General features: G+C 39.7%; 10 protein-coding genes and 1 long non-coding RNA gene across 42 annotated transcripts; 9 read left to right on the forward strand and 2 right to left on the reverse strand.

The window, feature by feature from the left end:
• Nucleotides 1–8,263: 8,263 nt before the first annotated feature.
• LOC104430388 (protein NDL1) lies at nucleotides 8,264–12,953 on the forward strand. Of its 2 annotated transcripts, none has more exons than XM_010043123.3 (11): nucleotides 8,264–8,505; nucleotides 8,627–8,726; nucleotides 9,056–9,153; nucleotides 9,281–9,378; nucleotides 9,780–9,840; nucleotides 9,936–10,022; nucleotides 10,445–10,522; nucleotides 10,619–10,675; nucleotides 11,217–11,272; nucleotides 11,931–12,066; nucleotides 12,431–12,953. In XM_010043123.3, the coding sequence occupies exons 1-11, from the start codon at nucleotides 8,446–8,448 to the stop codon at nucleotides 12,668–12,670; spliced, it is 1,071 nt and encodes a 356-aa protein (XP_010041425.1). In that variant the 5' UTR covers nucleotides 8,264–8,445; the 3' UTR covers nucleotides 12,671–12,953. The 2 variants fall into 2 exon arrangements, with proteins under 2 accessions (XP_010041425.1, XP_010041431.1); XM_010043129.3 differs by having other exon boundaries at nucleotides 8,265–8,505; nucleotides 9,290–9,378.
• Nucleotides 12,954–18,938: 5,985 nt separating this feature from the next.
• Nucleotides 18,939–22,313, forward strand: LOC104430376 (eukaryotic translation initiation factor 3 subunit F). The gene is made up of 6 exons (XM_010043114.3): nucleotides 18,939–19,261; nucleotides 20,027–20,106; nucleotides 20,689–20,918; nucleotides 21,266–21,387; nucleotides 21,474–21,587; nucleotides 21,929–22,313. The coding sequence occupies exons 1-6, from the start codon at nucleotides 19,040–19,042 to the stop codon at nucleotides 22,016–22,018; spliced, it is 858 nt and encodes a 285-aa protein (XP_010041416.1). The 5' UTR covers nucleotides 18,939–19,039; the 3' UTR covers nucleotides 22,019–22,313.
• An 11,487-nt stretch (nucleotides 22,314–33,800) lies between these two features.
• Nucleotides 33,801–34,948, forward strand: LOC104434977 (toll/interleukin-1 receptor-like protein). Its single transcript, XM_039307045.1, has 2 exons — nucleotides 33,801–34,288; nucleotides 34,888–34,948. The coding sequence occupies exons 1-2, from the start codon at nucleotides 33,801–33,803 to the stop codon at nucleotides 34,946–34,948; spliced, it is 549 nt and encodes a 182-aa protein (XP_039162979.1).
• A 68-nt stretch (nucleotides 34,949–35,016) lies between these two features.
• LOC104430365 (disease resistance protein RUN1-like) lies at nucleotides 35,017–40,278 on the forward strand. Its single transcript, XM_018868343.2, has 3 exons — nucleotides 35,017–36,237; nucleotides 36,377–36,652; nucleotides 36,751–40,278. The coding sequence occupies exons 1-3, from the start codon at nucleotides 35,227–35,229 to the stop codon at nucleotides 37,957–37,959; spliced, it is 2,496 nt and encodes an 831-aa protein (XP_018723888.2). The 5' UTR covers nucleotides 35,017–35,226; the 3' UTR covers nucleotides 37,960–40,278.
• A 198-nt stretch (nucleotides 40,279–40,476) lies between these two features.
• LOC104430358 lies at nucleotides 40,477–42,174 on the forward strand. 3 transcript variants are annotated; one of them, XR_722598.3, is made up of 4 exons: nucleotides 40,488–40,537; nucleotides 40,654–40,856; nucleotides 41,043–41,213; nucleotides 41,359–42,174. It is a non-coding gene; the product is annotated as an uncharacterized LOC104430358 (long non-coding RNA). The 3 variants fall into 3 exon arrangements; XR_005548281.1 differs by having other exon boundaries at nucleotides 40,477–40,856; XR_005548282.1 differs by having other exon boundaries at nucleotides 40,477–40,856; nucleotides 41,404–42,174.
• A 2,808-nt stretch (nucleotides 42,175–44,982) lies between these two features.
• On the reverse strand, nucleotides 44,983–50,092 carry LOC104430347 (ER membrane protein complex subunit 2). The gene is made up of 9 exons (XM_039307650.1): nucleotides 49,737–50,092; nucleotides 48,365–48,429; nucleotides 47,925–47,973; nucleotides 46,705–46,799; nucleotides 46,488–46,573; nucleotides 46,344–46,403; nucleotides 46,156–46,237; nucleotides 45,658–45,771; nucleotides 44,983–45,503 (listed from the first exon to the last, which is right to left on the reverse strand). The coding sequence occupies exons 1-9, from the start codon at nucleotides 49,921–49,923 to the stop codon at nucleotides 45,333–45,335; spliced, it is 909 nt and encodes a 302-aa protein (XP_039163584.1). The 5' UTR covers nucleotides 49,924–50,092; the 3' UTR covers nucleotides 44,983–45,332.
• Nucleotides 50,093–52,470: 2,378 nt separating this feature from the next.
• LOC104430336 (multisubstrate pseudouridine synthase 7) lies at nucleotides 52,471–63,655 on the forward strand. Its single transcript, XM_010043081.3, has 21 exons — nucleotides 52,471–52,657; nucleotides 52,882–52,960; nucleotides 53,057–53,263; nucleotides 53,697–53,908; nucleotides 54,750–54,822; nucleotides 55,091–55,147; nucleotides 56,719–56,798; nucleotides 56,882–56,944; nucleotides 57,026–57,113; nucleotides 59,028–59,130; nucleotides 59,264–59,367; nucleotides 59,619–59,692; nucleotides 60,092–60,156; nucleotides 60,255–60,430; nucleotides 60,695–60,762; nucleotides 60,873–60,933; nucleotides 61,512–61,549; nucleotides 61,697–61,765; nucleotides 61,881–62,184; nucleotides 62,856–62,978; nucleotides 63,161–63,655. Exons 1-20 carry the CDS (start codon nucleotides 52,569–52,571, stop codon nucleotides 62,907–62,909), a joined length of 2,064 nt encoding a protein of 687 aa, XP_010041383.2. The 5' UTR covers nucleotides 52,471–52,568; the 3' UTR covers nucleotides 62,910–62,978; nucleotides 63,161–63,655.
• A 1,084-nt stretch (nucleotides 63,656–64,739) lies between these two features.
• LOC104430325 (mitochondrial import inner membrane translocase subunit TIM23-1) lies at nucleotides 64,740–67,157 on the reverse strand. Its single transcript, XM_010043074.3, has 2 exons — nucleotides 66,646–67,157; nucleotides 64,740–65,110 (listed from the first exon to the last, which is right to left on the reverse strand). Exons 1-2 carry the CDS (start codon nucleotides 67,085–67,087, stop codon nucleotides 64,989–64,991), a joined length of 564 nt encoding a protein of 187 aa, XP_010041376.2. The 5' UTR covers nucleotides 67,088–67,157; the 3' UTR covers nucleotides 64,740–64,988.
• Nucleotides 67,158–80,312: 13,155 nt separating this feature from the next.
• Nucleotides 80,313–87,340, forward strand: LOC104430251 (putative disease resistance RPP13-like protein 1). Its single transcript, XM_039304197.1, has 5 exons — nucleotides 80,313–84,978; nucleotides 85,088–85,326; nucleotides 85,658–86,012; nucleotides 86,672–86,920; nucleotides 87,030–87,340. The coding sequence occupies exon 1, from the start codon at nucleotides 81,481–81,483 to the stop codon at nucleotides 83,032–83,034; it is 1,554 nt and encodes a 517-aa protein (XP_039160131.1). The 5' UTR covers nucleotides 80,313–81,480; the 3' UTR covers nucleotides 83,035–84,978; nucleotides 85,088–85,326; nucleotides 85,658–86,012; nucleotides 86,672–86,920; nucleotides 87,030–87,340.
• A 407-nt stretch (nucleotides 87,341–87,747) lies between these two features.
• On the forward strand, nucleotides 87,748–104,093 carry LOC120286324. 29 transcript variants are annotated; one of them, XR_005547291.1, is made up of 10 exons: nucleotides 94,339–96,946; nucleotides 97,056–97,293; nucleotides 97,630–97,985; nucleotides 99,032–100,308; nucleotides 100,796–100,875; nucleotides 100,958–101,019; nucleotides 101,159–101,319; nucleotides 101,606–101,849; nucleotides 102,178–102,479; nucleotides 103,563–104,093. XR_005547291.1 is itself a non-coding variant. In XM_039304187.1 (6 exons), the coding sequence occupies exons 3-6, from the start codon at nucleotides 101,297–101,299 to the stop codon at nucleotides 104,047–104,049; spliced, it is 708 nt and encodes a 235-aa protein (XP_039160121.1). In that variant the 5' UTR covers nucleotides 87,748–88,116; nucleotides 100,796–100,875; nucleotides 101,159–101,296; the 3' UTR covers nucleotides 104,050–104,093. The 29 variants fall into 29 exon arrangements, 2 of the variants coding, with proteins under 2 accessions (XP_039160121.1, XP_039160126.1); XR_005547305.1 differs by having other exon boundaries at nucleotides 99,032–100,237; XR_005547323.1 differs by having other exon boundaries at nucleotides 99,032–99,263.
• Nucleotides 92,419–94,344, forward strand: LOC120290684 (putative disease resistance RPP13-like protein 1). Its single transcript, XM_039307046.1, has one exon. The coding sequence runs from the start codon at nucleotides 92,419–92,421 to the stop codon at nucleotides 94,342–94,344; it is 1,926 nt and encodes a 641-aa protein (XP_039162980.1).
• Nucleotides 104,094–131,354: the final 27,261 nt, after the last annotated feature.

A 131,354-nucleotide genomic window follows, 5' to 3' on the forward strand; every position in this document is an offset into this window, starting at 1 on the left:
ATCCCGTAGCAAAATAAATCCATCCCACGTTCAACAATGTTCACTTCATATGAACAAGTCTCATATTAATCTTGTGAACAGTGACATTTACTTTCTGTTGTATTTCCTATTTTTCTATATAGGGAAACAAGTTTGCTTTTTCATATGGACTTCCAACCATATTAGTTTGTGTACAAACTACATGGCCAAAATAATTCTATACTTCGGGTCCATAAATGTGAACAATTACTCAAAATGTATGTTAAAAGCATAATACTTGGTTGTAACATGATGTAAATCTTTCTAAAAGATCTGGGATGTCATAACCTGGCATATCATTCACAACTTGTATTATTTTACACTTTAACTTCTCAAATTTATCTATGTTGTAACCACTTGACATCTCCCTATAGTGTTCCGCATTCAAAAAATCCCCCAGAGGTAGATGGTACTCGCTAGGCAAACTGCTACTTTAAGTTTGAAATTACAATTCTCTTAACTCAGTTTTAGGTGCAAGAGGTTCCATTGGATGAATTGAACCAAGAGGAATTCTTACTCATACACTTCCCCAAGCACAAGCTTTCGTTATAATATGGAGAGGCAACTAGAGTAACGTGACAGCCAAGAGAAATTTTTACTCATACACGCTATTTTGCAAGCACAAACTTTCATTATAATTATGGAGAGGCAACTGGAAGAGCAACATGGGCTAGTTGATCTAGCGTTACTTTACCTGTGGGGCTTTAAAAAAAAATTTCCAAGTCAGTCTTGCTAATTTCTTAAGGCAGCCTTTCTTAAAAGTTTCTTTCCAAATCAGCCTTACTAATTTCTAAAGTCAACCTTTATTACCACGCTCACGAGGATTGTAGAGAGAAAAACTTTATAGAAGTTCTAGATTTGTATTGAGATGATACAAATGAAGGGAAATAGACCCCTATATATAAGGGTACTCCTTTGACTACAACCATACATCTCTCATTAATCTAATGGTGGAGATTTTATCTCCCAATCTATCAACTACCCGTATTATTTATAATGATGTGCATTTCCTATAGGAATAATGACACAAATGGTTCACGAACATTGGCTCAATATGAAATGTAATCCTTGAACTTTAAATTTGTTCATCGTGGTACCTAAACTTTTGGTGTTTGTTCAATTTAGTTCCCGAACTAAGTAAAAATGTTCGATATTGTTCTTCAATTAATTCAAGTTTATGGACAATATTGAATATTTTTCATAAAAGTTTATTGACTAGATTAAACATATACTAAAAATCCATGGACCACATTAAACAAATTCAATGACTACATTACATAATGAGATAAAGTTTAAAGATCACATTAAACAAATTGAAAGATCAAGAACCACATTGCACTTTAGACCAAAGTTCATGGACTATTTGTGTCGTTTTCCCTTTCCCGTATTGCCTCGCCTCTAGGAGACTCACCCACTATTCTTGGATTAGTTATTTCCTACTAGATATTCTATAAGAACACTAATACAAGCAGAGTAATATTAAGCATACACTTGATCACATATCTTCTTCGGGATATACTTTAGATCTGACAAAAATTCCTCCTGTTCTTTCTCAAAATGTTCTTTTCCAATTGGACCTGTAGCAGCTTCATCAAAGCTTCATCAAACAAGCTTCCAAAAAATCCAAGATGTTATTTTCATTATTGACTTTAGAAAAAGCCTTAACACGGAATGAAGAACAACTTTAATAAAACGCGAGACACCTTTTGCATAAGAATATTAATTAGAACAAGCCACACATGCTAGGAAATTTCTGAGAGATGTAAAACCTAATAGTATGACATTAAATTTTAATACCTAAGAACCACAGTGATGCTCAAATAGGTATTGTCAGCAAAAGAAATCCCCCCCGGGACACACACACACACACACACACACACACACACACACACACACACATATTTATATTTATAATTTTCATCTTTCATTTCTACTGAGAAAATAAATTTAAGGTGCATTTGATAAATATTCTCTTTCTAAAAATAATTTCTGTTAAAAATAGTCTTTTTTTCTATTCTCTATATGAGTTTATGAGCATTCAAAGACGTTTAATAATTGCATAAAATTTCTATTCTCAAAGTAGAAAAGGAATGGAAATACGTTTAGTATGACCCTAAAATATTTTTGTGACATAGCATTTCTTTCATTTTTCAATAATTTTATGAAAAAAATTATTTTCTTTCTTTTTTCCTTCTCTTCTTCTTCTCCTCTAACTTGTCATCGCTAGATGAGAGCTGGTAATCTCGCCAGCCCTCGGCAAGGCCAACCTTATGACAATTGGGCGAGGTCGATGAGGGGTGTGCAAAATACCTAGGAACCGCCCGAACTGCCGGAACCGGACCGAACCGCCGGAACCGGCGGTTCTTGAGGGAACCGGTCCGGTTCCGGTTCCAATTTATAAGAACCGGTGGGTACCGGTTCGGTTTCCGGTTCCATAGGCGGATCCGCCCGCCCGCCCACCGGACCGGACCGGAACCTTTTTAATATTAAAAAAAAAAAAAAAAACCCTAGATCTCATCTCACTCCCTTTGTTTCCGGCTCCTAATCCTATCACCATTTTGCCGCGTTTACTTCTCCCACCGTCCGCATCTCCACGTACTTAAATTTGGTTTTTCTTTCTTTGGCTTGCTTTAATGTCACGTAGTCGTTCTATGTTGAAAATCAAAATTGTTTCGTGTCAAAATCGGTTCCATGGATCCACAGGGATTTGAACCGTTGGTATGGTCCAAATCTAGGTGGATCCATGCAACAAATGGGTAAATCCCGGTTCCAATTTTTCAGAACTGGTCTTTAGCGGGTGGTTCCTGGTTCTAGGTTGGGAACCGCCCGCCCGAACCATGCACACCCCTAAGGTCGACCCTTGATTGTGGCTAGGCAAAGGGCTGAAGAGGTCGCCAAACCTCATATGGCCGGTTGCTAGCCCTCGCCATGGCCAGATATTGACTAGAGGAAGAAGGGAGGAAGAGAAAAAGAAAGAAATGAAAAAAGCGAGGAAAAAAAAATGAAAATGGTATGGGCTAGTTTTTTGAATTGTTTTCGGAAATAAAGAAGTAACTTTTTTCTATTTATTGATTAGGCATTATACCAGCACCAGTGAAAAGCAATAGCAAGTTGAGTTGAAATAGTTTAAAAGGATTATTCAAGTGATAAGCATATTCATAGCCATTTATACTCGAATCATCACACTTACTCATTCTCTTCGTGCCATCTTTAAGATCTCGAATTTGCACACCATTGACAATTTACGCCGCATGATGTAGAATTTACATGATCGCCATTGTTCGATGGATATTAATTGGTTGGTCCCAAGTCATGTTATTCCGAGGCATGGGATCCATGAAAAAAGGAAAAAGGACCCAGGTCCACGAAAAATTTGATGGCATCATCCGAGCTAGCACATCAAAAGCAAAAATTGGAGGGGAGATTCTGAGAAAATATTGGATACCTTAGTGATGGACACGCAGGATTTGTATAAGTCCACTAAATGCTCGACACGTGTAATCCGCGGGCCCACGTTGTAGAAAATTTCAGACTTTCTCTCTCCCCTCTCTCGCAGTATTTAGTGGACTTGTGCAAATCCGACGTAGTTATAACTGAGGGGACCTGATATTTTCTAGGCAATTTCATCTTTTGATGCTACCGTCCCTGGCGGGTGGTCCAGGTGGTGTACAGCGATATCATGCCTTCACCAAATTACCCAAAGACCCCTCTCTCCAGCCCTTTATTACGCCCCCAACCTCCTTCCTATCACGGCCAACTCATATGAGTCTTTCCTTTACCCAGGATCCGATGTCAAATCGGATCTGTCGCCGGAATTCATCATGAATGACTATCGACATTGGTCTGGTATCTTGAAGCTAATGGGCTTAACATTATGGTATCAGAGCAAAACCCAATTGAAAGTGTGAGGTTCAAGGATGAACCACAAAAAATTGGTAGGCTTGTAACAAACTAATTCGTTGAGAGTAAGAGTGATCACAAAGATTTTGGGGCTCAGACAAAATGCAACTCCGACTTGAGAATGGCAAAAGGGGTATAAATGAATCGAATCCCACATCATCTAGGTATGATAAGGTGATATATAATATATAGGTGGCATTTGTCTTAACTTGTGATCAGGTTACATCACACAATTAGGTTTCAATAAGTTGGACTTGGGCGAATGCAGCATCGTTGTCAGAGTTGCACCACCACCACGACAACATAGGGAAGAGAAAGAGAAAGAGACAAAGTGTAGCTTCGACTCGAGAATGGCGAAAGGGGCATAAATGAATCGAATTCCACATTGTTTGGGTATGATGAGGTGAAGTGCAATATACGGGTTTCAATATGTTGGACTTAAGGCAAATGTAGCATCGTCAACACAGTTGCACCACCACCACGACAACATAGGGAAGAGAAAGAGAAAGAGAAAAAGCTTGGCAAGGTCACAAGGCGTCGTCCGAGCACAATGAGGGTCCAACAACACGAGAGAGAGAGAGAGAGAGAGAGAGAGAGATAGATCTGGAGTTGCCAAACGAGTGCGGTATGGCCTTGTCCAAGGTACAAGCCTCGAATATGTGAAAGAGGGTTGTGGAAATTGTGAAGTCAGCACAAGCGGCAATTCACACTTCAAAGAATCGATGTAGACAAAATAAAAGTCATGATTTAGCTTTACTACTCTGCAAAAGCTTAATGATAAATAGTGTCTTTGTTACTTAAAATAGGTAAATGGGATTATTACTACTTTTGCATTTGAATTTTCTTGATTATAGGCTCAATTTCTTTGAGCCCTACATTTTCTTCATTTTCCATGCTATCCCAATCAATGATAAGCCACCATTTTTTATTAGACTCTACAATGACATTGGAGGAGTAGCAATAAGAAGTAGGAGCTGAATTAGCTAAACGATGTCATGTAACGATCTTATAACTATAAGATAATCTGGTCCGCAAGCCACTGCTATTTAGCTTGCTTGATATAATGCGCTTATGGATACACAAATACCATAATATCGAGTCTAATGATATGTCAAGGCGATCTAACATCGCTTGTGAGGGGGTATACTTATCTTCACGGGAGACTAAAATCATCTCGTGAGCGTAAGCACATTTTCTTTTGGAAAGTCGAAAAAGTCGGTGAATCATCACATTTGCACATTCTCTTGGATCCGCGTGTACAGAACGCGACTGTCATATTCGGACGTGGAGACTAACCCGGGCGGTAAAAAGATCCGGCACCACTCGAAACCGGAGCCTTGGATTCTAACAAGGCGTGGCGGGGATCCGACAAAAAGACCCGATCCACGAAAATGCGAAGACGCCATCTGAGCTGGCGCATCAAGAAGCAGAAATTGGGGAGGGCTCGGGGGAGGGGAGACATCGCCTTTTGCGGCTGGTCCAGTTGGCGTACAGCTGTATTATGCCCTCTCGCCAAATTTCCCAAATGCCCCTCCTCCGAGCCTTTTATTACACACCCCCAACCTCCTACCCGTTGCCGTTGGTGGCCCAGCTTGGATGAGAGCCTTTCTTCGTCCGCCGCATCCATCGCCATAGTCCGTTGGGCAAGTTCCGTGTGAATTTGGTTTGAATTAATACTACAAAAAATTTCAAATACATATATACATATATATGATAATTTTGTCTTCAATTAATTTTTTTGATTATGAAAAACTCTAAAATTGATATATCTATGATAATTTTACCCTATATTAATTTCTGTTAAATTAATGAGTTAAATAATATGTAACAGTTGACGAAGATATTAATTTGTAGTTTTACTCTCTATTTGCCATAGATGTATCAGTTCATGATTTTTGTGATATTAATATAATTTAATGGAAACTAACGATAGATAAATTTGTTATAAATACAACAGTTTAGAGTTTTTTATGGTAAAAAAATTAATTTGGGTTAAATTTATCACATTCATACAAATTTAAGGTGTTTCATGATAAAAACAATTAGTTTAAGGTAAATTTGCACTTGAGGTGATATTATTCAATTGACTATCGACATCGGTCTAATTCGCCGACTCTATCCCTTAACCATCTCCTTGAACTTTTATTAAGCACGTCTTCACACTGAGTATAAGTCACACGAGCCAAAACTTCCTCAGCTTTTTAGAGTTTGGGAGCGTTGGAGTTCAAAGTGACGACATTTGATTGGTGTTTTTCATTCGTGAAAGCATCGCGAGGAAATTTACACTTAAGAGGGTAGAAAATGCTAATAAGTTCTATTTATGAATCTAGATGTGTGATGGAGGATTGGCCTCTTTTTTTTTTTTTAATAAAGTACTAAATTTAAATGGTTTTTGGACTTTTGCAAAATATTCAATTGGAGTTTTAAAATTTTTTGATTATCGAGTCCCTATTTATTTTACATAGAAATAAGCAAAAAAGGAAATGTAAAACGTGGCCAATACATTTCCTTTCTAAGTGCTGCGCAAGAGTCACAAGTGGTCTCTTTTTTGCTTTGGCCGGACACAAATGATACCTTAAAAAGCACTAATCAAACATTTTTCAACTTCTATTTTTATTTTTTGGGAGGAGAGAGGGAAGGAAGGTTGAAGAAATTGTTGCAGTGCCACTGAGCCCGACCACGGTTAGGTTCTGATGTACCGGACTTAGGCATGCAACATGGTCGTCATAGTTGCATCCACATAAACATAGGGGAGAGAGAGAGAGAGCCACGAATCTATGGACCATCATCCAAATAGGTTGGTAGTGCCACTGAGGACCAAGCACAACGATGGTCTGGAAAACGTCATCCTAGAGTCCGAGCGAATGCGACATGGTCGTTGTTGCTACATCATAACAACATGCGTGAGAGGGGCGGGGGAAGGGGGCACCATTCAACATCTCTCACAAAGTTTTCGACATGACTGAGCACCGCCTTTTTAGGTAGCAAATATACACGCGATAGAGAGGAGGAGGTGTTTAAGTGATGTGGGACATCTTTCACCAAGTTTTCGACATGACCGAGTATCGACTTTTGAGGGAGCAAATACAAACGCAGAGGAAGGTACCCAAATGATGTAGGACAGTATTTCAATACCTCCTCTCACATATAAACTAGTTTATGAAATTTGATTAATGAGGATTACATGTTATATTCGTGCAAGAGATAGGACTGGCTCTTATACGATGTTTGAAATTTCCATTCAAAAACTTAAATCGATAAGCGGAGAGAGATTACATAAATTTGAAGATCATTTACAACCCATTCTCAAGTGATATGAGATAATTTTTTTAATAATTTGGATGAGGTTAGGGAAATTATGAGGTTAGCACAAGCGATAACTCACGTCCACAATTCTTTTTTTTTTTTTTTTTTGTCGTCTACTCTAATCCTACTTTAAGACTCACTCACACTTTGTCCCCGCTCCTTGCGGGGTGTGGGAGTCGAAACCCACTCCCGAAATAAAATCGTCATTATCCCAATCCTCCACCTGTGGGGATTTGACCCCATCTCCCCCTTCCAACTTAGAAGGGTGGGCACTGGAGCCAACTCCCAGTGGTTACGTCAACAATTCATTTATGTGGAAAAATGACGTTGTAAAAAAACAAAAAACAAAAAAATACACTACCAAGAGTTGGTGCAGATAAAATAAAGTCGGGATTTGATTTTAATACTTTGCAAAAAGTTTAATAATAAATAATGTTACTTACCCTGCGGTGGACAGTTGGTTCGCGTCTTGACCCTTTAATCAGAAAGATAGAGGTTCGCCCTCATTGCGTGACTTACTTGTAACGCAAGGTCCCAGTTGTGCGGCGATTTCCGGATAAAAAAAAATAATAATAAACAATGTCTTCATTATTTGCGGCGGTTTCCGGATCAAAAAAAAATAATAAACAATGTCTTCATTACTTAAATCTACGGTCGCTGTCTCTATTAACTGATTTTGCATAATGAATTTTCTCGATCATTAACTCAATTGTCGTTCTGTTCAAAAAAAAAAAAAAAAAACTCAATTGTCGTACATTTTCTCCCATTTTCCACCTCTGTTCCTGTCTGTTCCAGTCAGCGATTTCACCCTCGAAAGACAGCGACCGCTCGCCCCATTCTACCCCGCAACCGACCGTTGGTCCGCCCCTCCAACGGTCACTTCGGTCTCAACCGAAACAGGCCAAAAACCAGACCGGAGGCCATCGAACCTCGGCCGGAGGACAAAACCGTAAATCCGTATCCGAACGGCGAGGGCGTCTCCCTCCCGTTATTTCTCCGTCCGTGCAAGGGCACTAGCGTCATATCGCCCCCCTCCTTCTCCGGCACGAAGAAGAAGAAAGCGAGGAGAGAATACCAGACAGTGGAAGCCAGAGAGAGAAAGCAAAAGCAACCTCTAGAGAGAGAGAGAGAGAGAGATTCGGATTTTCAAGCTTCGTTCTGGTCGGTATCTCTGGGCCAGAGCATCTGCTGCATTTTCTGAGGTTTCGAGAGAGCCGAGTCATGGCCGAGTCGAGCGACTCAGTGTCCGTCGACGTCGACGCCGTACCTTTCGAAGGGAAGGTAGGTAGAAGCTAGCTCGAGTAGCTTCCACTTCAAGCTCTTGGCATTATCTTTCTCACTGATTAATTCATTTTGCCCTTCGTTTTTTTTTTTTTTTTTTTTTTTTTGGGGGGGATTTCAGGAGCATGCGGTGAAGACGAGCAAAGGTTCGGTTTCCGTGTTCGTCTGCGGCGATCAGGAGAAGCCCGCCCTCATAACGTATCCCGACGTCGCTCTCAATTGTACGTTCTTGCCCGTTTTCGGGCCACTCGAGCTGTTGTTGCTAATGGGTTGATGCGCATAATTAGTCATAGCGTCCCCATTGTTGTTGTGAGCTCTTTGCCTCGTGCCTGAAATTCGTTTCCCATTGTGGATAGGATTAGTTTGAGTTATGTCTTGTCGATCCGACTTGATTGGCGGAGCTAATTGTAGTCCGAAAGGACGTGTTACCTTTGTGCAATGAGGGGTTTTGGTGTGAACTGTGATTGGCTCAGTTTATCGGACAATTCTTTGTAGCCGTTGGTCGATGTGGGGACTAACGCAATTTCGGGGCTTGCCGTGTTATGTGCAGATGTGTCGTGTTTCCAAGGTCTCTTCTTTTGCCCGGATGCTGCTTCTCTGCTGTTGCACAACTTCTGCATTTACCACATTGATGCTCCTGGGCATGAGGTTAGTATTATTGTGGCATTTATGTAATTCGGTGTCATGTGCGTGTTTCTATGATTCGCGTTGAAGTCGGTATGCTTGCCGGTGGTTCTAATAGAGCCTCTGTTGGCCATTGCCATTTGATGAAGAGGTATTGCAGTTGGGTGCTGATGTGATTTCTTCGGATGCGCCGATTCTCAGTGTCGATGACCTTGCAGACCAGATTGCTGAAGTGCTTGACTTCTTTGGGTACGATAACATTTTAGTTTCTCTAGCTTTTCTGTTACTCTCCTTATGACATGTATGTGACCGGATGGATAGTGGCTGTGCTGATTTCCTCTAAGTCAAAACCTACCCATAAGATTGCATGAAAAGATTATTCCCATGGATAACCATACCATACCTACGCTTGCTTGAAAAAGATGGTGTTTTTGACTTTTATCCTTATATGATATCATTCTTTAACATTGTTTAGTTGCTAGCTGGACCCCGAGCATGTCTAAGTTCAATTTAGGTCAAAAGTCAACAGCATGATTTCTGTCAAGTTTCCTCAAAAAGTAGCTCTAAATTAGATTCTGAAATTGGTTTGTGTAAAGGAGCTTTTTCACCTCTTCCAATTTCTCTTTTGCTTGACTTGGAGTTTGTTTCAGGCTGAAGGAAGTTCTGTGCTTAGGTGTAACAGCCGGTGCTTACATCCTGACTCTTTTTTCAGTAAGTATTAGCATACCAAAGCCACTTTTCTGTCTTGTTTTTGTTCCTCCCATATGTCATTCGTACATTGATATTTTATTTCCTGGACTTGCCAGCTCAAGTATAAAGAGAGGGTTCTTGGTCTGATTCTCGTTTCCCCAATTTGCAAGGCACCTTCATGGACTGAATGGCTTTATAACAAGGTTCTAGCCTCAATCACCTGGTCTTTTGCGTCCGGATAATATAATATACAGTCACTGCAGTAAGGATGAACACTAGAAGATTACTACCGCAAGTTTTGAACAAAAGAGTTTTTTGTATCCAACAATTTTAAATATAATCTAGGGCTTTTTATCTTATTTGTCCGTTGTGCAGATCTAATTCTATATATTCCAATCTATGAGGTGGATTATCATTTAATTCTTCATATGCTACTTGGAAAAGAGGTAGCTGTCGAATGTCAATTCGTCCTTTTCACAGAGCAATCACATTTGTTTCCTGGAAAAAAGTAATTTACAAGCAACCTAGTTACATCCTCTGCGGTTGGTGCTCTGGAAATAGTTGACTTTTCTGGCACAAGAAAGTTGGAGTATGAACGAGTTATTGAAGACATTATCTTTTGTAGGTGTTGCTGAACCTCTTGTACTTCTATGGCATGTGTGGTTTATTGAAGGAGTTTCTTCTCCAGCGGTACTTCAGTAAGGTATTTTTACACTTTGTCAGTGTGAGAAGCAATGGATAGCTGCCTATGCGGGCTATTCTTTTCGACCATTTAAGTAACGTTACAATACTCCAATAGGAAATTCGCTGCAGCATGCACGGTTCAGAATCTGACGTCGTTCAAACTTGTCGAAAGGTATGCAGTTTCCAGCCAGATGCTTGTTTTTGGGAACTGATCAGTTCATCTCTGTCCTTGTTGCAGAATTACGTTTTCTGCCAATTGGTGGATCGATACAAATCTTATGAAAATGAAATCCTGAGATAATTGAGATTTTGCATTATGACAACTTGATTTTGAATCGGGTATGTAGCAAAATATATTGAAGAATTTGTTGGAATGAAGCTAAATGCCTGCAAAGTTGTTTGTTGTGCAGCCGTCCTTACTTCTCCAGACCTTTATGTGAATCTCGGGATTTATGTTTTGTTTCTTGAGTTGATCCTGTGTGAGTTGTAACTCTGGACTTGTGACAGGCTTAGTCCTCATGTGTTCAGTTTGTTGATGAATACAAATTTATTTATCAATAGCATGAAGTTCTTTTGGGATTATGAACTCATTATTGTCAGCTTATTTTATACTGGGATTTATTTGGCTGACTCAGTTTATGTTGGGTTGTCATTTCAATGCTTAAATATGGATGCACAACTGAGATGCGCTCAATCTTCTCATGTGCCTGCAGTTGCTGGATGAAAGACAAAGTCTGAACGTCATGCGCTTTCTTGAGGCCATGAATAGGTAAGTGGCAGACTGATAAACTGGTGCTCAATGCATCTTAACATGATCTATATAGGACTACTGTATTTTTGGGTTTCAAGTAGCTGTGCTGATAGTGCATTTGACCAAAGTTAAATGCACTTTAGATTAAAAGTTTCTTGTGAAACTGGTAGCTTATAATAATGTCATTGTTTGAATCAGAACCTGTTTTTAGACATAGAACTAGTGATTGATCTCGAATCCCTAATGACATGAAACTGCCTCAAACCAATCATCAGGACGATAACGAGTTGCTTCTAATCATGATGGTTAATCTTCTGGATGTGATGATATTTGCTTCTTTGGCAATCCGTATCTTTCAGTTTGTACCTTGTCTGTCGACCCAAAGCACCATATAGTGCATAATCTGGATCAATGCTTGAAGACACAGAACAATGTGAAAGATGAGCTATAACCTAGTCTCCTCGTTCAGCAATCAGACTTGCTTTACATTCCCCATCTTTGTCCCTGTGCTAAGAGTGATAACAAGCCTCCTGTCTGGATAACTTTGGCAGATTGATCGATCTGTGGTTGCGATGTATGTCCGTACATATGGAGTTGTGATGCCATGGGGCATTTCTAAATCAAGAAACTATTATTTTTCAGTGAGACCCATAATCTCTGATCCCTATGTTTTCAGGAGGCATGATCTGACAGACAGCTTGAAGAATTTGCACTGCAAGACACTCATTTTTGTGGGTGAGAGCAGTCCATTCCATGCTGAATCAGTGTACATGAGTGCCAAAATGGACAGGAAAGTCTGTGCTCTTGTTGAGGTAGTGTTCTCACATTGTTGCTTCTTTAATATTTTCTTTGTTGTTACTAAAGATTACCTATGGACTTTTAGACATGTTCAAAGGTTTTAGAAAGTCGGAAAATGATCATACAATATCTTAGTGAAGCACAGAAGTAAGACCAGCTGAGAGGAGCTGATTTGGAACCCATGGCTTTCATCGTCTGATGATTGGATCATCTTCAAACTGGTGGTTGACTTTTTAGCTTAGTTTGTTTTTAGCCCAGCCAGTTTAATGGGTTTCCTCTCTCTTGCATTCAGGAACCAAAAGAGATGAACTTGCATTTAATTGTTTTTTCATTAGTGCTCACCAACTTCCTCTGAAGATAGTCATTTCATTTTGGCAGGTTCAGGCGTGTGGTTCCTTGGTGACAGAAGAGCATCCTTATGCAATGTTGATCCCGATTGAGTTCTTTCTTATGGGATTTGGCTACTATAGACCACCACATTTTGTATGTTCTCTAAACAATGAATCGAGTCCCACTAGCCCCTCAAGCCAATCTTGCATAGCGCCGGAGCTTTTGTCACCTGAGAGTCTGGGGATAAAGCTCAAGCCGATCAAGACACGTGTAGCTAGCGAGGTCTGATGGAAGGGAAGACAGAAAAAAGGAAGATTGTAGTTTAGTTTCTAACTGTTTGTTGCAGCATTTGTAGGTGCTTACATACCTGGGGGATGAATATTCTTTCATTTTGTCGATACTCAAATGGAAATTGTTGTATCCATTCTTCAACATCTCATGTATATAGAAGTACGGCAACATTCTTTTAGGAGTTGAATTTGTATACCGACAGTGACAGGCAAACTCCTTGTACACTTCTTCTACGTTTAAGGATCATTTTTTATGCAGCTTGTTTGAAAAATTCTTTCTTCATGTGAAATATAGCCAGTGAAGTTTTTTCTTTGCACGAGCGGCCTTAAGATGGAGGCATATATGTTGGTTCCCAATTCAAGTATTTATGTGCATGCGTCGTGATGGCATGCGGCTCGAGGCATCATTTATTTTGTCTACATTGTGGCTTACCAAAAGCCGTCGACTATGTGTCCTTTATTCATTGTTGGGACCATAAGTGTCATACGGTAATAAATTTTAACTAGTTTAACTACCAAAGAGCATTGCACGAGATCAAATAGGTAAATTACTGAAAGTGCTCATCCTTAAAAGCTACAACAATGAAAATAGGGAAGAACACTTTCCTTGCACAGTCTAGGAGTGTCAATGGAGTGGGTTTCTATGGTACCTCTCTCAAATCATAACAGATGTATGTTATCTCTAATCCGAATCCAACCTGAAATGCATAGGATCGGAACCAAAAACCCTAGTCGGGTTGGGTACAATGTATATTGGACACCACCTGACTGTTAAAACCCCAAAAAAAGAAGAAGAAGAATTGTCCAAATAATAGGCTAGGCATGTTGCAACTTGTATAAACAGAATGCCAAGTAATGAATAGATTGGAGTCACGTTAAAACCCATTTACAAACTCCCCACATTAATTCACATACTAAATTTCAAAATCACAATCAATTTTGCCATATTTATTGTTACTTTTTTTCAAGATTCAATCAACAATCTCTTTGGAACCCCGAGAAGCCCACAGGGCTAAAAGATTCGTAGGGTTTGCCAAATTTGTATGATGTGTAAATTAGATATTCCAACTATCAATTCACCTTAAACACCTATTGCTTGTTACTTGTTAGTTTGATGTTGGATGGTATAACCGATCAAAGATTAACATTTTATATGATGGACAAAATTTCTGAAATATTCCTTATAATGCCAAAATGTCGTAGCTTCAATTACTATCTCCTCTCCCCCAAATTCGACCCTTAATTTATCATGCTGCGGTGAGAAAGAGAAACAACGATCCTTATTAAAGATGCGATTTATATGAATCACGAAAACATCTACGAGAAAGTTGCGGTAGAAATACAAATAAAGAGAACCACATACATAGTTCCTTCAAAGCCCTAATTTTGATAGACCACGAGAACTCGCATTTTGTCCATTCAATTGTGTGAAGAGAACCGCAGTTTTCCTTTTCTGGTCCTAAAATATCCCCCACTTCCTATTTTTAATATAAAATAATTTGGTGGACATTATTTATTTAAGATCCGTATCGTATAATTTATGTAAAATTTCACAATAAATGTAATCAATTTTAAATTAGACCCTTCAACACCTAGGTCACAAAAACCCGCGATTTTGCATTTTTTTCTACACGTAAAATTCTGGGGTTTATACATATATGTGGGAGAGAGAGACCGAGAGTCAGGAGATATATATATATATATATATATATATATATATATATATATATATATATATATATATATATAATTTCAAAATAATTTATTAAAGAACTACATCAAGGCATCAGCAACGTGACGATGATCATGTGGCTTAAACATTAAGATGTATATCTATCCATAATTTCAAAAGCAATATCACTTTCTCTTTCCTCTCCATGAAGAAGAGATTTTTCTACGCTTCTGCGCACCAGCTTTGAAGACCTTCACAACCGAAGCCTGTCTTTCCTCCGCGTCCATGGCAAATTTCTTTAGGCTACGTTTGGTCGTCGGGATAATAATCGGGATAGGATAGGATAAAGTAGGATATTAAATCTCCCGGATAATAAAGGCGGACATATCTAATCCTATCAAGTGTTTGGCGCACTTCAAGATAAGATTAAAAAATAAATATGATATTCAATTAAATTATAAAATTAAAAAATAGAAAATTCAATTAATTAAATGCCATGGAAAAGCCTAGATCTAGGAATTGTGGCCACCATTGAAAATGGCGAGATGCGAAGATGGGAGAAGAAGTGGAAGAAGAGGAGAGACGGAGGCATCCATTTGACGTAGATGCTTATGATATCTTCTCTTTTTTGTTAAGTTTTTTCTTTCCTTAAAAAAATTCTTATCCAATCCGGGCTTATCCCACCCTCCCCCGGATTTTTTATCCGACATTTTATCCGGATATATCCGGGTTTGTCCGATCCGGTGGACATTCCCAAACATTGGATAGGATAACAAATTATCCTATCCAGACTCAAATCTGGACTACCAAACGCAGCCTTAGAGGAGAAACCGGACCGCTTGACGAAGGCCGACAATCGCCGTCTTCTTGAAATAGGAAAGAGTAGTCTCTGGAGTACCTCAGTGTTGCTATTCTCTCCTCTAGACATCGAGGGCTAAGATATTTCCTCTTGATGTAGCTAGAGAGGCTCACGATTCCACGGCGAGATTTACGCAAAGTTCTTGCTCTTCTCGGCACGCGAATTACCCTTTTTTCGCCGGTCGAACGGTCGTACAATATGAACTCGAACTCCATCTTCGATCAATTAAATCTTACCACAGCGAATTTGAGGTCTCAGTGAAGTATGTTCAGTAAGGTGGAGTGGGAATGAGTTGCAAGGCTGTGTACTTTAGAGATTTATGTATTAATAAGAGTTAGTTCCTAATTCTAGTCGGTGAATCAACACTAGATCTACTAGGATTCTGCTTCCAAGAACCAATACGAACTCTTTTATCTCCGTGTGTGTTGAAGATAATCATGGCTCCTGATTTTTTCCCTTTGTTGAGAACCCTTGCAACTGAAAGTTGGAGTATTATAAAGTCTTGTGACTTGACTGCCAAGTTTTATCATGCAAATTGATTGAGCCGCTTATCTAATTTCAAGCATAAGAAAGGTTATCATCCAAACTCCTTGTACACTTCTACGTTTAAGGATCATTTTTTATGCGGCTTGTTTGAAGGATTCTTTCTTCATGTGAAATAATAGCCAGTGAAGTTTTTTCTTTGCACGAGCGGCCTTCAGATGGAAGCGTATGTTGGATCCCCATTCAAGTATTTATGTGCATACCTTCTTGATTCCGTGCCCACTTATGTAGAGAAAGAAAACTCCCTTGGTGTACCGTAATAGAATCCAAGTTCAAATGCTTGTACAATTTTTGTGTCTAATGTCTCGTACTGAGCGATCCAAATAAATAAATAAAAAGTGTCAAGTAATGGCCTCTGAATATATCATCTGATGTGTACTTCTTTTGGGATTTGGCACATGTATGTCAAAGTCAGATCATTATAAGTGATTCAAGAGCATGCATCGTGAAGGCATGCGGCTTGAGGCATCGTTTATTTTGTCTACATTGTGGCTTACCAAAAGCCGTCGACTGTGTATACTTTATTCATTGTTGGAACCATAAGTGTCATACGGTAATAAATTTTAACTAGTTTCACTACCAAAGGGCATCGCACGAGATCAAATAGGTAAATTACCGAAAGTGCTCATCCTTAAAAGCTACAATAATGTAAATAGGGAAGAAGACTTTCCCCATACCGTCTAGGAGTGTTAATGGATCGGGCTTCTATGCTACCTCTCCCAAATCATAGCAGATGTGTGTTATCTCTAATCCGAATCCAATCTGAAATGCATAGGACCGGAACCAAGAACCCTAATCGGGTCTGGTACAATGTATAGTGGACACCACTTAACTGTTAAAATCCAAAAAGAAGAAGAAGAAGAAGAATTGTCCAAATAATAAGCTAGGCATGTTGCAACTTGTATAAAAAGAATGCCAAGTAATGAGTAGATTGGAGTCCCGTTAAAACCATTTACAAATCCTCCACATTAATTTACACACTAAATTTCAGAATCACAATCAACTTTGCCATATTTATTGTTACTTTTTTTCAAGATTCAATCAGCAATATCTTTGGAACCCTGAGAAGCCCACAAGGCTAAAAGACTCGTAGGGTTTGCCAAATTTGTATGATCTGTAAATTAGATATTACAACTATCAATTCCCCTTAAACACCTATTCTTGTTAGTTTGACGTTGGATGTCATATCCGATGAAAGATTTTCTTTTTATATGACGGACAAAATTTCTGAAATGTTCCTTATAATGCCAAAATGTCGTAGCTTCAATTACTATCTCCTCTCCTCCAAATTCGAACCTTAATTTATCATGCTGCAATGAGAAAGAGAAACTGGGATCCTTATTAAAGATGCGATTTATATGAATCACGAAAACATCTACGAGAAATTTGCGGTAGAAATACAAATAAAGAGAACCGCATACATAGTTCCTTTAAAACCCTAATTTTGATAGACCATGAGAACTCGCATTTTGTCTATTCAATGGTGTGAAGAGAACTGCAGTTTTCCTTTTCTCGTCCTAAAAATCCCCCACTTCCTATTTTTAACATAAAATATTTGGGTGGACATTATACATTTAAGATCCGTATAGTATAATTTATGGAAAATTTCACAATAAATGTAATCAATTTTATTTTAAATTACACCCTTCAACACCTAAGTAGCAGATACCCATAATTTTGCACGTATTTTTACGCATAAAATTCTAGGTTTATAATACATATACGCGAGGGACAGAAAAAGAGAGTCGGGGAAATCTCTATATATAATTTCAAAAGAATTTACTAAAGAACTACATCAAGCCACCAGCAACATGACGATGATCATGTGGCTTAAACATTAAGCTGTATATCTATCCATAATTTCAAAAGCAATATCACTTTCTCTTTCCTCTCCATGAAGAAGAGATTTTCTTCGCTTCTGCGCACCGGCTTTGAAGACCTTCGCAACCGAAGCCTTTCTTTCCTCTGCGTCCATGGCGACTTTCTTTAGAGGAGAAACCGGACGGCTCGACGAAGGCTGACGATCGCCATCTTCTTGAAACAGGAAAGAATAGTCCCTGGAGTACCTCAGCATTGCTATTCTATCCTCTAGATGTTGAGGGCTAAGATATTTCCTCTTGATGTAGCTAGAGAGGCTCACGATTCCACGGCGAGATTTGCGCGGAGTTCTTGCTCTTCTCGGCACGAGAATTACCCTTTTTTCGCCGGTCGAACGGTCGTACAGTATGAACTCGAACTCCATCTTCGATCAATTCAAACTTACCACAGCGAATTCGCAATGTCAGTGAAATATGTTGAGTAAGGTGGAGTGGGAATGAGTTGCAAGGCTGTGTACTTTAGAGATTATGTATTAATAAGAGTTGGTTCCTAATTCTAGTCGGTGTACAACACTAGATCTACTAGGATTCTGCTTCCAAGAACCAATACGAACTCTTTTATTTTCGTTTGTATTGAAGATAATTATGGCTCCTGATTTAAAGAATGGATGATAACCTTTCTTATGCTTGAAATAAGATAAGGGGCTCAATCAATTTGCACGATAAAGCTTGACAGTCAAGTCACAAGATTTTTATAATACTCGACTTTTAAGTCGCAAGTGTTCTCAAAAAGGGGAAAAAATCACCAAAAAAATAAAAATCCTCAAAACTATGCACATCGTAATATATTTATTCCAAACTTTTTTCTGCGACACCAAAAGTCTTAAAATTATATCCGTGTGATATATTTGCCCTCCATCAATGAACACCATGAAAAATCTACCTACATGGATGCTGAAAAGCAAACAATATTGACATGGCGATTATGTGGCTTAAGTGAAATAGAAACAATATTATTTTAACTGAAAAATCATTTGACTAAATATTGATGGAAGGTAAATATATCAAGAAATAGTTCAGGAAAAATGTGTCGTAGATGGCATAGTTTCGAGTTTTTGATATTACAAAGAAAAGTTCATGATGAACGTATCATAGTTAGAATAGTTTGGATATTTTGGTAGAATTTTCCCCTTCAATAAAAATCAGAGTCTACGTAGCCAAGAAACTGGAAAGAATCCCAAAAGAAATGGGCCTGGGCCCAGATTGAGCTCACCGCTTTGGCCCACGAAAGAGAGATACGGGCTTTGTCCCACGAACCGAAAGAAAGCCCAAATCAAACCTCCCTTCACCTTCTCCTGCTTGCTCTCGCGACGGAAGGAAACCCTAACACTGCATTTCCTTCCATTCCCTCTCTTTCTCTCTCTCTACGGCAACAGATCGATCGGGAGAGAGATTCGCAGCAGCAGCACCACCACCATGGCGGCGAGCGAGACCACGGCGCTGCACTTCGCGTCCCCGTCGACGAGCCTGACCGCGAGGGTCCACCCGCTGGTGATCTTCAACATCTGCGACTGCTACGTCCGGCGCCCCGACCAGGCCGTCCGGGTCATCGGCACCCTCCTCGGCTCCGTCCTCCCCGACGGCACCGTCGACATCCGCAACTCCTACGCCGTCCCCCACAACGAGTTCTCCGGCCAGGTCCTCCGCTTCTCTCTTTGACTCTCCTCCGTTTCTTGTCTTTTTTTTTTTCAAATAGCGTTCCGTTTATAAGCCTTGCGGCATAAAGCGAATACGGAGGCGAGGAATCGAGCTGGAGCTTAGCGCTGGTGGCGGCGTTGGTCGATAATTCTTCCTTCTGATTGCGTCGTTCTGGGTTTTGCGGGCGTTGTTCTATGCGAGATGGCTCGAATCGAGCGTCGGAGTTGGTTCCCCTGTTTCATTCCTTTTCCTTTGAGTGATTGTGTGTCTCTCGACTGATTGGAGTGAGTCGAGAATTGTTGCCCGTTTGTCGCTCGACAGAATGCCGGCGTTTCTTGGGAGGATGTTTTCTTGAACATGTTGAGCTCCAGAGTCTGTCGTAACTATTTGTATTTGCTGTCCACCGTCTGCAGAAAGAAAAACGTAACTTTTAGCCGCGCATTGTAAGCTACTCGACCCCGTTGTGTCTTTTAGTGTGAGCGTGCGAGAGGCGAGACCATGATTCTGCGATTGGATTATGGACATGGTTGTTCAGATGTTGATAGGCTGGTGATTCTCCAATCCAATTCGCCTCTTATTCTCCCGATCTACTGAAAAATCATGTACCTTATTATTGGTTCGCGAGTTTCTCGTGTCATCTATGATTTTGTTATCGTGATGGTCTTTTCTATGAATTTGTATAAGCTGGATCGTTGTCCATTCACAGATATCATGGATACTGCTTTTTGTACTGAAGCTGAGTATTAAGATATGTGTGGATTGCAGGTTGCGCTGGATATTGAGTATCATCATAACATGCTGATATCTCACCAAAAGGTGAACCCAAAAGAAGTCATTCTCGGATGGTAATTCTCATCACTATGTTGTTTTTGTTTCAGAATTTGAGTTTTACTTGGATTGGTTTGGTGCTGATGCTTGCGACAATTCAGAGTCTTTAATTCTGTTATATTAGAACATCATATTTACAACTCTGAAATAAGTAGTACCATTTTACTGGAAGTCTTGTCTCTACTAGCACTGCACGTGATCTCTCGTGTATGCATTGTGTTGTACAAACCTGCCTGAAGCTGCCGTGCTTGATCACCTCTTTGTCTTCTTAAAGATGCCTTTGGAAGCGATGGATGAGTATTCTAGATTTGTTAGGTGGATATGGCCAAGACGAGGATGCTGCTTTCTAGTTTGGACTTGGCCATCTGATTTTTGAAACGATTGTTTAAACTATGTGAATGGTTAATTTCTTGTATTATTCAGATGCCGAGTCTTTTAGTTGTTTTCCTTCTTCTTTCTTTTCCCCGCTGTTTGTTCCTTTCAACGTCTTAGTCATGAGGAATGATTCAATGATCCTGCCTAACTGCCCATGTCCTCTTTAAAAAAGTGCCTTGAGCTTTTGAATGTGCTTTATTTTGGAACTTTGGTTGCATGTGCAGGTATTCAACTGGCGATGGTGTCACTGGTGGAAGTGCATTGATCCACGAGTTTTATTCTAGAGAAGTTTCGAACCCTGTACACTTGACCGTTGATACAGGATTTAGCAATGGCGAGGCTTCGATCAAAGCTTATGTTTCTACTAATTTGACTCTTGGGGACCGACAGCTTGCTGCCCAGTTTCAAGAGATTTCTTTGGATCTGCGCATGGTGGAAGCAGAGAGAGTTGGATGTAAGTACTCGTAGGAATCATGTTCCATCTTTGGATACAACGTAATTATCTGACTAATGCTCGGCTATAATGATGGGTGTTCCTATTAGACCTAAATTTAATGGGTTTTTGACTATTAATCAAATTTTTGGTGTGGTTCCTGACGGATGTCTTAGTGAGAGATAGGCAGAAAGCGTGGCTTTGGATCGTAGATCAATTCTGAAAAACGGAATTATCTATAGTTTTAATGATGTCTAATTTGTTGTCCTGATGATTAGATTGATGTGAATTTGTTCTATTATTTATCTTTTCCTGGTTTTTTTGGTATTGTTTAACTGGGTTTTCTCATAGCAAATTTGTCCTGGCAGTTGATATCTTGAAGAAACAATCGGTTGATAAAATTCCAGGCGATTTGGAGGGAATGGAAGCTTCTATGGAACGTCTGCTAGCTTTAATTGATGACGTCTATAAATATGTCGACAATGTTGTGGTGAGAAAGTGACCGCTGGCTTTAGCACGTCTTCATTTTTTGCTCTTGGTGTAAGTCTGATGACTATTTTGCTTTGCTGTTTCCAGGAAGGCCGCACCCCTGCTGATAACAGTGTTGGAAGATTTATAGCAGATTCAGTAGCTTCCATTCCGAAAATGTCACCGCTGGCCTTTGATAAGCTCGTGAACGACAGTATACAGGTAATCTGTTCAAGATTCACTTAAAATCTACTAATTTCTGAAAAACAATCTACTTCTGGTCCTGAATCTTAATACATGGCTGAACTTAGAACCTGTAGTCTATCACCAGTTAATGCTTGGACTAACTTTGTTTTGCTGCCTTTCATACACTTTATTCGCATTTAATGTTCTTGCTACACCAGCCATCGCTGAAAGCTGCTCTCAATTTCCATGTCGGGTCCTTCAATTTGGTCTATTTTTGCTCAGATTGGTTGAAAAACGGTTTTGCTAGGTGCACTTGTGATCAATAGGTTTCACCCTTCAGCTGACTCAATGCATTTGTTTGCTTAATATGTTACCAGGACCAGTTGCTATTGCTTTACCTGTCGAGCATCACGAGGACACAGCTCAGCTTAGCAGAGAAATTGAACACGGCAGCACAGATCCTGTAAATCAATTCCGTACCCACTCTAGCGCCTGAAGGGAAATTCATCTGGCCTAGTCTTGTTTGTCGGTGTACGGTGACCACCATTAGATTGCTGACGATTGTTTTTGGAAGTGATTGTAAGGCTTCTTTTAGTATTTGATTGAGGGGGGGAAGTTTGTGACCTTCAGAGAGATGAGAGATTTTCAGTTTACCTGCGGTGGGAATCTGTCAAGCATCACACCAATTTTGGCGTATCGAAATTTCCACCTATCCATGAAATATGCAACTTTGAGGAATTACTATGAAGTTAAATTCTTTTCCGAACTTGTCTCTAGATGATGGAGATCTAATCAAATTGCACCAAAGATTGACCGTCATACGATAAGCCAGGGAAGTGACGAATTAGTCATCGACATTGCAATTCTGGTCGCGTTATGACATCAAAATCTGTAAAAACATACGAAATAAATCCAAGGAGCGGATCGAGATTATTGTGGTAGGGTACTCTTCTTAACTTGGCGACCGTGACATGACACGAAGAAGTGAGCACGAAAGGCATAAATCCAGAGAGCTTCTGCTTGCAAGAAGGTGGCGGCAGATAGTGATTCGGAATTCAAGTTGGCGAAAATGGACGTGATTATGACCCAGCAATCGTCCTCTCGACTAATCGAGGAGGTGATTGTGCACCCTTTTGGTCCTCAGCATTGTCGACAACTTCGATGGAGTCGCCAGTGACACTCGCAAGCTCCTTCGAAGGTGTTCACGTTTCTGATAGCTACGCTGGTCGGGTTTCGCTGCTTTTCTTGCAATGGACCTGCAATTCCGGTGGTTTCGATATCCTGTTTTACTCGGTCTTCGGAAATTTTTGTGCGAAGTTTTTCTTTCTGAATGAATCTGATAGGAGGAAAAAGACGAGGCGAGTTGAGAAACCGAGCTTCTGTTTCGCCCGTTGAGATGAAACGTGAGGAACAAGGCCTGACGTGGAGACTGACTACAATGTGATTTGAGAGCGCCAATCCTAAATGCAAGGCATGGTATGATCCGGGCATGCAAATGAGAGTGTTCAAGGATTGTTTTCGTCCGACATTTTCCCTTTGATTCGGGCTTGACAATGGGAAACTCGAATTTCCTGAACGATGATGCTCGGTTGAAACTGTAATTTCCAGTGTGACTGAAGCAGAACTGCGGGGCCGTGAGCTGTATATAGCGTTGTATCTTCAATTCTTTCTTGCTTATGCCAAAGGAGAATGTCAATTATTTGACTCCCAGGAACCACATTGATTCTATTTGCTTAAAAGAGCCCCTGCATATGATACCAGGAGTGAGCTTTTGTGTGAGAAACAACTCTGTCAGTGGAAAATTGGGAAAGCTCAGACATGATTAGTTTAGAATGCTTGTACCTCCTCCAGTGTCGGGCCATCCTAAGGATAACCTAAATTTACTTTCCTGCTTTTTTTTTTTGGGAAGGTTCTATTTTAGTTTTTTCTCTTAGGGCTCTTCTCGATACAACTGCCACCATGCTTGCCACAGAGGTGTCATGTCCTTAATTATGCTGTGCTGCTTAGTGTCTCAGTCAATTCTCATCTTCAATGCTAGAATCTTCGAGACTGCGATAGCCCTCAAACTTGTTACCTTTCTTGTCAAGGTCACCGGAAAACTTACTGCATCGAAGGGGTTGGATGCGCATCTTCGAGAGATCAGGAGTTATCTCAATCTTCTCATCGACGGAAGGCTTCCATTAAACCATGAGATTTCGTGTCGTTTACAAGCTGGTTTTCTTATATGGACTATTTGGGATTTGGTTGCTCGTTGCCGGCAATTTGCTTTGGGGCTCTTCAAAACCATTACACATGTGCTGTTGAATAGGTATTGAAATCAAATTTTAGCGTCAGCTAGTTTGGCTGTCGTGGTGATTTCCTGTTTCAACCATTGAAGTAACTTACAATACTCAAATAGGAAATTCGCCCGAACATGCGTGATTCCGAATCTGAAGATATGCAGTTTTTAGCTAGGTGCTTCTTCTCAGTAGGCCCATAATTTAATTGCTCGTCTAAGCCTGCTTATTTTCCCTTTTGCGCCCGGGCCATTGATCATGTCTATCCTAAGGACATGTTTGGTAAACACCATCTTTTTCTATTTTAATGTTTTCTTGTTCTCTAAAATAGAAAAAGGACACAAATCCATATGTTAGCTAATTTTTCTATTCCCTATAATAGATAGTGGTTAGGGAATAGTTTTTGAATGAAAATAAGAAATAAATAAAATCTACTTCTTTATTTTTTTTTTTTTGGTAAGAAAAAATCTACTTCTTTGTTTACACGAACAAAAATGGAAAAAGTTATTTTGAAATAGAAATTATTTTCTAAAAGTAAAAAGATTATCAAACGCACCATAAATGTATTTATTCACTTTTTTTTTTTTATGGCACCTCGCAAACCGAGTCAATAGTTGAACAAAAGTGAGCTAAGTCGAGTATTGCTTTCAAAAGACCTTGTGGATGCTTGTCCTTAGTACAAAGATACTAAATTTTTGGTAAATTGATCACATTAAGTGAACCTACATGGCCGAGTCAGAGCTAAATTAAAGATATGCTTGCTCAAGAAAAAAAAATTATTTGTGGGTAAGTATTATGGGATATAAATGTAATTTTCTTAATTTCATTAAATCCGAATTTCTAATTTTAAATAGGTTCTATTTATTTACATTAAAAAAACAAAAAGGTATTTTTTCTTACTTTTCAATAGAAATTTAAAAATATCATCCAAATTTCAAAAGGTCATGACATAAAACAGGAAACTTTCACAAAGTACAGATGTTAACAAATAAATATGTATTCGAATTTTTCATCGTTATTGTAAATTTGATGGAATTATTTATGTTTACTTTTTCTTTAAAAAAAAAAAAAAAAAGACAAAAGAAAATGCGATATATATATTATGTTTCCTTGTTCTATTCGAAGCAAGATTATTTTATGGATACACATATATATACACAAGAATCCAAACTCGGGTGGTTGCCCATCTACAAGGGTCACTTGCGGTAGTTCTTCAATGAAGTGTCCAGCCGGGCTACATTCCTTATTTTACAATGTGCTCAAATCCATGTGTATATATAATACATATGTATACGTATATGTATATATAAATATATTCATAGAAAAGGGAAACAGAATATCTATCCAATACCTCTTCATAAATAAATCCTCCTCCTCCTCCGTTGTGACGGACATACGGCGCAGAACAGCATGGACGAACTTCCGCGGGCCATCCTCTCCGAAATCCTCTCCAGAGTCCCGGGCCCGTCGCTGCTGCGACACCGACGCGTCTGCAGGCGCTGGCGGGAAGCCATCGACGATCCCTACTTCCGCAACTCGCTGCACCGCTCGAAAGAAGGAGTGGTTCTGTACCTCGAGCACGGAAAGGACGAGGAGATCCGTATCCTGACGATGCACCAGGAAGCGGCGGCGACGTGGATGGTCGAGATGGGCAAACTCCCGAGACCGAGAGGCTACGTGTTCCGAGGCGCCTGCAATGGCTTGCTCTTCTTCATCCACCGGACCGACGTCAGGAATAACGGCGAGCTGCTGATGAATCCCCTTACTAAAAGGATCCTGATATTGCGAAGAGCACCCGATCTTTCGCTGGACAGGTCTGTTTATGGGTTGGGATTGGATCGCTCTACCAACACGTACAAGATGGTGCAAATCGAGAAAACTGGCTCCGACGAGAAGACTTGCACCAGCACGGCGGTGGCTCGAATCTACGATTTCGACAAGCGATCGTGGAGGGCCGGCGAAGCCCCGCCGCTTCCTACCGGCACCGGTCTTTCTCGTGATTTCGTCTTTTCTTCCGGAGCTCTGAACTGGTTTCTGAAGAGACGCCTGCTGCCGTCGCCGTTGACGGGGGCAATGCTCTCTTTCGACCTTACCAAGGAGGAATTCAGCTTGATCCCGATCCCGGACGTCTTCTTCAAAGGTGGCAGTGCCGGCAGCGACTTCCCTATTTGGATAAAGCGCGACCCGCCGTGGGTGTCGCTGGTGATCTGCCGGCGTGAGACGCTAAGCCTTGTTTTCTCTCAAAGCGACATAGTGATGACACTAGAAAAGGATTTAAATATATTTACAATTCGATGTATCTTGATCGTTATAATTATATATATATAATACTCGCGCTTACCGGTAGAATAGACAATAATCTTTTCTTAAGAAGATATGTACATAGAGGTCGATATAACAAATATACATTATCCTTCAATCTCCCAATTGTTATAAATGTATATTTAAATTTTCAAATTCACGAAGCGTTTTTTGTTTTTTTGTTTTTTAAATACAAAGATACTAGATTTTTGGTAAATTGATCACGTTAAGTGAACCTACATGACTGAGTCAGGGCTAAATTAAAGATATACTTGATCAAGGAAAAGAGTTTGATTTTAAGTATCATGGGATATAAATGTGATTTTCTTATAATGTACATTCTTTTTTCGTACTTTTCGTTAGAAATTTAAAAATGTCATCCAAATTTCATAAGGCTATGTCGTAAAATTGGAAACTTTCACCAAATACAGATCTTGACAAACAAATATTTATCTGAATTTCTTTATTGTCATTGTAAAATTAACAAATTTGTTTGTGTTTGCGTTTGCGTTTTTCTAAAGAAATAAAAAAGAATATGCGCACGTATGTGTATGTGTGTGTATATATAATTTTGAAAAGATAGTGATGCTGAGTTTAAACCAAGATGAGGAAGGTGATGAAAGATATCGATCCATGCGTATCTCCATGGAGTGATCTTCATCCGAATAGAACGAGGAAACAGAAAATCTATCCATAAATCTGTTGATAAATAGATCCTTCTCGTTCCTTGTGATTGACATCCGGCGCTGAACAGCCCTCAAGCAGACGGCGGCTCCGGCTCCACTCTTCATGAGCATGGATGAACTTCCGCCGGCCATCCTCTCCGACATCCTCTCCAGAGTCCCGGGCAGGTCGCTGGTGCAACACCGGCGCGTCTGCAGGCGCTGGCGGGAAGCCATCGACGATCCCTACTTCCGCAGCTGCCTGCACCGCATCAGAGAAAGATTGGTCCTGTACCGCGAGCACGGAAGGGAGGAGGTCCAGGTCCTGAAGATGCAACAGGGAGGAGCGGCGGCGGCGACGCGGATGACCCTGATAGATAAATTGTCGGGGCCGAGAGGCTACGTGATGCGAGGCACCTGCAATGACTTGTTCTTTTACATGCACCGGACCGACGTCGAGCATAACGGCGAGGTCATGATCAATCCCCTTACTAAAAAGATCCTGAGATTGCGAAGAGCGCCCGATCTTTCGCCGGAGATGTCGGTTTACGGGTTGGGGTTCGATCGCTCTACCAACGCGTACAAGATGGTACAGATCGATGCAATCTATTCTAACGAGAAGAGTCGCACCAGCACGGTGGTGGGGGCTCGAATCTATGATTTCGACAAGCAATCGTGGAGGGCCTGCAAAGCCCCGCCGCTCCCTCCCGGCGCCGGTCTTTCTCCCGATTTCGTCTTTGCTTCTGGGGCTCTGAAATGGCTTCTGGAGAGGCTCGCGTCATCGTCGGACGGCCCGTTGGCGAGGACGATGCTCTCTTTCGACCTTACCAAGGAGGAATTCCGCTTGATCCCGATCCTGACCCCGATCCAGGACGTCTACCACGGTTTCCACCGCCGCCGCAGCCGTCGACGCCGCCGCCACGGTGGACGCGACTTCCCTATGCGGACACAAATGGACGGGCGACGGGGATCATGGACGGACCGAGGGATTTGCTGGTGGGAGACCCTAAGCCTTGTTTCTCTCAAAGCGACATAGTGAAGGCACTAGAAAAGGATTTAAATATATTTGCAATTTAGTGTATCTCCATCGTTATAATTATATAATAAATTTTCGCGTTCGTTAGTAAAATGGACAATAATCTTATATTGATATGATATGTTCATAGAGGTCGATATAACAAATACACATCATCCTTCAATCTCTCTCGGCCGTTATAAATTTTTTCTTAAATTTTCAATATTCACGAAACTTTTTACACATTTTTTTTTCTTTGCATATTTCAGATATATACAGTTCTATCAATCATTTTCTTTTTACTTCTTTTTCACTTCTTGCTGTTCGTTTAATATACTCTTACACACAAATTCGTGTATAATTTATTCATGGTTTAGACCCTAAGCCTTGTTTCTCTTGAGCGACATGGTGAGTAGGGGTGAGCGGTTTCAGGTTCCGGTTCGGTTCCGTCTGGAACCTGGAACCTATCCTCGGGTACAGGTTCCAAAAAATTTGGAACCTGGAACCTACCCGTCAAAACCAAGAACCTGGAACCTACCCTGTCATAGGTTCCGGGAGGTCGGTTCCGGTTCCATGGAGTTCTTTTTTTTTTTTTCATTTTCAAATTTGAATTATAACGTACACGCATACTCTACGGTAACTTGAAGGACGAGGTCTTTTGTTCAGTAATAGATTGCAAAAAATCATACTAAAATCTTGCCATTGCTCTATGAGATATCGTTGACATAATAAGCGAGACATAAACATAGTGACATGTCTCCAAAAGTAAAACATAACAAGAAGAACCTTGAGTTTCACAGGAAGGCGTCTCTATGTCTGACGGTCTTTCTTTTGATTGAATAGGAGCAAAGCTTGCATTTAAAAAGGTCTTATATGAGAAGCAGCTGAAGTCCATACTGAAAGTCCGAACCCAATGAGCCTAAATGGGTTAATGCTGCAAAAGAGAAGGTACATAAGAATGGAGAAAATGGAATCATTACGACAACTCAAAACTTGCATGTTCAAATGATGATGACAATGAAATTAATGCAAAAGAACAGACACAAGTGTCATTGCTCACTCAAATTAAGGAAGATTATGGCGTAGCACAGGGCCCAAAAATCCTTTTTCTTTGTGAAAATCAATCCTACATGACAAATTCACTTATCTCAAAATGAATTTCAATAACTTGTGGATGCTCGCTAAATTTACTGTACTACACATCCAGGGGAATAGATCAAAAGCTTTGCTCGAAATGTAGTTACAACACACACTTTAGAATATCAAAGAGCAACTATTTCTAACAGGGCAACCTACCACTTCGCCTAAAGCAAGAAATAGTAATTTGAAAAAAATAAGCATCGCTGAAGATGTACAAGAGAGGAAAGCTTTGCATCTTCACGAGCTAACCGAAGACCATATTTACCCGCAAGGTGCTGATCGACGCAAAATGGCATCAACAGAACATAAGATCCTAAGAGAATTGGAGCAACTACCACTTACATAAGGAAATATATAGCAAAAGATTTAACCATCAATACTTAACTTGTCTTGTGGCATCTTCACAAGCTTCGATCAAGACCATATTTACCGAAAGGCCGACAAAGTTTAGCGAAAAACGCATCGTGAATTCGATCAAAAGAAAAGAAAGGCCGACGAACCCACAACACCATCCTTTCCACGGAACTCATCGAACCCAAGAAACCATCCCACAATTCCCACAGACCCAAAACCGAAAATTCATCGAAACAGCGCACGACCCACGAAACACAAAGAAACGGACAAGCCCAGAATCTAACCGGAATCAAGAAACGGGAAGCCCATGTGACCAGCAATGGAGGGCGGTCGATCTTTCGACCCGAAGCGGTTGAGTCTCGGCCGAGACCGAAAAGGCACATATGGAGTGCAGGCGAGCGGCGTTGAGGCGGCGTCGAGCGGCGAGGGTTTGGGCGGCGGCGAGGGTTCGGGCGAGCGGCGAGGGTTCGGGCGAGCGCGTCGGCGATCGCGTCCCAGCGGCGTCCGGCGCGTGGCCTCGAAGGTGAGCGGCGTCCGGCGCGGACTCAAAGCGGCGTCCGGCGGCGAGACTCAAAGCGGCGTCCGATGAGCGTGACTCACGGATTTGGGCAGCGACTGGCGTCGAGCGGCGAGGGATTGGGCGAGAGGCGTCGGCGACTGGCGTCCAGCGGGGTCCGGCGGCGGCGGCCTCCTCGAGGGCGAGCGGCGTCCGGCGGCGCGACTCGGAATCGGCGTGAGTCGTGGCAGTGTGAGTGTGAGGTCTGAACTTTGAAGACTAAAATCTGAATGAAGAGCCGTGGACTGGAGATTCTTTGGAGCCCTAAACTTCGGTTCCGGTTCCGGTTCCGAAACCGGTCCCCTAGGAACCGGGAACCGAACCGGACCCTCCCCCGGTTCGGTTCCGGTTCCCGGGTAACCCGGGAACCATGCTCAGCCCTAATGGTGAGGAGACGTTGGCTAGACTCTAGTTATTTTTGGTTTGGACTTTTAATACCACAAAAAGTCTAAAACTAATGCATTTATAACAAATTTATCCAAAAATAATTTTTTTATTATCAAAAATCTTAAACCGGTACATCTGTAATAAATTTATTTCAAACTAATTTTTTAACCCAAAAAACCTCAATTGGTACACATGTAACAAATAATACCCTCCATTAACTTTCATCAAATTTTACTATTAAATTTATTGACATGGATAACACATTGTGTTGTGATATAGTGATATGGCAAGTTCAAGTTTGCACCTATGATTTTCACGTGAACTTGCCACATGTCATCCATCAACAAATTTAATAGCAACATTTGAAGGAAGCTAATAAAGAGTAAATTTATCATATGTGTATTAATTTGAGATTTTTAGTGGCCAAAAAATTGATTTTAGATAAATTTATTACTTGTGTACTAGTTTAGTGATGGCTTTAGTAAACAAATTAATTTATGGTAAATTTATTATATGGATATCAATTTAAATTTTTCATGATATTGACCTTTAAAATAAAACTTGAGCATTCATGGTTGCCTCTTTTTTTTTTTTTTTCTTTTTTCTTTTCAAGGATATTTCTATTGATCTCCGCGAAACCTGTAACCGGTAATAATTATAGATTGCAAATGATAAAAGACTGTAGAACCAACATAGTGGGGGAAACAGAATTCGAGAAGTAAACAAGACACTGGGAAAAAGCACAAAAGTATCCTGTCGGATTCAATCGAAATCAAGCTATACGTGCTATCCTATCCCATGCTGGTTTTGGAAGATTCCAAATTCACCAAATAATAAGTCATTCAAGCCATAAGATTTGGGTCTAAATCTAGGCACAATACTTTGAAGCAAACCAACCAATTAAAATCCTTACAACAACAAGCACATTTCAAACGCCATGAGAGAATTATAATTGCTGCCAAAAGCCACCATTTAAGCAGCAATATTACATTTATTTTTGGTCTGTCATACTTTAATTCTCAACTCACCCTCAAACTTTTACTCTGTTTCTTCGCAAAGTGTATGAGTTGAACCCCACACCTGAAGCTAAATCCTCCCCACTCTAGCCTTCCTATGAAGATGAAGATTCATATTCCTCACCTCCTCTTTGGTGGTTATGACAAGATTACATGACTATTAGTAAACTTCTGCAAAATCACTTTTGAAAGTGGTAAATTCCGTAACTTGTAGAATATGAAAAGACCACTTCACCAGTGATCTAACAAATAGTTATCCAAGTATAAAAGACAAAAGCACTACAAAATATAAGCCCCACACCAACATCTTGACATTAGTAGAGAAAATTGTCCAAAAAGTCATAAATTTATACATTTTTATTAATTTAGTTCTAAATTTTTAGTTATTCCAATTGAGTTTATTCGTCAATTTTGATCGGAAATCGTTAACAAATATGTTAGTTATCTTACACAATATGATCAATGTTGATGTGTATAATTTTTAATAGTATTTTAACATTTTTTGAATTATTTATTATTTTCTTTTAGCTTTTTTTCCTTCTATTTTCTTTACTTACTTTTTCTTTTTCTACTAGGGGTTGTCAGCCACCAGATAAGGACCGCAAAGCCCCTGCTAGTAGTTGGTGAGGCTTGTAGCCCTCCTTCATAGTTGGGTGAGGGCCACAAGCCCTTGCAATAGTTAGTGGGGTTGTTGGGCCTCAACTTGTGGCTAGTGGGCCCTTACTAGCCTTTAACCAAAATAAAAGAAGAAAAAAAATTAATAGGAAAATTTAGAAAAAAAATAAAAAATTTAAGTATTATTAAAAATTGTCTATCTCAAAGCTCGACAAGTATCCACATTGACATGATATATTTGCTTACATTCCGAGTGAAGGTCATAATTTGCAGCGATTTCTAGCCAATTTTGAGAGAACATGTAAAATTTTTAGGACTTAACTAGCACAATTAAAATGTTTAAGATTATATTGGTAATAGTGTAATATGTCTGGAACTTTTTGGACATTTTTTCCCCATATTATAATGTTTGGAAATTTTCTTAATAGAAGTAATCAAGTATAAATTAGACCCCTCAACACCTAGGTTGCAAATGCCCTTAATTTTGCACGTATTTTTACACGTAAAATTATAGTGTTTATAATACAAATGTGCAAGGGAGAGAGAAAGAGAGTTAAGTAAAATCCATATATAGTTTCAAAAGAATTTATTGAAAAAACTGCATCAATCAGCAACATAAAGATGATCATGTGGCTCAAACTTCAGAAATATACATCTAGATATAATTTCAAGAGTATGATCACTCTCTGTATCCCTTTCACGAAGGAAACCGACGTTAAAGACCTTCGCAGAAGACCTTCGCAATCCGAAGATCTCAGCCGCATTCTTTCTTCTGTGTGAAGGCCCGCACGGTCGCTCTTTTGACCGACGAACGTCTGTGGTCGCTTCTCTCTCTCTCTCTCTCTCTCTCTTCTTCAGCATCAATGACAGCCCATCGTGTGATTGAGCTCTCTCTTCAGCATCAATGACAGCCCATCGTGTGATTGAGCTCAATTCGAGCTCCATCACAGCGTTTAGCTTGTTGCATGCAGAATTGCTCAAGCTCAACGATAGATCTGTTTGAGTAGAGTTGCTGCTTTGAGATCGACGCCTCTATTTTCAAGCTAGGTCATGACAAAGGTGGAGGCTAACTTGTAGAGGTTGTGATGGGGCCAATTGGGGGAGTGGCGGTGTGATTCAGGGACGGAGATGGTGACGTTGATCGGCTATATGGTGGGAGATTGAGAAATATTATGGTAAAGAAGAGAAAAATTTTAAGTAATAATTGCATCACTCAATAGTGAAATGTGATATAATAAATCAATTAATATTGGGTATTCTCAATATTTCAACGCCAATTAAAATGACATGCATATTGTATTTGGCAATGTAGATTACTTCACATAAAATACATTTCCATAGTAAAAGGGGTAGTTTGATCTTTTAGTTGCCAACAATTATCAAAAGCAGAGAAGCGTATATGATAGAGATGAGAGTATTTTTTGAAATTTTCTCAAATATGATTAAAGTAAAGGAAAATTCAAAAACCATCTTTCTGCTCTATCTTTTGGTTTCACTTTATATCCCTATTTTTATTTTTATTTTTTTGGAAGAAGTAGTGCTTTCATTCATTCATAAAAGGGGCTCTACAAGAGCTAAGACAAGTGAGTTCCTAAAGCCATGAATCTATCAATTTGTGCTGTCACTTTTGTTTGTTGCTAGGTTTCATATTTTAAATTTGTTTTTCAATGAATGGGACCCAGAAACTTCAACCCATTGATTGATTCATGAATGATTTGTGGAAACTTTTAGGAAACTTATAGGAAACTTCTCAGAAACTTCTCGCATGACTCAAGGCGTTGACTATATTTACTCAAAGGATATCCAGAGATTTTTCCCCATCCATAACACTAGAGACCGAGAGCTCATCATATTGACAACCCTCACTCGGATCCAAGCACACCCAAAGCAAACTTTCCTAAGATATTTGGTGTTTAGAGATCATACAATGGAGAAAGGGACGAGTTCATGGGCATCATCCGGATCTTCATACGAGGTTTTTCTAAATTTTCGAGGAGTAGACACCCGTCATGGATTTACCGATTTTCTATACCATGGGATGGTTGGTGCTGGAATCCTTGTCTTTAGGGATAGCGAATCCCTCCATGTTGGCGAAGAAATTGGTGCTGAACTTCTACAAGCAATTGAGAACTTCAAGATTTACATTCCCATATTCTCTGCAAATTATGCTTCAAGTTGCTGGTGCCTCCGAGAGCTTGCGAACATGGTCGAGTGCACATTGAAATCAAATGGGAACAAGGAGATTCTGCCTATTTTCTTGGACGTGGAACCTGTTGATGTCAAGCTGAAAACAAACTTGTATAATCAAACTCTTTCAAAGCGCCAGAAGACGTTGTGCAGTGAAGCAGAGTCATGGCAAAAGGCTCTCATTGCAGTGGGCAAGATAAAAGGATGGAACTTGAAGAAAGATGAAAGGTAAATATCTTAAAATTTTTAGTTGTTATGTAGATTTCCTCTCCCACCCTAATCAGTTCGATTGTTGTATTGTTGGTGAAAAATATAGTTTATTCATCTCGTTGAGCATGGAATTCACATGGGTAATAGCCAATAGCACCCGGCACCAATGTGGTGGTGGCACACCCTACTCATTCTAATTCTCTTTCTCCTCTCACTTTCTATCTCTGACATAGTAGTCACGAACAATAACATCTTAAGTAGCTTCACCAAGTCGCCGGCCAACCACCACTGCAACTCATCCATCAATCATCGCCATTTCTTTGTCGTCGGCCTGACACTAGGCAACCATAACCTACCACGACCATCCAAACTCCCACCCTTTCTATCCTTCACTCACTGGTAAGTCAAATCCAAGTTGGGTCTAACATCACCTTGCCTATATCCGACATTGCCAGCCTTGTGGGACCCCAAATCTAGTGTCTCCTAAAGCCGGCAACCCCATCCTAGCGATCACAAGGCCACGACCCATGTGACATGAAGGATTGAGATAATGATAAGATGGCGGGTTGATCGGGTGCGATGGTCAAAGACTCTAGAACACAATGGTGACGGTGCAGGGAGGCAAGTGATGTCAACAGTGGCATGATGGTGGTAGAGGCCGACGGTGATGGTGACTAAAGTTGGGGAGTGGAGAGAGATTAAAAATAAAAAAATTCTTAGCATCTAGATTTTTTTTTTCTCGATAATTTCCTCAACATGTGAGGGCAATTGAGTCACTTGAGGAGTAGCTTTTTACAACATAAAAGTTGTCCTTAACATGGTTGTTACGTCATGGCAGCCAAGTAGATTTGATCCAATCAATAATTGCAGCTGTTTTGGTTAAGCTGAATGCCAAATATAAAAATGTGACTGAGCACCTAGTTGGAGTTGATGATCGTGTAGAAGCTATAATTAAGATGTTGGACGTGGAATCTGATGATGTGAAATTTCTCGCAATCCATGGAATGGGAGGTGTTGGCAAAACAACACTAACCAAAGTTGTCTTCAACCGATTGTCTTCTCGGTTCCAAGGCTGCAATTTCCTTTCGGATGTTCGAGAGTCATCAGAACGACAGGGCTTGGTACATTTGCAAAAACAATTGTTATCCAAGTTCCTTGATTGTTGTTATATTGACCAAATTAGTGAAGTGGATCATGGAATCGACATGATTAAGAGGGTGCTTCATAATAAAAAAGTTCTCATTGTTCTTGACGACGTGGATGAAAACAAGCAGCTGAAAAATTTGGCAGAAAAAGGAAATTGGTTCGGTTTTGGTAGTCGGATTATCATTACTACTAGATACAAAAGTGTCCTAATGATTGACGGAGAAGTGACAAGTGAAGGTCCTATAAAGTGTGCAAATGTTTTGACTTATGAAGTACATGAAATGGAATTTCGCCATGCTCTTGAGCTTTTCAGTAAGCATGCCTTCAGGAGAGACTCTCCACCCGATGATTATGTCGACCTTTCAGAAAAAGTTGTCTCCACTTTGGGAAAGCTTCCTTTAGCTCTTGAAGTCACTGGTTCATCCCTTTATGGTAGATCCAAAGAATTTTGGGTAGACACTTTGAAGAAGCTAGAAAAAGCTCCTTCCAAAGAAGTCCAAAAAACATTGATGATAACTTATGAAAGGTTAGATGATGCACAAAGGCAAGTATTTCTAGATATAACTTGTTTTTTTGTTAATGAGGATAAAACCTACCCTTGCTACATGTGGGAGGACTGTGAATACCACCCATACAATGCCATTGAAATCCTCTATCACATGTCCTTGATAAAAATCAAAGATGACAATACCTTTTGGATGCATGATCAAGTGCGGGACCTCGGAAGGGCAATCGTTCGTGAAGAGAATTTCAAAGAACCTCACAAGCGTAGCCGAGTATGGAATCATCAGGAAGCCTTGAGCATTTTGGAGCAGAAAAAGGTATTGAAAGGGAATTACAACTTATTTTCCTACGAATTGTTGTAGCCTATTCTTGAAAAAGGAAAAATCCATCCCTAATAGCGCTTGAAATTGTTTGCTTTAACCTTCACACGTGACTTCTTGGTGTTTCCATCGATAGGGAAGCAAGAAGATAGAAGCACTGTCACTAGGATCTCGTGGAATCATCATAACGCCTAGTGAAGTTGCTAATTTACAACACCTGAGGTTCTTGAATGGGAATGAGATGTTCCTTGTTGGAGACTTCAATAATCTTCTCTCCAATTTAAGATGGCTTTCTTGGCGATGGTGCCCTTTCGAGTTTGTGGCAACAAACTTTCATCTGGTCAATTTAATCGTTCTTGACCTTTCACACAGCTATGTATCAGAGAAATGGATTGGCTGGAACCAAATTAGAGTATGATACGAGTCTCACTCCTTGTATACAAGTATATTTTCTTGTCTTTCTCATTTTTTTTTTCCTATAAATTGTTTCTTAATATATATTTTTTGCAGGTGGCAAGTAAACTAAAAGTACTAGATCTCAACAATTGCAACGACTTAATGAGAACGCCTGATTTATCTATGTTGGTGTCCTTAGAGAGATTGATTCTTGAAGGTTGTCGCAATTTAATTGAAATTGACCCTTCCATTGGAAAATTAAAGCTCCTCACCACTTTAAACTTGAATGGATGTCACGCTCTTGAAGGGTTGCCTTACGAAATAGGATGTCTAGATGCTTTGACGGAGATTCTCATGCCTCGTTCGTCGTATGCATTCAAACTTCCGAAGACAATTGGTAATTTGAAGTCATTGTTGACCCTTGATGTATCACATAGGTGGATCTGCATGTTGCCAGACTCAATTGGAGGGCTGGTGAAACTTAGGCGGTTGAATTTATTTAAGTGTTTAAAGATAAAGAAACTTCCAGACTCGATTGGGCAATTACAATCATTAGTCGAGTTGGATTTGTCATCAACAAGTTTGGGACACCTACCTGATTCAATCGGCAATTTAAAGCAATTGACAGTACTTAGGATGAGCCACATAATTGGGATAACAAAATTACCAAGAGCGATTGGGCTAGTGGAGAAGCTTGAAGAGTTAGAAGCTAGTGGATGTCACCACTTGACCGGCGAAATCCCTCAAGAAATTGGGAGGTTGTCTCGTTTAAGGATCTTAGACTTGTCATTCACACGTATATCCAGATTACCCACCACTGTGCGTTACCTCTCTAATCTCCAAACACTTAATCTAGAATCATGTTCTAAGCTTAATGAGTTGCCGCGACTTCCCCCAAGTTTGAGTTGTCTAAGGTGGGCCTTTGATACTCTCAAGTTCTGTGGAAATAGGACACATGTGCTGGAGTGGGACTCTGCTTATCACTCTAGCATCATACCCCTATATGAGGTGGAAGAGCTAGCATTTGGCAAAACCCGGCGATTTTGGCCTCGGCTGCTATCTTCTAGTTTAAGAGAGTTTGAAGTTGGAAATATGTCAATTACACCATGGACGGATTATTCCCTTTTCAACAACTTGTCAACCTTGCGATTACAAAGTTGTTCGATGTCAGAATTCCTTGATGTGATCCCTGAGGAGGTCGAGCCCTCCAGAATGCAATTAGAAAAAAAGCGATGCGAATCGATTCTGTTGGAAATGAAAAGATTGAGAGATTTAGAGCAATCGGGATCATTTCTGTTGGAAATAAAACATCAAGAGATTTAGTGAAATCAAAAATGGAAAGATTGACAAATTTAGAGAAATCGGGATCATTTCTGTTGAAAATGGAAAGATTGAGACATTTAGTGATGCGTACATGCAAGTTCTCCCCAAGAGCACTTCGTCTATCGCACATGAAGATTCTGGAAGAGGTAAATCTGTTTGGATGCTCCTTGTTAGTAGAGATCTGGGGCCTTGAAGAATTGGGATCCCTTTGCTTCCTATCGATTGTGGATTGCAGTTCCATGGAAAGGATGTCAAACCTATCAAACTTGAGAAAGCTAAGGAAGCTCAGAGTTGGAGAATGTCCAAAGCTAAGAAGCGTGGAAGGTCTAAATCACTTGGAATCTTTACAGAAGTTGTGGATTCACGCTTGCTTGTCGTTGGAGAGTTTGGCTGACACCTCAAATTTGCGTTTAGAATGTTCCACAATTGAACATTGCGAGTGGTTGACCAACCGTAATAGTTACTGTAAATGTCACGACAAAGGAGATTCAATGTTTACTGAACCTAACCATGCTAAGTATTTTTGAGCTGGTTACACTGACTCAAGCTTGTTGGGGAGGATAGGTTGGTGAAGGAGAGTTGAGACTTGATGCTGCATCCTTTAATTTGACTCAGGCGATAAAAGAATTAAGAATGGAGTCTCTAATTGATGCAGATGCTAAGACTTGGAACTTAAACCCTATTAAAGACATCATGCGACAGGAGGAGCAGTGACTGGTTTTGATAAATCACATAAGGTTGAGAATTTTTTATGACCAAATGATTTGGCCCTGGAACAGGATTGGTTGTTCTTCAGTAAAGTTTCTACCATTTTACCATGCAAAAAAGAAAGAAACATCTACTAAAGCCTAGATCCTCAAGCTCTCATACTATTGATGGTATAATTTGGAAGTTAGCATGGGGAGTCGACTCTCTTCAAGATAAGACACTTCCTCTAGTAACTTTGCTTAAATGTTGTGCCTGCTACTACTGCATGTGCAAAAGAAAAAAATATAGTTTCTCCTGCCGATGGTGCCCTTAAGAATTTGTGACAACAAATTTTCATTTGACTAATTTAGTTGTTCTTGACCTTTCACATAGTGATGTTTCATAGAAATGGATTGGCTAGAATCAAATCATAATATAGTACGAATCTCACTCCTTGCATACATGTACCATTCCTTGTCGTTTTTTTTTCCTTGCAAATAATTTCTTAATATATATTTTGTTTTACAGGTGGCAAGTAAATGAGAAGTACTAGATCTCAACAATGGCGAATACTTAATGAGAACACCCGATTTATCTATGTTGGTGTCCTTGGAGAAATTGACTCTTGAAGGTTGTCACAACTTAATTGAAATTGACCCATCCATTGGTAAATTAAAGCTCCTAACTGCTTTGAACCTGAAGGGATGTGACTCTTTTCAAGAGTTACCTGAAGAGATAGGATATCTACCAGCTTTGACAGAAATTGTCATGCCTAATATGCTACATGAACTTTCGAAGAGATTTGGTAATTTGCGGTCATTGTTGACCTTTGATGTATATCACATGGGCAGATTAGCAATCTGCCATACTCGATTGGAGAGCTAGTGAAACTTAGGTGGTTGGATTTATTAGGGTGTACAAAGATAGAGGAACTTCCAGACTCAGGTTTGGAAATTACAATCCTTAGTTGAGTTGGATTTGTCATTGATAATATTTGTGGACCTTAAAAAGACTTAAAGATTGACAAGTTTCCTCTGTTATGTGCAGTGAACAAGAAGCATCACCCTCCATTTTTTAGCGATAAAGAATGGCATTTCGATAAAATAGCCAAAGACGGCGCTCTACGCAAGCACGTGACTTTGAGAGGAATCAACACTACTACAGAAAAAAGAATAAGGGAAGCACAAGCAGTTTGCAACTGCATTTTGTTACCAAAGTGCCGGCAACCATCTTCACTAGCAGTCAGATAAGCACCGAGGATGGTACTCCTCTGAGGATCAAACTAGTAGATGGCAGGACCAATGAGAGGGTTATGAGTGGCCCTCTATCTTCCATAAAGCTCAAAATTGTCGTCCTTGATGGCGATTTCAGGTTAGACGAGGGAGAGGATTGGACCGAGAAGGAATTCAATTACAATATCGTTTGCGAAAGGGAAGGGAGAGAAGGCCATCGATAACCGGGAGCCAACTGTGATCTTGCAAGGGGGAATTGGTTGCCTCCGTAATTTAATCATCACTGACAACTCGAGCTGGACGAGAAATCGGGAAATGAGCTCGAGCTGTTCAAAAAGTTTCTGAGAAATAAGAATAAGTGAAGTGAGAATTGAAACTTTCATCGTTAAATATCATCGAGGATAGTGTACGTTTGCAATGCCTATCATTTTACGATAACAATTTTTCCAACCATCTACTCTTATGTGCCATAGAAAGATAGACTGACAAGTTTTCTCTGTTAAGTGAACACATCCACAATCACCGAGCGACGAAGTTTGGTGTTTGCAGAAAATAACCAAAGATAGCGCTCTGCACAAGTGCATGACTTCGAGAGGAATCAACACCGTTCAAGATTTCCTCCAGCTGTACTAAGCGGATGCGCCTTTCTAAGAAACAAAGTGACTCTCACTCTTCGAGCACTGCTAATTTCCCTTTTTTCCAGTTCACGTTATTCTAAGCATTTTTCAATATCATCAAATCGTGCTACTTCTTCTGTGTGTGATGTTATTTCAAGTACTTGGAGATGGGATCACCAAGCGGACATCGGAGACGATTGTCAGACATGCCAGCCCCTGTGTGATCAACGATGACAAGATGTATTTCTACCAAGCTTTGAACAAGGCCAGTATAGTGTTCAATTTGGTCATGAAAGTTGCTCAAGCAGCAGTTGATGGCCAAATTTACTAGTCGGTAGACATATTGGCCCACTCTCAGAAGGTACATAAATCATAACCCGAAACATCTTTATCTAGTAGCTGAGTGTGAATCTATCTGGACCTATAGAAAGGGCCTGTATTTATCGGATTAGTCTGCTTCCATGGCAAAATACATACCACAAGCACTTCTCTTAAAAAAGTACCCGTTTGATTTTGGACTTGATCGAACCCGTTGCTCAGTTGACAGATTTTGTTGCAGAACTTGAAATGGCTAGCTTACAATAACAACAATCAATGGTGGCGCTCGATGCCCTGCCCAGCATCTCTCTTCTGAGAGCCCCAACCAATTTGCCTACAGAGCCGTCAATCGGCCCTAGCCTGCCTCTTCATCATCTATTTTACACTGAGCTAAACCAAGGTTTTGTGGTATTACATCACTTCCATCTATCTTTTCCTTTTTGGCCTTCTTAATCTTTCATAGTTTAGTGTTCCCATTTCTTTATTGGCACATCCACCTTTTTGCACATCTATGGTAGCTGAAACTGAAATGCATCATTATTCAGATAGACCAGAAGTGACCCCTGAATTTAGTTACTCACTGGTTTCAGCATCGTGCTGCTACAATGTCACAGAGATCAGACAATTAGGTTGTTCGGGTCACAGTCATCTCACTGCAAAAATCTTTGATCCGACTGTAATTCAACAGCTTGGCAAGGGAGGACTTTTTGTCCAGTTTGAGTGCTGGCGAAAGCAGTCATCTTCCAGGTTACACACAAGATCTGTTTGCGCCGAACATCCATTTGTCTCCTGAGGAGCTTTTCCAAGTGCCATCTCCAATCCCTGGCAATTTAATGTGGACACCGGAGCATACTTTCATCGTTGAGTCGAGCAGCGGGGCAGATTTTGGGATCTGCCCATCTTGCACGGGTTATGGAATCCATAATTCTAGGATTGCAAGGCCCAAGGAGGCATGGTGCAAGATCCGTGACGTGGTGAAGTGGGGATTGGTTCGGCGCGTTGTGGCTGCAAAGAGAAGACCAACGTTCAATCGTGCAAGTTATCTAGCTGTATAAATGGAGAGTCCCATCCCCCAAAAGAATTTTGGGTGCTTCAGGAGCGCAAAACTCTCGCCCACACAAGCCAGTCATAACATGCGAAGTACAAAAAAGAAGGAAATTCATGATACTTGATGCGAGGAGATTGTCTTGGGGGTATGAAATGTCTAGTTCTAGGGGTAAGCTGTCCAGGATGCATCATCAACTTAGTATTATGCATGATCACTGCGATTTTCTCTATTGTTTTTTGTTGATTCTCCTTTCATATTTGAATGAAGTTGTGCACCATCAAGATGGGGCAGCCAATTGGACGTGTCTTCTCTCTATAGGTGATCTTGATCGTAGGAAGTACCTCAATACAGGGTTCTTCCTCAAGAATTGTAAGGCTTTTGCTCTCTTCTTCAAGAATTGTTTGGCATTCTGTTTGTCCCAAATACATCATCCCTTGATTTGTCAGTTTACTGTTCTGATATGCTTAGTATACTTTTCTTTGCTTAACAAATTTTGTGAGTATATTACTTAGTTTGCGAGATCCAAAGTTTCTCCTGTCAGCTTTGCCCTTATTGATCTGAAATATTATATGGTAACTATTAGTCACAGCCCACAATCTTGACGGTATATAGTCAAGGTTCTTCTATCGGCAATGTGGGACCTTGTTTTCCACATAACATTCCACCGAGTTCCTGTAGGCTTGGATCTAAGACCTTGTTTTCCACTTAAGGAGAGTGTCCAATTTATCTATGTTGGTGTCTTTGGAGATTTTGAGATTAAGTAGTTGTTTTAAGATAAAGAAACTTCCAAACTTGATTGGGAAATTACAATCATTGATCGAGTTGAATTTGATAGAAACAAGCATTGATCACCTACCAAATTCATTCAGCAATCTAAAATAACTGACAACACTTAGGATGAGGGACATTAAAAGAGGGTTGACAAAATTATCTTGTGCGATCTGGTTTGTTTAGTTAGGACGTGTTTGATAATATTTCGTTTAAAAATTGTTCGAAAAATAGAAATAGAAAAAGTGTTTCGTTCCGAGAAACAATTTTTGAACAAAAAACGCGTTTGGTAAATTTGTTCGGGAATAATAAAATGAACAAACACATTTGGTAAATTTGTATAATTTTTTTATTTCTTTTAATTTTTTAATATTTATATTTTATTTTTTCTATTTTCTTTCTTATTTTCTTATTTATTTTTCCTTTTTCATTTTTCTTCTTTTGGCCGATCGCCAGGCCTCGACCATGGCCGGCGATCGGCGACAAGGGCCCGTGGCCTTGCCCAACCACGGCGAGGCTCGCCGGCCCGGCGAGCCTCGGCCTCGCCTTGGCCGGGTGAGCTCGAGCTTGCCCCCGATCGGCGAGGTAGAGCTCGCCCGGCCCGGCGAGGCTCGGTGTCGCGGGGCCACCGCCGCCAGCCGACACTAACTTGGCGGTGGCTCGGCGAGGCCAAGCCTCGTCGGCGAGTGGCGAGCTCGGCCTCGCCGGATCTAGGTGAGATCGAGCTCGCCTAGCCGGCGCGAGTCGGCCTCGCCTTGGTAGGCGAGCTCGGCCTCACCGGATCTGGGCAAGCTCAAGCTCGCCCAACCTAGGGCGAGGTCGGCCTCGCCAGGGGCCGACGACACTCTGGCAAGGTCGCCAGCCCTCAACGGCCGATCGCCGGCCATGGTCAAGGCCGGCGACCGGCCAAAGAAAAAAAAAGAAAAAAAGAAGAAGAAGAGAAAAGAGATAAGTGTTTCTAAATTTTGTTTTAAACAAGAAATAATTTTTTTGTTTTTGTTTTCGAAACAAGAAATAATTTTTTTGTTTCTTGTTTATGTTTCAAATGTGTTCCGGGAAAAAAAATAGTTTTGGAACAAAAACGCAAAACAAATGCGTTTATGTTCCTTTTGTTCTCGGGAACAAAAAAAAAAAAAAAATCGTTTAGAAACAGAAAAAAGAAACGAAAACAAACGCAGCCTTAGTAGCTGGTCATTCTGGGTCTGAGACAAGTGAGCAGCACTGTTTGAGAATGCCAGACTTGTCATGGACCCAAATATCTGGATTACCCACCGAGGCAAGTCTCGTCTCTAATATCCGTGATCTTGAGATAGCCGGCATGAACGATGAATTCTTTTGGAGAAACTGGACTGTTGGACGAAGGCCGATGACCAACATCATCTTCGCGAGTTAGAAATGAGTAATCCCTGGAGTACTTTAGCGTCGCCATTCTCTCCTCTAGCTGTCGAGGGCTAAGATATTTCTTCTTGATGTAGTCAGAGAGGCTCGTGATTCCACCACGAGATTTACACGGAGTTCTTGCTCTTCTCGGCACATAAATGACCCTTCTTTTGCCGGTCGAAGGATTGTATAGTATGAACTCGAATCCCATCTTCGATCACTCGATCTGACCAAGGTGAATTCACGATTTCGATGAAATATTTTTGAGTGAGGTGCAGTGGGAATGAGTTGCAAGGGTGTTCTTTAGAGATGTTGTATCAATAAGAGTTTTTTTTTTCCCTTTTATCGTATTTGGCGTATTACACTAATTCTACTAGGAAATTCTGCTTCCTAGAATGTTTAGGCTCCATTCGTATTGTACAACATTTTCCTGGAAAACACTTACTTCTACTAGGAAATAAATGAACCACAGGAAATGACCCATTTTCTGCAAAACGAGCCTTAGAATTCATTCATTTTCTAGATACTCATGGCTCCTGATTTAAAGAATGCACAATAACCTTTTCTTACGTTGAAATAAGATAAGCGGCACAATCAATTTGTATGATAAAGCTCGACGGTCAAGTCACTTGGTCTTTATAGTACTCGTGCTTATCTTAATGCCAAATTTAAATTTGAGTTCAATAAATTAGGCATGACCCCATCTATGTACATCGGCAGACCGTGTCCAGTGCCAGCAAAGCATGCAATCTCTGCCTTGATGTAGAGACATAATAACCATGCGATTCAATCGAGATGAGCCAGATAACATAAGAGCAAAACAAAACGTTCGATTCGCATCCAAATACAAGTTAAAACACGTCGTACATGGGTCGGGCAAATAAAGATAGCGGGATACATGAGAATGGTGTCCCTATACATCTGTCTTTTGAGACACCGAACAAATAAACACATCAAGTAAGCACAAGCATAGTTTAAAGAGGACCAAAGGAGGAGCATTTTATCAAGAACAGGATGAAATACTTATGAAACACAGCAGCAAAAGAAGTGAAACCAGCTACGTTCAAAGGAACGAGGGACAAGAAATTACTGCAACGCACAGGGAGGCATCCTAAATGTCAATACAATGACAGGTGCACCTTAAACACTAGAATTTATCCTCAGTACTAAATATCTTTCAGTGAAAACAATCAAAATTCCGTCCGCGGTATGAGCCGTAAAATAAGTTAAAACTGCAAGCTGATCTCTGAGGCGAATCCTTGATGGCCCATTGTGGTTCCTGATCACAGGCGTCGATGGGAGAGCTTCTGTTGATGTCAGAAGTTACGAAGATACTCTCAAGCTTTTTAAGGCAGACGTCAGCAGTGGTAGCTTGCCAGGAGCTCTCTGCTTGTAGTCCTTCTCCAGAGCCGCCACTGCCAGCGATTGTAGCTCGGGGCTGTCTTTATCTTCCTTGTTCCGTCCTTTAGAAAGTTGTCCGATGGCAGATGTGCACTGAGGTAAAGAAGAACAGGCAGTTCCATGTGACTTGGAAAGGAAATTTAAAAGACAAATTGAATCATGAACAAAGTAAGCCCATTTTATGCACGTAAGATGGAGTATTACTCTTATCCACAATTGAGTTTTCAAGGAGGATGTGAGAACTCACCAGGCAGACACCAAAAAGTGCTCTTCGATTCTTGCCACCGGTTAAATTTATAGTGGATGCATAGTACTTCTTAGCTGCCTGAAGGTTCTCTAGTCCACCAATCGTGTAGAGCACCTGTTTTTTCATTTTCCCCAAAAGAATATGTCAGTTATATCTAGCTTTATTGATGAGCAATGATCGTTCACAATATGATGAAAGAAAGCATCAAAACTGAAACAAGGTACTTATTGAAAGGTTCAAATTGTAGATCTCAATGTAGGAAAAGAGTTTGGCATTACAAGATACATCTTCATAAAAGTGTCCTAGTAAATCTCTACTCAGGAACTACTTAATTTAGATATTGATTGAAATGAGAATATCCTCAAGCAAGTATTCCGGTTTGGTGTTGTACAAGGGTTTGCACATAAAATTACTACATCATACCAAGTTTGCTTCACCCATCCCACTTTCAATTACAGATATTATTCAGAAAGTAAATAAAAGATAACTGTCTCTCACATCAGCATAGGCTAGGTGATGTAACGGATTTGTTGGTTGAGATAAGATTAGCTCCTCATAGCAGAATGCTGCCTGCTTATACCTAATGAAGGCACGAAAAAAGTACGGTTCAGCATGGGAATTTGAAGCATAATACATACGAACGTAGCCTCCTTATTATCTTCTGAGGCAATATAGAAAAAGCTTACATCTGCAAGGAGACGTATATCTCCGCGAGTTCTCTCCAAGCATCATGATCTGCCATGAATCTATTGAAAAAGGGAATTAGAGAAAAGTGAAGTCACATTAAGCCACCCCAGATTTTACAAACAATATATAGGTTATAGTCTTACATATCAAGATATTTGTTGAGACACTCTATGGCGGTAGTGATATTGCCTTGGGCTTTTGCCAAAGCAACCCTCCGTTTGTGTATTACCTTCATGGGAGAAAAGTATTCAGGCATAGAAGCATATGACTTAGCTATTTCAAATATAAGTCAGAAAGCAGATTATTTCATTAATCTTCAATGGATGGCAGTATCTGTGACGAAAAAGAGCCAACACTTACTTGATCAAAAGGGTTATCCTCAAGAAAACTTGAGTAAGCTTTTTCAGCCTCTGCCCAAAGCCCCTTAGCTTCAAGCAACATACCCTCAAGCCTCCCTGCAAAACAGCTCATACATCACAAATTTAAAATAACAAAATGAGCAAATAGTGTGAACTTGTTCTCAATCACGTCAGATGAAGTAACAATGAGATATGCCTTGTCATGAAGGAAACATGTCATCCTTATTTCATCATCAATGCAAAGATGACACACATCAGGCAGATAGTTTCAATAGAGACATCGTTACTCATCAACATCCTCATCAATCTCATAGGCTAAGGCCACTTCCAGACATACATAGATGAACCACAGCTGTACACCAAGGCATAAAGATAGCCATCTCATCGAGCTAGCCTCATTGGGCTGGACATGTCAAGCAACATTAAAGTGGTGTTACCACTTCCAAGTTCCTATGCAGTGTGTCGAAAATGGTTGGTTCAATATTATTTCTCCATTGTTTTGATAATTCATTACAATTCTTCTCTTCTCCCTTTTTCTTAACTAGCCTTCTCTCATGCACACACGCACACATGCACTTCCACTCTTTAAAAATTTCAAATTTTACAACAAGAAAATTTATCAATTTGCCTCAACATAATTTTTCATATACTTGGGAATTTGTTTCCTCTCTTTTCACCCCTCCATCCAATTCATGAGATCAACTGCTTAAATAACTCAATAGTTCCCATTCATCTCATTCACACTTGAATATCTCACGCTAAACTCTCACTAATTGGTTAGATGACACTTTACACAGCTTTATGAAAGAAACATATTCCAAAAGATTTATCCGAGAACTCTAATTAGATAACACCCAGCAGTCCCCCCAATAAAACAATAGCAACACCCAAGCTGTCATTCTACAACCCCACACCTCTAACATTGTTGGTAGAAAGGCTTTTCTATGTCAAAAAGAGCTTAACTGAAACTTTTGCATCATTAGAAGGAGAATATTTAGCAATTCTTGAATCACAAAGAGTCAGATGAAAGAAAGCATGCAAGGATACAATTGGCTCACACACACCACTGTGACCTGACATGCAGCTCCCGTTGGGGGCAGGAAACATTTACTAAGGCTCTGATGATAGTCTCTATGGGGTAAGAAGATCAACTTCGTCGGAATTTTGATCCACACTTTCCGGAATTACAAATCAACTAGTCTATGGATTAGTCCAACTTACCCACTCGTTTACTGTCTGGAAACCTTTTACGCAAAACCTTGATACAGTCCTGCAGAATTGTTGGGCAACACCACATCAATTTTAAAAAGAAGAAAATTTCCTAAAGTAACATAAGGATATTCTTGTTCATTATTACATACAATCAATGAAATTTGATTGTAAGAAACATGAGGAGGCAAATTTAATTTAAAAAACTGAAGTTCAAGCAGCAAGTCGATTCTGGCTTAACTAAAAAATAAGTTCATCGGTTCACAGTTAAAAAAAAAAAAAATAAGTAATATAAGTACATATTTTAACATGTAAAGATCTTAAACACAACATTATGAACAGAAATAACCTTCACAAGCAAGTGATACTTAAAACAAATCCTTCAATAATAAACCAGAGGCTAAGGTGAAGGAGGAATACACATTGATCCATGAAAAAGAGAGAATTTCTACCTTTGCAACATCTAGGGATTGGCAGTCCATTGCTGCAACTGCCACTTGCTCGCACAGAGTCCATTCTACAATAACAATAGCATATTACATTTAAAAGTATGGTGTATATGAATCAGAACAAGGAAAAAAAGGCAGGAATACTTTTGGGCAATAAAACTATATATTTCACCAAATACAACTCTAGGACAAAAAAGTAACTAAATAAAAATTACCAGCAGATGCCTCTCATTGAAAGATAGAGGAATGATCAATCAAACTGTCAAAATCAGACTTGATCATAGGTGAGTTACCATAAATCAAGATAGCTAGTCAACTTTCGGCATTCTTTTCAATCTTAGCTTTCTTAATAAACAATTAAGAGCTGTGAGGAAGCTGTCCAAAGGAAGAAGGTAGAACCATAGCAACTGAGCAGGTGCAGAAGCTAGAGAGTTTCTTTAAAATTCAGCGATGCTAAGCCAAAGTCTACAGCATTACGGAGCTAATACTGAGCATTTTTTGTTTTCTTCCCAAACATAGAAGACTTCTACACTGATTTATAGTTGTGCTAAAGTATTTTATTCCTATTATATACGAATGCGTGACGTGATCTTCAAAAGTAACAAAGCCATATTAGCTAGTAAAACTAGATAGGGAGGATAAACTGCAGTGTTGAACTGCAGTTTCCATTTGTTGCACTGTGCACTTTTGACTAAGCCCATAATATTAGTAGTCAACTCTCTTGGCATCCTTTCACAGGCTACAAGGACATGAATATGCAACAGCAATTTGAGAGATCATTAACTACAACAATTTTCATTCGTCATGTCCACCCCAAATGAGCTCTGGAGTGTCCTATGGCATGTCATTGACTCACATCGTGCCGGAAAGGATTAAAACAAAATAAGTCCAAAAACTTACCTGCATTATAAGGGCTAAGATTAGCCCGGTGAAAAAGCCTTTTGAAAATTTTAAAAATTTCACCTTTTGACCAGATAAAATGAGAGTACTATGCTAAACAAACTGGGGAAACATCCTCATTCCCGAGGTTTATCTTCACTTAGTCAACTCGCTAAAAAAAGACTTGCACGGCCCAATTCCCCAGCAAAACTCCCATAGAAAAACTGGCTACAAAAGGGAAGAATTGAGCAGCTCTTGTGATCTCAGAAACGAAGGAAAAAGAAGGGTAACGCGACGAGCCCACTAATTCTCATCCAACAATTTCGCAACTTTGAGAAGTAATCGCCCCACCCAAGAAGATCACCCAATCACACGACAAATTATCAAGAATCGTGCACAATTCGTCGCCAGCTAACATCAATACTGAGTGAAACTGAGCAAGAAGCTGAATTTCCATCGAAATTCAATCGAAAAACAAAAGATCTCAAAGACCCACCTTCGGTCCCGAGAGCCGACCGCTTCTTGGAATCGTTCAGGATCGCCAGCCCGTGCTTCAAGACCTTGTCGGGCCGCCGCACCTTGAGCTTGCGGACGAGGCAGAGGTACTCCCACGCGCCGCCGCCCGCGTTGTCCACCTGGGCCTCGAGCCTGTTCAGCTGGTCCTCCTCCGATTTCGTCACCATCTCTCTCTTCAGGCTCGAATTCGGAAGCAGCCGGCGCCTCGCGATCCGATCTTCTCTTCCGCCAAGTTTGGAACTTTATCAGGGTATGCGACGAGGGCGGTGGGCTTTCTCTCTCTAGACGGCCTTTTGGATCTGTAGAGAGAGAGAGTGCGAGGGAACAGTGGAGCACTACACGACTACGACAACCTGCGAATCCGATATTCGTATCTTCCTTTACTTGCAAATCAGTCCTCAACTTTTGTGTTGGTTCGTAGATTAAGGCCCACGGCATTTCGATTTTTTGTTAATCAAAGGCCTTCTTTTAATGTTTTGACCGTCGATCAATTGAGTCTTCCGACATTATATATAGATCTATTGGATAAAAAAAAGAGGCACAATCAAGTCTTAAAATAGCAGATAAAAAAATATCTTAAAATTGTCATTAATATGTTCTTGAAGTCAAAAGAATCTTATGGCATGTGTAGTTGGCCTTTTTCAATGTTATAGTGCATTTTTTTGGCAAATAACACGCGTTTGGTTGTGTTTGTTTAAAAATTGTTCAGGGAGCAAAATAGAAAAAAGTATTTATTCCTAACAATTTTTGAACAAAATACGCGTTTGGTAAACTTGTTCGGAATAAAAAATAAACGAAACATGTTTGGTAAATTTGGATAATTTTTTTTTATTTCTTTTATTTTTCTATTTTTTCTTATTTTTCCTTTTTTTCTTTTTCATTTTTTTTTTTTTCTTTTGGCGGCTCGCCGCCGGCCCATTTAGGCTGGCTCGGCCTCGCCCTGGGCGAGCTCGAGGCGGATCTGGCGGATCGAGCTCGCCCGGGCGGCCGCGAGGTCGGCCTCGCCATGGCCGGGCGAGCTCGAGCTCGCCCAAATCCCGGGCGGCGAGGCTCGCCCGGCGGCCGGCGAGCCTCGGCCTCGCCGAGCCACCGCCAGTCGGCGTCGGCGGTGGCTTGGCGAGGCCGAGGCTCGCCGGCCGCCGGGCGAGTCGGCCTCGCCGGATCCGGGTGAGCTCGAGCTCGCCCGGCCATGGCGAGGCCGACCCTCGCCCGGCTACGGCGACGTCGGCCTCGCCCAGGGGACGACGTCGGCCTCGCCGGCGGCGAGCCTCGCCGTGGCCGGGCGAGGCCGCCGGCCCTCGTCGGCCCGGCCCCCCTCGTCGTCGGCCGCCGCATGGCCATGGCGAGCGGCAACCAAAAGAAAGAAGAACAAAAAATAAGAGAAAAAGAAAAAAAAGTGTTTTACGATTTGTGTTAAAAGCGAAACACAAAATTTATGTTTCTCGTTTACTTTTTTTTTGTTCCTGGGAACAAAAGAACAAAAACATAAAAATTGTTTAAAAACAAAAAAAAGAATACAACCAAACGGGGCCTAACATGCAACACTTTCTATTAGAAAATAATCTTGTTCGAGAAACTTCCTCCAAATGCCCTCGTATGGTAATTAAAAGGCTAGATTGAGCAAACACAAAAATGCAATTGGTGCAAAATAAAGATACTACTTTGCTAAATTTAATGGAATGGCGTCTTATTATCTAGAACACGAAGCATTGTAATATGATCTCAAATAGGAAGGAGGTAAATCGAGAGGAATCGCATTCATCATGTGAGAAAACAACAAAGGCCTCCTTGGAACTCTAGCGCAACCTCTTCAAATATCAAGGATTTACTTGATCAAATAGGATTCGGTTCACCATTGATCATTACATTAAGAGTTTAGTTTACAAAATTAAAATGTTAAGGATTCAATTGGTCACTGTTGAGAAAATATTTAAATTAATCTCATGTTATCTCTATATTAGTCTTGTCATTTGGTGGATCTAGATAAATCAACTTTACATTCTAAAGTTTCCTATCAAAGCCCGTTAATGCTTAGGTATTTTTAAACTCCTATATGAAATTGATTGTGCTAGTAGGTCTAGATGGGTTGGACCTATAATTTAATTTATAGTTTAGGCCCACCTATTTTTCCTTTTGGTGGGCCAATTCATAAATAAGGTCTATTTTAAATCTATTGATTTAGTTTATGTGACCTCTCGTAAATTGAGTTGATAGGCGAACATGAATGAATTAGATCAAGTATGACGTTTGAAAGATATAGTTGATGCCCATCCTTAATATAAAGATACTAGATTTTTTGTAAATTGATTATGTTAAGTGAATCCATGCGATGTTGGAGCTAAAGTACACTTAATCAAGGAGAAAGTGATGTTTATAGGTAATTGTTATGGGATAAAAAGAATTTTTTCTAATTTCATAATATCCAAAGTTCAAAGTTTAAATACGCTCTGTATGTTTACATAAAAAACAATATATTTTACTTTTAAAAATTTTAAAAATTATTTAATTTAAGAAAATTATGAAAAATTACAGTTATAAATCATGAAACTTTCAAGTGCTGCGGATAAAGTTTATATTAAGTTAAATATAAAAAAGAGAAAGACAAGACAAATTATAGTCCCCCACTCCAAAAATTTAATTAAATTTTTTTTTGGTCGAGCGATTTAATTAAATTCATAAAATCCAAAAATTCAAAGTCGAGCTCTACATTTCACCAAGAAAATTCACTCTGGGGTTTGAACAATCCGTCAGCTCTAAAACCCTACTCCACCGGTCGTTGCAGGCCACGCCAGAGCTCCACCGTCCCACAACCATGGCGATGAAAACCCCGGAAGAATCCGACGTCGGCATCGCCTGCTACATCTCCGACCTCCCCGGCTTTCGCGGCATCCTCAAGCAAAGGTCCAGTAAACCCAGCTCACCCGCGCTCGTACCATGCTCGGTTTCTTCTCCGTTCCAATTCGCGAAACGCAGAGTCGTTTCGGCCATGGAAACGAAGCGAAATCGCGTGCCCATTGGTGTATAACTTCTGGGTTTCGCGCATTCGGTCTCCTGGATGTCGCGTGTCGTTGAAAGCCCTTTCCTTTTGGCTGACTTCTTCGTATGCTACGTGGGGCTTTGTGCAGGTATGCGGATTTCATTGTCAATGAGGTGGATTTGGAGGGGAATATTGTTCGTCTGACCACATTGGAGGCCCCACCTGAGGTAAAATCATGGGTGAACCTTGGTTTTTTTTTTTTTTTTTGTGTGTTCTTGTTATAAATTGTCGTGAAAGTCTGAAGATGATGTGGCTTTTTACAGCCTGTTAATGTCGCGGAGAAGAACGAGACGAATGCTTCCGATCAGCTGAAGAGAAGTTACGATGCGGAGATCGAATCTTTTAGGAGTCTTGCTGGGGACTCTGATGCCGACCTGCTCCAAAGTTTTATTGCACAAATTACGTCTGGTGCTGAAGACAGCCTCTCGCCTATAGTTCTTTCGCCAAATAGCGACAAAATTCATCGCACAGTATGCTGCTTGCACTTTGGTGGATTTTTTATATTTTATTTTTTGTTTTAGTAGGGTATCTTATTGCCTGGTTTGGGTAAATTGTGAAACTATGTCTGCTTTATGTTCTGCAACGACAACTGAAAAAAATTAAGCCTTATGTGGTTGTCTGGTTGATGTTCTGAACAGAGGAAATTCAAATGCTCTTCTGGTTGAGGTGAATTTGGCAAGTCAGATGTCACAAACGTTCTGCTTCACATCAATCTTTCTTAGTATTGATGACTCACTTTTCTCAATGTGAATTTCCATTAATCGGGGTCCTCAGCTCAGTTTATTTAGGTCTTTCCGAGCTTAGTGATCACAATCTCGGATGTTTTGGTTCAGCATTAGCTAATATTATATGATTAGTGACTACAGCAATATCAAATGATGTAATTCTTATTGCACGTTCCAGGCAATTCATAATTATTTCAAAGAGAAATTCAAATTTCTTGTTACCGACACGATTGATGGTCCAGATGCCTCGACAAAGTGCATTCGGGTGAGAGTAAGTTCTGGAGGTCAGTCCAAGGGTAAAATGTCAAAGAAGCGGAAAGAAAGAGGTGGTAAGCCTTTTGATAGCAGAGGTTCAAGTAGCTGGCCTGAACATGTTGGGAAGTTCCTTAGGTAATACTGGATGTTTAGCTGCAATTGCATTTTCCCAACAATTTGTGTTCACGACTGTGTTTTACTACCAATTAGATGTTCCATAAGCTTTGATGTAATTGTCAAGACCTAAAAGAAAAGAATTTCGCAACATCAGTTTCATAAAGTATGCTTTCTGCGTGGCCTTCAGTTCCCCATTCTTCAGAGATATTTACTAGATTGTCATGATATTTTACCATCAAATTGTTTGTGTTGTATATCTACGTAGATGAGGTGATGATCTGGAGGTGTGCATCTGCATTTTAGTAGATGCTCAGGACATGGGTGAGAAAATAAAATCAGTCAAGATTAATGGTATATTATGTTCGGGGTGATTTTGCCAGCAGGCTGTCTCCATTATGGTTAATGAAAAAAGAACAATGAAGATCTGAACTTATGAAATTTATGGGATGATGTTAGTATCAAACTAGTAGAAGCTGTTGGTGTGATCTGTCACTATAATTGACAGTAATTTTCTTTAAGCAATATGCAAGTGATTTAAATTGTCATTAGAAAAATTGCATTTGCACATGGAAGAGGTGAGGTCAGGTAGTGTAGATCAACGAAGTAATAACAGGTTAGGGATATGTTCAGGATGGAACATAGCTAATGCTGTTTGTCCTTTATAAAGTGAGGATGCGACAACACTTCTGTTTTAGATGCTCTAATTTATGACCTAGACTTCAACAAGACTTGCGTTGTTAATATTTCTTTGATACCTTGGAATCAGCTGTCATGTTTCTTTGCCAGTTGACATCATTTAGCCATTCTTTAATTTTCTCATGTACAACTTAGATAGCTACTAAGGATCGCTGTTATGCAGGTTTCATCTTTACAAGGAAAATAAGGATACACAGGAGGCCTTGGGTGTTATAGGAAAGATGCTGGGCATCCAGGTAGCTTGTGATTTTATACTGGAAAAGGATTTGTTTTTGTATGTAGCATCATTTTCGTTGGAAAAAGTGGACTAAGCCTCATTGCTGACAGATTCTGTTCTCCCGGGATTTATAATGCATGGCATGTGTGATTATGCAACTGAAAATCTATGCTCACCAAGGAAGTTCCTATATCTTCAAAACAGTCTTTTGCCAAGGTCTAGTGAAAATCAAGATCATATTATTTGAGTTCATTCCCATTAAGATGATCCATCTTCTCATTTCTCAGTCAAGATCATTTGGGTTTGCGGGCACCAAGGACAAGCGAGCTGTTTCAACTCAAAGGGTAATCAATACTAGGCATGCTTCTACCTTATTTAATTTTTGATCTATATTGTCATTTGAAAGCAACTTCAATCATCATAGTGTCTCTGCTATGTTGTGGCTAAAAAATTGCATGTGGCCTTCCTTCAAATGGTAAGTCATCTCCATTTAAAATACTAGGAGATCTAGATGACTAAAAAATCTCCAAGAAGTGCCCTAAAAAGATGAAAATAGGAGACGTAAGTCATCCTCAGTGTCATGTACTGTTATATGAACATGTGGAATTCTTGATTCATGTTGTTGCAGATTTCCACTTCAGGGAGGATTTCTGAAAGATTTTGTGAAAGTAACATTGAATATAACTGTAAATTTGTATATAAATGTTGAAAGAATAATTAGCTGCAAACAATCATAATTGATATACTCTTGTAATACTGGATGTTAATGACTGTCTTGGCTTGAAATTCCAAGGTATTTAATTCTGGGGGTCTCACTTTCATCAATTCTGCAAAAATTTTGAATAGCACATTGATGTACTTCATGTACCTTTTCCCCACAATAGAATGATATCTTCAACCTGCGAGAACTATCATTATTTTTGTTCTCTCAAGGTACCCATTCATGCTTGCTTTTGGAGCTTGAAATTTGAAATTTCCAAGTTATAGGAAAGACCTGTTAGGTCAGGTTGGTTCTATTTATTACCATATCCTACAGCAGTGCATCTCCTTCATTTTGCAAATTATTTTCGAATAGACTTATTATTTACTAGACCACTATTTGTTTTCTTCTCTCTGCCTGGATTTTTAAATGATACTGGAATTGTGAATGGAAAAAATAAGTCTCTTCTTTGCCTATTTCTTTGGCACTCTTAATGTTCCTTGTTCTTGAACAATTTTTTTTTCTTTTTTTGAACAATTTGAATGATGCTATATTTACTTGTTTTTGACTTTTAAAAGGTGGAAGTGCTGTGCCTGTTAGTTCCTATTGTATTGCAACCTTCACCTGTTCCTTTATCTGTGATTAAATCTCCTGAAGGCGTGGCATTATATTTTTGGCATCTTGTTACGTAATTATCATATTCAGAGTACCGGGACGAACCAAACAAGGTCTTTTAAATCACTGTCAATCTACCTTATTTTATCAGGCCCCATATTGATGGTGGTCGTTGTTCAGATAGTCTTATAAACAATCTATTGACTTTGTAAACTAATTTTGTACTAGCATTAACGCAAAATAATTATTGTAAATCAACTACAGCTACCTGACTTCAATGGAATCTTCCATTCTTTTGATCATTTAAAAAATATTGTGCTTGTTGTTAATTGAGAGGTTTAGTATTTCCACACATGCTACATGAAAAAGCTCTCAAAGCTCTCACTTTGCCTTCAGCAGTCTTTCCGTTTCAATAATTATAAAATCCCTGAAATGGATGGGCAAGGATAAGATTGAGTGTAGTGATTTAACTGCTTGTTCTTCAAGCAATTCATTGTCTTATGCATGATTGTACTTCTAGATATGTTATTCCATCTGGTTTTCATGAAGACATGGGACAGAGTTCAAAATTCAGAGCTAGGTTTCTTTTTGCATTTGCAGGTTACTGTATTCAAGCAATATGCAAGTAAATTAGCATCTCTGAATGAAAAGCTGATCGGTATTAAAGTGGGTGACTTCTGGTGAGGCTAATGTTATTTACGTTCTGCTTTTGTCTTGGATATATATACATGACATATCCAACACTTTAGCCACTCCATTTCAGCTATGTGAAGGATGGACTTGTTTTAGGGCAGCTCTTGGGAAATAGATTTACAGTCACGCTACGGTAGGAATGATGTCACTTTTATGCATGGTTGCATTAATCATAGTCTAAGTCTATGCTAATACAACATGCATTTCTTCATAGCGGCGTTATTGCAGATTCAGAGGATACCATCAAAGCAGCTGCAGATGCTTTAGGAAAGCGGGGGTTCATTAACTACTTTGGCTTGCAGGTATTTTCTAGACTATTATTATCTCTATCACTTAGCTCATCTGATTGTATCCTTCATATTTGGCATATTTTCCTTCCCTATTTTTGTCACGAGAATGTGCTCTATATTGCTGGTCCTTTTTCCTTCTAACCTCATAAGATATATTCGAAATCATGCACACAATAAAGTCATTGGAGAAGTTGTATCTGAGACAAATTTGACCTTTCACATTCGTTGTCTCTCATATGCATTGAGCAGGCCTCATTTCCATGGTCCTGTGAGAATATGAGCTTCTATTCAGATTTTGCCTTAAATTCACATTGCTTGAAAGTTTCTTGTTACGAGCAAACCCTCTGGATCTTACAACTGGCTATGTGGAGGACAATCATGACTTTCTGGCGTAGCAGTGACTTAAGAAAGAAATTGTAGAAAGAAGTACATGCAGTTTGGACCTGAAAGTTGATGAGAGTACCCAAAGGGAGATAGACAAGACTTCAGTAAATTGATGGGAATAAATTTTATGGACGGGACATCTGTGACATTCAGTATGCGTCATACAACCTTCTGAAAGGGGTTAATTGCAAAGAGATAGACTATAGTACCTAAAATCAAACAACTTGCTAAAACCTATGGAATGGATTCCAAGATGGTAAAATCTCTGGATATGCAAAGAGAAGGCATTTAGTATCTCCACTTGTTACTTTACATGATGATTTTGTAAACTTCGCTGGTTTAACTGTATCTAGGTCGTGTGCAGACATTGCAAATGGTTCCTTGACTTCAAATTTGCCTGACAGTGACAAGAGAATTGATTGAAATTTTTTTGATGAGTAGTGCAAAATCTAATTGAAATATTCTTGTCCTAGCAAGAACATCATGTTCATGTCCATTAAGACCTTCACGAGCACAGATGGTGTAGGTTGTGCTACCTTGGCCATTCAGGGCTTGTCAATTCCCATTGCAAGAAATGGTAGATCACCTAGTTCAAGAATATTGGCTGCATATGCCCTTATGTCCGTTGTTAATGATCACACGTTTGTGAGTAGTAAAATAGATCTGGTATTCTTTCTGCTATAGAACAAAATTGAAATTTTGGATATAAAACTAGTAATATATTGAGAATACTAATTTAGTAAACTTGCCATAATTCTTGACCCTGTTCTGTTTGAGCAACTGTCTTGTTTACATCTGGTCATATGATATATGTTTCATTCCTACCAGAGCAACCCATGTGCATTTCAACTTCCTGAGAATGGCTGGCTATGCTAAATGTTTGTAGTGACCTCAAGCACTAAAATGTTCTTTAAGGGACAATAGTTTCGGTCAGTGAATTATGTGATTTAGGGATGTGAAAGGTAGATAACTATGTGCCCTTGAATTTTTGTTATAATAACACGACAACCTTTGCAGTTTGGAAAATTACTTTGATGTCCTAACCGTCTACAGTAATCTCCAATCATTTGTTGGATTTAGAAGTTACAACCATATATATTAACTTGAATTTCTTAAACTTTTGTCTATCGGGTTGAAGAGAAATGCTAATTTGCATGTAATAAGAAAGCTAAAACAGCTCATAATGATATGTGGTGCCACATCATAGGTTAGATAGCTTGCCAAGGTGAAATGGACTTGACCAACTTTGATCTTGACCAAATCTATGACTTACTCCGGGTCCTGCTCAGAGCAGATTGGGTTGAATTTGGGCAGGCTTTCCTGCCTATAATGAGGTGCAGCATGTTATTGTGGCTCTACTAACTTGAATCAATTTATCAATATCAACATTACATGTTAATTTAACCAAAACTGAAGGTTAGTCATTTTCCATATTAAATTGGCAAATGAAGTTATTACTATGTGGCGCAGCTCTTCATATTTGCTAAAGTAATTTCGTCGGGCTAGGTGATTAATGCATTCAACTTTTCTTATCTTTACCAGCGCTTTGGAAGTGGTTCTGTGCCCACTCACAATATTGGTGCAGCATTACTTCGAGGAGAGTGGAAAACTGCTGTGAGCATGATTCTGGATCCGAGGGAGGGGGATATCCTTATGATGTTTTTAGTTATCTTATGGAGAGAGGATGTTCTGTTAGTTCATTGCATGAGCTCAGAGGGTTAATTATTTCATTTTTCCCTGGTAAGGCACAACTGTTCCCCTTAATATAGTTTAGATACAAAAAGATGTGATAGCAATTGCAAGGGATTATTATAAGGAGAGTAAAGACATTGACGGAACTTTGAGGCGAATGCCCCGTCATCTGGTTGCTGAAAGGGCTGTAGTAAGTTTTTTACTTGCAATTGCTCATGCAGTTGATCTCGCTCTTCCAACTGCTCTTTTGTTCAATTCTTTTCTCCAGCTTGGCAATTTCGTGTTGTCTATAATTCTTTTAACTAATTTTCTTCCCTATAATTTCCCCCGTCCTCTACCAGCACCATCTGATCATCATTTTCTGTAATTATTATGTTGGTATTTTTGCATCCTTTCATCTAATGATGATGCTGCATGATCATGCTTTTTGGCCTTTTGCAGCTCCAGTCCTTTAAAAAGTTTCCTGGGAACTACTTGCAGGCATTAAAAGCTATACCTAGGACTTTGAGAATGATGTAAGTACTAAGTAGTTAGTGAAACATATGTTTCTCTGTCTGAGGTCTAGTCTGGCAGCTACTTCCAAGATAAAAGGATATGCTCTACTTGAATGCCTTATTTAGCTTGAGCCCACATTATTGAGCTTATACGTCAATCGCCACTGTTAGATGCTCGAAGCACCTTTTCCAATGTTTTCCATCATCAACAATCTTTTGTGTAACTTCAAATCTGTTTTCATGGTTATCCTTGATGATCATTACAACTAGGAATGGTGCATTTTCTGAATGCCCCTTAAAACATGTAAAGAACTCTTTCAAGAAAGCACCATCTTATGGTCGAGCATGAGGGATTAAATATTTCTTCCTGGCGGTTTCTTATATTAGGTGTCTCAGTTGCTAACTGGACTTTCTCCCCAGGTATGTACATAGTTATCAGAGTTATCTGTGGAACCATGCAGCAAGTGCGAGGGTGCAGAAGTATGGTATGCTAAGTACTGCATCAAAAAGACATGTCTAGGTTTTCTTTTAGGATCCTTAGGTTCAGAACAATAAGTTTTATCTGTTTTTCATCTCATGGCAGGATCAGATCAAGTTGTGGTTGGGGACATGGTACATCATCAAGAACATGATGATGAGAATGTGGCAGAAGTTGTTTCAGAATGTGGAAATGATGACTCTTCTGATGCCTTTGATCACGTTCATTTGGATGAGACATCTGGAATGGATCTTCCAGCAGAAGGTCATTCTCCTGTTAAGGTCAGACCTATGTTCTTTTCCTTTCATGACTGTCTGCTGATGTGCAGCCTTTCTGATAATTGGATGGTTGGATGGAGTGGTATCAAAGGAGTTAAGGGGTCGCCAACCCATATTCATTAGTGTAAAGTAAAATGCACCTGTATCTAAAAATGCCCACTTTTTTTTTCAGTTTTGGCTATTGTTGCCAATACTAATTGGATACTGAAATATGTAGCTAAACATTAGGTGTGAGATTGAAAATGAGGGCTCCTGAACTTTTTACAGGTTTTGACTTCAGAGGATATTGCTTCGGGGAGATATTCATTTGATGATATTGTCCTGCCTATGCCTGGGTAAGGGAAGACTTGTATAATACACCCCGCATTGTAAGTTCTGAGGCATGAAAAAAGTAGAATATTCAACTTCTATTTCATCTGACATTGTCAATCCTTTTCTATGGCAGTTCAAGAGTAATATACCCAAATAATGATGTTGCAGACATTTATCATGATTTGGCGAAGAAGGTCAGGTGCTTCTTGGGAATTTAACGAGCATGATTCAATTCATTTTGTTTGTATCCTATCATATGTGGAATTTAAGTGTGAATATTAAAAATTCTTGGGGCCTGAGGACCTGCAGCTTACGCCTAGCCCCCATCACACACTTTGTAAAAGCTGCATGTTGGCAATCCCTAGCTTTGGGAGATAGTGTTCAAGTTACCATGTGACCCCTCAGACCGCAAGTTCACATTAGTGGAAGTATTTTTGGCTGATGGAGCACTTTATGCATGTAAAGCTCTGAGTTCCTGCTGTTGTGCTAGAGTTTCAGAAGCACGTTTAGGATGGTTATGTGACCAAGTCAGATATGAGAATGGCCCTTACAGCTTGAGGGACTTAGGAGACATAAAGTGGGGCCAAAAGTTTAACTGCATGATGGTTGCTCATTTATTTTTCCGTAGGAGAAAATTATTGATTATAGTGGGAGAAAATACTTCTAAAGAGAACTTGGCTTAGGACAATGTCTGTAAAGTTTCTTCTGTATTTCTGGATATTCTCTAACAGCTGTTTGTATTGTTTCTGTCCTTAAACAATGTCTCCCGCAGGACTCCATCAGCTTGACAGAGAGCGTGCACAATGTCAAGTAAATTTCTCATTACTTTTTTATTGGCTAAACCTCTTAATACTTCCTGTCTAAATGTCTTCCTCACTAAACTACCGAATATCTCCTTAAAGAGTAGTTTCTGCCGTTGGGCTACACACTGATCCAGTTTATTTTGTTGTGTCGTAGGGAATTCTCTATAACCAGTATGACAGGAGGTTACAGGCGGGTTTTTCAGAAACCAATGGACTATGAATGGTGTGGCTTGGCTTTTCCTGTTACTTTCTGCCTGTCTTTCTCAAATATCTTGTTAGTTGGATATAAAAGTTCTGAAATTGTTTTCTCTCAGCGACAGTGTTTTCTGCTACTGCAGGGAGATGCTAAGATACAGTGATTATAGTGTACCACTGGCTGAGACTGATTTAGACAAAATTACCAAATCCAAGCCTCTCAGGTTAGTTGAAGGGAATGAGTTTGTCAAAGGGAATGACTTCGTCAATGGAAACAAAGAGAATGATCCCTTAGATTCTGTGATCTCATCGACATGTGAGAACAGTGTGAATGCTAGCATCTCTGACAGAGATGAAATTCATATGGCTTTAAAGCTGGCTTTCACGCTTCCATCATCTTCCTATGCAACAATGGCCATAAGAGAGCTGCTGAAGACATCAACATCTGTAAGTTTGCCATTAAAAGTTCTTCATGCTCTTTTGGATTCCTCAAAGAAGATTCACTTAAGATGAAATATGGTGCAGTCCTTATGCCCAGAGATTATGCAGAGACCCAAAGAAACGAGCAGAGTGTGCAAATTGAAATAGACAAATATTAGGAAAGGAGTATGGTAAAGCGAGAAATTACAGCTTGACGTCCAGCATCTTGAGAAAGCATTGTTATCTACTTGAGTTTGATAGAGATGTCGCCATATATGTCATGATACAAGAAAAAAAATAATTCACATATTTAGGCCTGTACATCAAAATCCTTTTTGATTATAGGGAATCCTGTCTGAAATCAACATTCCTGATCCTGATACTTTCATAGAAGTTTAGGCGAGACTACTGGAGTGCTCTATTAATTGGTTCTGTTGTTACTGGTAGGAAACTTTGGCAGTTGGCAGGTTTATGAGCTGTTTCAACTTCTAATGGGCTTCTCCCATCCCCACAAACAGCCTCTCTCATTAGCTCACCTGTAGGATCAATAGCTCAGAATGGATCTGATTTTCTCTGACATTTTCGTTATTGTTGAAAGTGATGGGTGAATCTTGCAATATGAGAGTTGGATAGTCTTACTGGAGGCTATTCATTGTTCATGCACACAATCTGAAATTTGGGTCATTATGCTTTTGCAGGTTGCTTTTCACAAAACATTAAACCAGGAAACATGTTCATCATTGCAAACTTGACATCTCAAACTGTTCCATGATTCTTCATGATGTCTAGCCAATCATGAATGAAGAAATTGGCAGAAACGGGTAAATTTTCATATTTTGGCTTTAAATTTTAAAGTTATATATGATACATTTTTGCTTAAAGTAAAAAGTTTCAGAATCTGGTTATTCTCCTTTTGTTGATTTAACAAACAAAGAGGCAAGTTTGGGGAAAATTAGCGGTTGAACGTGTTTGTCTATTAATAGTTTTTGGCATCCCGATGCAGGACTTCTCTTTGATGTGGGTATCCTCAACCAGCGGTTTGTTTGTCCCCAGTGGGCCACTATGGTTGCAGAAGTGTGATGGAGGATTGAAGATAGCAAATGCCACTTGATTAAGTGGAACCATATAAGTGTACGATGCATGGCGTGCTCGTGGAGTAATGAAGTCCAAGCTATGTGAATGGAATTCTTGACATCCCAGCAAATTTGAACTTGCAGCTTTCTCAGCAAAGGCAGGAACTGGTGGCCGCAGGTGCAGAGTGGTGAGCAGCAAGCAAGACTGTATTACTAAAATTTGTTCAGAATGCTCCCTTAGAATGCGGTGGTTTTTCATAAAGATTGAAATTAAACATGATTAAAACAGTTCTTTGCCTTTCTTGGAATGGTCGGCTGACAGCAGCCATTCTTATTGAGGACGAATCATCTATTCAGTGTCATCTAGATTGCATGACGGTGCTTTATTGTCAAAGTGAATTAATAAAGCAACCCATTAAGAGCTACGCCTTGACTGCAATTTTCATGGAGTTCCATTATTTGGTAGCAAGATTTGTTAGGAGTTGGATTTGGGCTTGAAGTCTCAAAGGAGTTGTAGCTGGTGGTGTAAACCACATTTTGGCAGACGAGTTTGTCAAGAAGCAGCCTATGCAACAAACCATTAGGCCGCTAAAAGTATGACATCAGTTGAACAAAGTTCCTGTGGCGAAGTATATTGCAGCGGTCTACCCAAGCTCCATGTGCTTCTAGTGCATGCAGAGAAACCATCCTATGTAACTAGCAATTGTAAATGCACCTGGATAACGATAGGTCGGATATCATGAAAGTCTTATGCAGAGCCCACATGATCCAAAGGATCACCATATATTCAGCCTTTGAGCGTGTAGTGCGTCCAATAATCGGTTCCATGTATTGGCTATTGTGTCGGTCGTGTCAATTCTGACTCGTGTTGAGTCGTGTTGAGTTTTGGAAAAATTGAAAGCAATGCTGACTAAGATTGGGGGCCTCGGATACATTCTGTTCAGTGCATTCTCATTTGCTCAGAAACTACTTGTATGACGATGAGAACATCATGGAAGGTAGTCCAAATTACACTGCACATCTGAGAATTTACACAAAAACCAGAGAAATTAAGTAGCTTTCGACGAATGGATCATCACAAGCTCTTTTCTCCACATCCTTAAGAAAGAAAATTCTAAAGATAGTTCAGCTGCAAGTTCTTCAATATTTGCCAGAAATATGCCTTCCTTACAATAAGCGTTAAAGAAAGGGCAAAAACAGTAATTTCCAAAGATATGTATGAATTATCCGGTTCCCTTGCAAGCTCTTCAATATGGCCAGAAATGCACCTTCCCAAGGAATAAGACTCAATCATATTGGCAGCTGAAATAACATCACAGAAGAGCACTCTAAAGCAATCATCTGAAGACAATTACAGGACCAGTTTCTGCTAAACGAGGGACAAGACCATTGCCAAATCCATCTGAACAATGTCTCAAGGATCAAAAAGGTAAACCAACTTGCATATGAAATACCAAAGAACATTTTTATCAACGATCCATACCCTCTTGAAAGTCAATTCATGGCACAAGACCAAAAGAATATGCATCTGGGATGCTTACTTCAATTTTTATTTATTCAAGACAACTGAACAAGTATACAATTCAAAGTCACAATCAAGTTACCAAAATTTCCATTGATTAGTGAGCACCATCAATGAATGGTCAAGTCAGCAGATTGGATACATACACCATGTAACCAGCGATTTTATGAATTTAACTGTTGCAAATCCAACCGGAAAAACATAATTTGGACACAATTCGCCAAATTCCTCACGTCTCATATTGGCACATATCTTTTCACTGCCTGCTTCCCAGCGACTGCTGCTGCTGCTGCAATCCCTCCGATCGCCCCCGCAATTGCTGCTGATCTTGGCCCTGCTGCCGCCTTATAAAGTGCACCTGTCACAAACAACCAATTCCACCATCTCATGACGTCGCAAAAATGAGAAAAACGTAGCACTCAAGCACAAAAAAATTCCATAAAATACCAGGATCATCAATGTAAGTAAAGAGATGAACTAAGCCATGCCAATAAACAAGTGATTACGTATTTGAATCTCTCTAAACAAGTAATGATTTACTGATCTCAGATGAACGAATTTCATCCTCTTAACACCAATGTAATTATAAAGGCTATCTTTTCATAGTTAACTAGAAAGTGGTACACACCATGGATTGCAGTGTGCAGACTTAGGAATTGGAAAGGCGCATACCACTTGTCACCACTTTGGTACATTACACACACACCACATACTGGTCAGGTCTAGTTGATTAGTTAATTGGGGTTGCAGAGCACTTTAAAGCAATCATTTGAGTCATTCAATTTGCAGAATAATATGGCTTTTGCTAAAAGGTGCCCCAAGGGCACATGATAAACAACTAAATAATGAAATATAGCACTTTCTAATACACCGATTGCTCTCGTTATATGCATAATCAAATACTTTCACTTGCTTAGGAATAAAAAATATTCGTGACATTTAATACGTTTAATCAATTAATGCCATAAAGTTAGGTGTCCAACTTATTAATTTTGATTCTTAAAGCCTTCTTGTCAAAGCATGTCAAGTACAAGTTTTTTTTTTTTTTTTTTTTAAAGTACATCAAATAAATGTGCTAGAATAAGCTCAAAAAGGATCTATCTTGGTACAATTTGCATGGAATTCACCACAGGTGATTGGGATTGCTAATAATGCCAATTCGAAAACTAAGGCTACCAAAAATGAAGTCATGTGCACAGATCACAGAACCAGAAAAAAAATGTCAAACTCTGTTTCACCACTAATTATATTCAATGAGATGTTAGCGAAAGTATCTTAGAGTTATGCTCTTACAGAAGGCAACTTTCCAGTAATGGGATATAATATACATATTTCACTCAAAACACATGCTTCCTTTTTGATATAACACAAGGATTTAATTCTTCAGCTTCCACGACTGGGGTGCCTAAGAACTAGCTTTCTACATTTTTCAATTGCTGGCTCATGACGTTTACATAGCTCGTTAAACTTTCGCTAATCTCAAAGACAGCACACCCACTACGCTATCTAATGACCAAAAGCATCATTTCAACCTCCCCCTATCTCAGGTGCTGCGAGTGCCGTCTTCCAAGGGCAATAATCTTCTCTCACGCAATTGTAATTCTGCAGTTTTTCATCATAACTCTCCTTCTACAACACGCCAATTTTCTTCATTTCATTCACTACTGCCACAGACAACACCACGCCACCGAACAAAACCCGTCACTCACGCCACAAATCATCACCCGCACAAGACCTCCGTAATGACAACCCGATTCAACAGTTCTAAAATCGACTGGGTAACTATATAACGCAAGCTTCGCAACCAAAAATTCAAACTTTAAAGTACGGAAGGAAAGAAAGAAAGAAAATGAAACAGGAATGAGAACGCGAATCATCAATACAATCACATACCCGTGCCCAACCCGGCGGCGACGCTGTTCAACAAGTCGTCGGTCCCCCTCCAGTGGACCAGCCCGCTCTCCAGGCCGGCGAAGATCAGCCCGACGATCCCGAGCGAGTTCCCGAGCCGCCGGCCGGCCTGGCCCCCGGAGTTGAGGACGCGGTTGACGCGGAGCTTGAGGGAGTCGCCGGGCTCGGCGGACCTGAGCCCGTCGAGGGTGCCCCGGGCGCCGCCGGCGAGGGCGCCGGCGAGGTAGCCGGAGCCGGTGTAGTACTGGAGGTTCTCGCCCCAGGAGCGGTGGGGTTTGAGGGCCTCCTCGTGGAAGAGGTACTCCGGGGAGGTGGGGAGGTCGTAGAGGTTCTTGATCGGGACGTGGAGGTCCTGGTACGGGTTGTAGGGACGGGTCTTCCGGCCCTCCTCCGGCTCGCCGGAGCTCGGACCGAAGGTCGACATGGCGAACGGAACAACCTGTAGAGAGAGAGAGAGAGAGGGGGGGGGGCTAGGGTTAGAGAGAGAGAGAGAGGGGGCGGAGGGGTTGAAGTTGACGGCCGAAAGAGGAGGAGGCGGTGGGGGGGAGTTTTGATTCTTGATTCCGTCGTGGGATTCCAGCGAAGGTTCCTCTCAAATTGATTTTTTTATTATATATATTATATAACGAAATATATATAATAAATATATATTTGTGTGTGTGTGTGTGTCAAATATTTAATTATATTTAAGGTTCTTTTTCGGTCAAGTAATCCTTCACGTGTACTTTTTTATTTTTATTTTTTATGTTGGTCTTCTTGAGATTTAAATGTGTATGAAAACAAGCAAGGATGTAGACGTTCTGCATCAATGCTGGCTACATCCAAAATTCTGATGGGAAGGGGAAAAAGAAAATCGAAAACGGGAAGCTGCGAGAGAGAGGTCAGTTAGGCCGGCACCGAGCGACCCGGTTGGGTCGTCCAGCGCTTTTCGGGCTTATCTGAGGCCCAGCGGCTCTCGCCGTGCTCGAGCGATGGTCGTTGCTGCCTTTGCTGTCGAGAGAGGGAGAGGCGCTTGCCTTGAGTTCAATGAGAGTCGTTATGTTTCCTTGAGGTTGCAAAATCGATTTGGGCATCATCTTACCATTAAACCAATATAAAAATATATATATATATATATATTTGTGTGTGTATGGACAAATATACTTGATAAGTCGTATAATTGAGATAATCATATAAATTCAATTGTGGGTGCAATGGAGTAAATGGGATTAACCTGTGCTAGTTTTATATTAATGTTGACCATCTATTCCCTCTTGTATCGGTTGTGATGAGTAAACTCTTCCAAGAGATAGGAGTCTCCCAACTTGCTTCGAGATGAGTTCGAAATGTTCTATAATGAGGATTTAGACTCAGCATTTGTGAGTGGGCACAACATGCTATACATTTTAAATAAATTGTAGCATAGATATAGCATGTGAATAAACACATTCTCGATAGTGCTAATATATAAATGGCCTTTTAAATCCAAAATCATCAATTAAGTTACTCAGTCTTTTTATGGAGTAGGGACTTATGTAAAATAGGCTTGTGCTCGATCTAGTAGGAGTTATCACGAAGTGTCGTATAATTACAATATTGATGTTCATACATGCGCACAATTGCTTCTGAGATGATATTTAAACTATATTTGTTAAATTTATTTAGTGGTATCATTTTAAAAATGAGAGAGTACTCGCTAAATGTATGGATATGGAGTTGGGAATTTTAATCGGAACTTATATTGGATTTTGAGCAACGGTTTGCAAGTGCTCATACCGGACACAACTGGACACATTTGCTGGTTTGGATTAATTGGCTCCCACAATAATAGGAAGTGAACGCGAAATTTCTAAATGGTTCCCTGATCATGCGGGCAGAACATTAAGAACGTCACGGGAGCTCATGTCGACTCGCTTGAGGGCTGTTCCTATTAAAGAGGCACCATTCTTGTCCAGACGCTAGAAAGAACACACTCGTGACCATAACTGAGCATTCAATTGATCCTAAGAAGCATCCTAAACTTTAAGGAGTGCGCACTCGACTCGAACTAGGATGCATCTTGTTACGGTAAACCTGCACTGTACTGTGAAAATGCATGCAATTTATAGTGAGGAGGATACATTCAACTCAAATTGGAACGTATCTTATTTCGATGAGCCTGCATTGTATCATGAAAATGCATGCGATTTATAGTAAGGAGAGTGCCCTAAAAGAGCATGTACCTTGTATATAATGGACTCCATTTCAACAGAATTCCTTTAATTCTATCATAAACAAATATATTTTGACACCCTGTATTTCTAGGGTGTAATTAACTGGAATTATTAATTTATCTACGTTTGAAAAATATTTAGTTGGTCGTAGGTTTTAGTTAGGTACTCTCGCTATTCTCCTAATTAAATATAAGCATATCTTATTTGACCTTGGGAGCTTGAAATTGTACAATTTTTTTTTTTTTTGAGCTAGAGACAAAAAAACTATTTACGATATACTTGCTTTTTGGATTTAGCGACCAAGTGATGTCTAAATTAGCTTTCACATGCTTCGATTAGTCTATCTTCTCGGGCCATCTTAAAAGTGCACTCTCTCAAATTGACCATTTGTTAGGGAAAATTTTAAAAGGGTTCTTAAGTGGGGCTGTTTTCTTAAAAAATTGCACAGAATATAAATTGTCTTTAGTAAAGATCATGAAATGTCAGATTTTGTCTCAAATAAGCTTTCGAGCTTATTGGCTAATCAAATATTCGAGGACCAGCAAGCCTGTACGACTCACATGGCGCTTTCCAAGTCATAATCAGGGTCGTTTTCATCTAGGGCTTTTTTTTTTTGGGATAATACCCTAAAAAACCCCAACCCAGACATTTATTTATTAAATTTACCCCAAACTATTTTTTTCGACCACAAAAAACCCAAAACCCAGATACTACTTTGACAAATATATCCTAAACTGGTACACTCGTGACAAATTTACCCTATGTTAGTTTTCGTTAAATTTTATTCCTAAATTATTAAGTTAAATGACACGTGACGCTTAACCAAGATACCAATTTAGATTTTACGTTCCGTTTGTCACAGCTTTACAATTTTTATGATTTTTTTGTGATATTAATTCAATTTAGCATAGGGTATATTTGTCACAAATTTACCGCCTTTAGGTTTTTTGCAGTCGAATAAATTAGTTTGGGGTAAATTTGTCATAAATGTACCCAGTTTAGGTTTTTATAATCGATCGGGGTAAATTTATCACAAGTTTACCAGGTTTGAGGTTTTTTATGGTAAAAAAGTAGTTTGGGGTAAATTTGTCACAAGTGTACCAATTTGGGGTTTTTCAAGGTATTAGCCCTTTTTTTTGGGGGGTTTATTTTCTTTTTATTTTACTTTCTTCATTTCTCTCTTTTTCTTTTGGGTTAATACCCTAAAAAACCCCAAACTGGTACACTTGTGACAAATTTACCCCAAACTATTTTTTTGACCATAAAAAACCCAAAACTGGTAAACTTGTGACAAATTTACCCCGACTGACTATAAAAAAACCCTAAACTGGTACATTTATGACAAATTTACCCCAAACTAATTTATCCGACTGTAAAAAACCCTAAACTGGTAATTTTTTGTTAAATATACCCTATGCTAAATTGGATTAATACCACAAAAAAATCATAAAAATTGTAAACTGTGATAAACGGAGCGTAAAATCCTAAATTGGTATACCGGTTAACTGTCACGTGTCATTTAACTTAATAATTTAAGAATAAAATTTAACGAAAACTAGCATAGGGTAAATTTGTCACAAGTGTACCGGTTTGGGGTAAATTTGTCAAAGGTATGCCGGTTGGGGTTTTTGGTGGTCAAAAAAATAGTTTGGGGTAAATTTGTCACAAGTGTACTGGGTTTGAGGTTTTTAGGGTATTAACCCTTTTCTTTTTGTTCTCTATTCGTTATTTTTTACCTTATATCTTTTCCTTTTCTTTGTATTTCTTCTTCTGTTTGCAAATCTTTCTCTGGCTACTTTTCGTGATTAGTAACCATTTGCTGAAAATTCAGCAACCTCATCTCAAATACTTCTCCGCATCGCACATCCTCTTTCTTTCTTCCTTTTCCAAATAGTTGGGGAAGGAAAAAAATAGAAAAATTAAAAAAAAAAAAGACAAAAAGAAAAGGAAAGGAAAAAGAAAAGGAGAGAAGAAAATAATAGAAAATTAGGCCGTTCATCAAAATCCTTTCTTGATTCCAGAGCGAGACCTGTCTGAGTTGAAGCTTAGGACTAGGTAAGGCTACTAAAGTGCTTCTTTTATGGGCTTTTGCTTCTGGTAGGAAACCTGGACCGTTCACGAGTCTTGCCATTGTAAGGATGGCAGGTTTAGGAGTTGTTCTGAATTCTAACGGGCTTCTCCCATCCCCACAGACAGCCTCATTTAGCTTAACGCGATTGGATCAGTTGCCCAGAGGACATCTGATTCTCTCCGATGGTCGAATCTTGCAATGCAACAGTCGGACAGTCTTACTAGAGGCTTTAAATTGTTCATGCTTACGAAACTGAAACTTGGGTCATCATGCATGCGCAGGTTGCCATTCGCTAAACATTAAACCACGAAACATGCTAATTATGCTGTAACTGTTGGAAATCCCACCGGAAAAAACACAATTCACAAAATTCCTCACATTTACGGCCTGCTTCCCAGTGACCACCGTCGCCACCGCAATCACCTCTGGTCGTCCCAGCTGATCTATTATATAATAGAAGGATGAACAAATTGTTGGAATTTCAACAGTGAGTTTCCAGGTCATATACGGATTAGAATCTAGACAATTAATGCAAAAGTCTTATGGCTCTGATGTTTGGTGGTGTTTAGAGTTTCTCTCCAATAGAGTATGTTGGTGTCCTGTTACCGTTGGAAAAATATTTAATAACATGAACAATAATAATAATAATAATAATAATAATAATTGGAAATCTATTGAAAATGATGGAAAAATAATATTAATCGTTTGAGGTGTGCAAGCACCATCCTTAAGGATAATTCTGCCATTTCGGAATAAGAAACTTGGTGTGATGGGCTCTCTTGTAGGGGTGTGCACGGTCCAGGTGGGTGATTCCCGACCTAGAACTGGGAACCGCTCGCTAAGGACTGGTTTCGAGAAATTGAAATTGGGATCCATCCGTTTGTTGCATGGATCCACTGGGAATCGGATCGCACAAATGTCCGGTTCCCCCGGTGGATCCATGGAACTGGGCAGCTCGGTTGGTCACGGCAAGGCCATCGATAGTAGTAGCGTCCCCAAAGCAGGGAGTTATTGCAGCACGAAGGAAAAACAGAACAAGCTCGACGTCGCTACTATTGGGCTTCCTAAATCAGGGCGGCGGCGAAATCGACGTCATCGTCAGAGGCACCCACGTGGTGAAGGAGAGTAGAGGCTTGTTGAGGCAAAGACTTTCATTGTGTGGGGCAGCAATTTGTTGGTCAGTGTCGCAATTTGGTGAGGTGGAAAAATGGCAGTAAGGTGTTGGATGGACGCCAGTGTGGAGCTCCAGCAAGGAGACCGGCGGAGGTGTGGTGTTAACAGTAAGGCGAACTAGCAACGGACAGGGGAAATCGGAGTTGCAGGGGTTGCAGGGATCACACAGAGGGGCGGCGAAGCAGCGACAAAGGTGTAGTGATTGATTCGAGATTTGCTGGCGTCGGTTGTCGCGGCTATAGGGGCTATAACGGCGTCGGATTGCTGGTGGAGGGGGCCCGGAGTAGAAACAACGGCGATGGTGCTCGAACGGAAAGCAGCAGAAGCGAAGGCGATTGCAGTGATAGGCGAGCGGGTGAAGGGCACTCGTGGCTGTTGGTGCAATGGTCGGTGTGGAGGCGAGCTATGGTCTCGCGGGTCACCACTGAGCGGAGCAGAGGCTGTGGCGGTCGGCGCAAGGGGGCGGACAGTAGTGGCGGAGGAGCAGCGGCGGCGATGTCGACGCTTGGGGAGGAATCGAAATGGCGATAGGAGGAACCGAGGAAGAGAGAGAGAGAGAGAGAGAGAGAGAGAGAGAGAGAGAGAGAGAGAGAGAGAGAGAGAGAGAGAGAACCAAAGATGAAGAGATAGTGAGGTGAGATCTAGGGTTTGTTTTAGTAATTTTTTTTAATATTATAAATTAATCGGTCCGGTCCGGGTGGGCGGGCGGATCCGCTCATGGAACCGGGAACCGGACCGGTACCCACTGGTTCCCATAAATTGGAACCAGGAACCGGATCGGTTCTCTCAAGGACCGTCGGTTCTCGGGTGGTTTTGGTCCGATTCTCGGTTCGGGTGGATCCCGGTTCTTTTGCACACTCCTATTCTCTTGGCAGTCATAACTTTTATCAAATCCTTTATTTATAATATTTCGAAATTGTCAAAATATCTAACAATCTCCCATATATTTCAAAAAGTTTTAAAAAGAAAAAAATAGAATAATGCTGGGTTATTGAAGCTTAATGCATAAAAAAATGATACTTGTAGATTATGAACCAGCCCTAGAAGGAATGAAATATAATTAATGAAATCATTGGTGAAGTTTGAAAATTTTATAAATCAATAATTTTCTTTTGTGAATTATAATTTTCACCAATTACATTACACTCCCACAAGGTATGTTGTTCAATGCGGTTTTGCACTAATAATCTATGGGCGTGCTTGGCTCATTCATAAGTGCTCTAGACATTATTGCCTATGATTCTCATTGGAGCAGCCTCACTCCACATTTATATATGTGTTTCCATCAAGTGTACTATGTAGTATAATACACAACCACTAATAGCTATGAAATTCATTTAAGAGCTTAGCTTAGCCTTTTTTCATTATGGTCTTACACTAATTTCACCTTAAGATGGACAAAAATTATAATAGTGCATTATTAGATCGACAAGTGACATGTTATTTCTCATACAAACATAATTTATGGAATCGCCAATCACATGGGTTGAGTTACCATCATTGTTGATTTTCTTCAACTAGCCTTGTCCCGTTCCCCTCAATGTATAGTTAGAGGATAGGTCAAATTCACTTCTGACTTTACTTAATCGATAGACATAATTTCATTTTTAAGCAATTGCTTTATCACATCATACCTCAACCAGATGTATCAATTTTTATTATTGAAAGTTTCATTCTTTTGAATGGCTATTACCAATTAGCAATCACAATGCTCAGACATGGAAGGTGTCGATTTTATTCACAAAGGAACATATGCTAAAAAATTTCTCAACTATTTAGCATCATTTTCAAATGTGAGTTTAAGAAAAATATTCTTTTTCCCGAGAACTTGAGTAATTCTCAAATTACCCAAAAAAATAACAAATATTGTCGTCTCCTTCCTTACTATGGCATAGAAAGATTAAGCATTATGTTTTTATATATATGCCTATTAGCATTTGAGTCTATCACTCATTCTTTCACATTGTCACAATATTGACTTAGGAATGATCGCGGTAATTACATCATCAAATCACCTATTTCAAGCAAGTTGACGTTTGGTTTAGTAGGAATGTCATTTCTCCATAATTTTATTTGCCACATTTCCGAGTTACAACATCTCCACCAATGGTGGACACATATCTTATAACAGATTTTTATCTTAATTGAATTTGGGATTCATTTAACATCATTGTATCCTTTTAATACTGCGAAAAATGTATGATACCGTAAATTATGGTTTCTCAAATAACATGAAAGTTCAATCCAAGAACATCGTAGCCAGTGTATTTCTAAATCAAAATTTACGTATTCAAGCTATGGAAATACAAATATTCAGCAAAAGAGCAATATAAATTCCACCCGACTTCCTCCTGCGTGAATATATTTGCTTATATTACCAAAAAAATATCCAAATGAGACCAAGCCCTCATTATTTGGACGAAATTGAATACGGACAGCAAGCATTAGCACCTATCAAATATATTCAAACCATGAACAGCTCGTGTAATCATGAATTCGACCAATTCAAGGCTTGAAAAGCAATTATGACAAGAAATTCAGCAACTTCTAAGCAGGAGTAACATTCTGCCTCAAGGGCCATATGTTGAGTATGTGTGAGAACAAAAACTTGAAAGGTGAAGGCTATGTCTCAAGCATTTCATAACACTAGGGACTGCACAACTTACAAATCCGCTTGCATAGAGACACCCTTATAACTTGTAAGCATGTAAGTGGATGCATGCAAATGCCACTTTAAAGTTTAAGGCACAAACGAGCGTCCACAACACACAATAATTTCAATAATGAGTGCAACAAAGTATTTATTGCTTATTTTTCAATAAAGATAAGAACAGGCCGGTAAGGTCATACAAATACTTGAAATGCATCTTTTCTACGTGTGCCTAATAACTTTACTGTACATTAGAAAGTCTCTTCCGACAATTGTGAGTAACCAGGAAATATACTTCTCTAACAAATAAAATGCCAAAAATTAATCAAAACTAGATAGCCATGGGTCATTTAGCTAAGCAAATAACAATAGCAACAGCAGTAACGACACTTTAAGCCTTCTTTTCACAAGGAAGGATCGGCAACATAAATCCTCTAAGCCATTTGGCAACAAACAAAGAAAAGAAAGTCTTCACTTATGTAGTCACGTGTATCACTGGAAAAACCATAATTGTGAGAAAGGCACTGGGGCAGATAATTTCTTTCTTTTCTTTTAATAGGTAAGAGAAAAGACTACTGTTGGGCACTAAGAAGGTCCAGCAGCAGAAAAGTTTTCAAGCAATGTTTTAAAAATGGCACTGGAGATCAAAATGTTCGATGACCGGAATGAGGTTCAAACGGTTAAGCCCGTAGATTTGGTCAAAGTGATTTGATCAATTTAAATAATATACAAAGATAAAATAAATCAATACAAAATCTCCCAGGCACATTGGCTAAGCCAGGTATCAGCTCCATTACGGCCACGCCTTCCAGTCTCCGCCCACTAAAGTTTTTAGTTTTGTCAAAATGGTGAAGAAACTTCATTTAAATTGCTTCAACTTCCCCAAATGAACACTTTTCAATCATAAACTAATCAAATTGCAACAAATCTCACACTACATTGATCCTTTTTTTCCCGTACAATCTATTTTCTCAAACAAGACAACATAATTTCTCTCAAATTGGAACACTTAGGGTGCATTTGGTAACAATTTTGTTCCGGAGAATAATTTTTTTATCATAAATGAGTTTTTTTTTTTTTTTGTTCTCCGGAAACAATTTCGAGTATAAGAATGCGCTTGATAATTGCAAAAAAATTTTGTTCCCAAGATAGAAATGTGTTTGGTAGAATTGTATAATTTTGTCGTTTTTTTTTTTAATTTTAAATATTTTTATTATATTTTTCCTTTTTTTTCTTCTTTCTTTTTTTTTTTCCTCCTTTTTCCTCCTTTGTGGCTGGTCACCGGCCCTAGTGGCGGCGGCGATTGGCTAGGTGAGGTCCGGCGAGCTTGCCGAAGCCTTGCTTGGCCACCGTGAGGCTTGTCCTCGCTAGATCTAGGCAAGGCCAAGTCTCACTAGATCTAGGCAAGGCCAAGCCTCGCCGATGGCTTTGGTGGCAAGCGAGCCTCGCCTTGCCATCGGCATGAGGTCGGCCTTGCCATGACTTGGCAAGGCCGACCTTGCCTAGCCATCGGCAAGGCTTGGCTCGGCGGGCCCTGTTGTGCGACACCAACCTAGTGGTGGCTCGGCGAGGTCGAGCTCGCCATCGGCCCATGGCTTGTGAGTCACCTAGGGGTCGGTGACTCTCCGAGGTCACGAGGTCCCTCGTCGATCGGTCGCCGACCATGGCCGAGGCCGGCAATCGGCCAAAAGGAAGAAGAAGGAAAGAAAAGAGAAAAAGAGAAAAGAGAAGAAAAAAGAAGAAAAAAAAAGAGAAAAGAAAAAATTGTTCCCGGAACAAGAAGTTACTTTTTTCTACTTCTTATTTCTGTTCCAAATCTATTTTCAAAAAAAAAAAAAAATTCTTTTCGAAATAGAAATTTTACCAAATATGTTTCTATTCTTTTTTTGTTCCCTAAAACAAAAGAACATAAATTTTTGTTCCGGGGAACAGAAATTTAACAAACAAGCCCTCAAAGGGTTTATTTCAAGCTTGCCATGAGAAAAGAAGAGTGCATACATATCGCAGATTTGGACATACCCTTAAAACCTAAAACTCTACACTAAATCAAACACACCATCATTGAAATTGAAGCAAAAAACAAACATAGGTATCGAAGCCCTAAGGAACGATTTTACCTGTCCTCAATAACCTTATCAAAACAACCAAAAGCTCTTTTGTGCTAATGCTCAGTAATGTCCCATGGCAACCACCTGTGAATTTGCAATACTTGTCCTTCACCATCTCCGAGTCCTCATTTAATTCCAACAGTGATAGTAGCATCAACAATTCCAGTTTGAGAATCCATAAGGTAGTTATCCTTAAGATTGTTGGAAATATATTAGAAAACATGACTAATGATGATGATGATGATTGGAAATCTATTGAAAAAGATTGAGAAAATAAGATTAATCGTTTGAGGAGTGCAAACATTGTTTTAAAGGACAATTCCACCCATTGAAGTATGAAATTTTGTACGATGGGCTCTAACCACCATCCTTCCAAGATATGATAGGCATTTATCTAAATTCCACATTGAATATAAGAAGGAACATGAATAATGTAATGTGTATAGGTGTACTAAGTCTTAAAACTTCTTGCGAAAGTATAATTGAGTTCTAAAACTTTTAAAAAATACAATCAAATATTAAAAACTTGTCTACTTGATGTAATTAAATCATTATGTTAACACTATCAATTTATCTAACGGAAAATACCGGTGTGCCATTTTTTACTTAATTATCTTCCTACATGGTTTTTTTTTTTCTTCTCCATATCTAATTTACATTAAATTTAAAAATAAAAAAATAATTTTATTTTTAATCTATAATTTTATTTAATTTTTCTGCTAAAATTTAATTTAAAAAACAGAATTGGAAAAGAAGAAGGGCAAGGCCTTGTCGGTGCGGCGAGCACTGCTGTCGATGATATTGGCAAAGGTCACTAATCGTGGGCAAGGCCTTATCGGCCCCAGGGTTGGCGACTCTAGCTAGGCTTGGGTGAGGGTAAGGCCTTGCTTGCACTAGCAAGGTTCGCCTATATATGGCAATACCTTGTCGGCCCTCCAGTGGTAGACGGTTAGTGCCTCATTGGTGAGGCTTGCATTTCTTTCTTTCTCTCTCTCTCTTAAACCTTTGTTATTTTTTTAAAATAAGTTTTAGCTTTTATTTTTTTTAGTTTTTTAATCTAATTTAAATAAGATTTTTAAAAAAAAATACCACATGTGAGACATATATCATTCAAAAAATGACTTGTCGGCATTTTTCGTTAAAAATACTAACGGTGTTAACAAAATAATTTGATTATATCAATTTGATAATAGCATTTTTTGAAGTTTTATGACTTAATTACACTTTTCGATGAGTTTTAGGATTTCTAGTGCAATAATCTCATAAATAAAATAGTAAAAAAAAATTAAAAAGTAATATATATGGAGGGACAGAGGAAGGGAGGGAGGGTAATAAATAAATTGTTTGTGTAAAAAGAACAATGAAAATAGAGAAGTGATATATAAATTATAAAGGTTTGATTCCTTGGCTTTGGCGCATGTCCTGCCACAGTCACCCTTCTTTCGATGCTTTGCGCATGGGGCCTGCAACAGCGCATGGAGAAGAGGGTAGATGTAGAATAACTTCTAATAAATTACTTGTACAAAAGAGCAATGAGAAAAGAGAAGTAACGCATGAATTATAAAAGTTTGATTCCTTGGCTTCTGCGCATGTCCTGCCATAGTCACCGTTGTCACCCTTCTTTCGATGCTTTGCACATGGGGCTTGCAACTGCGCATGGAGAAGAGGGTAAAGATAGAACAGCGTTTAATAAAATAAATTATTCGTACAAAAGATTAGTGAAAATGGAGGAGTAATATATGTATTATAAAAGCTTGACTCCTTGGCTTCCGCGCAGGTCTTGCGTGATCACCCTTCTTTCGATGCTTTGCACATGGGGCCTGCATCTAGGAATGGTGAAGAGGGTAGAGAGAGAATAATGTTTAATTAAAATAATTATTTGTGCAAAAAGAGCATTGAAAATAGAGTTATAATGCATGAATTATGAAAGTTTGATTCCTTTGCTTCCGCGCATGTCTTGCATGACACCCTCCTTTCGATGCTTTGCACATGGGGCCTGCATCTGGGAACGGTGAAAAGGGGAGAGAGAGAACAACGTTTAATAAATAAATTATTTGTGCAAAAGATCAATGAAAATAGAGAAGTGATATATGAATTATAAAGTTTAATTCCCTGGCTTCCGCGCATATCCGGCCATAATCACCCTTCCTTCGATGCTCTGCACATGGGGCCTGCGTCTGGGAATGGTGAATAGGGTAGAGAGAGAATGACGTTCTCCTTCGCACAGTACTTCTTGTCGTCGTATGGCTCCCATTTCTTTAAACAAAGACCCAAACGACGAGGAAGAAAGAGGAAAGGGGCATGGATTACAGAACTGTCAATTATGTAACCATTAAGTTAATCAATCCTGTCTCCTTGTGCTTACCCTTTTGTCGTGGCCCGTGGGGCTGTTATTCTGTTAGGCTTCCAGAAAGTATAAGGCAATCTTTCCTGTGACCTTTGTTAGGCATAGAGGCAACGAAGATCTGTGCACACATTGATCATTTGTTTTGACGTGATGCCATAGCATAAACTGCAATCTTGGGATTTAGCTATTTTGTACCGCTAATGCAACATTTATGCACATTATAGTAATAGGGTATGAATAAGTGCGTGTATATAATTCCACCTTTTGAATGGCTGGTGGGCGTATTGAAGCTAGGTAGCTCCTCTCTTCCTGGGACAACAAGTACGTTTTTTGTTGACCTCGCGGACCAAATAAAACAAGGAGCTTTGCTATAAATATAATCATTATTGCTTGGCAAAAGGGGGGACAAATTGAAGCTTGAAGGTTTGCAAATTAATTCGATATATAGCCACCTGCTTCTTTTCCATCTAATCTAATCCGATTATATATTCTTGAGAGAGCACATCTAGGTGACAACCACAGAATTGAAGAGAACGTGACAATTTTTTTCTTTCTCATCATCATTTAAAAATGATTTTGTTATCAAGTGTTTGTGGACACTCGTTAAGCAATCGACAATGAAAATTTTGCGACTTTCAGTTCATGGGGATCTCATGTTACATGAAATAGTGGTTAATAATTATACAAATTACATACATTAAGTTTATGTAATAACTGCTCCTTTATTTGATAACGGGACGGGGTTCATGAGGCTGCATCAGTGAAACCATAATGCCGCGTGATCTATGTGATGCATGGTGGTGGTGGATACTGGATGGTTGCATTTGGGAATTGGGTGATGTGAGTGGCAGATAGAAATGATGAATATTAATAGAGCATAAGTTTCGAGGTTGGGTAGGAGTCGGGCCCACTTCTTCCCCTACTGAGCCTCTAGTGGCTTTAATGATGCCAAGACTTGGTCCCATGTCTGACCAAGTTGCTCAATGAAATTAGAGGCACCACATATGAAATTAGATGAAATAAGACGAGATGAAATGCAAATGAAATCAGATCAAATGAGACGAGATGAAATGCAACGACAGCTTCTTCCAAGAAAGAAGAGCACTCTAGTGCTTAAAAAGTCAGTTGCTTCACGCCATCATTTGATACTTGTCCCGAAGGGAAGAACTTTCGTTTTCTCTTTGCCCTCTACCTTTGTTTCGACTCTTCCGGGCACTCTTGTTTAATCTCTGCCACTCATAAACCAAGCCATGCCCATCGTAGAGCTCTTTCTTGGCGCCCTTCTTCCGATCCTGTTCGAGAGGTTGGCCTCTCGCGAGCTGCTCAACTTTGCACACCGTGAGGGGATCGATAAGCTGCTGAAGAATTGGAAGGAAATGCTGATCAGCATCAATGAGGTGCTGGATGATGCAGAGGACAAGCAACTCATCAACAATGTTGGGGTGACGTCGTGGCTCGAAGATCTCAGGAACTTGGCCTACGACATTGAAGATTTGCTTGATGAGTTCACCATAGAATCTACTAAAAGCAAGTTCAAGGCAGAACCAAGCACTAGCAAGGTGCATTCCCTTCTTCCCAGTTGTTGCTTCACAATGAGCCCGAGAGCATTGATGTTCAACCAGAAAATGAGATCTGAGATGGTGTAACTGGATGCTCGATTAGAGGAGATCATAGCTCGTAAAAATGGTCTGGACCTGAGAAAGAACAAGGGGAAGCGATTAGCATACCACCAGCTAGATAAGCCGATTCCCACTACGAATCTGCGCGAGCCTTGTTTCGTTAGTAGGGAGGATGAAAAGGGGAGATCCTCAAATTACTGGCTAGAGAAGAAGATGATAGAACATGTCCGGATCTAGAAGTGATTGCCATTGTAGGGATGGGGGGTGTTGGGAAGACGACACTAGCTCAGCAGGTCTACAATGATGCTGGAGTGACCCATTATTTTGATGTGAAAGTATGGGTTTGTGTTTCTGATGATTTTGACGTGCATGCTATTACAAAGTGTACCCTACAAAAAACCAACTCCATTTTGTCCTGTGAAGATAAAGACCTGGATTGGTGTCAAGAAAAGCTCAAGGAAACCCTTTTAGGGAAGAAGTTTCTTTTCATTTTAGACGATGTTTGGAACGAGAATTATGGAGATTGGATTGTCCTTTGAAGCCTTTTGAATCGGGAGCAAAAGGAAACAAGATCACTGTCACGACTCGTAACCGCAAGGTTGCTTTAATGGCCGATGCTCGACTATAACTCTCAAACTAATGTGATTAGATGATTGCATGACTTTGTTCGCATTTCATGCTTTTGGAGTCCGAAATTCAAATCGCCATCCTCGTTTTGAAGAATTAGGTCTCCAAATAGTGGAAAAATGCAAAGGATTGCCATTAGCCGTGAAGACAGTGGCCGGGCTGCTACGCACTAAAGTCAATCCCTGTGATTGGGAAGATGTATTGAACAACAAGATTTGGAATCTATCAGAAGGAAGAAATGACATCCTTCCGGCTTTGAAACTTAGCTACCTCCATCTCCCTTCTCATCTGAGGAGATGCTTTGCTTACTGTGCTATATTTCCCAAGGATTATGAAATCAAACATGATGAGTTGATTCATTGGTGGAGTGCGGAGGGCTTATTAGAGGGAAAAGGAGGAAAGAACTGTTGGAATTTAGGTTTGAATTATTTCAACGAGCTAGAATCTAGATCGTTATTTCAAAAGTCGAGTAGTGATGGATCACGATTTTTGATGCATGATCTTGTGAATGACCTAGCAAAGCTAGTTGCAGGTGCAACTCATTATGGCTTAGGCAAGTTTGAGTTTGAAGGTGATCAAAATAATGCATCTTTAGTTCATCATGCCTCATTCATTCCCAGTCGATACATAGTGCTAGAAAGATTCAAGATATATCATCAAATGAAGAGACTTAGGAGCTTCATATCGTTAGAGAAGCATTCTCACCGTTGGGACAGGTCCTTTTTGTCCCAGAAAGTGATATGTGACTTGTTGTCAAAATTGAAGTACTTGAGGGTGCTTTCATTAAGTCACTACAACATCAGTGAGGCACCGGATTTCATTGGTGATCTAAGGCACCTAAGGCACCTTAATTTATCATATACTAATGTTGCAAGGCTTCCAAAGTCAATTGTTGGACTGTATAACATTGAGACTTTGATGTTGCGAGGCTGTGAAAGTCTTATCGAATTACCTGAAGATATGGAGAAACTTATCAACATAAGATTTCTCGACATTACTGACACTCCGAAACTAAGAGCAATGCCACTGTATATAGCTAATTTAGTGGGTCTTGAGATGCTGTCCAAGTTTATAGTGGGAACGGAAACTGAGTTGAGGTTGAAGGAGTTAAAAAACCTAAAGAACCTTCGAGAGGAATTGTGCATCTTTGATTTGCATAAGGTTCAAGATGCCGGAGATGCCAAGGACGTCGATTTACTCGCGAAGGAGGGAATATGTCGGTTGACCTTGCGGTGGAGTGAAGATTTTGAAAATTCTCAGAATGAAGAGCTTGAAGCAAAGATCCTTGACTTTCTTCGGCCACACCAAAACATTGAAAATCTCGTGATATCCTACTATGGTGGCATAGAATTCACATCATGGTTAGGAAATCCCTCACATGTCCACATAGTGCATTTACATTTACATAAGTGTCGTAGGGCCAAAGCATTATCATCACTTGGGCAGCTATCTTTGCTAAAAGAACTACACATCGAAGGTCTAGATGCAATTCGTAGGATAGGTTTTGAATTTTATGGACCTAAAAGTCCTTTTCCGTCCTTAACAACTTTGGAATTTAGGAACATGCCATTGTGGGAGGACTAGTCTCATTGCGTTGGCTCAGAAGAAGGAGTTGTATTCCCCAGTCTTGAGCATCTCGTTCTTAGGGATTGTCCTATGTTGATAAAAAGATTGCCTAGTCAACTAAGCTCCCTCATTAAGCTCGAAATCAACTCTTGTCCGCGTATGGATGCCTCGCACTCTAACATTATTAGCCTTCCATCTCTTAACGAGTTAAAATTTAAAGGCTGTAATGAGGGGGTGTTGAAGAGTTTGGTAGACTTGACATCTCTAACCACTCTTGTCATAAAAGACACTGCTGAACTGACTTGCTTAAATTGTGAGTTTACAAGCTTCTTGATCAAACTAAAGAAAATGGAGATGGGAAATTGTAACAAGTTAATGTTTTTATGGCAAGATAGAGATGTAGTTGAGAAGCTCGGTTGTCTAAAAAGCTTAGATGTACAAGGTTGTCCTAAATTCATGTCTTTTGTGGCTGGAGAAGAAGATATTAAGCTACCCAACAACCTCGAAGCTATCAGCTTGTATGATTGCGTCAATTTAGAGAAGCTTCCAAGCAAGATGCACAACCTCTCCTCTCTTAGACACTTGATAATCAGTGACTGTCCAAAACTGGTGTCCTTCCTCGAAACAGGCATACTGACATCAGTGAGATCATCAAATATCAGCCGCTATGATACGTCGCAATCTCTACCCACAGGATTAAGTATTCATTCGGAAGGACCAAGCAACAGCATTAACCACATGGACATGACGTCTTGTCTACAAGAATTAGCAATCTACGGATGCAAGTCTCTACCGGCATCTCCATTTAGTGAGGGTAGATTTTTACCTGCGACCCTCAAGAAACTTGTAATTAATGAATGCTCGGGAGTGAAGTCGCTCGCGGGGATAATTCTAGACGATCATCAGTCACTTCAAAAGATTAAAATTGAGAGTTGCAAAAATTTGAGAAGCTTACCTCAAGGCCTGCACACACTGTCCCATCTCGCTTCCTTGACATTGAAAGACTGTCCTGCTCTGGAGCTAGAGTGCTTTCCTCCTCTTTCTCCTAGCATCTAGAATTTTTATGTTGAGGATTGTCCGAATATAAAAGCGTTACATAATCAGTTGAGTCAACTCACGTGTCTCCATAAATTAAGTTGTGACGTTATGCAGTTTCCCGACGGAGGATTGCCACCCCAGCTACGAGAACTCTGGGTAACGATAAGCGGGAATATGAAGCAACCGGTTGAGGAGTGGCTTACCCCCCTCACCTCCCTTCAAGAACTGTGGATCATCGGCAACGCTGGAGGAGTGGGGATGGAGAAGGATCTTGCGCTTCCACCCTTTCCCTCTTTGCACCATCTGTCGATCGATAATATGAAAAACGTGGAAAGACTGTCTAGCAATCTCCCTTCGTCTCTCCAGATCTTAGAAATCCAGAATTGCTCGAAGCTGAGGTAGTTGCCTCTGGATGACCTCCCTCCCTATTACAACTCAGTATCGAATATTGTGGGATTCTAGAGGAGCGATGCAAGAAACGGACCGGCTGCTATTGGCACCTCATCCGCGAAATCCCAGTAATTTGTTTGAATTTCACGCGAATTACTTAAAAGGATTTGGCCTCGAATATTACTTGAGGGAGTGTTCGCTTTGGTGCCCTCTCTGCTTAGTAGCTGTGATCGTGGTGCGTGCGATGAAACCCTCTACGGTTCCTCCGGAGATGGCGTCGGAATTGTCTGAATGCCTTCTTCCAAAGTCATTCTCGCGACATGACTCCGGACGTGCATTTGCTCTCATCAAAATCAGGAATCATTCCGCCATTTCCTTCTCCTGCTCTACTCTCCTACTTGAAGTCTACCCAGATTCGGCCATCACTTCCCCTCTCCATTGAAATGCTTCGCGTGACTCCCACAAACCGGCGAAGATGCCGATGAATCTGGGCTGTCATTAAGGGACTGTCGCGTTTGAATTTGGATTTCTCAGGTTATTTTTTGCACTCTAGCTGTTTGTTGTATTGCCTCAATCAATTCGTTCGTTATCATTGTGCTCCGTCTCATTCACCAATATTCTCTCAATCTTGTTTGCGTTGCAGATTTCATTGGAATTCAATTGGTGAATTTACTCAGCGACCTATGGAAAGGTCTATTTACCCTTCCTTCACCATCGCCTTACCAATAAGTCTAGGAGAAGTTGCTGAAGGGCCCTGGATGTGAGTTTGCTTCTCATTGTAGGGTCGAAGGGACATGCCACTGCAGGCTTTTTTGTTAAGATCTCGACTTTTGTGCAAACTTTTCCATGATCTCTTGGTTCTCGAATTTCTCACGAGGATAGGTATGTTCTGTTTCCCCCTTCGATAAGTGTCTGTGTTTCCTTGATGTGCAATCCACTAGATGAATCTGAAGCCTGGACTTAACTGGTGTGATATTAAAATAGCAAAGATGAGTTTAAAAATGTTTGAAAGTTGCATCACATTGGAAAGGAGTGGTTCAGAACTTCAGATGAATAGAGCAAGTTCATGTCACGTTAATGGCAGATCGGTGCTTTAAATTTTGTTTGCTGTTTTAGTCTGGAGACTTCATTTGAACACGTTTACTAAGTTGTGCAACGTATTTGACTACTGTTCCTTATATCTAATTCTGATATGCGAAAATTACTTTTGCAGCATTCACCAGAAGTGCAAGAAACTCGGTATTAACTTTCAGTCTGCATTTACAAATACAACATACTTATTCCCACTCCTGTGATCTTTGTTTCTGAGCATATTGTGATGCACATCAGGATCTATGTGGGAAACCGATTTATTGCGCCTCAACCCTTTCATTCTAGCGGTTTACTCACCATCCAAGATTTGGGAATGGTTTGTCGGTTTAAGTGCAGATGCAAATGAAGGCATTTCTCATCCTGGATAGCACACAATGAAATCTTTGCTTGTTGTTCATTTTGATAACTATTTCTAGTCTGCTTCCTGGAATCAAAGTTGCATAGCGCTGCAGTTGCTGGTTGGCAAAGTTTAAAGGGTGAGTAGATTTGTTTCCGCTATTTCATTTGACAGGCTGTTTGCAGGATGCGGGTTATGATCATGGGATGTAATCAGAATCTAGAAAGAGTCTCTTCTGAAGGATTAGCAAATTCTCTGCATTGTACTTGTTATTATAAAATTTCTGCCAAATTGTCTGCATTCTACCTGTTCATATATAGAATTGTATCAGAGGACATGTCAATGTCTGTATTGTTGTCTGTTATCATGTTCCCCGGGTATTTCATTTGTGTGATTATGTTCACATTCTCTCATGCATTAAGGGATAGGTTCTACCTGAGGAGGAGTGTTGAGTTGTACATTATACATACATTTTTTGGTGAGTTTTCTAACAACTCAAGCTTTTAGGAAATTCATGCAGCGATCAAATAAAACAGCATGATCATCAATCTGGCAACCCTAGGTTCTTGTTTGGTTTTTTCTTGTAATTTTGGATCGTCTGGATAAATTTCAGAGAAGGGTTATAGGCCAGTCATAAAATGATCGAATTGCAACAAGCGCTAAAGCTTGGACAGTTAAAAAACACCCATATGCTGGGGGACTATGGCTTATTAAATTCATTGTTCAGTCTGGTTAACTATTAGTATCAACTCTTTTGTTGCCCAAGAAAGTTATTAATACGGTTTACTGAATGTGTAGAGCTTTCTTTTGGAAGGGAGATCCTGATACTAAAGAGGGAGCAAAACTTAGCTGGGACACCGTTTGTCTTCCTAAGCAGTTTGGCGGCCTTGGCATTGGAAGACTGGATTTGTAAAATCTTGCTTGTGTTTTGAACAGTCTGTGGAGTATTTTGTTGAGGTGTGGATCTCTATGTTTTGCCTGGCTCTGTAGCTAGCATCTTGATTGGTAACAAGATGCCACTTATGCTTGGAACACATTAGATACTTGGTGGGTAATAAAGATAATATCTCTTGGTATGATTCAGGGTATCATGCTGGGACCTTGCCAGAATCATTTCTCAAGGAGAATGATTCATGACTCTTCTCTTCCTCTGCAGGCCAAAGGATCATTTGGAAGTGGCCAGCTGCTAGGGTGAAGAGTTGGTTTCCACCTAAGCTGCAGGAAGAGTTGTATGCACAACTTCTTCAAATGGTCTTTTCATTGCTCAAGAAATTGTCAGAAACAAAAGTGCTCCCCTAATGTGCCAAGTTTGGCCTTATTTCTTGGTTGGTAATACATGATAAACTTCCCACTTTTCAGAGGATTAACAGTTGATCTGTTGGGAATACTAGATTTTTTTGCTGGTTCTGTAATCTAAGCACTATATCTTGGTGTCATCTCTTTTTCAAGTGTTGTTTCTCTAATCAACTGTGGAGCAAGGTAGTGCAGCTTTTTTCTGTGAAACTAAATCATTGAATCTCACTGTCATCTTATTCTTGAAGTTGAATGTAATCAAAATTATCAGGTTCTTTTTTAAGCATAATTTTGAGAGTTGTCTTGGTCTTTAAAGCAAGATTGGCACTTATAAGCATCATAGGTTTTGTCTTGCTTGGAACAGAACTTTGCAAAAACTATCACACAAGTAAGATAGTTTTTTTTTTTTTTTTTTTTTTGAGCTTTCATGGTAATTTTGCTTAGTTATGTCCGTAGGAAATATCACCTCCAAATTGGGCTTTGCTAGCATAATAGTCTTTGGACTGCAACCAAAGTAACGGCATGTTATGAGTTACAAATTCTTGAAGAAGTAAATCTTACAATTATTTGTTTTTTTTTTTTTTTTTTTGGGTGGTAAAAAACAGTCTGTTAATCTCATAGTAGATTAAGAACAGTCACTTAATCATTTCTCCTCCAAATTTGAACTATTTCTTGTAGTTATTCACCATGATACCAGCATTCCAATAAAGAATTTATTTGGGATGGTCGGTGGTATTTGTGCTTGGGTTTACTTTTAAAAAGCAAGTTTGCCAATGAAGACCTCTTCCAAGAAGCAGCCCTACGTCTTTGACAAGAAAATCCAACTTATGAAGCCTTTTCTCCTTTGCCTATTTATTCAGGACCATTGAAGGGAAAGTTGACTGTTTTGAGGGATGCGGATATTTACATGTTTTCGACTTTTAAAGCCTGGAGGTGCTGTGGCTGTAAATGTATTGGAACCTTCATCTGTTCCTTTTTATCAGTGATTATATTCAGAGAGAATTAATCACTGAGTGTTTGATAGCTATAAAAATGTTGGTCAAGCTTCTATAAGTCCTTAGTGAGATTTAGTAATTGTTTCGCAAGGAATTGTGCAGACAAATACCATTCGAGTTATTTGATATAATTGGGGATTGAAAAACTTGAGAGTATTTTAAGTATAACAATTTTAGGAAATAATAAAGACTTTGAAGATATAACATCTAATACTGAAACTTTGAAAGAACTATGACATTTTACTGATGTTTCTATAATCAAGCCACCTTTCCAAACTCCTAATGTAAACTACCTTATAGAATAGCATTTGATTGAAATGAAAATCTTATGAATTTTCTCTTGTGCAATTTTGTGTTGGAAGGATGATAGATTTTGCTATGCATTAACCCACGTCAAGAATGCGATGAATATTTTAATGTATAAACTACTTAAGGCCCATGGAAAAAAAAATGAAAGAGTAGAGTATTAAATCGATCGGCAGTCAATGTTAGCCAGCGCTCTCCATTTGTAGGGATGACTAAGATAGATAACATTAAGAATGATCAACTAGGGTGATATATCAAGTGATACAACAAACTGCAAAAGAACCTTTAAAAAAATGGATCATATGCAACAATTGAGAGAAGTTTGAAACATCGCGTAATTCTTCAATTTAATAAATGTCTTAATACACAGTTTTGTTTTTTTTGTTTTTTTTTTTTTGTTAGAACAGTAATGTCATTTGGTGATCATCTAAAGAGCCATCCAAGAAGACATTATTTGTTGGAGAAATGGGAGGACCAGGTTACACTCGATCTTGGCCTTTCCTGGAGTTAGAGGAAAGCATAGACCTGGATCTTGGCCTTTCCTGGAGTTAGAGGAAAGCATAGACCTGGGGCCGAATCTCCCAAGGACAAGGGGCGAGAGGGTAGAGCAAAGCATCCATGACTAACTTTGCAATCGTTTTCGTTGATGATGTTTGGGAGCTCCAGATCCTTTTCTGAGGTTGTGAGCAAGAAGGATGGCCTCTGATTCAATTTAGTTGGAAACTTATAGTGGACATTATTCACCGATGGTTTAATTAATGGAAAAATCTCTTCTCTCTATCAAAATGCTCGTACTAGACGGACTGTAGTTAGGTAATCACACTATTCTCCTTATAAATTATAAGCCTCTGTTATTTGACCTTGCCGCCTTGAAATTTCATTTATTTGATTTCAAGACCAATGAACAATTAATGTTATGTTTTTTTTCCTTTTTCACCTAGCAATCAAGTGGTATCTGAAAGAAGTGTTCACACACCGAAACTAGTCCACTCCTCGGGTCATTTGGAGAGCGCAATCGTCCATATTGGCCATTTTTTTTATGATATGATGTCATAGTGATTCAATCCATTTGCAGGAAAAAATCAATAAATAAAAGCAAAACTATTTTGGATTGTGGGAGGTTTGGAGCTAAGAAAATTGACAGTGTGGTAACAACCAACAAGTGCTGGCCGCTTAAGGTTAGAGAGCCTCTATCGCGCATGATCTCAACTGTAAATATATTCAAACTGAAGTATTATGATTATCACTTTTCACATGGATTAGTGGTTGCGATGAATGAGATATTAATTACGGAGTCACGGGCATACAAACAGAGATAAAGGATCTCATCCCCCACAAGAAGTGCACGAAAATCCTAGAAGACCTACCGGAAGGAAAATTTTGTAAGCCCGATTCTAAGCTAATACGTTAAAAAGGGATTAGTTGAACCATTCATTGGCCTTAGATGAGGGAAAGTAGTCTTCTAATGCCGCTCGTCTTTTCCTGCTCCCACCTTCAACCTTTTTTTCCTTAATTTTACGTAATTGTCTAAATAAAATGTAAACTTTTATGTATTTGGCAATCCTTGGCACCAAAAAAAAAAAATCATAATAATAAATATAAAAAAAATCTAAACCCACATATTCAGATTCACATTAATCATAAATGGTTACAAATATATATTTTTCATTTTAATTTCACGTTTATAATAATGTAAATATGATATAAAAATACTTGATTGATCTACAACTGAAATTAATAAAGTGAGTCATATCTACCGTAATTAAAAATTTGTTGCGTCACTTTACCAATTTCGTAAGCTAGTGTTACTATCCTAGCATTATCCTGCATCGTTTCTCTTTATTTTTGTTGGGTTCATTGTGCTAATTAACTTACTCGAGATGGCTAATTTCTAGTTTGAATCCTGTTTAATACCCACCGTCCTTTTCAAAAGATTTCATGCATACCTGCTCGACTGTGGCCCTCTCTTTGAGGATTATTCAGCATCAGACAAATGCCACGCGCATGTATCTCAACTACAATGCTCGTGGCCTCATCAGTGAATCACAAAGAACATCTGTTCATTTGTCACGATATATATATTTTTTTGGCTCGAAAAGATTTACAATGATAGGGAAAGGGCCATCAAGTCAAACTTTTGAGGTGTGCCATACGCAATGCCAATTAGGAAGCTCCTCAGAAGCTGCCGTGCGCCTTCTATGGTCAGGTATATTTCAACTACGATGCTCGTGGCCTCATCAATGATTTTAAATTAGACTATCACAGTGGAGAAAGGACCATTGGTTCTTCAGAAGCTGCCATGTGATTTCAATGGCCAGATTCTTGGGAAGCTTCTCCTAACGAGAAAATTCGCGCATTAAACATCAACAGTTCCCAATCTTCCACAGAGAAAGCCACAAAAGGTTATCCTTAATTATACTTATCTTTGGTAACTTTCCAAAGGAAAATGTATTTTGCTAGCATAAATGTTTTTTCTCTCGACAACGAAAAAGCGACCTTGCCCAAGTAATTCTAAATTCATAAAGTACCCTACTATTTTCATAAGTTAGGTAAGAAGTAGATTAAAACTTGGTTGAAATATCTAATTGATATCCAATTCATTTGCATCTAGTCGTTTGAGAAATTCAAATAATACAGACATGCAATTCTCCCTTATGTGTCAATTATGTAACCATTAAGCCAATCGCATGGTTAATCAATCCTGTCTGCTTGTGCTCACCCTTTTGTCTTGGCCCGTGGGGCTGTTATTCTGTTAGGCTTCCAGAAAGTATAAGGCAATCTTTCCTGTGATCTTTGTTAGGCATAGAGGCAACGAAGATCTGTGCACACATTGATAATTTGTTTTGATGCAATGCCATAGCATAAACTGCAATCTTGGGATTTAGCTATTTTGTACCGCTAATGCAACATTTATGCACATTATAGTAATAAGGTATGAATAAGTGTGTGTGTGTGTATAATTCCACCTTTTGAATGGCTAGTGGGCATATTGAAGCTAGGTAGCTTCTCTCTTCCTGGGACAAAACAATAAGTATGTTTTTTGTTGACCTTGCGGACCAAATAAAACAAGGAGCTTCAGTATTGCTTGTCGGAGGGGGGGGGGGGAATTGAAGCTTGAAGGTTTGCAAATTAATTCGATATATAGCCACCTGCTTCTTTTCCATCTAATCTAATCCGATTATATATTCTTGAGAGAGCATATCTAGGTGACAATCACAGAATTGAAGAGAAAGTAACATTTTTTTTTTCTTTCTCATCATCATTTAAAAATGATTTTGTTATCGAGTGTTTGTGGACACTCATTGAGCAATCGACAACGAAAATTGTCACTTTCAGTACATGGGAATCTCGTGTTACGTGAAATAGTGGTTAACGATGATACAAATTACATACATTAAGTTTATGTAATGATTGCTCCTTTATTTGATAACGGGACGGGGTTCATGAGGCTGCATCAGTGAAACCATGATGCCGCATGATCTATGTGATGCATGGTGGTGGTGGATACTGGATGGTTGCATTTGGGAATAGGGTGATGTGAGGGGCGGCATAGAAATGATGAACATTAATAGAGCAGAAATTTCAAGGTTGGGTAGGAGTCGGGCCCACTTCTTTCCCTACTGAGCCTCTGGTGGCTTTAATGATGCCAAGACTTGGTCCCATGTCTGACCAAGTTGCTCCCGAGAACTAGAGGCACCACAAATGAAATTCGATCAAATGAGACGAGATGAAATGCAAATGAAATGAGATCAAATGAGACGAGATGAAATGCAACGACAGCTTCTTCCAAGAAAGAAAGAGCACTCTGGTGCTTCAAAAGTCATTTGCTTCACATCATCATTTGATACTGGTGTCCCGAAGGGAAGAATTTTTGTTTTCTCTTTGCCCTCTACCTTTGTTTCGACTCTTCCGGGCACTCTTGTTTAATCTCTGCCACTCATAAACCAAGCCATGCCCATCGCAGAGCTCTTTCTTGGTGCCTTTCTTCAGGTGCTGTTCGATAGGTTGGCCTCTCGCGAGCTGTTCAAATTTGCGCAGCGTGAGAGGATTGATATGCTATTTAAGAAATGGGAGAAGATGCTGAAGAGTATCAAGGAAGTGTTGAATGATGCGGAGGACAAACAACTCACTGGTTGTCATGAGGTGAAGTCGTGGCTTGAAGATCTCGAGAACTTGGCCTACGATATCGAAGACTTGCTTGAAGAGTTCACCATAGAATCTACTAAAAGCAAGTTCAAGGCAGAACCTGGCACTAGCAAGGCGCATTCCCTTCTTCCCAGTTGTTGCTTCACAATGAGCCCTAGAGCATTGATGTTCAATCATAAAATGAGATCTGAGATGGGGGAACTGGATGCCCGATTGGGGAAAATCATAGAACGTAAAAATGGTCTGGGCCTGAGAAAGAACGAGGGGGAGCGATTAGCATACCGCCAGCCAGATAAGCCGAAGCGCACTACAAATCTGCCCGAGCCTTGTTTCGTTAGTAGGGAGGATGAAAAGAGGGAGATCCTCAAATTACTGGTTAGAGAAGAAGATGATAGAACATGTGCGGATCTAGAAGTGATTGCCATCGTAGGGATGGGGGGTGTTGGGAAGACGAGTCTAGCTCAGCAGGTCTACAATGATGCTGGAGTGACCCACTATTTCGATGTGAAAAAATGGGTTTGTGTTTCTGATGATTTTGACGTGCATGCTATTACAAAGTGTATCCTACAAAAAACAAACCCCACTTTGCCCTGTAATGATAAAGACCTGGATTGGTGTCAGGAAAAGCTCAAGGAATCCCTTTCAGGGAAGAAGTTTCTTTTCATTTTAGATGATGTTTGGAATGAGGATTATGAAGAATGGAGTGTCCTTTTGAAGCCTTTTGAATCAGGAGCAAAAGGAAAGAAGATCATTGTCACGACTCGTAACCGCAAGGTTGCCTTAATGGCCGATGCTCAACTGATAACTCTCGAACTGTTGTCATTAGATGATTGCATGACTTTGTTCGCATCTCATGCTTTTGGAGTCCAAAATTCAAATCACCGTCCTCGTTTTGAAGCATTAGGTCTCCAAATAGTGAAAAAATGCAAAGGATTGCCATTAGCTGTGAAGACAGTGGCCGGCCTGCTACGCACTACAGTCAATCCCTGTGATTGGGAAGATATATTGAACAGCAAGATTTGGAATCTATCAGAAGGAAGAAATGATATCCTTCCGGCTTTGAAACTTAGCTACCTCCATCTCCCTTCTCATCTGAGGAGATGTTTCGCTTACTGTGCTATATTTCCCAAGGATTATGAAATCAAACATGATGAGTTGATTCATTGGTGGAGTGCAGAGGGCTTGTTGGAGGGAAAAGGAGGAAAGAACCGTTGGAATTTAGGTTTGAATTATTTCAACGAGCTAGAATCTAGATCGTTATTTCAAAAGTCGAGTAGTGATGGATCACGATTTTTGATGCATGATCTTGTGAATGACCTAGCAAAACTAGTTGCAGGTGCAACCCATTATGGCTCAGGCGAGTTTGAGTTTGAGGGTGATCAAAATAATGCATCCTTAGTTCGTCACGCCTCGTTCATTCCCAGTGAACACATTGTGCCAGAAAGATTCAAGATATATCATCAAATGAAGAGACTTAGGAGCTTCATATCGTTAGCGAAGCATTCTTACCCTTGGGCGATGTTTTTTTTGTCCCAGAAAGTGCTATGTGACTTGTTGTCAGAATTGAAGTACTTGAGGGTGCTTTCGTTAAGTCACTACAAGATCAGTGAGGTACCGGATTGCATTGGTGATCTAAGGCACCTAAGGCACCTTAATCTGTCATATACCAATATTGCAAGGCTTCCAAAGTCAATTGTTCAACTGTATAACATCGAGACTTTGATGTTGTGAGGCTGTGAAAGTCTTATCGAATTTCCTGAAGATATGGAGAAACTTATCAACATAAGATTTCTCGACATTACTGACACTTCGAGCCTAAGAGCGGTGCCACTGTATATAGCTAATTTGGTGGGTCTTGAGATGCTGTCCAAGTTTATAGTGGGAACGGAAACTGAGTTGAGGTTGAAGGAGTTAAAAAAACTGAAGAACCTTCGAGAGGAATTGTGCATCTTTGATTTGCATAAGGTTCAAGACGCCGGAGATGCCAAGGACGTCGATTTACTCACGAAGGAGGGAATATGTCGGTTGACCTTGCAGTGGAGTAAAGATTTTGAAAATTCCCGGAATGAAGAGCTTGAAGCAAAGGTCCTTGACTTTCTTCGACCACACCAAAACGTTGAAAATCTCGTGATATCCTACTATGGTGGCATAGAATTCACTTCATGGTTAGGAAATCCCTCACATGTTCACATAGTGCATTTACATTTACATGAGTGTCGTAGGGCCAAAGCATTACCATCACTTGGACGGCTATCTTTGCTGAAAGAACTGCACATCGAAGGTCTAGATGCAATAAGTAGGATAGGTTTTGAATTTTATGGAGCTGAAAGTCCTTTTCCGTCCTTGACAACTTTGAAATTTAGGAACATGCCATTGTGGGAGGACTGGTCTCATTGTGTTGGCTCTGAAGAAGGAGTTGTATTCCCCAGTCTTGAGCATCTCGTTCTTAGGGATTGTCCTATGTTGATAAAAAGATTGCCTAGTCAACTAAGCTCCCTCATAGAGCTCGAAATCGACTCCTGTCCGTGTATGGATGCCTCGCACTTTGACATTATTAGCCTTCCATCTCTCAATGAGTTAGAATTTAAAGGCTGTAATGAGGGGGTGTTGAAGAGTTTGGTAGACTTGACATCTCTAACTACTCTTGTCATAGAAAACACTGCCGAACTGACTTGCTTAAATCGTGAGTTTACAAGCTTCTTGATCAAACTAGAGAAGTTGGAGATGGTACATTGTGACGAGTTAATGTTCTTGTGGCAAGATAGAGATGTAGTTGAGAAGCTCAGCTGTCTAAAAAGCTTATGTGTAGAGGGTTGTCCTAAATTCATGTCTTTTGTGGCTGGAGAAGAAGATATAAAGCTACCCAACAACCTCGAAACTATCAACTTGTTTGGTTGCATCAATTTAGAGAAGCTCCCAAGCAAAATGCACACCCTCTCCTCTCTTAGACGCTTGATCTTGAATTGTCCAAAACTGGTGTCCTTTCTCGAAACAGGCATATTGACATCAGTGAGATCAAGAAATATTAGTGGCTATGATCTGTCGCAATCTCTACCCACTGGATTAAGTATTCATCCCGAAGGACCAAGTAGCAGCATTAACCACGTCGACATAACGTCTTGTCTACAAGAATTAATAATCTACGGATGCAAGTCCCTACAAGCATCTCCATTTAGTGAGGGTAGATTTTTACCTATGACCCTCAAGAGACTTGAAATTGGTGACTGCTTGGGAGTGGAGTCGCTTGCGGAGATAATTCTAGACGACCGTCAGTCACTTCAAGTGATTCATATTTGGAGTTGCAAAAATTTGAGAAGCTTACCTCAAGGCCTGCACACACTGTCCCATCTCACTTCCTTGACATTGAGAAGGTGTCCTGCTCTGGAGCTAGAGTGCTTTCCCCCTCTTCCTCCTAGCATCTCGACTTTTTGTCTTGAGGATTGTCCGAATATAAAAGCGTTGCCTAATCAGTTGAGTCAACTCGCGTGTCTCCATGAATTAAGATGTGACGTTATGCAGTTTCCCGACGGAGGATTGCCACCCCAGCTACGAGAACTCTCGGTAACGATACGCGGGAATATGAAGCAGCCGCTTCGGGAGTGGCTTACCCCCCTCACCTCCCTTCAAGATCTGTGGATCATCGGCAACGCTGGAGGAGTGGGGAAGCAGGAGAATCTTGCGCTTCCACCCCTTCCCTCTTTGCACCGCCTGTGGATCGATAAAATGGAAAATGTGGAAAGACTGTCTAGCAATCTCCCTTCGTCTCTCCAGAGGTTAACAATCCATAGATGCCCGAAGCTGAGGGAGTTGCCTCTGGATGACCTCCCTCCCTCCCTAAAAAAACTCGACATCTACGATTGCCGGATTCTGGAGGAGCGATGCAAAAAAGGGACCGGCCGCTATTGGCACCTCATCCGCGAAATCCCAGAAATTAGTTTGAATTTAAGGACAATTACTTAAAAGGATTTGGACTCGAATATTACTTGAGGGAGTGTTCGCTTTGGTGCCCTCTCTGCTTAGTAGCTGTGATCGTGGTGGGTGCGATGAACCATCTACGGTTCCTACGGAGATGGCGTCGGAATTGTCTGAATGCCTTCTTCCAAAGTCATTCTCGCGACATGACTCCGGACGTGCATTTGCTCTCATCAAAATCAGGAATCATTCCGCCATTTCCTTCTCCTGCTCTACTCTCCTACTTGAAGTCTACCCAGATTCGGCCATCAGTTCCCCCTGTCCATTGAAATGCTTCGCGTGACTCCCACAAACCGGTGAAGATGCCGATGAATCTGGGCTGTCATTAAGGGACTGTCGCGTTTGAATTTGGATTTCTCAGGTTATTTTTTGCACTCTAGCTGTTTGTTGTATTGCCTCATTCAATTCGTTTGTTATCGCTGTGCTCTGTCTCATTCGCCAATATCCTCTCAATCTTGTTTGCGTTTCAGATTTCATTGGAATTCGATTGGTGAATTTACTCAGCGACCTATGGAAAGGTCTAATTACCCTTCCTTCACCATCGCCTTACCAGTAAGTCTAGGAGAAGTTGCTGAAGGCCCTGGATGTGAGTTTGCTTCTCATTGTAGGGTCGAAGGGACATGCCACTGCAGGCTTTTTTGTTAAGATCTTGACTTTTGTGCAAACTTTTCCATGATCTCTTGGTTCTCGAATTTCTCATGAGGATAGGTATGTTCTCTTTCCCCCTTCGATAAGTGTCTGTGTTTCCTTGATGTGCAATCCACTAGATGAATCTGAAGCCTGGACTTAACTTGTGTGATATGTAAATAGCAAAGACGAGTTTGAAAATGTTTGAAAGTTGCATCACATCGGAAAGGAGTAATTCAGAACTTCAGATGGATAGAGCAAGTTCATGTCACATTAATGGCAGATCGGTGCTTTAAATTTTGTTTCGTTTGCTGTTTTAGTCTGGAGACTTCATTTGGACACATTTACTAAGTTGTGCAATGTATTTGACTACTGTTCCTTATATCTAATTGTGATATGCAAAAATTACGTTTGCAGCATTCACCAGAAGTGCAAGAAACTCAGTATTAACTTTCAGTCTGCATTTACAAATACAACATACTTATTCCCACACACGTGATCTTTATTTCTGAGCATACTGTGATGCACATCAAGATCTATGTGGGAATCAGATTTATTGCGCCTCAACCCTTCCATTCCAGCAGTTTACTCACCATCCAAGATTTGGGAACGGTTTAGTCAGTTTAAGTGCAGATGCAAATGAAGGAATTTTGCATCCTGGATAGCACGCAATGAAATCTCTGCTTGTTGTTCATTTTGATAACTATTTCTAGTCTGCTTCCTGGAATCAAAGTTGCATAGCGCTGCAGTTGCTGTTTGGCAAAGTTTAAAAGGTAAGTAGATTTGTTTCCGCTATTTCTTTTGACAGGCTGTTTGCAGGATGCAGGTTATGATCGTGGGATGTAATCAGAATCTAGAAAGAGTCTCTTCTGAAGGATTAGCAAATTCTCTGCATTGTACTTGTTATTATAAAATTTCCACCAAATTGCCTGCATTCTACCTGTTCATATATAGAATTGTATCAGAGGACATGTCAATGTCTGTATTGTTGTCTGTTATCATGTTCCATGGGTATTTCATTTATGTGATTATGTCCACATTCTCTCATGCGTTAAGGGATAGGTTCTATGCGAGGAGGAGTGTTGAGTTGTACATTGTACATACATTTTTTGGCGAGTTTTCTAACAACTCAAGCTTTTAGGAAATTCATGCAGCGATCAAATCAAACAGCATGATCAATCTGCCAACCCTAGGTTCTTGTTTGGTTTTTTTTTCTTGTAATTTTGGATCATCTGGATGAATTTCAGAGAAGGGTTATAGGCCAGCCATAAAATGATCAAATTGCAACAAGGGCTAAAGCTTGGACAGTTAAAAAACTCCCATGTGCTGGGGGACTATGGCTTATTAAATTCGTTGTTCAGTCTGGTTAACTATTAGTATCTACTCTTTAGTTGCCCAAAAAAGTTATTAATATGGTTTACTACATGTGTAGAGCTTTCTTTTGGAAGGGAGATCCTGATACTAAAGAGGGTACAAAACTTAGATGGGACACCGTTTGTCTTCCTAATCTGTTTGGCGGGCCTTGGCATTGGAAGACTGGATTTTTAAATTCTTGCTTGTGTTTTGAACAGTCTGTGGAGCATTTTGTTGAGGTGTGGATCTCTATGTTTTGCCTGGCTCTATAGCTATCATCTTGATTATTAACCAGATGCTACTTATGCTTGATTGTTAACCAGATGCTACTTATGCTTGGAACACATTAGATACATAGTGGGTAATGGAGATAATATCTCTTGGTATGATTCGGGGTATCATGCTGGGACCTTGCCGGAATCATTTCTCAAGGAGATTGATTCATGACTCATCTCTTCCTCTGCAGGCCAAAGGATTTGCTGTAATTCGTAACTCTCATTGGACGTGGCCAGCTGCTAGGTCTGAAGAGTTGGTTTCCACCTAAGCTGCAGTTTGTGGTGTGATTTTTCCTATTTCCTCAGCTGCAGAAAGAGTCGTATGCACAGCTTCGTCAAATGGTTGCCTTTTCGTTGCTCAAGAAATTGTCAGAAACAAGAGTGCTCCCCTAATGTGCCAAGTTTGGCCTTGTTTCTTGGTTGGTAATACATGATAAACTTCCCACTTTTCAGAGGATTAACAGTTGGTCTGTTGGGAATACTAGATCTTTTTGCTGGTTCTGTAATCTAAGCACTATATCTTGGTGTCATCTCTTTTTTAAGTGTAGTTTCTCTAATCAACTGTGGAGCAAGGTAGTGCAGCTTTGTTCTGTCAAACTATCATTGAATCTCACTGTCATCTTATTCTTGAAGTTTAATGGAATCAAAATTATCAGGTTCTTTTTTAAGCATAATTTTGAGAGTTGTCTTGGTCTTTAAAACAAGATTGGCACTTATAAGCATCGTAGGTTATGTCTTGCTTGGAACAGAACTTTGTGAAAACTATCCCACTAGTAAGATAGTTTTTTTTTTTTTTTTTTTTTTTTTTTTGGCATTCATGGTAATTTCGCTTTGTTATGTCCGAAGCAAATATCACCTCCAAATTGGGCTTTGCTAGCATAATAGTCTTTGGACTACTACCAAAATAATGGCATGTTATGAGTTACAAATTCTTGAAGAAGTGGATCTTACAACAATTTACAATTATTTGTTATTTGTTTTTTTTGTGGTTAAAACAGTCTGTTAATCTCATAGTAGATTAAGAACAGTCACTTAATCATTTCTTCTCAAAATTTGAACTATTTCTTGTAGTTATTTGCCATGATACCAGCATTACAATGAAGAATTTATTTGGGATGGTCGGTGGTATTTGTGCTTGGGCTTACTTTTAAAAAGCAAGTTTGCCAATGAAGACCTCTTCCAAGAAGCAGCCCTACGTCTTTGACAAGAAAATCCAACTTATGAAGCCTTTTCTCTATTGCCTATTTATTTAGGACCATTGAAGGGAAAGTTCTTGACTGTTTTGAGCAATGCAGATATTTACATGTTTTCGACTTTCAAAGCCTGGAGGTGCTGTGGCTGTCAATGTATTGGAACCTTCATCTGTTCCTTTTTATCAGTGATTAAATTTCCTGAAGGTGTGTCTGCATATGTTCTGCATCTTGTTTCATACTCATCATAGTCAAAGGACTGGGCAGAGCAAAAAAAGGTCTTTTAAATCACTGTCAATCTCTACATACTATTTTGGATCCCATATAGAAGATGGTCGTTGTTGAGGGAGTCTTATACACATTTTATGGACTTTTGTGAACTTAGAGTATATATGCAGAGTAATAGATGTTAATCAATTACGGCTACGTGACTTGGAATCTTCCAGTCTTATGATTATTCAAAACATATGCAGATTGTCATAAATTGATAGAATTAGTACTTCCTATGCATGCTATGTGAAAAGTTCTCACTTTGCCTTGAGCCCTCTTTCACTTTCGATAATTATATAATCCCTGCCAATGGATGGGCGAAGTCTCTAGCTTCAAAATATATGATTGAGCATTGTGACTTAACTGCGTATGGTTCGAGCCATTGATTGTCTTATGCATCATTGTACTTCTAGGATATGTTATTCCTTCCCCCTTTGATGAAGACTCGGGACAGATGTTCAGAATTCATGGCTAGGTTTCTTTTTGCATTTGCAGGTTACTGTATTCAAGCAATCTGCAAGTAAATTATCATCTCTGAGTGAAAAGCTGATTGGTATCACAGCAGACAACTTCTGGTGAGGCGAATGTTATTTAAGTTTGCTCTGTCTTGGATATATATACATGACATGTCCAAGACTTATAACCGCTCCATTTCAGCGATGTGAAGGATGGACTTGTTTACGGCAGCTCTTGGGAAATAGATTTACAATCACACCTCGGTAGAAATGATGTTACTCTTATGTGCAAACTTTCATAGTTATAAAATTCGGACCTAAAAGTAAAACTTGTACTGCGATAATTCCCTAATTGCAATCTTAAAATATATGTGTACTTAATAAGTGTCTTAATTTTTTGCAGATAGCTTTTGGGCGTAACTTGGGGTGTAAAAAATACCTCTTTCATCATCTCCTTCCCCATGTGGTCTACACCTCAGTCACCTACCTATGCTTTGCCACTCCACTCCGTTGTCCTCACCTCCATCACCGTCTCCATCTCATGAAGATTTCATTAAAATCAAGGTATTGATTTTGCCATTTACTACTCCTCTACTCTTCTACTCATAGCCACTTCCCTTCTCAGATTCTGCATCGGTTCCCCTATCCATTGGACTTCTTCCCATGATATCTTCAATCCAGCAAAAATGACATAAAAATCTGGGATCTTATTAACAGACTGTTGCATTTGAATTTGGAATTCTCAGATTATTTTTGCATTCTAGCAGTTCTCTTACTCATCAATCAATTCTTTTGTCATCACTGTGCTCTCTCTCATTCATCAATTCTCTAAATCTTGCTTCCATTTCAGATTACATTGGAATTCCATGGGTGAAGTTTGTTGGTACGACCCAGTGACCAATAGAAAGGTCTATATACCCTTTCCTTCACCATTGCCTCACCAGTATTTAGGCTAGGAGAAGATGCTGAAGGGGGACCTTGGATGTGAGATTGCTCCTTGTTGTAGAGAAGAAGGGACATGCTATTGCAGGCTCTGTTCTTAAGATCTGGACTTTTCCATGATTAGTTGGTTCTCAAATTACTCACGGGGATAGGTATGTATATATGTTATCTTTCCCTGTTCAGTAAGTGTCTGTTTTATCCTGATGTTCAATCCACTAGATGAATCTAAAGTCTGTACATAATTAATAGAAAAGACAAGTGTGAAGATGTTTGAAAGTTGCATCTCCTCGAAAAAGTGTAGCTCAGAACTTCAGATGGATAAAACAAGTTCTTGTCATGTTAATGGCAGTTAGATGCTTTAAATGCTCTTTCATGTTTTAGTCTAGAACCTCCATTTGAACACATTTACTAAGTGGTGGAATTTACCTGACTAATTTCCCTTATTTCTCTGATTCTGACATGCAAAAATTACTTTTGCAGCATTCACCAGAAGTGGAATGAACTCGGTATTAACTTTCTGTCTGCATTTACCGATACAAAGTACTTATTCCCACTCACAATCTTCTCATTTCTGAGCATACTGTGATACACATTGAAATCTATGGGGGAAATGGATTTATTGCGCTTCAACCCTTCCATTCCAGCAATGAAGGCATTTCTTGGACTGGATTGCACTCAATGAAATCTTTGCCCTTTGTTCATTTTGATGACTATTCATATTTTGCTTCATGGAATCAAAAGTGCATAGCCCTGGACTCTGGAGTTGCTGGCTGGCAAAGTCGGTGAGTAGATTTGTTTATGCTATTTCTTGACTGGTTGTTTAAGAGGCGGGTAATTATCATGGGTATAATCAGAATCTGGGAAGAATCTCTCCTGAAGTATTAGCAAATTGTCTGCATTCTACTTGTTTTGTTACAGTTCCAACAAATTATCTGCATTCTACTTGTTCATTTCTAGCATTGTATTAAAAGCACATGTCGGTGGTTCAAAATTCCTCGTCTGTTATGTTGTTAGTTATCATTCCCCCAGAAACAGATGTAGAAATAGAAACAACTTTCGAAACAAAGGGGACTAAACAAGAACGAGAGGGATCCACTGAAGAAGATCCTTCTCCTTCTCTTTTTTCGGAATTTTCGGGATCAATGATTGGACCATGCAAACTGTCTAACATGCAGCAATCAAATCAAACAGTATGACCAATCAGCCAACCCAATATTCTTGTTTGGTTCTTTCTTCTAGTTATTTTGGATGGTCTGGAAGATATTTTGGATGGTCTGGAAGACAGTCAGACAATCTCATAAAATCATCATATTCCAAAAAGATTTTAAGCTTGGACAGTTAAAAGCCGCATATGTGCTGGCGAACTTCAGCTTATTAAATCTGTTATTCATGATGGGGTAACCATTAGTGTCAACTCTTTTTGTTGCCCAAGAAAGTTTCTGATCTGGTTGAGCAGAAGTGTAGAGCTTTCCTTTGGAAGGGAGAGATCCTAATGCTTAAGAGGGAACAAAAGTTAGATGGGACACTGTCTGTCCTCCTAAGTAGTTTGGAGGCCTTGGCATTCAAAGACTGGATATAGGAAATCATGCTTATATTTTGAAGTGCCTGTGCAGTATTTTGTTGAGATGTGGGTCTTTGTATTTTGCCTGGCTGTATAGGCATCATCTTGACTGTAAACCAGATGCTTCTCATTATGCCTGGAAGAAGTTATTATGGTTGGAGAAAATTTTGGAATGCCATATTAGATATATATTGGTTAATAAAGGTAGTATTTCTCTTTGGTATGATTTGTGGCATCATTCTGGGATCTTGCCGGAATCATTTCTCAAGGAGAATTAACTTATGACTCTTCTCTTCCTATGCAGGCCAAAATTATCTGCTGTATTTGGTAACTCTCATTGGAAGTGGCCCACTGCTACGTCTAAAGAGTTGGTTATCGTCCAAGGTGCAGTTTGTAGTGTGATTTTTCCTAATTCCTCAGCTGCGGGCAAATTTGGATGCCCAGCTTCGTCAAATGGTTGCCTTAACTCTTTTGTTGCTTGGGAGATTGTTCGAAACAAGGGTGCTAATGTTGACTGGCACAAACCTGTGTGGTTCTCCCCTAGTGTTGCAAGATTTGGCTTTATATCTTGGTCGGTAATACATGATAAACTCCCTACTTTTGAGAGGATTAACAGTTGGTCTGTTGGGAGTACTAGATTTCTCTGCTTGTTCTGTAATCTAAGCATTGAATCTTGCTGTCATCGATTTCTTGAGTGTAGTTTTTCTAACGGACTACAGAGCAAGGTACTGCAGCTTTGTTCTGTAAAACTAATTACTGAATCTCACTGTCATCTAATTCTTGATGTTTAATGACATCAAAATTATCAAGTTATGTTAGGAATAGTTTTGAGAGTTGTCTTGGTCTCAAAATAAGATTGGCACTGATGAGCATCGTAAGTTGTGTGTTGCTTGGAATCTAACTTTGTGAAAACTATCCAGCTAAGAGTACGGTTTGCTTGAGGTTGTGCTGATTGTTGCTCTTTGGTGTGTATTGCATTTTTTGCTCTATGTCATCTCTCAGCTTGTGAGGGCAGACAAATGTCAACTTCAATCTCTTGTTTAGGGTCCAATTCTTTAGGAGGTCCGATTTCTATATTAGTGGCCTTCGCATTTTTTCAAATAGTTTTTGAGGAAGAACCCCAATCCATGAAAGGGAGTTGCTATAAGAGGAGGAAAGTAAATACTTATTTAACTACAAGATTCAAAGTGGGATTTTACCTCATTCTACTCTTTTCTTTTTCTTGGTTAATGGTAATTTCATTTAGTTACATCCGCATGAAATCCAGCCTCCGAAATTCGGCTTTCTTCTTGCAGTTATCGTCATTTTGTCCTCATAGAATCATTGAGGGAGTTTGTGCTTGTGCTTAGTTTTTTAAAAAGCAAGTTTGCCAATGAAGACCTGTTCCAAGGAGCAGCCCTACTACGTCCTGGACAAGAAAATCCAACTTACGAAGCAATTTTGCCCACTTCAAAGTTCAAACTCGTGTCCTTTAAACTATGTTGAACACAATAAAGACAATTTTGAAAAGGAGATAACTTGAGAAACTTGCCATATTTTAATATGATTTTAACATGGTGAATTGGTATTCTTACAGCATGGAATTGGGAAGACGTGTTTACTTGCGCTCATTGTGTTCGCGAGATCCGGATAATAAGTTCTTATGGTAGCGCTATTACTTAGATAAATCCTAATGATAAATGCAGCAGATTGTTTCTGAAAGTGATTTATTTGGGTCTGTTTGGTTTTTCTTCTATTGCAAAATCTTTGTATGATTAGGTATTATTGCAAGGAATGAAAGCAGAATAGAAAGTATGATAAAATTTTGTATATAGTTCAATTGAAGGTTGCATATGTATAAAGATATTCTATCGCAGTCGATGTCTCTATTGGCGTCTCGGTAACTCTAAAGTGCTAATATATTTGGTCACGAATTCCACAATTATCCATATTTAGTGATTAAGATGAGCGAGATGCTAATTATCAAATTACGGGGACACAAACAGGGGTAAAGGATCTCTTTCCCCGGGTAAGGACACAATAAAAACCCTAGAAGACCGACCTATAGAAAACTCTGTAATCCCCGCTCGAGTCTAATACGTTAAAATGGAATCGTTGACCAGTTCGTTGAATATAAAAAGGGGAAAGTAGTCTTCTAATTCTGCCCTTTGCATACTCTCACCTTCAAGCTCATTTTAATGTAATTATCTTAAAACTATCAATTTTTATGCACTTGACAATCCTTGACACGAAAAAACACATGATAATAACCAAAAAAAAAAAGACAAAAAACCAATCTCTGTGTGTATATACACACTTATTAATCTCGCATTTGTCCGATATGCATCCACTAAAATATTGATATGATATAAAACACTTTGATCTTCAAACAAAATTAATAAAGTTAGGTCATATTCATTGCTGATAAAAATTGATCACATCACTTTAACAAATTGGTAAACTACACCTAACTGCTCGATAGAAACTCTCTTGTTGAGGATTATTCAACATCAGAAAAATGTGATGCGTGTGTATCTAAACTACAATGCTCGTGGTCTCGTTAATGAAACATTAGACTATTCACATATTTGTCACAATTTTTTTCTTCTTTCTTTCCTGGCACAAAAAGACTTGACACCATGGAAGAAATGGCCATTAAGTCAAAGATTTGAAGTGTGCAATGCAGGCAGCTAATTAGGAAGTTCTTCAGAAGCTATCATGTGTCTTGAAAAGCCAGATTTTTTAGAAGCCTCTCCTAAGAAGGAAATTCGAATGCCAGACACCAACAGTTCACATGATTTTAGTTAGACCATGTAAAGTATTTTTTTTTTTTAATATCTCTGGACCTAAGTTCTAGAATACTTTTGAAATAAAGAATGCAAAGTACAATTTTTTAAACAAGAGGATGGAAAGTGTAATCATAGGGAGCTTAAAACACAAAAATTTTATCATTTACCCCTAACATATTTTACCATAGCTCTCACCACTCTAAGAAACCGTAAGGTTTTTTGCTAACATGAATGATATTTTTCTCTTGACAACAAGAAAACTACCTTCTCTAGGTGAAATCTAAATTTTATGAAGTACTCTATTGTTCTTATGAGTTAGGTAACGGTCTGATTAAAAGAAGCTTGGTTGAATTACCTAATTAATCATAGAATTATTTGCATCCCATGGTACGGAAAATTTGAATTACACGGACGTACAAAATTTCCTATATATCAATTATTTAATCCATTAAGTTAATCTGGCAGCTTAATCAATTTTGTCTCCTTTTACTTCCCCCTGGGGCTAGGCTTCTAGAAAGAGAAGGCAGTCTTTCCCGTGATCCTAAGCATCGAGGCGGTGAAGACGGGAAACTTCTATATGAAATCAGACATAAAGCAAGTGATATCCTTTGTTGACTTTTCCAATACATATGTACCCAAATAATCATCGTATCGCTCTTGTCAAGCAGACTTGTTCATAAGGCCCCTATTTATTCAGGATGGATTTGGTTGAAAGAAGATGGGAGTCAACCCAAGTTGGCTACATGGACCGTCGTTCGATCAGGATGGAGGCAGATCCCGCCCTCGAATTCAGCGGACATAATTTATCTGATAAATAAATAGCAAAGGCAAGTTTTGAAAATGTTTGAAAGTTGTATCACATTGAAAAAGTGTAGCTCGGAACTTGAAGATGGATAGAGCAAGTTCATGTCATGTTAATGGTAGTTAGGTGCTTTAAATCCGCTAACTTGTTTTACTCTGGAAATTCCATTTGAACGCATCCACTAAGTTGTGGAATGTGCCTGTCAATTTTCCTTTATATTTCTGATTCCGATATGCAAAAATTACTTCTACAGCATTCACCAGAATAGGAAGGAACTTGGTATTTAACTTTCAATCTAAATTTGCCGATACAAAGTACTTATTCCCACACATGCAATCTTCTCATTTCTGAGCATACTGCAATGCACGTCGGAATCTATGGGGGAAACAGATTTATTGCGCCTCAAGCCTTGTATTACAGCATTTTAGGGCATGTTTGTTAATGTTCTTTATTTCTGTTTATGAAGAAAATTTCTGTTTTTTTGTTCCAGGGAACAAAAAAGAACAAAACGCGTTTGTTTGCGTTTTGTTCCAAATTTATTTTTTTGTTCCTAGGATCACATTTGGAACAGAAATAAGAAACAAGAAAAACGTGTTTCTTGTTTATGGAAACAAATTTTCTCTCATCTCTTTTTCTTCTCTTTTTTTCTTCTTTTCTTTTTCTTTTCTCTTTGGCCGGTCGCTGGCCTCGGCCATGGCCGGTGACCTCGACGGAGCGTCACCGGCCCTCGGCGAGCCTAGCCGTGGCTGGGTGAGGCCGCCGGCCCTCGTTGGCCGGTCGCCGGCCATGGCCGAGGCCGACAGCCAAAAGAAGAAAAAAATAAAAAATAAGAAAAATAAAATTAAAAGAAACAAAAAAGAACACAAATTTACCAAACATGTTTCTGTTCATTTTTTATTCCCGGAACAAGTTTACCAAATGCGTTTTTTTTATTCAAAAATTGTTCCTCGAAACAGAAATACTTTTTTTCTATTTCTATTCCTTGGAATAATTTTTAAATAGAAATGTTACCAAATGCGCCTTAGTCTCCATCCATGATTAAGGGATGATTTAGTTAGTTTGAGTACAGACACAAATGAAACTAGATACCATTGTTCATTTTGATAACTATTCACATTCTGCTTCATGGAATCAAAGATGTGTAACCCTGGACTCTGGAGTTGCTGGTTGGCAAAGTTTAAAGGGTAAGTAAATTTGATTCTGCTACTTCTTTTGGCTAGCTATTTAGGGGCGGGTAATGATCATGGGGTACAATCAGAATCTAGAAGAATCTATTCTGAAGGATTAGCATTCTACTTGTTTTGTTAAATTTCCAACAAATTGTATGCATTCTACTTGTTCACTTCTTAGCATTGGATTAAAGCACATGTCAATAGCTTAAAATTTCTTGTCAGTTATGTTGCTTGTTATCATTTCCCTGGTTATCTCATTGATGTGATTACATCCACGTTCTGTTGTGTGTGTGGAAGGGATCAGTTCTACGCAAGGGGAGTGTTGAGTTATACGTTATATATACATTGCTTGGCAAGTTTCCTAATAGTTTAAGCTTTTGAAAAATGTATTTTTCTAACACGCAGCAATCAAATCAATCAGCACGACCAATCAGCCAACCCTATGTTCTTGTTTGGTTCTTTCTTCTCGTAATTGTGGATTGTTTGGAAGACTTTAAGACAAGGACTATAAGCCTATCATAAAATCATCAAATTACAACAATATTTAAAGCTTGGACAGTTAAAAGCTGCTCATATGCAAGCGAACTTCAGCTTATTAAATTTGTTATTCGTAGTCTGTTTAACTACTAGTGTCAACTCTTTTTTTTGCCCAAGAGTTTTTGAAATGGTTGAGTGAAAGTGTAGAGCTTTCCTTTAGAAGGGAGATCCTGATTATAAAGAGGGAGCAAAAGTTAGATGGGACACCGTCTGTCCTCCTAAGCAGTTTGGAGGCCTTGGCATTCGAAGACTGGATCTGTGAAATCTTGTTTGTATTTTAAAGTGTCTGTGGAGTATTTTGCTGAGGTTGGTCTCTATGTTTTGCCCAACTCTATAACTATCATCTTGACATAAACCAGATGCTACTTATGCTTGAACGAAGTTACTTAAAGTCGGGAATTTTTTGAAATCCTGCATTCGATATATACTGGGTAATGGAGGTGATATTTCTCTTAGTATAATTTGTGACACCATGCTGGGATCTCGCTGGAATCATTTCTCAAGGAGAATAACTTACGAATCTTCTCTTCCTCTGCAGGCCAAAGTATTTACTGTAATTCGTAACTCTCATTGGAAGTGGCCCGCTGCTAGGTCCAGAGAGTTGGTTTCCACCCAAGCTTCTGTTTGTGGCGTGAATTTTCCTAATTCCTCAGCTGCAGAGAATGTTGTATGCACAGCTTCCTCAACTGATTGCCTTAGTTCTTTTACCGCTCGGGAAATTGTCAGAAACAAGAATGCTGATGTTGACTACCACAGACTTGTGTGGTTCCCCCTAATTTGCCAAGATTGGGCTTTAATTCTTTGTTAGTAATACATGATCAACTCCCTACTTTTGAGAGGATTAACCGTTGGTCTGTTGGGAGAGCAAGATCTCTCTACTTGTTCGGTAATCTAAGCATTAAATCTCGCTCTCATCTAATTTTCAAGTGTAGTTTCTCTAATGAAGTACAGAGGAAGGTCTTAATTCTATCAAACTAATCATTGAATCTCGCTGTCATCTAATTCTCGATGTTTAATGTAGTCAACATTATCGAGTTCTCTGTGAAGCATAGTTTTGAGTATTGCCTTGGTCTTAAAATAAGAATGGCACCGATAAGCATTGTAGGTTGTGAAAACTATCCAGCTAGAGTAAGGTTTGTTTGAGATTGTGCTTATTATCGTTTTTTGGTGTGTAATGATGCGTGTTTTGCTCTGAAAACTATCCGGTAATGGCAGACAGATGTCAATTTAAACCCTCTTCTTTTCATGTCCAATTTTTATGAGGCCTAGTTACATACCTTTGCATTTCTCCAGAGAGTTATCGGATGAAGAAGCACAATCGATGAAAAGGAGTTGTTATCAATTAAAAAGAGAGATATTTATTGACCGAGACTCAAATAGAGCTTTACAACTTTTTTTTTTTTTTTTTGCATTCATGGTAATTTGACTCGGTTACGTCCGTAGAAAATTCAACCTCTAAATTCGGACTTACTTTTAAAAGCAAGTTTGCTAATGAAGGCCTCTTCCAAGAAACAGCCCTAGCATTTGATAAGAACATCCAACTTATGAAGTCTTTTATCCTTTGCCTATTTCTCTAGATCCATTGATGGTCATTGTTGTTGAGGGAGTCTCATAAGCAATCGATGGACTTCTGTAAACTTATTTACCATTATATTAGTCAAGCAGAGTAATTTACGTTAATCAACTACAGCTACCCAACTTCATCGGAATCTTCCAGTCTTAACATTATTCAAAACATATTGTGATTGTCGTTAATTGATGGAATTGACATAAGAAGTTCTCACCTTGCCTTGAGCGATTTTTCACTTTCGATAATTATAAAGTCCCTGATATGGATGGGCGATGTCTCTAGTTTCGAAATAAGATGGAGCGTAGTAATTTAACCGCTCATGCCTCAAGCTATTGATTCTCCTCTACATCATTGTACTTCTACGATATGTTACTCGCTCCAGTTTCGATGAAGACACCGAGCAGATGTTCAGAATTCAGAGCTAGATTTCTTTTTGCGTTTGAAGGTTTTTGCTTTCAAGGAATCTACAGGTAAATTATCATCTCTGAATGAAAGCTGATCGGTATTAAAGCAGGTGACTTCTGGTGAGGCGAATGTTATTTACGTTCTGGCTTTGTCTTCGGCACTTGTTCATGAAAATCCAAACTTTTTAGCTGCTCCATTTCAGCTGCGTGAAGGAAGGACCAGTTTTTAGGGCAGCTCTTGGGAAATAGATATACAGCCACAGTGGTGTAGGAATGATGTCGCCTTTATATGTGGTTGCATTGAACCTTTCACAGTATAAAATTGGAACCTAAAAATTAAAACAAATACTGAGATAATTCCCTAAATGCAATCTTAAAATAAACGGGATTAAAACTATTCCTAAGATGCACCGACCTAAATGCAATTTCTGTTCGTTATATTTTGCATTTTCCTTTTTTGCTTTCGATTTCTTTTTTAATTTTTTTAGAATTTTAATGACCAACTCGCGGCCAATAGAACGAGGGGTGACATTTTTACAATCTCAAAGCATGAATGGCAAGTTGAGAAGATGTCAACGTGATGCAGTGAAGATTTAGCTCAAAATACTCACTTCTTTACCTCGCAGAAAGCAACTTTCATCTATGCATACTATTGTCCAATATGAGAAAAAGTTGACAGCAACACTCACAGGAGACCCAACAAGAAGCGCCAGAAGCTACTTCAACAGAACGAAGACCCCACCAATCACAAATGCAAGTATTTCATCCAAATTAGATAAAAACAAATCCTCATTCACTGCACAAATACATACGGACAGCAAGCTCGTAGGACATCTTAAGCCCGTTTCGAGCATAAGAATGTGATAATCCAACATGAAATCGATACAAGTCCAAAGCGCCGGTTTCTTACGTGGATATACATGCTGAGGAGGTCCATGTAACGCATAAGGAACACTAAACAACCAACTTTACTTGACGCAAATCTGGGTAATATGGAATCCTATCAGTTTTTATGTGTTTCAAGCCTTGAAACGCTACAATTTGATGGAAAGCGAAGGTAACATCAACGCGGCATCTCTCTATATGTTCACATGACTAGACCACTATCAAATGATATCGAAATCCGCACGTTCCACATATGAACAAAAGCGACCAGCAAACACCCGTGTTATGTTCAAGGCTTGAAATGATTAAAATTCGATGACATATCAAAATCCAGAATGCTTACGATTTGGAGTCGGGCATTCTGTCGAACAGGTTGTGGGCGAGTGGCATGAAGCACTCGGTCAACAGAAAAGCTTGCAATTTTGGAGAACCATGTGACGTAGGATCCTCAGCTAGACAATGGCAGAGACAAAACCTGAGTTCCAACGACAGGCGACAATGGAAACAATAATTTGAAGCTCTCGGCAAAAGGCGATGCAGAACAACCACCTGATCGAGTCTCAGTGAATATCGACCGTACCCTACCTTACGAAGATATATTCTCAAGTTATTGAAACATGGGTGGATCCGCTAGAGCTGCAAAACATCACCATCGGGACACGTATCAAAACTCCGAGATGGGCCTTGAAAGGTGTCGATAAATATATTTATTAAAACTAAAATCTTGGGCATTGTCCGATTGATATGCTTCGAAGAGGCTCGATTTGAGCCCAGCACTTCTTTTTTCTCGGGACACGTATCGAAACTCCATCAACGTTGATGGAGAATATCTCGGGATTGACCCAGTTGCAGACTCCAATGGTCTATGCTTATGAAGAGCCAGTGAAAAGAGATGGAGGAAGGAGGAGGACAATGAACAAACTAAAGATTGGACTCCCGAAAATATTTTATGTTAAAAGTTATGTTAATCAGAATATCATGCAAAAATATTTCTTGCTCTAATATATCTACTTACGCAAAATGCGAAATAAGTCAAAGCATACCCGAAAATGTAAAATTTTCTCCTCAAGCAATTGCTGGAGCAAAGGCAGGCGCTATGCACGAGCGTCTGATTAGATGGCTATACATAAAGATCATTAAAAAATGTTTCAACATGAAATGGATGGTTATAGGTGTAATGCAAGGGTGCTTTAGGAAATATGATGCGAGATAAATGCCACTTTTCACTCGTCAATTACCTGAAATCGGGGGTTGCCTATTATAGAGGTAATGCGAGGATCGCTTACGAATTGGGAAATCTCACTTTTGGCTGGAATGTATGGATTTTTTTTGCTTTTTCTTTTTTGGTCAGCATTACAAAAAATGAAAGGATCCGCTCTACTTGGACGCCTTCATTTTCGTACTTAACTTAGGCTTTCGATTTTCGTTTTCACTTGAGCCCATGTTACTGAGCTTATATGTAAATAGGCGCTGTTAGATGCTCAAAGCATCTTTTCCAATGTTTTTTCATCGTCGAACAATGTTTTCTAAGTAACTTCACAGACGTTTTTATGGTTATTCTTGACGAGCATTACAAATAAGATCGTTGCATTTTCTGATTTCCTCTTGAAACAAGTAAATAAACCCGTTCAATAAAGCGACATCATATGGCTGTGCATGAGGGATCCTATATATCTAACTGGGGTCTCCTATCTTATGCGTTTCACTTTCAGTTGCTAACAGGACTTGCTCCTCAGGTATGTACACAGTATGCTAGGACCTGCATCAAAAAGACATGCTGAGGTTTTCTTTGGTTCAGAACTATAATTTTTGCTCCGTTATTCATCATAAGGCAGGTTGTGGTGTGGGGACATAGTACATCACCAAGAACATGATGATGAGAATGGGGCAGTGGAAGTCGTTTCAGCATGTGGAAATGATGACTCCTCTGATGCCTATGATCGCTTTCCTTTGGATGAAACATCTTAAATGGATTTTCCGGTGGAAGGTCATCCTCTTGTTAATGTCAGAGCCAAGTTATTTTCCGTTCATGACTGTCCGCCAATACGCAGCCTTTCTAATGTCCCGTAAAGCAAGGAACCTTACTAGGAACGAAAATCGGCAAATATTTTATGTGATGCTTCTGTGCATATAATTTTCATTTAAATAATCGAAAGGAGTGGCATAAAAGGTTCAGTTTTGGCCACTGTTGCTGCCACTGCTAACATGATGCTGAAATATGCAGCCGCACGCAAGATATATAAGATTTGAAATAATGGCTCTTGAATCTTTTACAGGATTTGACTTCAGAGGAAATTGCTTTGGGTAGATATTCGGTCCGACGATATTGTCCTTCCATGCCTGTGTAAGGGAAGACTTGCATAGTCCAACTTGCATTGTGAGTTCTGAGGAGTGTAAGAAGCAGAATACTCTCAACTTCTGTTACATCCTTTTCCGTGCAGTTCAAGAGAAATATACCCAAAAATATGTGTTAGACATTTATCATGATTTGGCAAGGTGGCCAGGTGCTTCTTGGGAAGGCAATGAGCATATCGTTCAATGCATTTTGTTTGAATCCGATTATTTGTGGCACTTAAGTGTGAAAATTCAAAATTCAAGGGACCCAAGGACTTGCGGCTTACACCCTCCCCCAATAACGACTTGATAAAAGCTGCATACATTGCAATCCCTAGCCTGGAAGAAGATGGTGAAGTTCCCATATGAACCCTCAGACCTCAAGTTTATGTTGTCGGAAGTGTATTTGGCTAATGATAGAACACTCCATGTATGTGAAGCCAAGTTCCTGCTGCTCCGCTGGACTTTCAGAAACACGTTTAGGATGGTTGTGTGATTTATAGCCAGATACGAGGATGGCCCTTTTAGCTTGAGTGGACTCGGGAGACCTAAAGTTACGGCGAAAATGAAACTGCATAGCGATAACTGACATTTATTTTTCCACGAGAAAATTGTTGATGACAGCGAGGAAAAAGATGCTTCTAAAGAGAACTTGGCTAGGGACAATAAGGGTAAAGTTTCTTCTATATTTCTGGATACTCTTGACATTTGTTTGTCCTGTTTCTGAGCCTCACTCCAGCAAATGTCTCTCGCAGGACTCCATCAGCTTGACACAGAGCGTGCACACAATGTCAAGTAAATTCCTTATTACTCTTTTATTGGCTAAACCTCTTAATACTTCCCAACTCAAGGTCTTCTTCACTACCTACAACATCCCATTTAAGGGCAGATGCTGTTCATTTGGCTACACACTAGTCCAGTTTATTATGGTATGTCATAGGGAATTCTCTATGACGAGTATGGCAGGAAATTATGGGCGGAATTTTCAGAAACCAATGGTATATAAATGGTGTGTTCTGGCTTTTCCTGTTATTTTCTGCCCCCATCTTTCTCAAATATCTTGTTAGAGCGATATAAAAGTTCTGAGATTGTTTTCTCTCAACAACATTGTTTTCTGCTGCTGCAGGAAGATGCTAAGATACAGAGATTATAGTGTACCGGTGGCTAAGACTGATTTAGACAAAATTACCCGTGATGGCAAGGACTTTGTCAATGGAAATGAAGACAAGAATCCATTCGATTCTGTGACCTCGTCTTCGTGTGAGAACAGTGGGAACGCTTCAGTAAAGGTTGGTGAAGCTAGCATTCCTGACAGAGATGAAATTCATGTCTCTAAAGCTAGGTCCATCCATCAACTTCCTATGCAACAATGGCCATGAAAGAGCTGCTGAAGACATGCCACAAGTTCTCCGTGCTCTTTTGGATTTACTCAATGAAGATTACTAAAGGCAAAATAAGGTGCAGTCCTCATTCCCAGAGATCATGTAGAGACCCAAAGAAATGAGAAATGTGTGCAATGTAAATAAAGAGAAATATTAGGATAGGAGTACAGTCAAGCAATAAAGTCACAGTTTGACCTCTAGCATCTTGAGAAAGCATTAGTTTCTACATGGAGTTTGGAAAAGTTGCCTCCATATTTTCATGGGTTTAAAAGTGAGACGATTTGATACGAAGAAGCAGGAACTGTATACACATACTTAGGCCCGTTCATCAAAATCCTTTCCGGATTTCAGAGTAAAACCTGTCTGAGTTCGACATTTCCTGATCCGGATCGTCTTTCATGGAAGCTCAGGTGAGGCTACTGGAATTTTTTATTCATAGGCTTTTGCTACGGGGAGGAAACCTAGGCAGTTTAGGACTGTTGCCATCCTAAGACGGCAGGCTTACGAGCTGTTCTAGCTTCTATTGGGCGTCTCCCATTCCCCACAAACAAGCCTTCTTAATTAACGTGTAGGATCAATTGCCTAGAGTGCATCTGATTATCTCCGACATTTTCTTTAGTGTGTTGATGGTTGAATTGTGCAATGCGATTGTCGGACAATCATACCAGAGGCTTTAAATTGTTCATGCTTACAAACTGAAACTTGGGTCATTATGCATTTGCAGGTTGCCTTTCACTAAACATTAAACCACGAAACAAGCCCGTTATGAATTTTACTGTCGCAAATCCAACCTCAAAACACAATTCGGAAAATTCCTCACGTCTCATGTTGGGAGATAGCTTTTCACAGTCTGCTTCCCAGCGGCCGCCGCCACTACTGCAATCACCTCCGATCACCCAGCTGATCTGGTATATATAGAAGGAAGTGAGCAAGTTGCCGGAATTTCAACAATGAGTTCCCACATGATGTACGGGTTAGAACCTAAACGATAGATGCAGAAGTTTTTAGATTCTCATGTTCAGTGGTGCTTAGAGCTTCTCTCCAATAGGCTAGAGTATTGGTGTCCTGTTAAAGGTGTAAATAACAGAAAGGAAGGTAATATAGCGGCTCATAGTTTCGCTAAGTTTGCTTTAAATGTGGATCCCTTTTCTTCGAGAGAGTTTTGCTCTAGTTTTCAACTCGCAGTCGAGTGGGCTTGCATTTGTTCGCGATCATATTAAAGAAAGCCTACATAACACGATGCTCCCAATCTTGGCGCTGCTGCTGCCTTATATAGCACACCTGTCACAAGCAAACAATTCTGCTATCTCATGATGCTGCAAAAATGAGAAAAACATAGCACTCAAGCACAAAAAGAATTCCATAAAATATTAGGATCCTCAACACAAGTGAAAAGATGAACTTATATAAGCCATGCCAATTAACAAATGATTTGCGTAGTTAAAATCTCTCTAAATAAGTAATGCATTCCTTATCTCAATTGAACGAATTTTATCTTCCTAACACCAATCTACTTATGAAGGCTATCTCTTCCATGATTATCTAGAAAGTGGTACACACGTATGCAGAATTAACAATTGGGAAGGAGCATACCACTTGTCACCAATGTGGTAAGTTAGGCTTATATACCAACACAGCAATTTCCATTTAGGCCTAGTTAATGGGCTAATTGGGGTCATTGTACACTCTAAAGCATTCCTTCGGGTCATTCAATTTGCAAAAAGAGGAGTTTGTAAAAAAGTACCTTAGGGCGACATTCTAATACAATGATTATATTCATGACATATGCATGATTAATACTTTCACTTGTTTAGGTATCAAATTTCATTGTGAAATTAAATATTTTCCATAATTCATCCATTCAACTTATTTATGTTGATTTCAAAAGCTTTTGGTGATATCATTCTAGAAATAAGAGGAGAATCATCGTATTGTAAAAGTATAAGTCAAAAACTTATTAGCACTAGATCAATATAGATACTTGTGAAAAATGATATCGTGAGACAAAATTGTGGTTATGCATAATTGGTGGATATTCAATGAATGGAAATTGTAATTGTAAGGGTAACTTTAAAAGTGAAAGTTAAACAGATTACACTTTCAGCTTAAATATATAGATGAAATGAGAGATTGTGAGATAAAATGGTGGTTATGCATTTAAAAACAAAAAAATGGGCGTTATTTTAATATGGAAATTGTATTTGTCGGGCAATTTCGCATGGCAAAAAATGAAGTAAATGACACTTTTAAATTAAATATATGGATGTCCTAAAAATATTCGTCATGATTCATAAGTTCTTTTTATTTTTATTTTTTTGGTCAAAACAAGTTCCTTTCATTACTTCAAGTGATTCGGGAATTACAGCCTATATGAGCCTTCGAATATAAGAGGTCCCATAAAACTTGAGGTGGATTTGTAGTCCAATTACAGCCACGAGCCTCTTTTTATGCATGCTTTCTTTTCTAGTAGTGTAGCACATCTCACTATCACAAGCAGCTAAAAGCTAACTGCATTGTTTCAAATTATTTTGGTGGTCGTGTGGGTTTAATAATTTTTAGAGAGGTTTGTCGAGTATGATTACCGGATATCGGGCCCGTTTGGTTCGGCTTTTGGGGAATGTATTTGCAGTAATGCAAATACCTTTGGGTGAAGGGGGTTTTCCGAAATGCAAATATCGTTTGGTAAAATTTGCATTGAAAAACAACTTTGGCCAAAATACCGTTTGGTAAAATTTGCATTTGTAATTAATTTTTATTAAATTAAAAAAGCAAAATACACATTTTTTTTTTTTTGAAGTCCGGCCACTGGACCACGGGATCCGGCAGCTGGACCGCCGGTTCCGGCGGTCCGGATGGCCGGATCTCGGCCTCCGGAGGTCGCCGGGTAGCGCGACCCAGGGCGACGGCCGCCCGGGTCGCGCGACCCCGGCGACGGCCGCTGGGTCGCGCGACCTTAGGCGACGGCCTCCGAGGCCGCGCGACCCAGCGACGGTCGCCCGGGGTTCGTGCGACCCAGCGACGGCCGCCCGGTCGCCCGAGGTCGCGGTCGCGCGACCTCGGGCGGCCGCTGGGTCGCGCGATCGGGCCACCGATGGCCTGAATCGGGCGACCCAGCCTTCGCCTGAGGTCCGACGACGGTCGCCGGGGTCAGGCGACCCTCAGGCGGCGGTCGCCGGCGCGTCACCGGCATGCACAACCCCCTTGGCCGGCGGTTGTCGGCCTCCGTGCGGTGGTTTTCCTCGCGGATGAACAGTAACCGCGAAGTGAATAGTAACCGGAACTTGCATTCCGGAAATGCAAGTTTCCAAAGGACCTCCGGACCTCCTTTGGCCTAAGGGCCCTTAGACCCCTTTGGAGATGCAATTGCATCTTGCCAAAGTTTCTCAAAAACTTGAACTAAACACATTTGCATTTGGCCAAGGGACTTTAAAGTCCAAATGCTCATCTCCAAAGCCGAACCAAACGGGGCTATCATCTAATTAAGAACTCGATTAGCATTTTCCCCATCGAGAATTTGATTAATTAGACTACCAATAGTTTTGAACCTAAGTTAAGAACAGAGTGTTAGGTATAAAAAAATTAGGGAAAAGTCACGAAAACCCCGAACTTTGCCAAAAGTAACACATTTACCCAATTTTTTTTTTTGTGACGTGAAAAACCCCGAACTTTACTAACCGTGACACATTTACCCCAATTTTTTTTTGTGACACCAAAAACTCTGAGCTTTTATTATGTGACACATTTACACTAAAATTATAAGACATTTTGGTCTTTTCATTTTTTAAAATTTTTTTCTTCTCCTTCCCTCTGCCGGGGCTGGGGAGGAAGCCGGCGTGGGTGGCCCTCGCTTGTGCTCGGCGAGGTGCCCTCGCCTCGCGTCTGGCGAGGGCTGTCCTCGCCCAATGCTGGTGAGGTTGGGCGAGGGTGTCCCCGCCCTCGGCGGCATTGGGCGGCCCTCGCCGCGTCCGGCGAGGACGACCTCGCTAGATCTAGCGAGGAGGCCCTCGCTCGACGCCGGCGAGGTGACCCTCGCTTGCATCCAGTGAGGACGACCCTCGCCGGATCTAGCGAGGGTGCCCTTGCCGGTGTCGGCGAGGGTGCCCTCGCCGGGATTTGGCAAAGGAGGCTCTCGCCCGACGCCGGTGAGGGCGACCCTCGCCCGCGTCCGGTGAGGATGACCCTCGCTAGATCCGGCGAGGGTGCCCTTGCCGGCGTCGAGCGACCCCCACCGGAAGTCGGCTTCCCTCCGCCAGCTCTGCCATGGCCGGCGGAGGGAAGAAGAAGAAGAAAAAGGAAAAAAAAAAAAAGAAAAAGGAAAAAATAGAATAAAAAGACAAAAATGCCCTTGATGGGGTAAATGTGTCACGGTTTGAAAAGTTTGGAGTTTTTCATGTCACAAAAAAAAAAAGGTTGGGGTAAATGTGTCACTTTGAGCAAAGTTCGGGTTTTTCGTGGCTTTTTCCCAAAAAATTAAGAACAAAATGAGAGAGATGTAAATCCCCATTGTGAATCACATTCAATCTTAACCCCTTAAGTATAACAATTTTAAGAAATGAAAAAGACTTCAAAGATATGACGTTTGATATTGGAAGTTTGAAAGTATGGTGACATTTTAATTATATTCTAATTATCAAGCCACCTTTCCAAACTCGCTATCTAAACTACCTAATTTATATGGCTGTGTTTGGTTATCTTAATAAATTGATGTTTGATAAAATAGCATTTGATTGAATGATGATAGATCTTGCAATGCACTATATCACGTTAAGAATGCAATTAGAATGTTCAAGTCTAGAGTATCAAATCAATCGGTAGTCAAAATGTCGATTTGTCATACCATCATCACTAATGTTAGCCAGCACTCTCTATTTCTAGAGATGATTTAGCTAAGATGATTTTGAGAATGGCCGACTAGATTGATCCATCGAGTAATTTATCAGATTATGGATATACCTTTAAACAAATGGGTCATGTACAATATATTATTACGAAAAGTCTCACACACATAGTATTCCAACCTATACTTTTTTTACCTAATGTGATAAATATACATCAAACTTTTTTTGTGACATAAAAAAATTCAAATTTTATTAATTATGACACATTTATCTTTTAAGTTTTTTCTGTGACACAAAAAATCATAACTTATACTCTCGTGACACATTCTCTTTAAGTCATAAGACATTTTTGTCTTTTACTTTTTTAACTTTTTTTCTTTGCTTTTCTTTTTCTGTTTTCTTTTTTCTTTTTTTTTCTCCTCCATTCCCTCCACCGATCATGGCAAGGAAGTCGGACGGACACCCTCACCGGCATCGGGTGAGGGTTGCCCTTGCTTGGGTGGGCAAGGGCAGCCCTCACCTCGGTCGAATCTAGCGAGGAATGCCCTCGCCAACGTCGACAAGGGCAGCCTCGCTTGAGTTCGGCTTTCTTTTGCTAGCCACAGCAAAGGGAAGAAAGAAGAGAAAATGTTAAAAAAAAAGCCAAAAAGAAAGTTAAAGAAAAAAATTAAAATTAAAAGAAGAAAATGTTTTTAGTGGGTAAATGTGTAACAATCACTAAAATTTGAATTTTTATGTTATAATTTTTTAAGTAAATTTGTCATATTAAACAAAGTTCGAAATTTTTCATGGCTTTTTATCTTTTTAATAATTTTGCAAGACGGTACCATCATTCTTTGACCATTTAAAGAGCTGTACGACAAGACATTACTCGTTGGAGAAACCGGAGAGGGCCAAGTTACCCACAACCGTCGCCTTTCCTAGAGTTAGGGCGGAGCATAGGTACTAGGCAGGGGGTAGAGCAGAGCATTAATGGCCGACTTGCAACTACTTTCATTGATGCTGTTTGGGAGATCCAGGTCCTTTTCCGAGGATGCTGGTGAGATGAATGAACGGCCACTGCTCCAATTTCGACCTAAGGCGCAAAAAGGTCTAACGCAATTGAGTTGGAGATTTTAGTTGGGAACTTATACTGGACATTGACCAACGGCTAATGCACATTACCGTTGCTCCATGGCTGGTCCTCAAATCCTCCACCGATGGTTTTTCCTTTTCTCACTCGCCGACGACTCCTCAAGCTCCTTCAGTCGCTTGAGCTGGCCGCACCACTGCGGCGTCCATTCAACTTTTGACAGCTTGGCCGGAGATAAACGCTGTAGGGATGGGAGGGTTGCTTCCATGTAGTAGTACATCAGGACACGTGTGGCAACAGTTAACCATGGTGGTGGAGTCCAGTTCCGTTATGGCGGTATAACTCCACGCACGGGCAAAGCTAAGATTTAGGTCTCAGTGATAGCTGAGGGACCCAACTCAACTGCATTGTCCTATTGGCTATTTTTTTTTTTTTTTTTTTTTTAATTTTGAACTCAGTCCTATTGACTATTTAGGGTGCGTTTGTTTGCGTTTCGTTTAAAATTTGTTCCGGAAATAGAAATAGAAAAATGTTTACATTCCGGAACAATTTTTGAACAAAAACGCGTTTGGTAAACTTGTTCCGGAAATAAAAAATAAACAGAAACACGTTTGGTAAATTTGTATAATTTTTTATTTCTTTTATTTTTTCTATTTTTTTATATTTTTTTCATTTTTCTTTTTCCTTTTTTCATTTTTCTTCTTTTGGCCGGTCGCGGCGTCGGCCATGGCCGGTGATCGGCGACGAGGGCCGCGGCCTCGCCCGGCCACGGTGAGGCTTGCCGGCCCCCGCCGAGGCTCGGCCTCGCCGGGCCATCGCCAGGGCGACGCCGACCTAGCGGTGGCTTGGCGAGGCCGAGCCTCGTCGGCCACCGGGTGAGCTCGGCCTCGCCGGATCTCGGGCGAGCTTGAGCTCGCCTAGCCAAGGCGAGCCGCCGGCCCTCGTTGGTCGGGCGTCGACCATGGCCGACGCCGGCGACCGGTGAAAGAAAAAAAGAAAGAAAATAAGAAGAAGAAAAAGAAGAAAGAAATTAAAAAAAGGGACAAAAGTGTTTCTAAGTTTTGTTTCAGAAATAAGAAACACAAATTTGTTGTTTCTTATTTCTGTTTCTTTTTTGTTCTTGGGAACAAAAGAACAAAAAAGGAAACGCACCCAAACACGTTTCTGTTCATTTTTTGTTCCCAGGAACAAAAAAAAACAGAAAAAATGTTAAAAAAAGAAAAAAAAACACAAACAAACAGCCCCTTAGACTCCATAAATTTGAACGCTAATATTAAAGAGGATGAGGGCAGATCTTGTTTTCATAGGGAGAGAGAGAGAGAGAGCGAGGGGGGAGAGTGAGAGAGAGGGTATGAGATGACAAACCATGTATATTTATATATGGATTAATACAACGAAAAAATCAAAATTAAAATACTTATGATACTAAACACTCGATATTATTATATTTGTGATGGATTTACTCTTTATTAGTTTTCGTTTAAGTTAGTATACCCGTGACAAATAAAGGGTAAAATCTGTGTCATCTAACTCAACAATTTGAAACTAAAATTTAACGAACACTAATAAAAGGTGAATTTGTCATAAGTATATTAATCTAGAATTTTTCATGATATTAACCCTTTATGTATCGAGTCGCAAATATGTACAAATTAGTTTTACAAAAGAACAGCAACAAATATTCTAAGAAAAGCAGTCTCTTAGTTCGGTAACTTCAAAAAAAAAAAAAAAAAAAAAGATTCGGTAATAAAAATGTCTTTAATCAATTGTAAAATATTCATACCCATATAATCCATAATTTAGTCATCGTGCATGTATAAATATTGAAGTGCCACGAACGTGATTTTTTCTTTTGGGGGGCTTGGTTGTGCACATAATATAAATCTTGGCTAAAAAAGTACATAATATATATTTCATATGTTGCTTTGTCATTCAATATTTATAATATAAACAGGTAATACATGATAAAATTATAAGATATTACTGAACTAAAGAAATTTTTAAAAAATCAAAATTAAAATACTTATGATATTAAACACTCGATATTAATACATTTGTGATTGATTTACTCTCTATTAGTTTTCGTTTGATAGTATATCCGTGACAAATGGAGAGTAAAATCCATGTCATCCAACTTAAGAAACTAAAATTTAACGAACACTAATAAAAGGTGAATTTGTCATAAGTATATCAATCTAGAATTTTTCATGATATGAACCTTTTATGTATTGAGTTGCAAATATGTACAAATTAGTTTTACAAAAGAACAACAACAAATATTCTAAGAAAAGCAATCTCTTAGTTCGGTAACTCAAAAAAAAAAAAAAAAAAAAGAGTCAGTAAAAAAAATGGCTTTAATCAATTGTAATATATTCATACCCATATAATCCAAAATTTAGTCATCGTGCATGTATAAATATTGAATCGCCACGAACGTAATTTTTTCTTTTGGGGGGCTTGGCTGTGCACATAATAGAAATTCTGGCTAAAAAAGTACATAATATATATATTTCATATGTTGCTTTGTCATTAAATATTTATAATATAAACAGGTAATACATGATAAAATTATAAGATATTACTGAACTAAAGAAATTTTTTAAAAAAATCCCCCCCATGGAGTTGTTCATACCTCTGCCGCATCCATCTAACTTTTGACCACTTGGCTTGAGACAAACACTCTTAAAGAAGAGACAGCAAGATTTCCTCCATGTTGGTACATCGGGACAGGCTTTAGGAATAGTTACCATGGGGGAGTCAAGTTGCTTTTGTGAAAGCTAGTATGAGCACCTAGAGGGGGTGAATAGGTGTAAAAACAATTTCTGGAGATAAATGTGCAAAGCTAATTGACAATAGATTATGAAAAGGAAATTCATTTTTTATAAACAAAACGAGTTATGATCAAAGTAAAAGAACGTAAAGAAGAGAATATGAACACATAGATTATAGTGGTTCGGCTTAATTGAAGCCTACGTCCACTCTTCCACACTGACAGCCCACCGGCTAGATTTCACTATGAACAAAAGAGTTGTTACAGAAAAGCTCTTCCTTGATTCCACAGTGTAGAGACTCTGCTACACTTCCTCAAATTCTCTTAAAGATATAAACTCTTTTTTGCGTACAAGATTTCGCTCAACAGTTTAATTGACAAAGAACAAGGAGTTTCAGACTTTGGAATTCTTCTATCGCGCACACACTCGAACAATTGTAACATCTTCCTTATATACTCCTTTATGCCATCACACTAGTTGGCACTTATCAAATGAATTCTTCCAATCTACCCGTTGGATAGAATCAATTAGGAAGATCTTCGAGCTATTTAAGGAACATGAGATAGCCCATCAATCCTGCTCGCCCATACAATCAGGATCTAGGTTTCCGTAAGTAGAACTTTCCAAATATACTTCGCCAATCAACGGATCCAAAATCCTTGAATCAATCTTGATTTGAATAATGGATTCCGAAATGCTATATATAGCCAAGAGATTTTCTTCAGTCGACAAAATCAAATCCTTAACGAAATACTTCATTTCGGATAAGCCTTTTTTGACAGTTTTAGAAACTGTCAATGAGAATAAATTTTGAGTCTTGAGTCTGGCAGTCTAGAGGTCTTCAGACTTTAATAGAAGAGTCTGCAAATCTTTATACTAGACTGATGAAAACGTTTTATTAACTTCAAAATACTGAAGGAAGTTTTCTCTAATAATCTCCCCCTTTTTAATGGTAACAAAACTTTCCTGCAGATTTGGATAACTATGACCTGCAAAACATTACTCAAGCAAACAATGATATCTCACAAAAATAAATGGCTTAATGAAGATATCATTAGAATTTGCATCCATAGAAAATAAGTTAGTTCTGTAAATGAGCAAAGTCATGAGATATCAATAGTGCTTAAGATAAACAAATGTTCAAACAGTCAAATCCAAATCCAGTCTAAATCCAAACAACCAAACACAAAAGTCAAGTCATAATCGACACAAAAGTTCAAAAAGTGAGTTTTAAAGTGAATTCAAAGTTTAAAATCAAATCTGCACCACATCTCTCCCCCTTTTTGTCATCATTAAAAAGGTAGAGATGAAAATAGAATGGTTTTAAGATTGCTTGGGAACACGAACAAGCTAGAAATCTCCCATTGACTGGACAACCCATTCCAGCTTCTTTAAATCCTCCTTTAGTTGCGCCACATCTTCACCCTTAGCATTGGCATGAACTTGAATAGCAAGGGCATTGATATGATCATGCAAAGAAATTGAAGAGATTTGACCTGCATTTTGCAAGTTCTGCACTTCGTATCCCAGAGCATATATCTGGCCTCTCATTTCAAAAGAACATCAAGAATTCTGCGAAAGTCTCATGAATTGTCTGTTTGAGTACTTGCCTCTACACGATCAGACGGAGTATTGGCGGATGATGGCAATTTAGCACGATCACTCAGATTGGGCGATGAAATCTCATGTCCCTCCTCAGGAAATTGAGTGGCATAGATATCCTCTGGATCTGCTGGAGAATGACTTACTCCTTCACTAGTGGTAGGGAATGAAGACGTTCCTTTTTTCTCAAGATCTTCCCCTGTTTCCATGCCTTTAGGTGGAGAAAAGTGTTCCTCATGCTCTACTTCTTCTTCTTCTTCCTCAATCTTTTCCTCCTCTGTATCTCTCTCCTCTACTTCTTTCTCCAAATCTTCTCTCTCTCCAAACCTCTATTCTATCTCATGCTTGTCTTTTTCCTGTCTCTCTGTCGATTCTGGAATAGAATGACTTAAGTTCTTCAATGCCATCGTAGAAATGGTGACATCATCCTCATCTTCTTCATCCTCGATGATGAGTGCTCTTCTTTTCTTGGATGGAGTGACTATGGGCTCCTTCCCTTTTTGCTTTGCCACTGAAGAGACTGAATGAGTCTTGACAAATGTTTTCTCCTTAAACTGCTCCAATGCCTTGGTAAGTTCTTTCAGACGCATTTTAGAGACTATTCTCAATCCCACCACCATTTGATCGCACGTTCGAACACAAAGAATTCGGGGAGGCTGAACGTTCAAATGTCTAGATAACTTGGTCACAAGAGCTGGATAAGGAAGTTGACTCTTGTCCTTCACTATTGCCCTGTACATGTGAAACATAATTATGTGTGGAAGAGAGAATTTCTTACCAGCATTGATGGCGTACATCAATTTTGCTTCCGAGTTTGAAACGTCGGTCTTTGAAGTTGATTTTGGTCTAAGACAATTAATCACTATCTTGTGAAGCAAAATGTTGGACGCATTCATTCTCACATAGGAAATCTTTCCTTCCGTTCTTCTATCTTGAACAAGTTCCAATGTTGGACGAGCAATATACACACTTGTAGGTTGATATCTCCCTCTTTCAACCCCAATCACATTAGCCAACGTATTCATGTCAACCACATAGTCTTGATCTCGAACACTAAAAGAGAATCTATTCACATCCAAGAAACTGAGATTCGAATAGAAATAAGCAGTAAGTTTAGCATAAGCTTATGTAGATTCAGAACAAAACTGTTTGAGTTGAAGAAGACTGAATTTTTCCTGCAGATTGATATTCACAGAGTCAAGAAAATCAAATTCCACGTTTCTAGGGATTATCACCCCACGCTTCAGCAACTTAAAGTACAGTTTCTTGTGTTCCTCCGATTGAAATAAATCCGTCATTTTGGTTCAGATTTTCACTGCAACACCCATTATGGGTTTAAACTGACTGTACAACTTATCATCATCGTTTCCATCTGGTTGATTCAACCCTCCAACACGAGGATCACTTGAGATATTCGCCAAAGCTTCTTCTGCCGACCTCGCAAGGGCAATACCCAAACGTTCCATGGTGTGTAAGAAGTGAGAGTGCTAGTATGAACACCTAGAGGGGGTGAATAGGTGTTTAAGATAACTCTTGGCAAATATATGCGGAATAAAATAAACTTCAAACAAAAGAGTTAGGGAAGAGAATAAGAACACAGAAATTATAGTGGTTCGGCTTAATCCAAGCCTACGTCCACTCTCCCACGCTAATGACCTTCTTGGCTGGATTCCACTATGCAATCAACAAGAGATTACAACTTAGAGTGCAAACACTTAGTAGATCACACTATCTCACTAAGTCACTCTTTTGGTATTTCTCTCACGATCACAAACGTTTAAGCTCACAAGAGACAAGTGAAGATCGCTCGACTTTGAATTATAAATTCTACGCTCCGTCTCTTACTTGCTCATCGGTCCATGATCTCCTTAAATACTCCTCCACTTCCAAACTACCCGTTGGACAATCCCGGAGAATCGTCTTCCAATATACTCATTGGACAGCTCCGTATCTAGAAGATTTGGTAGCTGTTGAGTGACAAAGGTAAAATCCCAAATTGATTCCGATCGCCCATACAAACGAAATCTTGGTTTCCATAAGTAAAGCTTCTTCGTATAGAAAGATCTTGTCTTCAAGATCCAATCGTCAATCAAATAGATTGAATCAATCAAATCAATCTTGATGTGGAATCCAAACCAGATCACTAGCCGTTATATGATTGGGCTTGAGTTACGTTCGTCGAGTCGGATGTAAAGTCGATAGCCATAGACTTTACAATCTGAGTCCGTAGACTTTACAATGGGGTCTATAGAATTTACAATCTGGGTCTGAACATATCTCGCTTCGAACAGATTTAGCTTTAAGGTTTGTACCCGGTTCGGCTTTCAAAGATAGAGTCTGTCTTCCGGTTCATCATTCACGTTCGATGCGGAATTTGTCGGAATGAGCGGACTTACGATGTAGAACAGATTTTGACACTAAAGTCTGGAAGTCTTTAGACTTTGAGTCTTGAGTCTCATGCGCCGAGTCTTGAGACTTTGACACGAAGTCTGAAAATTTTCAAAATATACTGGACATATGTTACGTTCGAGTCTTTTGGCCGTCTTCGACTTTGATAATATCCTTTACATGTTCTATTATCTGCATGGTCTATTACTCAACCATCAAACATATTAGTAGCCTTTGATTTATTTTGTCATCTTCAAAACATCATAAGGGATTTCCCTAACAAGAAGAAAGTTTCATTTCTATACCCTTTGTCCTTAAGAAATTCGTCAATGTAGTTCAACGGAGTACCACTCCTCTTCAAAGCACGGTAAAGCTTATAGGTAAAAGTGGGCTTATGAGTACTTACGGGCTCTGCATCTTCGATGATTTCTTCCTTCTCTTGATGTGCAACATCCTGAGGTCAAGATGAAGTAGATGGACACTGCTGAGAATGTTGTGGGCTCTGCTGCTGTCTAGGAGATTCTTCTTCTTCGGTGAGATCAAAGTGCGTAGGCCCCTCACGCATTTGTTGTGGTCCCCTGTTCGCGATCCTCGAAGACTTCCTTTGAGACGACATCTTTCACAGTTTTTAAGAGGGATAAGTACACTAATGGTGCCATAAGTTGTGTATGGCGCTCACTTTGGTGCCAAAAGTTTCCGTCGGATCACTTAAGTGCCAAAAAATTTGAAAAACGCTCACTTTGGTGCCAACTCCGATGAAATTGGCCAGAAATCCGATGTGGCATTTTTTTTTATTAATTTTTGATGCCGACGTGGCTCATCGGAGAGTTAAGTCAGCATCCAAACACCAAAACGACGCCGTTTGGTGTCTCCCCCAATTCAAAACCCTAATATCCGGCCGTCGCTGTCCTCGACGGTCCTTACGCTCGCGGCCATGGCTTCGACCCCGACCTCGACCCCAACCCCGACGATGGCCACTCAACGGCAGCGCTCCGACCTTGACCTCGACCCCGACCCCGATGATAGCCACTCGGCGGCCGTAGCTCCGACCCGACATCAACCTCGACCGCAACGATGGCCACTCGACGGCCGCGGCTCAAACCCCGACCCCGACTCCCGACAATGGCCACCCGATGGCCGTAGCTTCGACCCCGACCCCGACCCCGACCCCGACCTCGATGATGGCCACTCGGCGGCCGCAGCTTCGACCCCGACTCCGACCCTAACCCCGACGACGGCGATGGCTTCGACCCGTCGAAACCCTAATTTCTTCCCCATGTGAGCTAAACGGTGTCGTTTCCATGAAGCCATCCATGTAGGACGGCAAAACGACGTCGTTTTCTTAAGGAGGACCGAAAACGACGTCATTTAAAGGCTTATCGATTTGTTTTTTAAAAAAAATCATTTTGGCCGGAATCTTTCGCCGGAGGCCGGAATCTTTCGCCGGTGGCACCAAAGTGAGCGTTTTTCCTCCGATTTCGCACTTAAGTGATCCGACGGAAACTTTTGGCACCAAAGTGAGCGCCGTACACAACTTATGGCACTATTAGTGTACTTATCCCGTTTTTAAGATATTCCAAGCTTGTTTCCCAAGAAAAATGAAATTTTTTTCGAGAAATAAACAAGAGAAGAAGACAGAAGTGGAAGATTGATGCTCTTTTAGGGTTTTTGTGAGTAAAACGAAGAAGAACCGACAGTATATAAGGCAGTTGAAACAAGGCATACGGAACGACGTAAAAAGGAAATATAAAAATGCCTTTTAAAAAAAAAAAAATAACTGCATTTTCAAAAATTAGATAAAAATAACTCATTTTTCGTAAAGGAAGGTTTGCGATAATCATGAAAACTGGGAAATAACACCAATCAATTTCGGATGATCGTATCTTTTCAAAATTTGATCTAAGAGATAAATAGAAATAACTTACAGTCGTAGATCTTGATTGATTGAGTCTAAGAGCCTTTAAACTTTCAGTCCTGAGTCTGAACTTCCTCAGACTTTAAGATATTGAGTTTGGAACGAATAACTTCAAATTGATTTTTCTCCAAAGGCTTTGTAAATATATCCGGCAGTTGATTCTTTGAATCAATAAACTGAATCAAAACTTCACCATTTTGAATATGATCTCTCATAAAATGATGTCGAATCTCTATATGTGTTGCTCCTTAATGAAGAATCGGATTCTTGGTGAAATTGATTGTGCTGGTGTTGTCACATTTGATTTCAGTATATGAATCTTCAATTCCGAAGTCTCTTAGCTGTTATTTTATTCACAGAATTTGTGAACAACAAATTACAAGAGCTACATACTCTGCTTCTGCCATAGAAAAAGCTACTGTACTTGCTTCCTTGAAAACCAAGATACTGTCCTACTTCCAAGTAGTTGACAAGTGCTCGAGGTTCTCTTTCTATCAACTCTGCAAACAGCTAGGTCTGCGTCTAAGTATCCAAGAAGAGTGAAGTCTCCTTCTTTAGGATACCAGAGACCAAGGTTTGAAGTTGAAGCAATGTATTTGATAATACGCTTTGCAGTACTTAAATGAGATTCTTTAGGATCTGACTGAAATCTGGCACAAATACGAACACTAAAAAAAATGTCAGGTCTAAAAGCAGTTAGATAAAGAAGTGAATCAATGATACTCCTGTGTAACTTCTGGTCTACTTTCTTTCCTTCTTCATCCTTGTCCGGTTTCAAAGAACTTGATATTGGTATATCAGTCTTTTTGCAATTTTCTAGTCCAAACTTTTTGACAAGTTCTTTAGCATATTTTTCTTGATGAATAAAGATTCCTTCATTTAGTTGTTTCACTTGAAGCCCGAGAAAGAAGGTTAGCTCACCCATTATACTTATTTCAAACTCATCCTACATAGACTTAGAAAATTTCTTGCACAGATTTTCATTAGATGATCCAAACATAATATCATCAACATAAATTTGAACAAGTAAAAAACCTTTGCTTTTGCTTTTAATGAACAATGTAGTATCTACTTTACCTTTGACAAAACCATTTTGAATTAAAAAACTTACTTAGTCTGTCGTACCAAGCTCGAGGTGCTTGCTTTAAACTATATAAAGCCTTTTTCAGTCTGAATACAGAGTCTGGTTTCCTTGGGTCTTCAAAACCGGGTGGTTGTTCCACGTAGACTTCCTCTTGGATAAATCCATTTAGGAATGCACTTTTGACGTCCATTTGGAATAAGCTAAAATTCTTATGACAAGCAAAAACAAGTAATAATCTAATTACTTCTAACCTTGCTACTGGTGCGTAAGTCTCATCATAGTTTATCCATTCTTCTTGCGTATATCTTTTGGCCACGAGTCTTGTTTTGTTTCTTACTTACATTTCCTTTCTCGTTCATCTTGTTCCTGAAAACCCATTTAGCTCCAATGATGGATTTACCTTTCGGTTTAGGAGTCAACTCCCAGACATCATTGATGCTGAATTGCTTGAGTTCTTCTTGCATAGCTTCAATCCAGCTTTCATTCGATAAAGCTTATTTTATGCTCCGGGTTTTATTTTAGAAATAAGAGTCACAAGACCTTTGGACTCTTCGCGTCTTTTGGATCTTGTG

The sequence above is a fragment of the Eucalyptus grandis genome, chromosome 2 (genome assembly GCF_016545825.1).
Source record: "Eucalyptus grandis isolate ANBG69807.140 chromosome 2, ASM1654582v1, whole genome shotgun sequence".
Classification (NCBI taxonomy): Eukaryota; Viridiplantae; Streptophyta; class Magnoliopsida; order Myrtales; family Myrtaceae; genus Eucalyptus; species Eucalyptus grandis.

What these genes read in the sequence shown, in the direction of transcription:
- LOC104430347 (XM_039307650.1), bottom strand. Translation starts at nt 49,923, where the DNA reads ATGGTGACGAAATCGGAGGAGGACCAGCTGAACAGGCTCGAGGCCCAG. An exon ending in TCCAGACAGTAAACGAGTGG is followed by an intron (nt 46,800 to 47,924) that starts GTAAGTTGGACT and finishes GCTGTTTTGCAG; the next exon opens with GGAGGCTTGAGGGTATGTTG. An exon ending in ATCACCTAGCCTATGCTGAT is followed by an intron (nt 45,772 to 46,155) that starts GTGAGAGACAGT and finishes ATGAAAAAACAG; the next exon opens with GTGCTCTACACGATTGGTGG.
- LOC104430336 (XM_010043081.3), top strand. Translation starts at nt 52,569, where the DNA reads ATGGCGATGAAAACCCCGGAAGAATCCGACGTCGGCATCGCCTGCTAC. An exon ending in CATGTTGGGAAGTTCCTTAG is followed by an intron (nt 53,909 to 54,749) that starts GTAATACTGGAT and finishes GCTGTTATGCAG; the next exon opens with GTTTCATCTTTACAAGGAAA. An exon ending in AAGGTCATTCTCCTGTTAAG is followed by an intron (nt 60,431 to 60,694) that starts GTCAGACCTATG and finishes AACTTTTTACAG; the next exon opens with GTTTTGACTTCAGAGGATAT.
- LOC104430251 (XM_039304197.1), top strand. Translation starts at nt 81,481, where the DNA reads ATGACTTTGTTCGCATTTCATGCTTTTGGAGTCCGAAATTCAAATCGC.
- LOC104430388 (XM_010043123.3), top strand. Translation starts at nt 8,446, where the DNA reads ATGGCCGAGTCGAGCGACTCAGTGTCCGTCGACGTCGACGCCGTACCT. An exon ending in TTGATGCTCCTGGGCATGAG is followed by an intron (nt 9,154 to 9,280) that starts GTTAGTATTATT and finishes TTTGATGAAGAG; the next exon opens with GTATTGCAGTTGGGTGCTGA. An exon ending in GAAGTGCTTGACTTCTTTGG is followed by an intron (nt 9,379 to 9,779) that starts GTACGATAACAT and finishes AGTTTGTTTCAG; the next exon opens with GCTGAAGGAAGTTCTGTGCT.
- LOC104434977 (XM_039307045.1), top strand. Translation starts at nt 33,801, where the DNA reads ATGGAGAAAGGGACGAGTTCATGGGCATCATCCGGATCTTCATACGAG. An exon ending in AACTTGAAGAAAGATGAAAG is followed by an intron (nt 34,289 to 34,887) that starts GTAAATATCTTA and finishes GTGACGGTGCAG; the next exon opens with GGAGGCAAGTGATGTCAACA.
- LOC120290684 (XM_039307046.1), top strand. Translation starts at nt 92,419, where the DNA reads ATGCCCATCGCAGAGCTCTTTCTTGGTGCCTTTCTTCAGGTGCTGTTC.
- LOC104430365 (XM_018868343.2), top strand. Translation starts at nt 35,227, where the DNA reads ATGTTGGACGTGGAATCTGATGATGTGAAATTTCTCGCAATCCATGGA. An exon ending in GCATTTTGGAGCAGAAAAAG is followed by an intron (nt 36,238 to 36,376) that starts GTATTGAAAGGG and finishes TTCCATCGATAG; the next exon opens with GGAAGCAAGAAGATAGAAGC. An exon ending in TTGGCTGGAACCAAATTAGA is followed by an intron (nt 36,653 to 36,750) that starts GTATGATACGAG and finishes TATTTTTTGCAG; the next exon opens with GTGGCAAGTAAACTAAAAGT.
- LOC104430325 (XM_010043074.3), bottom strand. Translation starts at nt 67,087, where the DNA reads ATGTCGACCTTCGGTCCGAGCTCCGGCGAGCCGGAGGAGGGCCGGAAG. An exon ending in CGCCGCCGGGTTGGGCACGG is followed by an intron (nt 65,111 to 66,645) that starts GTATGTGATTGT and finishes TGTTTGTGACAG; the next exon opens with GTGCACTTTATAAGGCGGCA.
- LOC104430376 (XM_010043114.3), top strand. Translation starts at nt 19,040, where the DNA reads ATGGCGGCGAGCGAGACCACGGCGCTGCACTTCGCGTCCCCGTCGACG. An exon ending in GGAAGCAGAGAGAGTTGGAT is followed by an intron (nt 20,919 to 21,265) that starts GTAAGTACTCGT and finishes TTGTCCTGGCAG; the next exon opens with TTGATATCTTGAAGAAACAA. An exon ending in TCGTGAACGACAGTATACAG is followed by an intron (nt 21,588 to 21,928) that starts GTAATCTGTTCA and finishes ATATGTTACCAG; the next exon opens with GACCAGTTGCTATTGCTTTA.
- LOC120286324 (XM_039304187.1), top strand. Translation starts at nt 101,297, where the DNA reads ATGAAGATTTCATTAAAATCAAG. An exon ending in AAGATTTCATTAAAATCAAG is followed by an intron (nt 101,320 to 102,177) that starts GTATTGATTTTG and finishes TTACTTTTGCAG; the next exon opens with CATTCACCAGAAGTGGAATG. An exon ending in TCTGCATTTACCGATACAAA is followed by an intron (nt 102,238 to 102,341) that starts GTACTTATTCCC and finishes CTTCCATTCCAG; the next exon opens with CAATGAAGGCATTTCTTGGA.